The sequence below is a fragment of the Pinus tabuliformis genome, chromosome 5_2 (assembly GCF_031772625.1).
Source record: "Pinus tabuliformis cultivar Carrire ecotype Pingquan chromosome 5_2, CPIR1, whole genome shotgun sequence".
In the NCBI taxonomy this organism is placed as follows: domain Eukaryota; kingdom Viridiplantae; phylum Streptophyta; class Pinopsida; order Pinales; family Pinaceae; genus Pinus; species Pinus tabuliformis.
Genome location: NC_142306.1, coordinates 947,155,035 through 947,299,213, shown reverse-complemented (window position 1 = coordinate 947,299,213; position 144,179 = coordinate 947,155,035). Strand labels below are relative to the sequence as shown.

Sequence of the window (144,179 nt, the reverse complement as noted above, 5' to 3'; positions counted from 1 at the left end):
CATAATTTTGCTTTCCATTTTTCTTGCTAACCTGAATGCCTTCTCTAATGAATCAGGTTCCCAAAGGCGAACATCATGTTGGATATTATCCTTTAAAGTCCCTATGAACACATCAATCCTATGCTCCTCTGGAATATTTTTTACCCTTATGTTCAATTTTTGGAACTCCTCAATGTGCTCCATTATTGAACCCTTTTGTTTGAGACTTATCAATTGGCTAAAAAAAGTGTTGCTTTTTGTATCCTCATAATGTGTTGTCAATTCTTCCGTAAAAATTGCCCAAGTGATAATTTGTTTACGAGAGCAAAGCCATTGATACCATACAAATTGATTTGGTTCCAAATATAAAGTTGCAATACGTACCTTTTGTGTGTTTTGCACATGTCGAGATCGAAAAATTGCTCCATCTGTAATATCCATGTTGCGCGATCCTTGCCATCAAACTTCCTCATATCGATTTTTGGAATATGGTGGGTCTTCGATCCAACATTAGAGTCTATGAAATCATGATTAACATTTATTTTGTTCGCATCATGAGTTTCCTTTACTACCCTTTCACCATTAGTAAGTATTTCTTGTAGAAAATTTGTCAAATCTGTCTTCAAATCGTCAATCTTAGCTTCCACGCCCTTTATCTTAGATTCCACGCCATTTATCTTAGCTTCTGTTAGCTTTTGTGAGAGTGAAATTTGTTGCACTTGGTCTTGTAATTTTGATATATCATGTAGCATTTCTTCCTCTTCTTCATGAGTCATGCTAGAGCTTTCAGGTTGCTTACTAGGTGTTTGCATTTTCTTTCCTCGGGGCATCAGTTACCGATAATAATGCTCTAATATGCCCTTTGAATTCCTTCAAAATAATTTTTCAAACCAAGCTTAAGAAAAAATTTAAAAAAAATCTACACACCTTTTTTCACTTTGTAGGAGCTCGATATTGCCTCTGATGTATCTCTGTAATTTCAGATCATCCAGTTCTGAAATTGCGACCTGCAGTATCCCTCTGTGTCCTCTTTCCAATGCCGCCAGTCTAATCCCAATTGGATTCTCCAAGGAATATTTATGCCAAATCTCCCACAGTGACCTGATTATAGACTAGTTTAGTAGAGCGAACTTGTACGACGTGCCACGTGTCCCTGTTTCGACCTTTGGCTCTGAAAAATATATACAAGAAACTACAGTCCGTCCTCTTTCTGTACTTTCTTACGAAATTTCAATCCGATGCTTAGAGAGAAAGTTATGACGATTTTCCTCAGGTCACCTGTTTGGAATGTAATTCAGGAGTTTGCAAAAAGACCAACTTCCTCAGATCATATCTCCGCAAATATAGCACGAAAAGCTATGAAATTTGGACCCGAGGTTCAGTGCGATTTTTTCTCAAATATATATATTTTTTTGCTTCTGAAACGTCGTAGAAAAAAAGTTATAGCGAAAATTCCACGATGACTTATTTGGAGCAGCGAAACCCTAGAATCCAAAGCTCTGATACCAAATGTTATGAAACCAGCTCGCAAAAGATAGAAAATATAGATCAACGCCTTAGAATTCAGCCGCTTCAAGGGGGCAACCTCCTTTACATTACATAAATGAACAATTCTTAGATGATTCAAATGACAAAGCGTCCTTTCTATATATAGGAGTCTAAGGAGTGACAATATAACCCAGCCGACCTAACAATAATAATATGAAGGCACAAAAATAACAATAGAGGGATTCTATGGGGCACAGTAATAACAATATGGGGACAATAGGGGCACAACAATATTAATAAAGGATACAACTACAATAGTAATGGGGTAATCACTAGTATTATAGGGACCTAACACTTAGATATCTGGAAGTAAAGGTAAAAGTGAAAATGGTTAGTAATTCATGATAAGATCAATGGTGATATTATGTGAGGTAAAAATAGAGATTTAACATTCATGAAAGTCTATTTTCAATATTCATTACATACGTTCTTTAGGAAATTCAACCTTTCCAAATATATAGGAATCAAAGATTTGCATAATAAATAGTTTGTTTGTATATCTAATTCCCCCATTTTGTGGACAATGTTTCCTTATTTTTAGGGTTCTTAGTTATAGTAATAATAATTTAATTACGTTTTAGCCACATATACTAGTTAGTATTATTTAATATTTTAATTATTTGTATTTTGATTTTTTATGTCATATATAAAACCAAAATAATAATTAAGTGTTTCATATGCATATTTATAATATGACATTTCTTTAATATCACTTAGCTACAAGCCCTACTTATTTTTGTTTTTTAATCCCTTCTACTGATTTCCCTTTTGTATTTTAGGGAGTAATTTGAATCATAGGAGCACGATAAGGAGTTAAATGGCAATGAAACATAAAGCAACACCCTCAGAGGAGACCTAGTTCTAAGGAGGGTCAATTTGGGGACAACATGTTCTACCTCCAATCCCTCTTAGCTATTTTTTCTAAGCTATGGAACAAATGCGCTTGAAATAATGGAACCCCTTTTCCTCCTAGTGGCCAGGTTATAACACAACATGATAGTCTACTAATGGTTAGGTTTGACTGCCTTAATTCCTAACCAGAGTTACAATATAAACTCTTCTAGAGTCTTCTACATCATAATCATGTGGTTAGCCCCCTTTCTCATAAATAGTTTCGGCTAACATGGCATCCTCTCTAATTATGGTGGTGAAAATGGGAAGGTCAAATTATGAGTGGCATAACTTTCGTATATGGACTTTGATTGATGTGATTCTTGTGCCATTGGAAAAATCTTTATATGTAGAATATGAAAAAAAAACATTGCACTAAAAAAACATCATTTGATGCCTCAAAACGCTCCCATAAGGTTTCAAACCCTATTTTACCAAATGGGTCCCACCGATTAAAACAATCTATTGAGTTGATTCCTCCAAGTTTTCCACTCTAAAAACATCGAGATGGATTAAAAATAATATAAAGATCAAATCCAAATCAATTTAACAATAATAAAAGTCTTAAGAAGTTACACTTTTTTAAGGTCTAAGGGTAACACTTTTTATGACATTGGATACAGAGATCTCAAGTACACCAAGCTACAAACTAAATAAAAGAAGAAAACCCATTAAAAGCTTAAACATTGAGTTACTAGTGAGAATCGTGATATACAACCCAAAGAAAGCACATGGTTGGAGTAAATAATGTTGGCTTTATAAGGAGATGTATGTTATGACCCCAAAGCAAGCCTATATTAGGTTAAATGTATATGGTGTAACACCAAGGTGGGGCATAAATGTTGAAATATAATGTAGCTATGGTCAGCATTTTTCATTACATACCCAAAGAAGAAATTAATTTTGGTCACCTACAAGTCAGCTCCTTGAAAGTCATCAAGTTATCCCTATTAAGGCTAATTAGCCCTCAATTCAAGCCTATTTATATGAGGTCATTGACATTCATTTGGTCAACCATCAGGCAAGCAATTCAGTCTGTAATCAATAAGAAGTTTGGTCCTCTATTACAGGGATATCCACACATGCAAAGGGTAAAAAGGAAGTCTATTACAACTTCGTTGACCTAATTCTTTAGAGTGAAATTGAGCATATTTTGTCTTACATATTTCACTCATGTTTGGGCTATCATATTGTGTCATCTAGAATATCGTATACTACAGAGAAGCTCGCTCTCTTTGATGTGTTTTATTTCTAAATTTTATTAAGAGTTTTTGGGTTGAATTTGTGATCAGTTTGTTGGTATCATCCGTGGTTACTATAATAAGAATTCCAACCTCCTATCACAGTGACTACATGCCTATATTTCATCCTCCTTGTGCAAACCTTGTTTGTTGGAAAAAGGTGGAATTTATGAGAAAACTTTGATTGGGTATTGCATTTTTGATTATCTTGGATTTGTTGGAACATTTTGATGTACTTTGATGGACATAATCTCTCTCTCATAAGGAAAGAATTTTTGGGTTTCCCCATGTGGGTTTTCCCCTAACTGTGAGCCTAATAATGGTGTCACTTGTCTCTTGCTTATTGTCTATCGTTCATTGTTTACTATGATCTTTGTTTACTGTTCTTGTTGAAGAATTTAATGGTCATTTTTTTTCATGTATAGCTACTTGTTGATTAAAGGATAAAGAACGAATTGATTGCATAAATAGAAGTAGTTATCAAATTGTGAAAATTTGTTATAGTATTTGCATCACTAGAATTTCAACATGGTATGAAACCTAGATCAAAAGAGAAGCATGAGAAGGACGTCTATCATGCGAATTTGAGGCTTTGTGACTATGCATAAATTTCCTGTGACTCATGAAATGTTCTCTCTGTGGTTCAAGTCTTGTTTGCCTAATCGAATTTTTGTAGCAAAAGTTTTGTACCAGAAAGAATTTTTCATGAATTCGAGTTTGATATGACAATTTTTGATATATCAAAGTGAGTGATTCGAGTCTCTATATCAAGCATAATATGAATTCTTGATCAAGTTATTATTGTTGGCCTAAGCCTATGGAGGAAGTATGTAATGGCATCAAGAATGGATCTAAAGTTTAAGACTTGTGAACAAAGGATCGAAGTATGCCCAAACTATGAAAGAAGATCCTTGAAATTATAATCTACTCAAAGTTAGAGGTTTCATAACGAAAAAGGGATGAAATTCCTGTTGAGATATTTTTTAGTGATCGTAAGGTCTATGGAAAGTGATATTCTCCTTTGGTTCATAATTAGGGTGGCTCGATGGCACGTAATAAACTCTGGTTCATTTTATTATTACTCGTATCTCATAAGGATGCGCACAATGGTGACATTGCAATGGCTCGCACAAGTTCACTCAATGACTCACTCTAAAAGCTCACACAGTGGCATCACATCTCTGAATGAGTAATAACTCACATGGTTCACATGTAATCACTATGCATTGTGGCTTATTTACTATGAACGTATCATCTCTCTCTATATTATGAATATTTGTGACATTAATAGGATATGGTTTGTGAAACATCACATAACTCAACAATAACCTTGCAAGTGAGATATATAACATAACTGAGTTGCGACGGTAAATTACTAGGAGTCTAAAATTAGTTCTAAATTTGTAATAGATGACAAATTTTCAAAAGAATTCCATCTTCACTAGCATCAAGTCTAGGTGAAGCACAGGTATGAGAAGATGTGACATTATCATCATTTCAAATACATAAAAGAACGACATTTCCATGAAGCTGACCTAAAGTTCGGAAGAGAGGATGTTGTTTTTTTTTTTTTTAATAAAGATTATCAAGACTATATCTCTGCTAAAGAGGACAAGCAAGGTTGCAAAAACAATTGCAGGCATAAAATGTTGAAAGCAAGGATGGAAGAACAAAGTGTTTTAATGATAATTAAACTTAGCACTCAATCAAATATTTACAAGAAATAAATATGATAAAATTTGCAGAGGTATGTTGTGCACCTTTTTATAGCTCATGATGGTCACTTAAAAGATCTAGAGTTTGATGAATTTTTTTATAGCATGCTAGTTGAATTTTACATGGATGATAAGTTTTGATTACTTTAAAGTTTCTAGGGTTTACATAGAGCTTGTAATTCCTAACGTGGTTGATTTTGAAGACCTTATAATATCTAGGGTTTTACAACTAACTTTGGTTGTAGAACTTTGTAGATTGTAAGTGACAAGTCTCGGCATCTAGGGTTTATAAACCCTAGCAAGATATGGAATAAGAGGAGAAACCCTAGAGATAGAAACCCTAATTGATTTCTTCTGTTATGGAAAGATATAGAACCCTAGTTCCTAAGAATGACAAATGACATGAAGAAGAGGGAGTTGTCATGAGCTCAAAACATAAGCATCTTGTATTTCTTTTTACTGACATTGAACTGTTTATCGTGTCCAAACCCTAGTTAGGGCTTGGAGATGAAAATGGACCAAATCTGGTGACATGATATGTTTGAAGCCAATTTTTTTGATATGGATAATGAATTGGACAAGTTCAACTCCTTGATTGTGATATGGACTCAATGATGATGCTCATTGATGATAAAAAGGTTGAATTCATAAAGACCAAAGATTAAGAGGGATTTGAATAGATAAGTATCTTGTGTTTTTGTTTTATTTTAAAATCGTGACTAATGATATGAACTCTTTGATGATGATAAGACACCCTTGATAATGTGGCTGTCAACTCTTTATTGATGTAAACTACCTAAAGTTGTATGGACTTTTTGATGATTTGGATGATGATATGGACTCCTTAAGGATATTGATGTGGACTCCTTAATGATGAATGATGCGTACTCTATGATGATGTGTATTCCTTGTTGATGATGATAAGTACTCCTTGCTGACAATAATATATAACACATTGATAATGTGGATGATATGATTCGACTCCATGATGATTACCTCATGCATATGATGATCTAAATGATGATGATGTGGATTCGTTAATAACATGGACTCATTGATAATGTTGATGATGATAATGAGGATTCATTGATGACATGGACTCACTGATGATGTTAATGAGGACTCGTCAATGATGTTGATAATGATAATGAGGACTTGTTGATGATATGGACTCATTAATGATGAATTTGACTAGGCTCCTTGATGATGATGATGATGTGGACTCGTTGATGATATTGTTGATAATGTTTTGACTTGATCATGATATGTACTCCCTGATAATATAGAAGATATGTACTACTTATTTGGACACCTTTGTGATATGGACAAGATCAATTTCTTGGTGATGATATGGTCAACTTCTTGATGATGACATGAACTCAGTGATCATATGATATGGATTCCTTAACAATGTAGACTACTTGATGATGATGAAGATATGGACTCAAAGATAATGTAGACTCCTTGATGATGATGATGATTCGTTGATGATGTAGACTCCTTATTAGTCTACTCCTTGATTATGGTATGGACTCCTTGACTATGTGATGAGATTAACTCAAGCTAAGATCAAGAGGGAGCTAACACACTATCAAAAGATAAGCATTATCTTAATTTTTTCTATTGATTATTTCATTATGAGTCTCTTGGCTTGCTTGGTTGTTCTTGTCCTTCCATAGTCTTCTAGTGAGGATTACAGGGGCATAATGAAGACTGGCCAAGTGTGGCAAATCATTGGAAATGATGGAAGAACAATGTGACAAGAAGACTCATGACTGGATGAGCTCTATACTCAGAGGGGGCAGACAAGATCAACATGATTGAAGCATGTCCCTGATCTATGAAGGTGGCTAGAAGTTTTGAAGATCGATACTAATCTAGATATGATTAAGATGAGCCCATGATTCCTGTGTAAGAGGGAGTTACTTTTGAAGCATGAACCTAGTGATATCCTTGACACAATGGACTGCAGGTCCATCAATATATTCATGATGAATGATTTGAAGAAGTTGTAAGATTGATATTTGTTGGATTCGATTGTGTTATGCTAGATTTTACATCTATAGTTGTTTCTGTGAAAAACCACTTATGTTGGATTTGATTATGGTTTGTTGTTGCTAAGGTTTTCTTCTGAGAGAAGCCCCACCTGAAGCAAGATGAACATATGAATGTTATTGTTTGAAATCCACGATGGCTACATTTATGATGATGAACTGATTGTTGATGTTTATATGAATAAACTGGGATGAATGAGAATCCCATTGAAGAGGGTGCATTGATTACGTAAAATCATGGTTAGACCATCTCCTATAGGTTGTGTTCCAAGAGACATTGTTTTCCGGGAGATGTATTGATGGATTCGCATCTCCTGTAGGTTATGTACCGAGAGAAATTTTTATCCGGGAAATATATTGATGGATTCCTCCCGTAGGCTATGTGCCGAGAGACATTGTTGTCCGGGAGATGTATTGATGGGTTCCTCACGTAGGTTGTGTGTTGAGAGACATTGTTGTCTGGGATATGTATTGATGGATTCCTCACGTAAGTTGTGTGCCGAGAGACATTGTTTCCCGGGTGATGTATTGGTGGATTCCTCCAGTAGGTTGTGTGCCAAGAGACATTGTTGTTCGAGAGATGCATTGATGGATTCCTCTTGTAGGTTGCGTGCCGAGAGATATTGTCGTTCGAGAGATGTATTGATGGATTCCTCCTGTAGGTTGTGTGTTGAGATACATTGTTGTCTGGGAGATGTATTGATGGATTCCTCTTGTAGGCTATGTGTCGAGAGACATTTTTGTCTCGGAGATGCCTTGATGGATTCCTCCCATAGATTGTGTGTTGAGAGACCTTGTTGATCCGAACCTAAATAGGAACGCAACAATATAATCATAAACATAGAGATGCAACAGAAAAAATTAATAGAAAAAGATTGAACTATGCTTACAAACAGAATGGAAATAAGATAGATTGGGCGATGATAGCTTATCTCTGAGAAGATATGTGGCGGCTACATGCCTCTAAATTGTGTTACAATGAGGCTCAAGGGCATATTTATTATTGTAAAACATGAAAAAACCCTAAACAACCAAAACCCTAACCCCAGGAGATGTAACACCAAGAGTTTGTGGGCCCCGTTGGGGTTAGTTGAGCAACCAACTTCCCAGGGTCGTAACTTGGTCATATTATCTTCGTTTGGCGCGTATGATACCTTGTTGGAAAGGTCTTTATGAGTACTAAAAATTTCATCATGGGCCCTTTCCAATCACTATGGTCTTGCCACGAACCCAAAAAAACGTCGTTTAGGGGGTCAAAACTACTCCGGAAGTTCAAGACCCAAAAAAACTGCTAAAAATACTAAATCCTGAAATGAACAAGGAAACAAATGAAACTGACTAGGGGGTCTAGGTGGAATAAGCGGGTGGTCACCAATATCCACCTGGATCATTCCTCCCCCCTTAGGAAGCAATGGTCCCCATTGCGTGCAGAGCCTCCATGAGGTGAGGAGATTACTGTTGAACTTGGTCCCTGGTGAACTACTTGCCTTGGTGAAGGAGTTGGCGTGCTTTGACAACTCGATATAGATATATCCTCTATTGGCGAGTGTTTTGATCTGTGTGTCCATGATCCGATCAGTTTTGGCTTGTTCCACGCAGTTCGGGTTGAGCTCTGTTGGTGTGAGTTGTTTTGCAATGTCAGATGTGTCCAACAATGGTGGAAAGTACGGTCAAATGTGATCTACACTGAACACTAGGTGTATACCAAGGAACGGTGGGATGCTAAGCTCGAAGGATTTTTCACCGATGGCCTTGGTGATGGTGTATGGCCCATATCAGAGCGGGCAAAGCTTGCGGTGGGGTCCAACAAGGCGCTTCTTGTGGAAATGTAGCCAAACTTTGTCGCCCGCCTGGAACTTGTGTGGCACTTGATGCCGATCATGGTGCTACTTGTACTTAGCATTATCTCTATCCAATATATCATGGACCTACTGGCGGATGTGATGAATGCACTCAATTAAGTTGTTATCCCTTTCAGCTTCGAACTGAACGTGAGTCGAATCTACCTGAATGGATGCAAATGGTATGGCCACATCAATGGGGCATAATGGATGAAATCCCAACCCTACCTGAAAGGGGTTGTGGCCTATTGAGCTGTGGAGAGCTATGTTGTAGTTGTGTTGGACATAAGGGAGACTTTCATCCCACGTGCGTGGATGCTTCGAGTTGTACATGCGCAGAATGTGTATGATCATCATGTTGAAAACCTCTATTTGGCCATCAGTTTGGGGATGGAAAGTCGTGGACTTAGTAAGTTTTGTATTCAACATCGACCAGAGAATTGACCAAAATGTACTCAGGAATTTGTTGTCGCGATCTGAGACAATGGACTATGGGATCCCAATGTGTACCCATACTTGCTCAAAGAAGAGCTTAGCAGTGGCCTCTGATGTGATACTCTTCTTGCAGACCGCCATGATGGCCATCTTAGAAAATCTGTCGACGACCATAAAAATGCAATAATTGTCATGCTTAGTAGAAGGAAGGCCCGACATGTAATCCATGGAGATAGATTCCCAAGGCTGGCGAGGAGTAGGTAGAGTATACAGGCCTTGCTTCTTAATGGTTAGTTTGGCAATGACACAGGCGTTACAGGATCTAATGTACTGCCCAACATCCTGACGAAGTTTCAGCCAATAAAAATACTTCTGCAATACCACCACTGTTTTCTCTACTCCAAAATGTCCAACGACCTAACTGTAGTGCACCTCCCAAATCATCTTGGCACACTCACTTGAAGGAACATAGATGTGTCCCAAGTGGCATAACAATGCATCCTAAAGGTGAAATTTGGAACTTGCTTCCCTTCCAGGAGTGTCTAGTATATGCTGTCGAATTCTGGATTGCTCTTGTAAAGATGCAGCCACCCCGATGTCTCATGCCCACAGGAGTTGAGTACAGTGATTAGCGCCATGACTGGTGGTCAGAAGAGGCAATCAGCAACATTATTAGTGTTTCCCTTCTTATACTTAATGTTTAAATGGAACTGTTGCAAATAGGTGGACCATTTCTGATGGTGATCATTCTGCAACTTCCCTTGTGTTTGTATGAACTATAGAGGTCGATGGTTTGTGTGGATGACCATTTCCTTCCCCAGAATGTAATTCTTCCATTAACGGCAGGAATGCACAATGGAATACATCTATTTGTCATAAGTGGGGTACTTTAAGACTGTGTCTGAAAGTGTCTCACTGTTGTAAGCCACTAGATGCCTATGATGAGTAAGAACCACACCAATAGCATAGTCAGAGGCATCTGTCTCAATCTCAAATGGTTGTTTCAGGTCTGGTAATGTGAGCACTAGTGCAGAATAGAGGCAATTCTTCAACTAGAAGAATGCTTTTTTTTGGGTTTCCGACCAAAAAAAAATTTGCTTTCACTCCACCCTTGGTGACTTGACTTAAAGGGCAAGAGATATGAGAGAACCCCAACATGAACCTACAGTAGAAATTGGTAAGACCCAAAAATTTGTGGAGCTTTGTTAGAGTGGTTGGGGGTGGCCAATCCCAGATGACTTGTATCTTGGATGGATCCACATGTACACCTGCTCATCAATGATGTACCCCGGATATTGAACCTGGGTCATGCCAAAGGTGCATTTCCCCAAGTTAGCACACATCTTGTGTTGGCACAGGGTTTAAAGGACCACTCGAATATGGTGGAGGTGCTCTTCCAAACTCTGGCTGAAGATCAATATGTCATCTAAATACACCACCACGAATACACTGGTGAAAGGTCACAAGATGTCATTCATTAGTCTCATGAAGGTTGCAAGGGCATTCGTCAATCCGAACAACATGACCAACCATTCGAAAAGGCCCTCCTTGGATTTGAAGGCATTCTTCCACACATCAGAGGGTTCAATAGGCACCTGGTGATAACCTAGCTTCAAGTCAATCTTGTTGAAATATTTAGCCCCCTTTAGCTGGTCTAGAAGGTCATCAATCCGCGGGATTGGGTACCTATTCCAGATAGTGATCTTGTTCAGCACCCAATAGTCAATACAGATCCTCCATGTCCCATCCTTCTTCTGTACCAATACAATCGAGCTCCCACAAGGTGATGAGCTTGGCCTGATGTGCCCTTTCTGTAATAGTTCTTAAATCTGCCTCTTGATCTCATCATTCTCCATAATAGAGCGTCGATAGATCAGTCCATTGGGCAGCGACACGCCCAAGGTCAGATCAATGGAGTGCTTGACCTGACAATGCAGAGGTACCCCTATGGGTGAGGTAAAAATATCCCTGTACTCCTCCACGACCTTGTCCATCTGTTGTTGTTGTGCAGAGGAGACCTGCCTGGAAGCCGTGGCCATAACCTTCTTCTTGCCCTAGAGGCGAATCATAAGGAAAACAAAATTCCTAGTCTGGGAAAGGATCTTACTGCATTGCTTTGCAGTGATCAAAGAGATGGTGGTAGGCGGGGCTGCCTCCATTATCATGTACAACTTATTAGCCAAAGTAATAATCACAGAGCAAGGTCTAAACTCATATACAACATGTCGCTTCCATAAGTATGGTTGTCCTAGCAATACATCACAAACTTCAAGAGGAGAAACGTCACACATTACCTCATCCGTGAAGGGCTTGATGCTATAGGGAAGGCGGCACCGTTGGCTGACAAGAAGATCTCATCCTTGGTGAAGCCACCTGATGGTGTATGGTTGTAGATGTGTTATAGTCTTTAGGCCTAGACGCTTCACGACCTCTACTAAAATGAGGTTCTTTTGGCTCCTGCTATCGACAATGAACTACAGCGGAGAACCCTTCACCCACATCTGTGAGTGGAAGAGGAGTTCCCCCTCCTCTTGATCTTCAGGCTCAATCTTTTGGATCTTGGTGGTGGCCACAGTGGCATTGGGCTCCTCATCAATGATCTACTTCCCTTTTTCAGTTCCCTTATCAGGTTCAGATTCAAATTCAGAGTCAGAACCTGCATATGATTTGGAAGCCTTTAGCTTGACCACCAGTGACTGCTTGTCCCGACACTCACTTGTATTGTTAGTGGAGCTCTTATGGAACTCACACCATTTTCTCGTGTCCTTCTTTGTCTTCGGGGTGTTGTTCTTTGCTTGCTGCTTCGGTGGATTGTCCTGGGTAGCGCTACCTTGGCTTGGTCCTTTGTTCTTTGGTTTGGGGGCACCTTTTCCTTGCTTTGGATTCATAGATACAAAGTCTCACTGCTTCTGTTTAAGATTCCGCTCAATCTTGACAGTGTACCGATACGCCGTGCCGAGTGAGGAAATGTCCAGGAACTCCATCTCATCTTGGATGTACTTGTGTAGACAGTCGCGGTACTTGAGCACCAAATTCCGCTTGGTATCCTTGATACCCAACTTCATGCGAAGGGTATGGAAAGTATTTTTGAACTCTGGCACATCTTGGTCCCTTCCCTGCCGTAGCGTGATCCACTTTATGTATTGGTCTTCATAGCTCATGACAGGGTAATATTTTTCCTTGATGGCATAGCGGAAAATTCCAAGTGGGTGCAGCTAAAAACAACGAGGGTTCACTCTCATCCTTTTGTTCACAGTAGGTTTCCCACCAATCCTTGATGTGTGGGGCACTTCAAGAAGTGATAAAGTAATCTTTTCCCGATTGGAAAAGTCATGAACTTAAAAATGTCCTTCCAATAGATTTAACAATTTATCTATGACATCTGCATCTGTCAGGCCTTCGAATATGGGGATATCAAAGTTAACTTGCGTTGGGTTGTGTTATATTCTTTCCACGTAGTTAACAGGGGGTTTGAAGGGCACCCGTAACCCCACTTTATGGGGTCCGGGGCAGCGCCCCAGAAAATTTTGGTTTTGGACCCAATGTTAGGTTGGGCGGACCCACCTATGGTTTTGTGCATGATTTTCACACATGTTTTTTGGACGCGATGGTTTTCGGTCCATGGTATTGGATGCTTCGGCATGTATAAATATGTATTGTAACATTGAAAGGAACATAATGAAAAATCAAGCTGGTAGTCTTGGTCTTGGGATCCAGTGGGAAAATCTCTGTGTAAATGTGTTTTATGTGTTATGCTCTCGCATTGTTTATTTTTCTGTGTTTTAGAATTCGTATGCAGGTAATTTCTGTATGGGGTTAAAACCTACATTTGGTATCAGAGCTGTTTTGGCTTCAAGGGGACGCCTTTGTTACTGAGGGGTTTTGCTCAGGCCTGTGGTAGACACTGTTCAATGGGAGATCTACGAGATCAATTCTGGTGGTGAAAGAAGATGGCGAGCAGTGGAAAGATAGAGATCGAGAAATTTAATGGTCAGAGTTTTGTGTTGTGGAAACTCAAGATGGAGGATCTGTTGGCGGATAAAGACCAGTGGATAGGCAAAGAGCACAATACGATTGTGTGTCTCAAATTCAGTATTGTTGAATGTATCAGGGGAAGCTACGGCAAAGGCTTTGTGGGACAAGTTAGGGACTTTGTACCAATCTAAGTCTCTGGTGAATAAACTGTTCCTGCGGAAAAAGCTGTATAACCTGAGGATGAAAGATGGAAACTCGGTGACAGAGCATCTGAATGCATTTAATACTGTGGTAAGTCAGTTAGCATCTGTTGATATTAAAATTTCAGATGAAGATAAGTGCATTAGTTTGTTGTGTTCTCTACCAGATTTGTGGGATAGTCTGGTTATTGCAATAGGTAGCAATGCAACTGCCTTGCATTTTGATGAAATAGTCTCATCCTTGCTGGCGGAGGAGATGAGATGGAAAAATATGGAGAGCCAAAATGGTGATGCCTTATCTGTATGAGAGTAGACCCAGAACAGAAACAAAAATAAGTCATCGAGTGGGAGATCTAAATCTCCAGGAAAACCTGTAAAGGTGGTGTGCTGGAAATGTGGAAAGGAAGGACACTACAAAAGGGACTATAAATCTAAAGCTCTTGACAAAGGAAAGGGATCTGATGAGGCTCCTTCTACAGAGGCGAAAACCACCTCAGATGAAGGTGGTGATGTGTACTTAGCTTCTTCAAGTACACATGTAGATCATGAGGCATGGTTGATTGACTCAGGTGCATCCTTTCACTTCACTCCCCATAGAGAGTGGTTTTGCGAGTATGAGAAATATGATGGTGGTGATGTCTTCTTTGGGGATGACGGGAAGGCTAGAATCGTTGGTCACGGAAAAGTAAAGTTGAAGTTGCAAGGTGGAAGGGTTATAACGTTTCCAGGTGTTCTACATATTCCTGCATTAGCCAAAAATCTGATTTCTGTTAGCAAGTTAGATGATGCAGGTGTAAAAACAGTGTTCGAGAAGGATACTTGCAAGATGGTTCGAGGAGCACTTGTATTGATGCGGGGAGTTCGGATTGGAACTATGTACAAGCTGCAAGGTAGCACTGTTATTGATGGGTGCAATAGTTCTGTGGTTCCTGAAAGTGGAGCAGAAAATCTAGTGGTCTCTGGAGAGAAGACCATGCAGTGACATCAAAGGCTTGGACATATTGGAGAAAAGGGCCTTCGGGTACTTCATGGTAAAGGTATGGTAGAAGGTATTAGTAATAGCTCTCTGGATTTTGATTTCTGTGAAAATTGTGTATATGAGAAACAGAATCGGGTGAGTTTCCCCTCTGGTAGTAAGAGGGCGAAACAGATGTTAGAACTTGTGCACAGTGATGTGTTTGGACCTGTGAAGGTTCCATCACTGGGTAAGTCTGTGTACTATGTATCATTTATAGATGACTTCTCAAGGAATACATAGATATATTTCCTTAAGAAGAAATCTGAAGTCTTTGACAGGTTTAAAGAATTTAAGGCTCTTGTGGAAAACCAGACAAAGAAGAAGATAAAGGTGCTAAGGACAGATAACGGTGGAGAGTTTTGCAGTAAGGAATTTGAAGAATTCTGTAAGAAGTGTGGTATAGCATGGCAGAAGACTACTCCATATACACCTCAGCAAAATGGAGTTGCAGAAAGAATGAATAAGACATTGATGGAAAGGGTAAGAAGCATGCTCAGTGGTGTCGGGTTAGGACAGGAATTCTGGGCAGAGGTGGTGGATACTGCATGTTACTTGGTCAACAGGTCACCTTCATCAGCGTTGGAGGATAAGACTCGACAAGAGGTATGGACTGGTAAGAAACCCTCTCTTTCACATCTGAGGGTATTTGGATGTGATGCATATGTACATGTTCCAAGGAGAAACGAACCAAGTTGGAGAGTAAATCTGAAAAGTGCATCTTTATTGGGTACAAGGATGGTTTAAAGGGTTATAAGCTTTGGAACCCAGTAACAAGGAAGGTTGTGTACACCCGAGATGTGGTGTTCAGAGAAGTGAAAGATGTTATTAAACATGAAGTCCGACGAAAGGAACTTGAGAAGATAGAGTTTGAGCTAAAGGAGGAAGAATCAGACTCTATAGCAGAGGAGGAATCAGAAGATGAAGAGCCACAAACTCTAGCTGTGAGAAGATTAGTTCGAGAAAGAAGGCAGCCTGAAAGGTATAGTCCATCTGCTTTCTGTTCAAATTTTGCTTTATCTATTACTGACGATGATCCCAAAACTGTGAAGGAAGCAGTGGATTCAGAGGATGGAAAACTCTGGAAAGAGGCCATGGTTGATGAAATGGCATCTTTGCACAAAAATGAGGCTTGGGATCTGGTGGAGTTGCCGGCTGGAAGGAAACCCATTGGCAGCAAATGGGTGTTCAAAAAGAAGACAAATGCAGAAGGAAAAGTGGAGAAATACAAAGCTCAGTTAGTAGCAAAAGGTTATTCCCGGGTGTCGGGAATTGATTTTGGTGATATTTTTTCTCCTGTTGCCAAGGTAACTTCTATTAGATTAATTTTATCTGTTGCTGCTGCTTTTGATTTTGAGGTAGAACAGATGGATGTGAAGACAGCGTTTATTCACGGGGATCTGGAAGAGGAGATCTACTTGAAACGACCTGAAGGCTTTGCGGTGAAGGGTAATAAAGAGCTGGTATGCAAGTTAAAGAAGTCTCTGTATGGGTTAAAATAGTCACCAAGGATGTGGTATCAGAAATTTGATACATTTATACGGGGACTTGGTTTCACCAGAAGCAAAGCAGATCATTGTGTGTATTTTAAATTAATTGGTGACCGTGTTATTTATTTGGTCTTGTATGTGGATGATATGTTGTTGGTTGGAAATGACAAAGAAATTATCAAAGATTTGAAGACCTAATTGTCCTCCAAATTTGACATGAAAGATCTTGGTGCTGCAAACTATATTTTGGGCATGGAAATTAAAAGAGATCAAGAAAAGAGGAAGCTCTGGTTAAACCAAAGGAAGTATGTCGAGACAATATTGCAGAGGTTTAATATGCAGGATAGTAAACCGGTGAAGGTTCCTATTCCTGTAGGTGTAAATTTATTTGCTGAATAGAGTCCCAAGACACAAGAAGAGGAAGAGGATATGTCCCGTGTTCCATATGCAAGTGCAGTTGGTAGCCTAATGTATGCAATAGTCTGTACTAGACCAGACATTGCACATGCAGTGGGAGTATTGAGCAGGTTTATGTCAAAACCAGGAAAGGTGCATTGGACAGCAGTGAAGCGGGTTTTCAGGTATTTGCGTGGCACTAGTGATTATGGTTTGTGATACCAAGGAAGACCAGGATTGGACAAAGTGTTAGATATTCATGGCTTTATTGATGCAGACTGGGTTGGAGATCTGGATCAGAGAAGATCTACAAGTGGGTATGTGTTTAACCTATTTGGAGGTGCAGTTAGTTGGATGAGTAAGAAACAATCTGTAGTGGCACTATCAACTACAGAGGCAGAATACATGGCAGCCACTCATGCAAGCAAGGAAGCAGTTTGGTTGCAGAGAATTTGTTCAAGTATGGGGTTAGTACATGAAGCTATAAGGATAGACTGTGACAGCCAAAGTGCAATTTTCTTAGCAAAGAACCCTGCATATCATTCAAAGACAAAGCACATTGATTTTCAGTATCACTTTGTGAGGGATATGATAGAAGACAAAAAGGTGTTGCTGGTAAAGGTGGACACTTTGAAGAAAACTGCAGATGCATTGACAAAATATGTGAGCTCTGAGAAGTTCTCCTGGTGTAGAGAAATAATGAGCGTTTTAGGGCTGGAAAAATGACTAAGCTCTCCTGTGGCCCCTGTGGAAAGAAAACAACAAGTGGGAGGATGTTGGGTTGTGTTATATTCTATCCACATAGTTAACAGGGGGTTTGAAGGGCACCCGTAACCCCACTTTATGGGGTCCGCGGCAGCGCCCCGGAAAATTTTGGTTTTGGACCCTATGTTAGGTTGGGCGGACCCACCTATGGTTTTGTGCGTGATTTTCACATGTTTTTTGGACGCGGTGGTTTTCGGTCCATGGTATTGGATGCTTCGGCATGTATAAATATGTATTGTAACATTGAAAGAAACATAATGAAATATCAAGCTGGCAGTCTCGGTTTTGGGATCCAGTGGGAAAATCTTTGTGTATATGTGTTATGCTCTCTCATTGTTTATTTTTCTATGTTTTAGAATTCGTATGCAGGTAATTTCTGTACGGGGTTAAAACCTACAACTTGCACCTTAAAAGGAGTGATGCCTCCAGAGTGGCTACTGGATGAAGATGCATCGCCTGTGGGTAGCCGTCGAAGGATTTGGACAAAGTTATCCATCATTGTGCCCCTCTGTCACTCGGGGGATTCCTTGAGAAACATTTTGAAAGGATCTCCTGCCCCCTCATCTTTCTTTTCTTCCTCCATGGGAGGTCGTCAGGTTTTGTGAGGCTGATCTTGCAATGGTACAACCAGATCAAGCCCTAACTCTTTATACCCTGATCTCGTTGGGGACGTGCAAAGAAAAAGAGAGAAAGAGAAAACCGCTCTAATACAATCGATCCGAACTTAAACAGGAACATAAAAACTTACATATCTAATCGTAAACATAGAGATGCAGCAGAAAAATACTTCATTTCATTAATAGAAAAATATCGAACTATGCTTACACACAGAATGGAAATAAGATAATAAGATAGCTCGGGCGACGGTAGCTTATCTCTGAGAAGAGATGTGGCGGCTACATGCCTCTAAACTATGTTACAATGAGGCTCAAGGGCCTATTTATTATTGGAAAACATGAGAAAACCATAAACAACCAAAACCCTAACCCCAGGAGATGTAACACCAAGAGTTTGTGGGCCCTGTTGGGGTTAGTTGGGCAGCCAACTTCAGGGGGTCATAACTTGGTCATTTTATCTTTGTTTGGCGAGTATGATACCTTGTTGGAAAGGTCTCTTTGAGTACTACATATATCGTTGCATGCCCCTACCTTTGGCTATGAGCCTGTCGCGGACCCAAAAGAACACCGTTTAGGGGGTCAAAACTGCTTCGGGAGTTCAGGACCCAAAAAAAATGCTAAAAATAGTAAAACTTGAAATGAACAAGGAAACAGATGAAACTGACTGGGGGGTCTATGTGGAATAGGCGAGTGGCCACCAATTTCCACCTGGATCACTTGTGGTCTGGAAGATGCTTTTTTGGTTCCTCCCTTAGACTGTTTACCATGATACCTCATGGTTGGGGAGATACTTTTATATGGATGCGATGTATCTTTCCTTGTGATGAGTTCGAGAGAGAGAGAAACTTGTGTTGTGTTCTCTTCTTTAGGCTGTGGGTTGTGAGAGCTATGGATTAGTTGAGAAGATTGATTTTGAGAGAGAATGAGAACTACCTCTCTAGCTAAGGGGGAGTATTGAAATATAATGTAGCTATGGTCGACATTTTTCATTACATACCCAAAGAATAAATTAATTTTAGTCACCTACAAGTCAGCTCCTTGAAGGTCATCAAGTCATCCCTATTGGGGCTAATTATCCCTCACTTGAAGCCTATTTTTGAGGTCGTTGACATTCAGTTGGTCAACCATCAGGCAAGCAATTCAATCTGCAATCAATAAGAATTTCGGTCCTCTAGTACATGCATATCCACATGTGTAAAGGGTAAAAAGGAAGTCTATTATAGTTGTGTTGACCTAATTCTTTGGACTGAAATTGAGCGTATTTTGTCTTTGGTATTTTACTCTTGTTTTGGCCTATCCTATTGTGTCATCTAAAAGGTCGTATACTACAAATAAGATCACTCTCTTTGATGTGAGTTATTTTTTAAGCTGATCAAGAATTTTTGGGCCAAATTTGTGATCAGTTTGTTGGTATCATTTGTGGTTACTACAATGAGAACTTCAACCTCCTATCCCAGTGACTATAGGCCTATATTTCGGCCTCCTTATGTAGACCTTACTTGTTGAACAAAAGGAATTTATGAGCAGACTTTGATTAGGTATTGTATTATTGATTATCTTGCATTTGTTGGAACATTTTGACGTACTTTGATGGACAAAATCTCTCTCTCATAAGGAGATAATTTTTGGGTTTTCCCTGTGTGGGTTTTGCCTTGGCTGTGAGCCTAATATTAGTGTCACTTCTCTCTTTCTTCTTGTATATTAATCATTGTCTAGTATGATCTTTGTTTACTTCTCTTGTTGAAGAATTTAATGGTTGAAATTTTTCATGTATAGCTACTTGTTGATTAAAGGATAAAGAAGGAACTATTTGTATCAATAGTAGTTATCAAATTGTGAAAGATTATTCTAGTCTTTTCATCCCTAGAATTTCAACAATATAAGTGGTTAAATGTACATGTAATATGTAAATGTATATGTAATAGGGTCAACCTAGTGGTGAAAGGGTCACATCAGCAATGTGTGAATAGGTATATATAGAGATCATATAGTTATTATTGAGGACATGGGATTTGAGTGGATGAATGTGTTGAGCATTTAGAGGAGTTTCTCTTATTATTTAAGGAGTTATTATGTAACTCATTAGTATTATCTATATTGGAGTTGTGCTCCATGGTCGCATTGTTGTACGTGATGCGTATTTCTGGTTTTAATGTATTTGGATCATCACACTTGGTATTAGAACATACAAACCTAGGGTTTAGCCACTTAAAAATAACCACATTGGCATTCTCGCTATAACTCTATTTTGGGGAAGTTTTGAATAACGAAACATTGAGAATATTGATAAGATGTCTCGGGTCATATTTAGTAAAAATTTTAAATTCAAATACCCTATACTTTTGAAGATATACCTTGCAGAAGTTATGGTTTGTGAAAGGTACTAAAATCAGTTCCAAATAAGTAATCTTGGCATTTTTGCTATAATATTTTTCCGTATTAATTCATATCATGCAATTTTGTGAATTGTTAGGAGCAATCATGAAGTGCATTTGGACAAAATTTTAGATTTTGATTCGTTTTTCTTTTAGAGATATACCCTATGGAATGCAAGGTTTGTGAATGGTCCTAAAATCTGTTGCAAACAAGGGATCCAATAATTTTTGCTAAATCTTTTTTAGGGAAGATTTCATATTGTGAAATTTGTGGTAGTTTGAGAATACCTCTCAAGCTATGTTTGGGAAAATATTTAGATTATGATTCTGTGTGATATATCCTATGGAAGTTATGGTTTATGAATGGTTATGAAATCAGTCTCAAGCGAGTGATCTTGGCAAAATCATTATAATATTTTCTAGGAATATTCAAATCACGAAATTTGTTGGATTAAGAAAACATATCAAGGTGCATCTGATAAAAGATTTATATTCTAGTTCACTATAATTTCAAAGATATACCCTATGGAATGTAGGTTCTATGAATGGTTTTGGAATCAATATTGAACAAACCATCTAGGTAGTTTCATTGTAACCTTTTCATAGAAGAGTTTACGATTGTAAAAAAGTTAGAGTTCTAAGGAAACATATTGGGGTCATTCAGGCAAAAAAAAATTCATAATCAAATTTAAAATATTGGACACATGGCACTTTATACAAGTTTCCTCTAAGGAAGAGGTCGAAAATAAACAAGTTTTGGGAAAGTTATCATAGCTTTTACTTATCAAATCAATTTTTTATTAGACTTGTGGGATGAAAAAGAGGACATATCATTGTATTACATATCGAAATTTCAGTCTCAGAAGCACTGAAATTGTAGAGATACATAAGAAGAAAGGTTAGTTAAAAGAACAGACTTAAGAGCAGTGTTTTAAAAGACCTTAATCAGGAAGTAATAGCACTACCTTCTATTGTAGCGGCTACAACCACCATCCAAAATTTTGCCTCAGCCTCGTTTTGGAGCCTCCCTTCCAACCTTCACAGCAACTTGCCTTGCTTCATCAAGTTCACAAGCTTCAGTGTCTTTCTTACACAAAGGCAGCCTGTCGATCACATCTTGATCCATTCCCCTCACAGGCTGTTCACCCGGACTTGGTCCAGCTACAAGCTGTGTAACTTCCCCTTGAAAATTGGGCATTTCTGGAGGGCAACCAGCCTTCCCTCCAGAAATTGCGCAATCCTCTCTGGCAGCCTGCTGGGCTCCAGGTTTGCGCAATCCTACCTGCCAACACTCCCAACAGAATTTGCACAAATTCCCCAACAAGGCTACTCAGCCCATAATTTGCCAAATCTGGGTAGCAGTCAGCTGCTTTGCCTAGAAATTATGCAAATCTCCTCGGCAGTCAGCCAAGCTCCTAGCCAAAAATGTGCATTTCCTTTAAGCAGTCGAATAACCTCTTGCATGTGCAGTTGAGTTGATCGGTTCCCTCTGGGACCGAGCAAAACAGACTTGCATGCATAGCCTCCAGCATGCAAAGGCATCCCTTGTCTCAGGGATCTATGTTTAGCAGTTGGAGGTTACATGCAAGGAGCAATTCAGAAACCTCCCACCAAGTGTCACTTCCCCTAGATTTGTGGCATGCGCGTCACAACCTCAATGTTATCAAAACTCATCAATCAGACGCTACAAAGCTCATTCCTCACATCAACCTTGCAGCTCTGACATCCCACATCACATCTAGGAGCAGTCGGCACATTCAACTTAGTTGTTTTGGGGTAAGCCCGCTTCCCATGCCTTGTGTTGTATTTCTATCACTTTTTGTGTTTTCGCTTGTGTGAGTATTGTTTGCTTGATTTCATTGAGAGCTTGTTATCGTTTACATGTATTCTAGCTTGTCCTAGCTCTGTTTCAGTTTTCATTGCTATCTCACTGTTGTCGCATGCATGAAACTGTTGCACGGACGTTCACCCAACCGGCGAACTACCTCACCCACATGCATGTTGATCTGTTTGTTGAATCTTTCATTCATGTTTTGCATGCACTGTCAATCACTTCTGCTATCACTTAGTGTCACCATGCATTTATTGTCTTAGTTGCTTTCAGTTGCCCGTCAGCGAGTTGGGCCAACCTTGGCCCAGACTCTGCCTTCACCAAGGCTGCATTGCGCAATCTGGGGAAGGAAGGCTCACCTTCCTCTCCATATTTGCATATTCTTGCCCAGCACTGGCCTCCAGGACTGTTTTGCGCATTTCTGGAGGACAGTGGCTACTTGGCCCAAGAAATTGCGCAAATCTGTCCCTAGGCTAGCAGTCCTTCCCAACTGGAATTGTGCATTGTGCAATCCCAACAGTCAATAGCCAGACTGGACTGTGCATTGCATAGTTCCAGTAGTCATTCAGTCTCCCAGCAACCCAAACTGTGCCTTGTGCAGTCTTGGCAGTCGGTCTCTCGACCTCCTAGCCAAAATTGCGCAACCTTCATGATCATTCACCTAGGTATGTTGCAAGTCAATTCTCATGTTCATTTTGGTTTTCGACTGACAGATTGCTTGCCATGAGTGTTTCCATGTCTCCAGGTATCGTAGGTGTTCATCTTCCTCTCAGAAGTACAGGTATAATGGTTTCCAGGAGAGCAGAGATGAAGACACCGTTCAGAGCACACTTGGGGATGCAGTCGATCAAGTGTCTATGGACTTGCCTACCCATGAAGACATCAAGTTGTTCGTAGACAAGGACATCAAGATATGACAGTAGCAGCATCACAACGAGCAGCATCATGAACAACAGCTGAAGAAATCATACCAAATGCAACAAATGCAAGAGGAGGGTTGTTGACAACACGAAGGTGGAACAAGGTTGCAAGCTCAAGTAGATCCATTCATGATGAAAGCAACTTTGGAGACTCCGGCTATGAGGTGATGACATGACATGAAGATCATGTGAAGACATATAATGGAACAAAGAAGGAGTTGCATGTGCTGAAGCAGCAACTCAAGGAAAAACATGAAACTGCACAGATAGATGAATGAGTTGCAGCAGGATCAGGAATAGCAGTGGGCGCATCATGCACTCACAGATGAAACTGCGCCCATACAAGTTAAAGATCCATCCCAACAGCTAACACGGAGTAGACATGGTGAGTAGTGTTGGTGATCGCATGCAAGGGATTCAACAACATGCATGTCATTGTGTGCACGCATGCAATCCAACCCATTCAACACACTCACCAAGGCGAAGACAAGAAGCAAGTCCAACTGAAGCTGAACATGTACTTCGGCAAGTTGATGCGCATGACCACCAACACACACTTGAAGGTCAGCACATACATTATGCATCAGCGTGTTGCCAGTTCATCCGCACTCAAGAAGGCCATGTGCATGTTAATAGACAAGTTGGATGAAGGGGCCAAACCAGTGCACCGGTTGCAATGGAGGCAAGAGTTTGCTTCAACAAGATGTCACCATGAGGTGCATACACACCATCACGAATGACCAAGCTTGGCATAAACTCACCAGCTTCACCATCACAAGCATGTCAAAGAGTTGGTCTCACCACAACGAACTGAGTGTTAGTGATGTCTTGCAAGGCTTGCTCAAGCCATGTTGTCTCACATGAGTACATGTGCATTATAATGTTGAATCTTGTCAAGTGTAAGTCAAGTGTCAACAGTTGGATGTAACAGTCATAGAGTAGGTGAAGAGTCATGAGGGTAGTTGAACTGTGACAAAGGGGAATGTCAAGGGCTACCCCGCCCTTTTCTATAAATAGTCCCTCATAACTCATTATATAGGCTTTTGGTCAGCCAAGATTCTGATAAGACTATCTTGGATAAAGCTTGGAAAATATTGTAACGCACCTTGGCTTCTCCACTGCATGGAGCTAGTTCATCTCTTTGGAGGAGCAGGCAATGTGGTTGTAATGTTCAACTATTGGGGTTAGCAGGTTTATATGGATGTATTGTATGATTGTGACTTACACTTCTTTATATAATAAGAGCCAACACATTTTCATGCATATGTTGTTATTGTAGTTGGACTGTCTGGTTGCCTTAATGATATATGTTCTTTAACTTATGTATTTGTGTATGAACTGATTTGTATGCAATTATATGAATCTTGTTGTTAATGTGTTGTATATGTTGTTAATGTTTTCCCGTCTGTGTTGACTGCTCTGCCGGACACTAGACAGATCTTTCACATGAACCTTGCTGTAACAACCATTGCACTCATCTCGGACTGATCCGTGAGTGTCGTACGTGTTATCTTACCTTGTATGTTGTGACTACCGCATCTGAGTAGACTGCTCCGCTGGAAGTTGTGCATGTCCTTTTGTGTTGTGTGTTCCTATCCAAGTTGGGACTGATCCCTTTCAACCTAGAACTCACCTTCACCCTCATCTCCCCTTTATGTGTTAGAACCTATCATACACCTTTGACTCACTACATCAGTCACATCCTTGCTATTGACAGAGTTATCTTACTTGTCTTTGTGCGACACCACGGTCAAGGCATTACCTGACGACCCATTGCTGGGACTCCTTCACCAAAGGGTTTGAGGTCTAATTGGGACTTCTTACCGGGGAGATCCCCTTGACATGTTGGTGAGTCCAACACCGTCAACATTTCTAGCGCTAGAAGGAGGGCCGATGACAAGTTGTGTCCTCTCATCCAGTTTTGAACCTTTGCATATCTTTCATGTAGTCTTTCACTCTTCTTCCCTCGAGGTGTTTTTCAAATCGTGAAGATGTCTCCATCTCGGGGAAGCTTTTCGATCTCTTGTCCACTCACACGTATGATGGTGAAGGTGAAGTGGCCTGGCATGAGCACTTACATAACTTTCTTTCCATGATTCATGAGGAAGATGAGTTTTATGACGAACAAGTTGGTTTGCTGCTTGCATACACACTTCGTAAATCTCCATTTCGTTGGGTGCTTAGCCTATCGACTGACACCGTGCACTCATTTGAGCACTTCTGTGATCTTATTGAAGACACATTCTATCATTTTGATCCAAACCATCTTGATTGGAAACTATTACAACAATGGAGGGCTCTGCATGAATTCGTTATTGATTTTTGGCAGCGCTTCCGTGACTTGCAGTTTCAAGCTCCGAGGAGCCAGATGAAATTTGCTTATCTTTGGGACCGGTTTGAGTACTACCTTAAGAAATCTGCTCGTCCTAAGAGAAAGTTTGAGATCAAGCCTTGCTCAACATTCTTCGTTGATGGAGCTGCAAAATCTCATGTGGAAGCGAGCACTGTCTCAACTGACTGTCCGCCTTCCTCTTATTCAAAAGCTCCACCACTGCCCAGTGATGTTGAGGATCATGCTCACGCACCTGTTCATCCTTCACACCCTCCCAACATCACTTCACTCAATTTTCGCACAGATTTGGTTGTGAGTTCTTTGAGTCCTCATATGTATTATTTTCTACAACCTCCATCTTCGCACCCGGGTGTTACTCCGATGATGTTGTCTTGTGTTTGTCCATTCCGAATTCTTCACTTATTGTGAACGAGGAACAACCCACTAATAGAGTTGGTGTTGCACAACCAACATGCGCTGTCATTCATGAAGAGTATGAATGGGAGCTTGAGCATCAACACTTGGCTAAGGTTGACTCCCTTCCGTCCAAGCCCCCTCTGTTCTTTTCTAACATCATTGGTGAACCTGCCATCCATGATTTCGCATGTGTGTCTTCATCCACGGATGCACCCATTGTTGATCTTTCACAGGAAACATCATATGTTAGCCCATCATCCAACAACAGAGAGGACCAATCATTCATTGGAAATCCACTTAATCTTTCATCTGCTTTTTCTAGAAATGCAGAGGGTGAACATCCTTCCTCCTCATCTACCCCTCTGTGTGATTCATCAAACCATAAGGATGTCAACCAACATCCTGAATTTTCTGATCTTGGTTGTCATGATCTCTTCACCTCATCATCCGATCACGATGTTGATTCACTCGTTGTTAATCCGTCTAAGTCACTGGTCTACGAAGATCCATCTATCAACAAAGTTGAAACCCCACAGATCGTCGAGGCACTTCAGCCCGAGTTGATGGTTATGTCAGGCCCTCGCTGTCCTGAGGTTGGTTTCGCTTCCGATCAGGAAATTGTTCAAACACTCAAGGCTCCTCATCACTCATTTGTATGCACTCAAGATCAATCTAACACTCAGATTTACTTCCTCCACTTGAACTACACAATCCCATTGCTCATGCATTGGAGGAGTCTTACATTGCAAGCACTCGTGCATGACGCAAGTTATCTTTGTTTCTTTTGTTTTCTTGCATGTCACGGTCAAGAGTGTGCTTATGATTCAAAGTTGCACGTAGTGTCACACAACACCATGATAAGTCCGCAGACTGCCCGTCATGCACATGCACTACCTTATGTCATGTGGCCACTTTGAATCATGAAGTGTGGTTGTCTTCATTGTTATATCTTTCTTTCTTCCTGGTTCGCACAACTGGGTTGCTCATGGACCAAGCCTTCACCAACATGGGCTTACCCATGCATTGGTGGTTGTATTGGAAGTATCACTTCATGTGATCAGGCCCATGTACCGTTAATGTAGGAGTAGGAGTAGTGTTTGCTTTCAGTTGTTTGCTTGCATGCTTGTTTGCTTACGTGCTTTGTTTTCTTGTTTGTTTGTTTGCTTGTTTTGTTTACTTGCTTCGCTTTCATTTTTGCTTCTGCTCTTGCTTTTGTTTGTTGATTGTTAGTTTGTTCGCTTATTTCATTCATAGGTTAGTTTTGCATGAAACCATGTATAACTCTTGAAGCGAGCTGGGTAAAGTACAAGAGGGCTTGTACAGTTATCACGACTTGGTTATCTGTCATCTTGCCTCTATATGATGAGCTTGTTACTTTTAGTCCATGATACGTCGAAGGAAAATACGTACTGTTCGAAGTGAACCTTGGTGTAAACACAACGCTTGCGCGCTAACTAGTGTCACCTTCTCTAGTCAATTATTTTTGGGTTAACCCTTGTCAGCTCATTCAAGTAGAGTAAGGTAAGGGGGAAAACCTTAATAGGCACGTCAGAGATACAATAAACTACTTCTCTGCTGGAACAACCTCTTCTGCTCTCAATAAGTCGGGATCCCTCTTCTGCCTCTGAAATGAATAAGTGCTATGCACAGTGAAAATGAAAAAAATGAAAAGTCAAAAATTCAAAATTCAAAATGAATAAGGCAAAAGAAGAGAAAGGCTTCCTGCGCAGGGAGGTGATGCAAGTAACTCCGTCGGGGTACTGACCAGGCTCGCTAGCAGCGAAGCCATGCTTGTGTTCCTATGTGACTCCATCGGGGTACTGTCTAGGCCTGCTGGCAATGGAGCAACACCAGAGATGAAACTAAGACTCTAACGACTATACTGCTTATGCACCTATATACCCCTCGACCCTAATCGAAACAATTGTGTTGCCTTGGCTTGGAATGTGTGTCAATTGACCAAGGGTTTGGCAGATGCTACATCTCACAATCAAGTTAGTGTGAAACCAAGATGAGCTGAAAATTGAACAATACTTCCGGAGGTGTTAAACTTGCCTTTCATGAACAAGGTCCATTCAGAGAGTTGGAGTTCTACTAGTGTGTCACCAAGTGTTGTAGCGGCTACAACCACCCTCCAAAATTTTTCCTTAGCCCATTTTGGAGCCTCCCTTCCAACCTTCATAGCAGCTTGCCTTTCTTCTTCAAGTTCACAAGCTTCAGTGTCTTTCTTGCACAAAGGCAGTCTGTTGGTCATAGCTTGATCCATTCCCCTCACAGGCTGTTCACCTGGACTTGGTCTAGCTACAAGCTGAGCAATTTCCCCTTGAAAATTGCACATTTTTGGAGGGAAACCAACCTTCCCTCCAGAAATTGTACAATCCTCTCTGGCAACCTGTTGTGCTCCAGGATTGCGTAATCTTGCCTGCCAACACTCCCAGCAGGATTTCCGTAAATTTCCCCAGCAAGGCTGCTCAGCCCAAAATTTGCGCAAATCTGGGCAGCAGTCAGTTGCTCTCCCTAGAAATTGCACAAATCTTCTGGGCAGTCAGACCAGATCCTAGCCAGAAATGCGCATTCCCTTCAAGCAGTCGAACAACCTCTTGCATGTGTAGTTAAGTTTGACCGGTTCCCTCCGGGACCGAGCAAAATAGACTTGCATGCATAGGCTGCTTCTCCCAAGGTAGCATGCAAAGGAATCCCTTGTCTTAGGGATCTATGTTTAGCAGTTGGAGTTTACATGCAAGGAGTAATTCAGAAACCTCCCACCAAGTGTCGCTTCCCTTAGATTTGTGGCATGCACGTCACAATCTCGATGTTATCAAAACTCATCAGTCGGACGTTGCAGAGCTCATTCCTCACATCAACCTTGCAGCTCTGACATCCCACATCACATCTAGGAGCAGTCAGCACATTCAGCTCAACTATTTTGGGGTAAGCCAGCTTCCCATTCCTTGTGCTGCATTTCTGTCGCTTTTTGTGTTTTCGCTTGTGTGAGTACTGTTTACTTGATTTCTTTGAGCATTCACTATCGTTTACATGTATTCTAGCTTGTCCTAGCTTTCTTTTAGTTTTCATTGCTATCTCACTGTTGTCTCATGTATGAAACTGTTGCACGGACGTTCGCCAACCGACGAACTCCCTCACCCACATGTATGTTGATTTGTTTGTTGAATCTTTCATTCATGTTTTGCATGCACTATCAATCACTTCTGCTATCACTTAGTGTCACCATGCATTTATTGTCTTAGTTGCTTTCAGTTGCCCATCGGCGAGTCGGGCCAACATTGGCCCAGACTCTGCCTTCACCAAGGCTGCATTGTGCAATCTAGGGAAGGAAGGCTCACCTTCCTCTCCATATTTGCGCATTCCTGCCCAGTACTAGCCTCCAGGACTGTTTTGCACATTTCTGGAGGACAGTGGCTACTTGGCCCAAGAAATTTTGCAAATTTGTCCCTAGGCCAGCAGTCCTTCCCAGCTAGAATTGCGCATTGCGCAATCCCAACAGTCAATAGCCAGACTAGACTGTGCATTGCATAGTTCCAGCAGTCAGTCAGTCTCCCAGCAGCCCAGACTGTGCCTTGTGCAGTCTTGGCAGTCGGTCTCCCGACCTCCCGGCCGAAATTGTGCAACCTTCATGATCATTCACCCAGGTATGTTGCAAGTCAGTTCTCATGTTCATTTTGGTTTTCGACTGACAGATTGCTTGCCATGAGTGTTTCCATGTCTCCAGGTATCGTAGGTGTTCATCTGCCTCTCAGCAGTACAGGTACAATGGTTTCTAAGAGAGTAGAGACGAAGACACCGTTCAGAGCACACTTGGGGATGTAGTCGATCAAGTGTCTATGGACTTTCCTACCCACGAAGACATCAAGTTTTTCGTAGACAAGGACATCAATCTATGACAACAACAACATCACAACGAGCAGCATCATAAACAGTAGCTGAAGACAACATAACAAATGCAACGAATGCAAGAGGAGGGTTGTTGACAACACGGAGGCGGAGTAAGGTTGCAGGCTCAAGTAGATCCATTGATGATGAAAGCAACTTTGGAGACTCCGACTATGAGGTGATGGCACGACATGAAGATCGTGCAAGACATAGAATGGAACAAAGAAGGAGTTGCACGTGCTGAAGCAGCAACTCAAGGAAGAACATGAAGCTGGACAAATAAACGAATGAGTTGCAGTAGGATCAAGAACAACAGTGGGCGCATCGTGCACTCACGGATGAAACTGCACCCGTACAAGTTAAAGATCCATCCCAACAGCTAACACGGAGCATACATGGTGAGTAATCTTGGTGATCGCATGCAAGGGATTTAGCAGCATGCATGTCATTGTGCGCACGCATGCAATACAACCCATTCAACACACTCACCAAGGCGAAGACAAGAAGCAAGTCCAACTGGCGCTAAACATGTACTTCAACAAGTTGATGCGCATGACCACCCGCACACACTTGAAGGTCAGCACAGACACTATGCATTAGTGTGTTGCTGTTTCAGCCACACCCAAGAAGACCATGCGCATGTTAGCATACGAGTTGGATGAAGGGGCCGAACCAATGCACTGGTTGCAAGTGAGGTAAGAGTTTGCTTCAACAAGATGTCATAATGAGGTGCATACACACCATCACAGATGACTAATCTTAACATCAGCTCACTAGCTTCACCATCACAAGCATGTCAAAGAGTTGGTCTCACCACAGCGGACCGAGTGTCAGTGATGTCTTGCAAGGCTTGCTCAATCCATGTTGTCTCACATGAGTACATGTGCATTGTAATGTTGAGTCATGTCAAGTGTAAGTGAAGTGTCAATAGTTGGATGTAATAGTCATAGAGTAGGTGAAGAGTCATGAGTGTAGTTGAACTGTCACAAAGGGAAATGTCAAGGGTTACCCCACCACCTGCTATAAATAGTCCCTCATAACTCATTGTATAGGCTTTTGGTCAGCCAAGCTTCTGATAAGACTATCTTGGATAAAGCTTGGACAGTATTGTAACGTGCCTTGGCTTCTCCACTGCATGGAGCTAGTTCATCTCTTTGGAGGAGCAGGCGGATGTGGCTGTAACGTTCCACTGTTGGGGCTCGAAGGTTTACATGGATGTATTGTATGATTGTGACTTACACTTCTTTATATAATAAGAGCCAACACATTTTCATGCATATGTTGTTATTGTAGTTGGACTGCTCAGTTGCATTAATGATATATGTTATTTAACTTACGTATTTGTGTATGAACTGATTTGTATGCAATTATATGAATCTTGTTGTTAATGTGTTGTATATGTTGTTAATGTTGTCCATGTCGACTGCTCTGCCGGACACCAGACAAATCTTTCACATGAACCTTATTATAAAAACCGTTGCACTCATCTTGGATTGATCCGTGAGTGTTGTATGTGTTATCTTACCTTTTATGTTGTGACTGCCACATCCGAGTGGACTGCTCCGCCGAAAGCTGTGCATGTCCTTTTGTGTTGTGTGTTCCTAGTCGAGTTGGGACTGATCCCTTTCAACCTGGAACTCACCTTCACCCTCATCTCCCCTTTATGTGTTAGAATCTCTCATACACCTTCTTTGACTCACTACATCAGTCACATCCTTGCTACTGACAGAGTTATCTTACTTGCCTCTGTGCAACATCGCGGTCAAGGCATTACCTTACGACCCATTGCTAGGACTCCTACACCAAACGGTCTAAGGTCTAATTGGGACTTCTTATCGGGGAGATCCCCTTGACATGTTGGCGGGTCCAGCACCGTTAACACCTTCATTCAATGGATATGAATATGAGGATGAAATTGATCTTAAGGAATGACTAAGGATGGTAAAGGAAAATAGTATGAATCCTTAAAGGGGAATAAAGTATTTTTCTCATGAAGCATTCAAGTATTGGATGCATATTGAAAATGATATGACATTAGGCATCAAATAGGAAGTATTTTAAAAGCTTTTCTTGAATGGATGGATTAATGATATAAAAATGGAGGGTATGCATAAAGTTCAAGACAAATCAGAACAAGCTAAAGAGGAGATAAAGAAGAAGGACGATGACCTATCTAAGATATAATATCTTAATGAATCACTCGTTAAGGAGATTGAACGGATAAAACATAGTAGCTAGGGGAATTAGAGAAAGGATGACTCAAGGGAAAAATTGAAAAAAAATGTGAAGAAATATATGGAGTATGAAATCATAATATAAAAACTATTAGATAATGTTAAGAAATTGGAAAAATAAAATAAGCGTTATCAAAGTTAATAAGACACAAGGATCCTAGATGAAGAGACTACCAAAAGACTTGAAGAGGAAATTTGCTATAAGACAACAGAAGCCCTAGATTGGAAGAGGTAAAATTAGAAATGCAATATAGAATTGAAGAAGGACATGAAAATTGATACATGGAGTCACATTGTAGCTTCAAAAGGAGAAATAAGACAAAATTCAAGGTCTCTAGATGATACTTGAAGAAGTTAATCTCCATCTAGAGGAGGCGCATGTCAAATATGAAGGTGTTATCTCCAAGGCTAGAGCATTCACAAACCAAGCAAAGAGGATAGAGGAGACCATCATCTCTGGAAAGAGGTAAGATGAAATGGATATGTAGAGTGAAGGAAATCCATCAAATGTGAAACCATTTCAACATCCTCATCACCAAGAAAGATTTCAAGGAAGTCAAGAAGATTGATATCATAAAGGAAGAAAAGAAGATGCCATCAACATTATCAAGGAAGAAGATGGAATACTCATAAATATTCATGGAAAATGACATCACCAAATCATTATTCAACAACATGTTATCATAGACCAACAACTACTACAAATTGGAGATCACCAAATCATTATTCAACGTGATGTTTTCTTTTTGTTTGCTAGTTTATGTAAATCCAAAGATGACTGCATGACTAATCCATGCCTTGAGTAGCTGTGGCCCATGGGCATCTAAGCCATCAAAATTACTCGAAGATCGCACCCAACCTGGGCCACACTAGTCCTTAGCATGGCTAGATTTTTTCCCACAAAGTTTCAAACTAGTGACCTTTACACAATGGAGCGCCTTAACAGAACACCCTGTCACTGTGTAATCTATGCCCCATGGGCCATCATTCAAGAAGATGCTATCAAATACCAACAACTACTAAAATTGGAGATGTCACGACAACAAGCCATAGAATCAAAGGAAAGAAAACTATGCAACAACTAACCATTCAAATATTAGAACAAAAAATAATTGAATTTGGATGTATGTATCATCATCAATGGCAAGAAAAACTTAGGAATATAAGGAAATAATATTATTTGGTTTCATCACATGTAACATCCTTAATTGCAAATCTTTGAGGACAAAACTTTTTTAAGGAGGGTACTATGTTATGACCTTAAGTGGGGGCTATATTGGGTTAAATATATATGGTATGATGAAAAAGAGGGGCATATATGAGGTTAAATGTACATGTAATATGTAAATGTATATGTAATAGGATTTACATAGTAATGAAGGGCCCACATGGGCAATGTGTGAATAAGTATATATAGAGATCGTATAGTCATTATTAATGACACGAGATTTGGATGTATGAATGTTGTAACACCCTCCTCCCACATTTACCCAAGATAATCGGTCCATCAGGGTAAACATGTGACAAAGAGTTACTATGATATGATTCAACTCCCCATGTATAGTTAAGGAAGTGGAATTGACAAGACAAGACCAATATGACCTTCCTCAGGAGCTACAGAACCTTTAGGAGCCAACCAACCCCTTCAGGTGTCCAACCCTTGAGAGAACTTACTGTTTTCCTGAACTATACCCCCAGTCACTCCCATGACAAGGCATGCATGCGACTAAGACCCTTCAGTCGCTCCCACAACAAGGCATCCATGCGAATATGCCCTTTTCTAGGTTGTTGCCAATGACCCCGAATTTTGAGCCACTTTTTCAGGGCTAAGGCTCAGGCCTCTGCCCATAACTTCATGAAACTTCTAGAAATGATAAATAACAATGAAATAAGGTTACAAATGCAAAGACTTGAACAAGGACTTGACGATCCCTACTAGCCATGACAGGCATTCTATCAAACAGATCATGATCATGTAATCTGCAGGTCATAACAATAGATCTGAACATAGGGATCTCATACTTATCTGAGAATCGTCAAGAAGGACTTATGTCTCCCCCCAATAGCTATAATGTTATCTATTAGGTCAATCAATCATTAACATTTCATATAATAACCCAAACATGATGAGTGTAACAACCCTTGTGAATATTCCATGTAAAAATATATAAATACCACGGATGATGGGCAAGACATCCTAGGGGCTATTCATTTGATTTTTTATGGCTAAGGAAATTGGCAAAGGCAATGGTTAAGGCATTAAAAGTTTTGGCACATTTATTTATTAAAATAATGGAAATTAGGAGAAAAAGAAGGTGAAAGGTCACAGGTTGCATGTGAGGAGGAAAATGAAGGAAAATAATGGAAAATGAAAAAAATAGAGGCCTCATTAATAAAAAAGCTTCTAAGGATCAGTGGGCAAGACTTGGTCAGTTTAGTTTTGGAGCTCTCTCATTATTCTCTCTCTCTCTCTCTCTCATACTCTTGGTTACTTAGAGTTTTCTTGGAGAACTCTTGGAGGGTGTGGCATACTTGGATTTTTGGAGCAAGAAGGTAAAAGAAGAACATGAAAGCGCAAGAAGGCATCGACATCAACAACTACATCAGATTTTCTTGCAGGTATCGAGTTGCATGTATGATTTCTTCACTAGTTTTGGCATGCATGGCACATGCATGTGGTTTCTTGGTTATGATCTGTCATTGGCATGGAGGATGGCCGGGATTGATAGTGGATTGCCTAGCCTAGCCATTTCCTGGCTAGCCATGGTGATTGTGGGTTTACTTTCATTGCTTTGTTTTGGTTGGTTCTCATGTTTCCATAGCTTGGGTTGAGTTACTAGTCCTGGAAGCCCTGGTTGAACAAATGCTCTGGAAGCTCTGTAACAACTTAGGTTGAGTTACTAGTCCTGGAAACCCTGGTTGAACAAATGCTCTGGAAGCTCTATAACAACTTAGGTTGAGTTACTAGTCCTGGAAGCCCTGGTTGGACAAATGCTCTGGCAGCCCTTGGCGGTTTGAGTTACTAGTCCTGGAAGCCTTGGTTGAACAAACGCTCTAGAAGCCCTGTAACAACTTGGGTTGAGTTACTAGTCTTGGAAGTGCTGGTTGGACAAATGCTCTGGAAGCCCTTGGTGGGTTGAGTTACTAGTCTCGGAAGCCTTGGTTGGACAAACACTTTGGAAGCCCTGTATAAGCTGTGGGTTGAGTTACTAGTTATGGAGGCCTTGGTTGGACAAATGTTCTGGAAGCTCTGGAAGGCTTGGATGGAGACCAATCTGATGATGGTTTTTGGTGATGTCCGATCGTGAGGTGGAATCACTGTTTGATGGGTTGAGGTGGGTGGTCTCTGGAAGCCTTGGATGAGTGTTGATTGATGTGTTCTATGAGATCCCACATTCATGCTTGGAATATGGCATGTGGGTGATTGGTTGAAGAGAGACTTGGCTCAACCAATCTATGGTCGGGTGGAACGTGGTAGTCCCATCTCCGGTTGGTTCATTGCATTTATTAATGAAAAAAATCATTCCCTTGATTTTCATGTGCAAATGTATTGATGTATATATGGATTTTGATGGCTGATATGTTTATTGTATTTCTGTTCCTATTATGTTTTTTTTTTATATGCACATTTACCCTGGAGGTTGTTACAATGAGAGCCATACATCAAGCTTGTCATAAAACATACTTATAGCCAGCAGATAACCAAAGAATATCCATGATGAAACAACCATCAAAGCCATATAATGAAAAACACATTTACTCATAAAATACCAAAGGAAAAGGAGCTCTTATTAACATATGAAAATCCAACCAATTCAGGGACTTCCACATACCAGTCGACCATATATTGAGTTGAACCAAATCTCTCTTTCAGCCAATCATCCCCGCACCATATTCCAAGCATGAATGTGGGATCTCATGGAATAAACCAAGAAAACCAAACCAGGGTTTCCAGAGGCCAAACTGCCTCAACCCTGAACTAGTGATTCCAACTCATGGTCGTACATCACTAACCATCACCAGATCAGTCTCTACCCAAGCTATCCAAGGCTCCAGAGCGTTTGTTCCAACCAAGGCTTCCAAGACTAGTAAATCAACCCACAATGCTTGTTAGGCTCCAAAGCGTTTGTCCAACCAGGGCTTCTAGGACTAGTAACTCAACCCACCAAGGGCTGCAGAGTGTTTGTCCAACCAAGGCTCTTAGGACTAGTAACTTAACCTAAGTTGTTACAAGGCTTCCAGAGTGTTTGTCCAACCAAGGCTCTAGGAACTAATAACTCAACCCATAACCATAAGGAACATGAGCACCAACCAGAAAACAAAAGTAAAACCCACAACACCATGGCTATCTAGGAAATGGCAAGGCTAGGTAAAACCACTGTCAATCCAGACAATCCTCCATGCCAATGACATATCATAACCAAGAAACCACATGCATATGCCATGCATGCCAAAACTAGCAAGGAAATCATACATGCAACTCGGTACCTGCAAAGCAAACCTGCTGTAATTGTTGATCTCGCTGTCCTCTTGCGCTTTCTTGCTCTTCCTTTGCCTTCTTGCTCCAAATCACAAGTATGCCATACTCCTCCAAATGTGCTCCAAGAAAACTCTAAGTGTCCAAGAGTATCAGAGAGAGTAAAATGAAAGCTCCAAAACCGAACTGACAAAAGCTACAGCTGATCCTTAGAAGCCTTTTTATTAATGAGGCCTCTATTTTCTTCAATTTCCATTATTTTTCCTTAATTTTCCTCCTCACATGCAACCTGTGACCTTTCACCTCCCTTTTCTCCTATTTTCCATTATTTTCATAAATAAATATCAATAAATGCCTCATGCCTTTCTAAAGTCTTTGCCAATTTCCATAACCATTAATTCATCACGAGTGATCCCCATCACTATGCTTTTTCCTAACATTCAGCTTGGAATACATGTCCCATGACCTTGGTTATTATTTTGCCTTTATTAACTTTATTACATGGATTTTTAACTAGGGCTGTTACAAATGTGTTGGGTTTTGGACGAGTTTCTCTTATTCTTTAAGGAGTCATTATGTAATTTATTTGCCTTCTCTATTTTCGAGTTGTGCTCCACACTCACATTGTTGTACATGGTGTGTACTTTTGGTTTTTATGTATTTAATTCATAACAATGTGATGCTAGAGAATTCAAAGAATGTCTTATTAGATTGTTTATATTAAATCATTCTTAGAAGTAGCAAGTATTTTAGATTGTTTATATTAAATCATTCTCAGAAATAGCAATTTGCAACGTCACCTTAATATTGAATTGGTAAGGGTACCTTGTATGAAAAAGACATGCATCTTAATAATAAAGCAACTTGTTAATTAGGGCAGCTTTTGTGTTTAATTTCCAAGCTTTACATTACTCAATATGATATTACAACCATATGTCAAGGTTGACTGACAAAGTGGTTAGAAAAATAACTTGTTAATTTTCTATGTTCAATGCTCAGCCTTTAAATTGTTCAACATAGTATTAAAACCCATGTTCATTATAGTATTATAACCATGTATCAAAGTTGATTAAAAAGGTGGTTAAGAAGTTTAAACCAAAAGTTTAATTTGAAAAAGAGCAGGGGAGAAAACAATTCATACCCTCATATCAAAAGATTAAAGAATCTTGGTTAAAAAGGGCATATGCCTTAACTACATAACAACCATTAACCAAAGAGTAAGGAAATTTGGTTAAAAAAAGCATATACCTCATTGACCTAGCAACCAATTAACCAATGACAAATCTTGAGTTTGATTCTTAACTCATCCAAAATTTGAACGCTGAGCCATAATGAAAACTTGTCAAATAAAAAAACACTATCAAAACCAACAACTATTTGACCTAGATTTTTTGTCCCATAAACTATCTTTAACTTGATGGATCTTAAAATAATTTCTTTCTTTCTTTTATAAAAAAATGAAATAATGAAACTTAAAAAATGAAATAATGAAACTTTAGGTTGATAGACGTTAAAATAATTTCTTTCTTTCTTTCATTAAAAAAAAATGAAATAAAATGAAATAATGAAAGATAAGCACTGTATTGCTTCACAAAGATGAGAGATAAATAAATTCATCTTCAATGAGTTTTTATTTATTTACTTCTATATATTTTATGGAAATTCTATAATAAAATAATACCCAACTAATTTGCCCACCCAAAAAGATTAAATAAAAAGGGCTACAATTCTCCTTTTCAACACATAAAAGTCATTTTGAAAGAATTTGAAGCCCACGTCACAGAGCAAGAGCAACGAAGGTTTCAACCTTGTCCTTGTTGACGAAGAGAAACGAGTCACCGGCCTGCATTTTCGAAGAACTGACGCCGGCGTTCGTTAATTCCTCCATCACTGCATCGCGGATCTGCATCTCTACCACCATTTTATCCATTTGTCTCCTTCTATTTCTGACAAAATTCAATTAAAATGAACGCCGGACCGTCTGGATTTCGTAAGTATTTTAATTTTATTTTTATTATCTGGGGATTAAGGGCTCGGTTCTCACAGACCGTTGGTATTTCCATTTAATTGTAGTCACTGTCTTCGAAATTTAGCTAAACATGACACTTCGTGCAAGCTGAGCATTAATTCCGTGGTTTCAGATAGGGTACGGGAGTTTACATTAATCAATTTGTATTTTTCTGGGATTTTAATTGTGGAATATTTTTATTTATATATATAATTCTATGTTTACAGAGAATGCTCCTGTGACGAAGGGATTGGTACTTATTTGTGGCGTAGCCTCAATTATAGCTGTCACTCAGGGCCGAGCATCCTTCTCCGGCCTTTCTTATCAGGTAGTGCCCTGTTCTAGTTTTGTTTTTAATGTTCATTCAAGCTTTTGTTTTATTGGATAATACAAAGTAATAGATCAAAATTAGTCGGCTTGACGGTAGTCTAATTTTTTTATAAGTCTAATTTTTTTATAAGTTTTCCCGTTACATTAGAATTCTTGGTTGTAAGTTAGTGATGGAGTACATTTAGGATTCTTAGTTGCCTTCCTTGGCCAAGGAGTAAGGCATGGTAAATTGTAATGTGGTTCAGTTTTTTTTGTTAGTCATGTTTCAAATCCATAACCGGCCTTATCCTTTCCCTCGTTGATTTGTGCACTCTTTTGTTGTTGTATTGTGTACTCCATTGTCATGGGGATCATTAGCACAGTTATCAGATCATTAGCAAAGTTATCAAACTGTAAACTTGAAGAATGACAAGGCAAAGTAAAAATTCTGTTGTATAACTCCAGAAAACTTGGCTGTTGACTCTGGAAAATAAAAATGATACACTAGAATTAAAGTTCTTGAGTATGCTTCCTTTTAGAGTTTAATGCATCAAGTATCCACCACCTATCAAGAGGTGGGGGCCGGGGCACTGCTTTGCATTTAGTGGCATGTGATCTCTGGCCCAACTTTATGGCCATGATGGCTTTCCTTGTTCGGCTACACCTCCGAGAGGGCATGGTGATTCATGAGTGGCAAACATGTCACTTGTAGAATCAAACTTTAAGGGGGGCAATAACCAACACGGGGACATTTACTGCATGTGAAATGATATTACGATGTCCATAAAATGCACTATTTGAACAAAAGTATATATAAATATTACGATGTCCATAAAGTACAATATTTCAACAAAAAGTTTTTATATATATATATATATACTCAGGTTATTTGCCTAGAGGTTCTGAGTGCTTTTTCTCATTTTGAGAATGGTACCCAGAGTAAACTTTAGAATATTAGAATCTTTAGGCCAGAAGATTCGTTAACAACAAGGCTTGAATCCCTTCAATGATATACTTGTTAAGAGTTCAACAAGGCTTGAATCCATTCAATGATATACTTGTTAAGAGTTCAACATGTCAATTGAGAAAATTGAACCTGATTAGGGAGGTAATTAGTAACAATTATTCCACTCAACCACCCTGTCTAAACCCAATTGACTTATATAATATATTACAAAATACTATATATTTAATCAAATCACATATCTATTGGTTGTCCATTGTAAAACACAGTGAGGAAAATGAGTGTTTTTTCTTTCTTTCTTTTACAGATAGATGACTGGGTTTGAATTGTGAGTCAAAGTCATTGAGTTTGTCTGTACTGCACTTAACTTGTGTGTATGAGTCCAACGCATGAGCCAGACTTCTCTACAGACGGCCTACCTCATAAATGTGTGGGATTCGTTATGAATATTAAAAGTGATTATGAAAACCGTTTCCGGCATTTAGAATGTAATCATACACCAGATATTTCGTTTACTTTGGACGAATCATCTAAATGCAACAATAATTGTTTATTAGGAGTTGTAAAACCATCTATGTCTAATTTGTTTCCGTGATTTGAAATGGCTTCAAGGAATTATAAATGGATGGATAAAAACTGTTATTAACTCATTTGCATTTGTATTTTACATTATTATTTTTCTAAAAGCAATGAGGTAAAACTATATCTGACTATTTTTCCAGGCTGCCGTTCCAGGTTATTTTATTTTTCTTTATTTACTCCAATGCATTATAGTTAACATTCCTTTACCTTTTTTCCTGACAGGCAATTGTGAAGAAGCTTCACCTTTGGAGATTGGTCACATCTGTGTTTGTATTTTCATCAACCTCAGAGTTGATGTTTGGACTCTACCTGTTGTACTATTTTAGAGTTTTTGAGAGACAGATTGGATCAAACAAATATTCAGTGAGTATTTCAATCACTCTTCAAAAGAACGGTCTGTATGATAGCTAGTTTGAGTTATTGGGAAAGCAATCATTGAGCATAACAGTAGCTGCCTTTTCTTATGGTGCATGTGATCAGACATTTGATTAATATTTCATCTATGCGTTTTCATGCCCAAATAAAGTCAAGAATTGACTCTAGCGGCCATGAACTATGTGACGAAGTTCTTTATGTTTGCTTTTAGTATAGTGAATCCCGTGATCGTATGTGAAATATTGGATTTCTCTTGGTCCTCCACCCTGCTTTTCGTGAATGTAAATAAGAGCAGGGAAATGGTTCAAGAAAGAGAGAAAGGAGATGATCCAAAGAATTAGATAGAGGAACTAGAATTACAATTAAAATGAGTTGAAGTTTACTATAATTCCTTAGAATAAAATTGGTCCAAATAATGGAAAATGAAGGGTTTTGAAAACATGCTGTGTTTGAATGTACATGGTGAGTCCAACTAGCTGATCATAAAAAGAAAACACTTAACTGGTCCAAAATGCAAGAGTGAGGTTTTGAAGAGCTTACTACCTTGTAGAATTGCCCCTCCCTTCAAACAGACAATTGAAATTGAATCGACAACTCTAAGTAAAGTTAAGTATAATTGAAGAAATTCAAGAAATAGAATGGATGCCCTCATGGGCTTATTTGTGGATCTACGGTAAATAATTCAGCAAACCTTAATCCAACGTGAACCTTGAACAGAAGTATCACATAAAGAGAAGTGGACCCATGAACAAGAGAACAAGAGATATGGTGCACTAGGCGGGTTATTAATTGGTAACCCAGTAATACAATAATGTGGCACTTAGCCATAATGTTAAGTAACCACAAGTGAAGATTACCGTCATCCCAATTCTACGTATTGTAATAATCGTTGGTCCACATTGTATTACATTTCCCCCTTCGGTCTTCTTTGCCACTTGGAACACTGTTGCACTTATTTCTTTGGATTTTTTTGATCCAAAATGGATTTACATAGGTACCATAGCAATTTATTGATTCTCTTGATGCGAACATTAGGATTTAGGACATCTTAGATGTGGTGTTCATTTTGTCAAATTTGAGTCATCGAGTTTTAATACATTTTTGAGGCCCTAAAAAATGTTTATTGGGCCTTGTGTTGGATGAGAATTGTCGTAGCCTTTCCTTATCATCCAAGCCATCCATTGTTCTTTTCATTGAGATCTTTCCAATGAGCTATTGTGAACCTAAAATGGATTTTGTATGCAAAAGTTATGGCCTTGGCAAGGTAATAGTTCTAATATTCCCCAAATGGCAAGTGGCGACCATGTCAACTCACTATATTTTATCTCTGAAAGGATATCTGGTTGCTCCTCTTTAAATGGGAGGTATTTTGCTGAGTGGGGTGTCCGCTGGTTTGGATCCGTTTGGAACTGATCTCTTTAATGCTCTGAGGATGTGTAGCCTGATGTATAGATCGATACCTTCAAATCAGTCTCAATAATATTGGGTGGTCTCCCAAAGGGGGAGGTTGAGGAGAAACAGGGTGCCACCATCCTGTTGTTTGGTGCGCTCTGTAACTCTGTCTACCATTTGTTGCTCTGATTTAACAGATCAACAGGGAAGCATGAGGTAATCAGTTTGGTTATCCTAAGGCGGGGCATGGTGTGTAGAAATTGAGATCTATGGCTAGAAATCTCCTTGATGAAGAGGGCTAAGCATCTCCAATCCCTGTACTGGAAGAAAGTAGAGAGGCAACCTCCCAAGTACCTATAGAGGTAATGATAATGTCCTTTGATCTCATAGTAGAGCCCAAGAGGAGGTTGACTATAAAAACAAAGAACATTTGTGATAATTGATGACATTAGACCTTACAAAGGCGACATGAATAGTCATTGCATTAAAATTAAGTTATGTTCTAAATCGCTCAGGAGGTGTGTGGACGTCAAAGATGACTTTGGAGTGAGGATCTCATAGTAGAGCCCAAGAGGAGGTTGACTATAAAAACAAAGAACATTTGTGATAATTGATGACATTAGACCTTACAAAGGAGACATGAATAGTCATTGCATTAAAATTAAGTTATGTTCTAAATTGCTCAGGAGGTGTGTGGACGTCAAAGATGACTTTGGAATGAGGATGCATTCACCCTTGGATAGGTCATAGTTGACTAGAGGTCCATTAGAGGGTATGTTGAGTGTTGGCTCAATCAAGATTGATTTGAGCAGGCATAGAGAAGGGGAATAGTAGAGTTGTTATAAGGCACAAATACTGGTGCATGGTATATGGATATGAGTACAGGGTTCTGTAGACTATATAGGGCACAAGCTTCATGGATGGGATACATGTGCAAGTTAGAGGTGCATGGTATGAAGATTAAGGGGGTCTTGGAATGTATTGGTCAACCTTCTTGTACATAGTTAGAATAGTGTGCGTTTATGTGCTTTTGAATGTAATAAGTTGAACAAGTCAACCATGTGACATGTATGGTTTAGTGGAATAGGAAATGAATAGATAAGGAAAGATCAAGGATTCAAGTAGTTGGAAGGCCATTGGTCTGTCACTAGGCTTAGTATATATTTTGATGTGGCCAATGGGGTAAACGTTTTCATCCTATGAATGCAAGCACTACTTTGTTTCATTTATTTGTGCCTGTTTTTGTGATCTAATGTTGCCATTCTAATAATACACTTCTTGTCTCATTGGGACTTCTTCCTTGGCATATGAATCGTATCTAGAAATACAATCAGCAAATAAACATGACCATTAAAACCATCATTTTAATAAACTTGAATGATCACTATGCTTTGCAACCATGTTTGGTGTCCCCTAATAACCTCCACATCACATGCACTCAATCTTGGTTTAGGTAGCTGTATTACTTAGCTTTGGAGGGGACTCATCTCTTCAGGTCCAAAATCCATCAAACACACATCTTCTTCATGCCTTCACTTCCTCATTTAGTTTGTCTCCCCTCAATTGCCATCACCAACCAGATTGGGTTTTTCCATCATCAACCACAGCAGGAGTCTTCCTTATAGAATTTTAAACTCGTGATTAGACCAAATGTTTAGTATGAATACATTGAAAGTTACGAGCTTGGAAATGACAGCGAGTCAGAGTCGACAAATAAACGATATGTGCCACACGATAAATAAATAAGAGAAAAAGATTGAAAAATCCCAACAGTGATGGCATGATAGGAAATGTCTTTAAAGCTTCTATTCAAGTCACAGTCATATGTACATATATAGATGCATTCCACTAAGACGGAGTTACGGTACATAGCATACAATGATGTTGCCTACACTTGTAATGATAAGTTATTACTCGATACTGGATAGACAATGGAGGGTATAGACAGAGATACCACTGCCATTCATCCACCTATTTATACCTGATTGTCCTTGTGATTAGTTCATGTCCAGACCTGAGATGTGCAACTGTGCTATTCTTGTAACTAGAAAATGCACACTTTTGAGGAAGTGAAGTAGGCATAGTGAGCTCTGTTCAAACTTCAGGAGACTTTTATGACTGTTGAAGGCCCTGTTTTACGCATGAGGTTGACACCTGTAGGGAATATTTAGATTGCTATTAAATGTGACAGTGATTACACATGCTATTCATGCTATTGGGGGTTGCAATTACTGTTACGAGAGCAGAGAAGAGCGCTGCCATCTTCATACCTGTTTTGATGGTAATAAAGGAGCTATTTCCAGTGGAGCGAGGGCGTATTCACTATTTATATCATGCTGAGTGGCAGTTGCATCAAGCACTTAATACTTGAGTGAGGGTGCTCAAGTGGGAGTTACAACAAACAAGTCTGACAAGATTCCTGAGCAGCGTTAAACTGGAAGTTGCACCAACTATTCTAAGGGAGGTGCATTTGTTTGTAAGGTTATATGTTATCCCAAGGATGGCACATACATAGATTATTACGTAACAAAGGTGCTCAATAAGGAGTTACAATCATTCATCGCAGGATGCTGTTATGGCAACATGTGGGCCTCACTCCAGGGAGTTACTCATACTCTTCTAAGCTTGAGAATGGTGCTGATCGCAAATCCCAATGTGCTTGTAAAGACTATAACAGGTTTGATCATTGGAAGGAGCTTTAGCATTTTTCATCCTTCTTCCTATATTTTCTCATAATTCTGTCTTTGGCATTCTGTTTTCAGCTTGGATGCTGCACATGTGATCATGATTTCAGAGGTTTGTTTATTGTAGCTTGAGACTGCTCCCACACTTTAGGTGCATCTGAATATTGTGGCTATGTTTATAGCTCATTTTGATTTAGCAAACTGATTTCAAGCTTTGTTATAGTATAACTGTATAAGTTATATTTACTAGACACTGATCTACATCTCTTTTCATCAATTGAAAGACTTGAACTCTTTTGGTGGTGGATTCATGTTCATGTATTTGTGTGAAGGCTCAGTTTTCTCTATTTCTTTTCTTGTTTTCCAGTTGAAATCAGGTTGTCAACTTAGCTAGTTAGTTTCAATACATTCCTCTAACTGGTTTTCTTCTTTATTCAACTCCTTACTCCCCCATGAGGCACAAGATTTGATTGTACGATCTCTGTTCTAAGTTTTCAATTTATTCAACAGATCCTAAAAGTCAAAATCTGCTATTATAGAGCAAAAGGTCTCACTTCCCTGCAAGTTTTTCATTGCGGTCTCAAACAGGACAGCAAAAACTTTTCTGGGCTTGAAGAACTTTTCCCAAGCATCCTTTCCACCCCTTCCTCAAGTGGGCATGAATCAAGCAGAAGCAAGAGAAAGAATGATTAAGCACCCACATACTTTCGAAACATTACATTTGAGGCCTCATAATTTTGGGTGATAACAAAAGCTTAATCTAACTCATAATAGTTTTGTGTCATTTTCTCTTTTAGAAACTAGATAATAGCTAGTTCAAGCTCTCTCTCAAATAATATTTTACTTGTCATCCACATGTTGGAGACTAAGTAAATTATAACAAAATATATTTTTAATACAATGATTTTCCCACTAAGGGAGTCCAATTTGGCCCAAATAACCCTTGGAAGTCCAACGCTCCACTTGCATTGACCCCAGAAAGGCAAAAGGTAGGAAATAATTGTGAAAAAATGCTCAACATTCAACTTGGATGACCCAATTACTAGCTTACTTGGAATGAGTTCGGTCCATAAAAAACTCGACTTGTCCTCAGAGACTTTGATTTGGTTGAATGGATGAAGACTTGACTTTACAATGGCTACTATCTTGTCTTCTTGAGATGCAACGTCGGCCTTGACCTTCAAATAACTAGTTTTGACCCTCAACATTCCTCTTTCGTTGACTCTAACAACTAGTAAGAGGGAGGATCACCAACGTCCTAAGGAAACTAAATTTCAATGTTCCACCGAGTTTCCAGGATATGGGGCCGAGCGAGCGGGGATATGTAGGAGTGGCCTATGCAAAAGCTTGCCACCAATTTTTAGGAAACGTGGGTGGACCTCGGGGTCCTAAAAACTTATAAATATAAAAATATAGGATATATCATTGAAATTTTAATATTTATAATGTAACTGTTTTTATCATTATATAATATATAACACTTACATCATGAAGAATAAATGATAAATCGATGAATCATATAACTGAAGTCTGAAACAAATTTAAAAAGAAAAGCATGATATTATATGATCATGCATCATATATGTCAGTTTGTAATTGTACAATGTAACTACTAACAATGTACAATGAAAATAAATGTTTAAAGTTTTAGAGTTTAAACCATATTGAAGTTCCAACTATGAACACTGAATATTGAAATAAAAGTCAAGTCTGATACATCAAGAGTCAAATTTTTAGAGTCAAGACTCAAGTCTAATATATCATATATCAAGATTGAAAGTAAACTAAAGTCTACAACTGAAGTCTGAAACAGAAAAGAAGCTATGAAAGGACAAGAGGACGACTGAGCAGAGCGATATCATGAAAAGATGAAACAATGTGAAATGAACATTGAAAATAAAGTTTAAACCTTTCCTGGTTCATAAAAATTAGGATTTTTTGTTTCATTAAAAAAATTTGTGATTTTTGTCTAGGGAAACGACACCTCACGAGACCACATGATCCCTTTTGCCTAGGAAATGACCCCAGTTGGAGGATTCGACCCCGAAAATTGAGGAAATGCCCCATTACAAGTTTCAGTGCGTACCCTGCTTTTTGAGAGCGTGGGGAAACAACCCCCAATCGTCCCCAAGTCCCCGGAGCACGAGGGAGCTAGGAAACTCGACCCCCAGGTGGGGGGACGTGACCACGTGGAACACTGAAAAATTTGCTACTTGGGTTTTGTCAAGTTGATTCTGTAGATCACTTTTGACATATTGCATGTCTCATTCTATTAAAATCTGCCCCTATCATGCTACCTAGAAACCCCACCAACTACTGAACCATCTTTAACTACCATTTCCTTGATGATGCCTTCACATTTTGAAAAAAATTCAACGTGGCATGCCATTTACATTTTTCGCTGAGCATTTTGAGATTAAATTAACTTTTTGCCTTTCAGGACCACATGCATTGGGTAACATGTACTACCTCGAGAAGTGTGAACATGTTGAAAAATTGTGAGAGTGCCATGTTGAGAATTGTCTCATGAATATACCATAGCCAAAGAATACATATAGACTGAATGCCACAACCATGTGGGAATGACATGGGTGCACTTGATGTGCGCTGGATTAGACCCTACCCTAGTGATCACCCCTATAAATAGATGGCTTCTCTAAACCATGAGTCCCAATGAGATCCGTCCAAATCCCCCCTCATCTTATGCGAGACAAAAGGACTAGGGACTTAGCCCAAAGCGATTGGCCATGGCTGACCATAATAGGCCTAGGATACCATAATACAGGGCCTCCACATGGGCTACAGGGCTTTTGACTTGCATTCTTTGGGCTTATAATGGTGTTGCCAAAAATGAAAAGTGCATATGTGCCCTTGTTGAAATTAGGGTTAATAGGTGTTGAAAATGACAACAAGAAAATCCTGATTTAATTTTCCCTTGAATTAAATTAGGAGAAAATTGTAATTCCACATCACAAGACAACAAGAATGAGTTAACTAAGTTAATTTCACTTAGTTGGCTCAGTTAATTCGAGTTGAGGGCCTAACTTGAGTCATGTAGAGTGGTTCCTAAATTTTAGGAGCCTAGGTTGAGTTTAATTTGAGTTGTAATAGTTTAATTCAGTTAAACTGAGTTAATGTCAGTTAAACTAGTTCCAACTGTTGGAGGAACTAGTAGGAGGTCTAGCAGTGGGGTGCAGCTTCATGTGTTCAACCAGTTAATTGATAAATCAACCATAATTAACTCATGCATGCATGAAATTTGAGTTACCCAGTTGAGATTGGAGTTCAAGGGTAATGTACTATCAGTTGTATAATTTTCCGAGTTGTACAAGTGGTGCATGCAGTTAGAGAAGGGCCTATAAGGATTGCGCAATTCAGGATGGGGATTTCCCTAATTAATAGGGGGCTAATTCCTTGAGAAACAACGCAAGGAAATAAGATCTTGGCAGGCAACAAAATTGGCTGAATATTGGCCAGAGTTAGCTTGTGAGATAGTGAGATAGGTTATACTTTTGTAGAGATTGTTCAGGTTGAACAAGCATTGTATTTCTTCTCTATCTTTTGATCTAATGCAATATACAGATAGGGCAGCGTCATGTGTTCAACCAGTTAATTGATAAATCAACCATAATTAACTCATGCATGCATGAAATTCGAGTTATCCAGTTGAGATTGGAGTTCAAGGGCAATGTACTATCAGTTGTATAATTTTCCGAGTTGTACAGGTGGTGCATGCAGTTAGAGAAGGGCCTATAGGGATTGCACAATTCAGGATGGGGATTTCCCTAATTAATAGGGGGCTAATTCCTTGAGAAGCAACGCAAGGAAATAAGATCTTGGCAGGCAACAAAATTGGCTAAGTATTGGCCAGAGTTAGCTTGTGAGGTAGTGAGATAGATTATACTTTTGCAGAGATTGTTCAAGTTGAACAAGCATTGTATTTCTTCTCTATTTTTTTGATCTAATGCAATATACAGATAGGGCAGCGTCATGTGTTCAACCGGTTAATTGATAATCCAACCATAATTAACTCGTGCATGCATGAAATTCGAGTTATCCAGTTGAGATTGGAGTTCAAGGGCAATGTACTATCGATTGTATAATTTTTCGAGTTGTACAGGTGGTGAATGCAGTTAGAGAAGGGCCTATAGGGATTGCGCAATTCAGGATGGGGATTTCCCTAATTAATAGGGGCTAATTCCTTGAGAAACTATGCAAGGAAATAAGTTCTTGGCAGGCAACAAAATTGGCTAAGTATTGGCCAGAGTTAGCTTGTGAGATAGTGAGATAGATTATACTTTTGCAGAGATTGTTTAGGTTGAACAAGCATTGTATTTCTTCTCTATTTTTCTGATCTAATGCAATATACAGATAGGAAGGGGTTTTGAGCAACAAGCTTTCCCCTTAGATAAATCTATGAGCATATGTGATTGAATCTTGTCTCATGTTTATGTTGTGATTTCTCGATCGATAATTTGTTTTCGCTGATGAGTAGAGTAGATTCAAGTCTTTTGTTTTAGCATATTACATAAGCAGTTTGAATCTACAAGGAATTTCTACATGGTATCAGAGCAGGAATCACAATAGAAGAGAAGAATTCGAGTTTGTCTTTGCAGGTAAATCGAATTTGCAGTATCATTCTTCAGAGCCAGCAAGATGTCATTCTATGGATTGAGACTCGAGTATGCCCTTGAGGGTAGCTCGAATTATATTGCTTGGAAGGACATGATGGAGGTAGTATTGGAAGATAATGGGCTGAAGGAATTCATAGACAATGATATTCCTAAGCCTCCAACAACTAATGCTCAAGATCTGGCAGAGTGGAAGAAATGTGTGGCAAAGATGTGGAGGATCATACTAGGAGTTCGAGATTATATTGTCTCGAATCTCCACGGGAAGGATACCCCATATGCAATGTGGCAAGCCTTGATAGACTTGTTTCAGAACAATAGTGACCACAAGAAGCTGGCACTGAAGGACAAGCTTCGGAAGATCAAGATGGAGAAGGGCGACACAATACCACAGTACCTGAGCAGGTTCACCCAATGTTGGGATGAACTTGGGAGTGTTGGTATTACAGTTGTTGAAGATGATCTGGTAAGCCTAGCACTTCTAGGCCTTCCCAAGAGCTGGCACAACTACCAGGATTCAATAAATGGGAGGGAGAAGCTACCAAATTGGGAGCAATTGTGGTCCGACTTGGTGCAAGAAGAGATAAGGCGGAACACCAAAGATGGAACCTCATCTAAGCATGATGATGAGGAGAATTGTGCCTTGGTTGGAAAGGCAAAGAAAGGGAAAGGGAAGAAATCCAAATCCAAAGGAGATTCTGGTTAGGTAGGCAAGAAGAAAGACTTGTCGAAGATTAAATGTTTTCATTGTCATGAGCTGGGACACTATGCCACGAAGTGTTCGCACAAGAAGGTCGACAAGAATCCCTCAGGAGGAGCGGCAGGTGAAGCTCTAACTTCACAATTCGAGTTGGATTTCACACTCATTGCATGCATGGTGACATCAGTGATGGGTAGTGTGTGGTATCTGGATAGTGGAGCCTCATTCCATATGATGGGCAATAAAGAATTTTTCAGTGACTTGGAGGAGAAGGACCTCTAGATGCACATTGAGATGGGAGATGATGGAAGGTATAATGCGACCGGTATTGGTACAATTACTTTTCAGAGGGAGTCTGGTTCTCCTCTCACATTAAAAGATGTCATGTATGCTCTGGGTCTTAAAAAGGATTTAGTTTCAGTTGCTATGTTGGAAGACTGTGGCTATGATGTGATATTTAGCAAAGGAAAAGCTTTCCTTAGACATATCGCCACGGGACAAGTGAAGCAGATCGGGGTTCGGGTGAAGAACCTCTACAAATTGGATGTAGAAGACTGTGCTGCTTTGAGCACGAAAGCAGAGAAGGTGCAGAGTCGAGACATCGATGAATTATGGCATAGGAGACTTGGCCATTTGCACCATGGAGCTTTGAAGATCATGCAGTGGATTTCTACAGGACTTCCCAAGGGTGCACTAAAGCAGCAAGATACATGTAAAGGGTGTACATTGGGGAAGTACACCAAAGCCACTTTTCATGATAAGGACAGTAGAGCTCAAGCAATCCTTGAAAGAGTTCATTTAGATGTGTGTGGACCTTTCTCGACAACCTCCACAGCCAAGCACAGGTATTATGTTATATTTCTAGATGATTTCTCACATAAGTGCCTAATTTTATTCATGCAGAAAAAGACCAGACATTCTCTAAATTTTGTGAATTTAAAGAACTTGTTGAGAAAGACAATGGCAGGAAAATGAAGGCTCTCTAGAGTGATAATAGTGACGAATATGTGTCGAATGAGTTCAAGAACTTATATGCATCAGAAGGCATTCAACGAGAGTTAATAGCACCCCATAACCCACAACAGAATGGGGTGGCTGAGAGGAAGAACAAAAGTATTGTGGGAGCTGCATAGACGATGTTGCATGATCAGGGCCTACCGTTGCACTTGTGGGTTGAAGCATGCAACACAATTGTATATGTGCAGAACAGGAGTCCTCATCGGATTCTCGGGATGAGTACACCAGAAGAAGCTTTTTCAAGGAAGAAACCAGATGTGTCACACTTTAGGATCTTTGGTTCATCAATTTACTGTCATGTTTCCAAGGATGCAAGGAAAAAGCTAGAGCTGACAACTGAGTTGGGCATATTTGTGGGGTACATTGATACACCTCACAACTATCGGGTGTACTTGCCATCTCACAGGATGATAGTTGTTCATAGAGATGTGAAGTTCGATGAAGAGAAGGCCATGAGATGTTCCCTTGAGAGGGAGCTTCAGTTGCATGCAGATGAGGAGCTTTTGGCTCCAAAGGAAGAACCTCAGGATGATGTGGAGCAGCCACAAGCAGAGGAGTAGAGAGTGGAAGCACCCACTCATGCAGAGACATCTAGAGATGGAAGGAATCGCACCAGGGAAGATGATAAATTATTGCATGATGCTAGAGAGAATGTGGGAGCACCCACATCACAGCGCAGGCATAGGAGGTCACCAGATCGGTACACTGGGTACATGGCTCTGATGAGTGAGCTAGTTGAGACCATAGTTTTAAAACTCCGACTCCGACTCCGACTCGGCCGAGGATCGACTCCGACTCCGACTCCGAAATGGTAATGACTCGGCCGGCTCGATTTCAATGACTCGGTCGTTGTAAAAAATACATTAAATATTTATCTTTTTATAGAAAAACATAATTTTAAAGATTTTAAACATAATTTTAAAGATTTTCATTCATGTTTCCAAACACACAGCATTATAATATAGATGGAAGACAACATATGATCAAAGTAGGCTCATGAACCAATCCATTATATCAAAATGGTACCCAATGGCAATACATAGTCAACTGTCATACATGATCAAAGACTCAAAACAAAAAACACATAACCAAGGAGGCTAGAAATGGCCTCTACAACAAAAGTAAATTGTGACCAAACTCCAGTACTAGTACTACAGCTACTGGCTAGTAGCTACTGCCAGAGGAGCCAAGATCATGTCGATCAATCTCTGGATCATCATCAGAGTCAGATAGGGGGCCCCATGGCTCCTCCTCCTCCTCATCATCTTTAACTACAGCTGTAGAACTGGTACCACTAGCAGGCTGTGCAACTGCAGCAGATGCAAGCTGAGATAGAGTAGATATGCGGCTGCGCTTCTGTCGTGGCTGAGCAGAGGAAGCACCTACAACTGGAGTCCTTGCTGGCTGTGAGACTGAGGCTGGTGGATTGGGATCTGCATTCAACTGAACAGCATGTTCAAGTTCAACTGATGTCTCAATATCTAAATCTAACTCAAGATCCTCATCAGGATCAAACTCTGCTGGACGACTCTCCACTACCCAATTTGATGTTGGATCAATGTCTTCCAACACAATGGGATCTGAATCAGGTCTTTTGTTCAGCAAATGGTTTCGTCTGAGCCGGAGGTTGTATTGGACATAAACTAGATCATTTAACCGTTTTTGATCCAAACGGTTTCTCTTCTTTGTGTTACTTGGGAGCAGGAGCGAAAACGGGAGCGGGAGCGACATTTTCAGAAGCTCCTAGTTTGGGAGCGAATCCCAGAGGAGTTCGACAACCAATGTCATTAACATCAAGGTACATAGAGGAATTGGTGCTCTTGATTAAATACGAGTTCCATACCCTAATACATGACAAAATTCAATGGAAACATTGCAATCCTCCAATCCTGAAATCCTAAAAAACTGATAAGTCTGCTGGATTTTGAATGAAATCTAAAATTCTACTTTCTCCATATGAAATCCAATGAGGCCGAAACCACTCTCAAACATCCTGAGTCATTTCATGGTAATGTTAAAAATTTAAGTAAAAGGATGAAAATGAAGATTAAGGAGAATGTCACTTTTACTTTAAGAATTTAACATTACCATGAAATTTGAATAGCATATCAATAGTAGAGAGCATTTGAGTGTGTTAAATAGTTTTTGGGAGGGGGAAATGGACCCCAAATAACATTTAACTAATTCATAAAACACATTGGAGTTTAAACCAATCAGCAAACACTTCAAAATGTCATTAAAAAAATGTCAAATCGCTGTTTTGATGGGGTTACAGGCCACTGGTTATGACTCAGCCGAGTGAATATAGAAACGGCCGAGTTGGCCGAGTCAGCCATGACTCGGCCTACTGAACCGTTTCCTCCACCGAGTCACATTTTTGGGCAATGAAACGGATCAACTCGGCCGTTTCCGTTTCGAATCGGCTGAATTTTAAAACTATGGTTGAGACCGAACCATCCTCATTCAAGGAAGCAATGTAGAAGCCAGTATGGGTTGATGCCATGGTAGAGGAATATGATTCCATAGTCAGAAACAGTGTTTGGGAAGTTGTCCCAAGACCAGAGAACAAGTTAGTGGTAGGTTCTAGGTGGATCTACAAGGTGAAGCAAGCAGTAGATGGAAGCATTGAGAAACACAAGGCCAAATTTGTGGCCAAGGGGTTCTCTCAGGTGGAGGGAATTGACTATGAGGAGACCTTTGCTCCAGTTGCAAGGTACTCTTCAATCAAATCAATTCTAGCTCTTGCAGCGCAAATGGGATGGAAGATACATCAGATGGATGTGAAGACAACATTCCTCAATGGAGTGATTGAGGAGGAGGTGTACATTGAGCAGCCGGAAGGATTTGAGACCTTCGACAGAGAGTCGCATGTGTGCAGACTCAAGCGAGCATTGTATGGATTGAAACAAGCACCCCGTGCTTGGTACACCAGGATCGACAACTATTTCACCAGGTTGGGCTTCACCAAAAGTGAAGCAGATGCAAACCTTTACCATATTGTTGTTGAAGGTAAATTATTGATTATAGTATTATATGTCGATGATTTAATTTTAACTGGTGATGAGAAGCTAATTAATTCTTGCAAGAGAATTCGAGATGAAGGACATGGGACTCATGCATTATTTCCTCGGTTTGGAAGTATGGCAAGGAGATGGGGAACTGTTTGTCTCTCAGGGCAAGTATGCCAATGAGATATTGAAGAAGTTCCACATGGAGAGTAGCAAACCCATGGACACTCCTCTAGCAGGCAGTTGGAGGAAAGAGGATGCCACTTCAAGTGAGGAGGTGGAGGCCACTATTTACAGGCAGCTTGTGGGTTCACTTATGTATTTGGTGAACACACGACCAGACATGTGTTATGCAGTTAACCAACTTAGTCAAGCAATGGTTAAGCCAACCAAACTGTATTGGAAGGCAACCAAACATGTGTTGAGATACCTCAGAGGCACCACTCAGTTTGGTCTTTGGTACAGGTGGACAAAGGGAGTGAAGCTGCAAGGCTTCACAGATGCAGATTGGGCGGGTAGTCCATCAGACAGGAAGAGCACATCAAGAGGCATCTTCAGTATTGGGTCAACAACAGTTTCTTGGTATAACAGGAAGCAGAGATTAGTTGCACTTAGTTCAGCAGAAGCAGAGTACATGGCTGTTAGTCAAGCAGCTTGTGAAGCTATCTGGATGAGGAAGATTCTTGTTGGGTTATTTGGTCAGATGATGGATCCTACTGTGATTTACTGTGACAATCAAAGTTGTATCAAACTCTTTGAAAATCCAGTTTTTCATGATCGATCCAAGCATGTCAACATCCTGTATCATGATCTATGAGATTGTGTTCAGATTAGAATCATGTCGTTGGATTACATTCCTACAGAGGAACATGATGCAAATATTTTGACAAAGGCATTTTCAAGATGCAAATTTGAGTTCCATAGAGGCAGGATCAGGGTAGCATATAATCCCTTTCTTGTTGAGAGAGAGTGTTGAAAATGGCAACAAGAAAATCTTGATTTAATTTTCCCTTGAATTAAATTAGGAGAAAATTGTAATTCCACATCGCAAGACAACAAGAATGAGTTAACTATGTTAATTTCACGTAGTTGGCTCAGTTAATTCGAGTTGAGGGTCTAACTTGAGTCATGTAGAGTGGTTCCTAAATTTAAGGAGTCTAGGTTTAGTTTAATTTGAGTTGTAATAGTTTAATTCAATTAAATTGAGTTAATGTCAATTAAACTAGTTCCAATTGTTGGAGGAACTAGTAGGAGGTCTAGCAGTGGGGTGCAACTTCATGTGTTCAACTAGTTAATTGATAAATCAACCATAATTAACTCATGCATGCATGAAATTCGAGTTACCCAGTTGAGATTGGAGTTCAAGGGCAGTGTACTATTAGTTGTATAATTTTTCGAGTTGTACAAGTGGTGCATGTAGTTAGAGAAGGGCCTATAGGGATTACGCAATTCAGGATGGGGATTTCCCTAATTAATAGGGGGCTAATTCCTTGAGAAATAGCGCAAGGAAATAAGAGCTTGGTAGGCAACAAAATTGGCTAAGTATTGGCCAGAGTCAGCTTGTGAGGCAGTGAGATAGATTATACTTGTGCAAAGATTGTTTAGGTTGAACAAGCATTGTATTTCTTCTCTATTTTTCTGATCTAATGCAATATACAGATAGGAAGGGGTTTTGAGCAGCAAGCTTTCCCCTTAGATAAATCTCTGAGAATATGTGATTGAATCTTGTCTCATGTTTATGTTGTGATTTCTCGATCGATTAATTGTTTTCACTTATGAGTAGAGTAGATTCAAGTCTTTTGTTTTAGCATATTACATAAACAGTTTGAATCTACAAGGAATTTCTACAATAGGGCCCAATGTTACTTGGGAGCGGGAGCGGGAGCGACCATTTTCAGAAGCTCCCGGCTTGGGAGCGAATCCGGGAGCGATTTTTTAAAAATATATATATTTTTTATATTTTTTAATTTTTGATACATATATGTCAACAAAAACATGTAGAATGATGAAATAGACATAAAAAACATAAAAAAACATAAATTGATCATTGAACCATATCACATCAACCATCTAGAAATTATAATCGTCATCAACCATGTCCACAAGTTAGTAAAATACATATTACAACTGCAACATATTGAGTCTTATAAATCATGATTCATCAAATTCAATATTAAAGTTTCAACTTCAAGCTTTCAGAATTGAAAATTCAATAACATTTATCATCATTGATCACCAAAGTTGTACTTGTAAGCCAAGTTTAACCATTACAAAAAGTAATATCGAAGATATTTCTAAGTCCTAACTTCTAACTGTTAACATGATATGAAATGTTAAAAATTTATAAAATGAAACATGAATAATGAGATGAAATGAAACAACTTTAGTCTTTCACAAAGCATCATATTCATAATTCACAATCATTACCAATGAGTTATAATTGCCAAGGCCCAACTTCAAACTTCAAATTTTCATTGTCACAGCGATATAATGTTTACAAAAAATATCATAATGATATGAAAGACTCAAGAGTCAAGAGTCAAGGACTCAAAACTCAACAGTTATGAAAACTAAAGTCTAATAGAAACTAAAAAAGACAAGTAAACTGTAAATCTACATGTGGCCCTTGCCACGAGAGTCTCCAAGAGTATAAGCAGGTCGTGGTGGTCTTCTAGGAGTCTCCCGCACAGACCGACGACCAGAACTAGAACCTCCACGCGAGGGTGTCGATGGAGGTGGCGACAGCAATGGAACAAGACTCGGGCCTCGAGCACTGCTACTGGATGGTGGAGGTGGAGGTGGCATGGCTGCTGCAGCTGCTTCATTTTCATCCCTTACAAGTTCCTCTTCTAGTTCTTCAATATGTACAATGCCATCCTCCAAATTGTCGTCCTCTGGGTGATTGTCCCAAATTTTATATGTGGGATCCTCATTAGCCCGATCACAGTAATGACTCAACAACCTCAAGTTGTAGTGCACATAAACCAAGCTTTCTGCTCGGTTTTCGTTGAGTCTGTTTCTTTTCACATTATGTATATAACTGTAGGTGCTCCAACACCTCTCTGCAGAAGAAGAATTTACAACCTGTGAAAGAATTTTTTTTGCCAATTTTGGCAAAAGTCCGTGGCCGCCATATGTTTCCCACCATGTGAGAGAATCAAATTTATCTTTGTCGTCCATTGCATGGAAGTTACCATACAAACCAGTGCCACTGAAGTATCTGCCTATTTCAAGGCGCACAGCTGCACATTCCTCCCTGTCAGGCACCAACTTTTCTAATGCTTCCAGATATCCTTTAGTTACCTCTTGATCTAAATGGGGTTTGGTCCTAACCCCACCCCCTGCTGCAGGTTGGCCCAACCAAGATGTAGAGTAGTATTTTGGCGTAAGGATATACGCCAAGCAATGTAGTGGAAGGTTAAGCCTATTCCACCGTTCACACACACAATCATGAATCAGTTTGTACAAGTTGGGATCTCTATTATGAACAATGTCTTTTATTTCCCCCAACATGGTATCCATTTGCTCATACACCTCGCCAATCACTGGTTTGTCTGTATCTGCAAACCGAATCATGTGATAAATTGGCTTGGTGAAATCCAATACCTGCCTCACAATTGTCCAAAACTGCCCATCAAGAGCGGCCTCCTCCACCGTTTCAAAACCTGCCATGTCAGCTACATTTGTAGCCCTTTCCTTTAACACCTGCCAATGTGGACTTGATACCATGCTAGCTAATGCCTCTCTTACCTTCAAAAGGCGCCTGAAGGTGAGGTAATAGCTACCAAATCTAGTCCTCGCAATCTTCAGCAACTCCAATCTCGAGTGACTGCGGAAAAGGCCATGTGTATTGATATGATTTGTAATAAATTTTATCATTTGTTTTCCTTTCTTGTACAAATCACCAATCCATTGGTATTGTTCATTTTTGTTTTTGACAATATCATGCAACAGAAGGTTTAATGTGTGAACCAAACATCCAGACCAAAATATGTTCGGGTATTTATCCTCAATAATTGCTCCCGCTGCCTTACAATTAGGAGCATTATCAGTGATGACTTGGATGACATTGTATGGGCCAATACGCTCAATTGTTTCAAGTAATGCTTCTGCAATGTTGATAGCGGTCTTGAACTTGTCTGAGTAATCATGTGCAGCTAGAAAGATGGGACCACTAACAGACACAACAAGAACACTTATCAATGGCTTGCCTTTTACATTTGTCCATCCATCAGATACAATGGACACCCCATTGTCAGTCCAAGAACTTGTCATTTTATTCAAAGAATGTGATATTTTTGCTTTTTCATGATCAAGGCCAACAGTTCTTGCCTTGTCATACCCAGGGCTCTTGTATCCTTTAGGGGCATCATTTATGGCAGAAACCATTTCGTGCCAATAAGGTGAGCGTAGAACATTGAATGGTATCCCACATGCATAGAGGAACTTGTAAACTTTTGAATCCACATCATTCCTACACCCCTCATCAAGGAAATATGATATGGTTCTACGCCTTAAAGATGATGACCCTGTGCCTCCATGTCCATATCCACTGCCTTGGGAGGATGCTGAAGGAGTTCTTTGTGATTGTGAGCTTGGTTCAAAGAAACCCCTTGATCTTTTTGTTCTGTATTGGGCGTCCTCCTCTTCCTTTATGTATTTGGCTCTATCTGCTGTTGACACCGCTGCACAAGTTTTGATTCCTATTTGTTTCTCTCCATCCCATGGCCTTTTCCCGCAGAGGTGTCTTCTAGCACGGGTGTATGAACCTGTGTAACCAGTGTTGCAATGGGGGCAATGAAATTTAGTGGTTCCACCCCCTCTCCCTGTTTCAGCCCTGTGAACATATTTCCACAATGGAGTTTGGTCTTGTTTAGTTTTTTGAGGGTCATGTTCACCCTCCTCCACCTCCTCCTCACTGGGGTTTTCACCCATTTGACTTTCTCCGGCTTTTTCATCCACCTCTTCAGTTTGGGGCCCCCTCCGTTTCCTACTCTCCACCACCATAATAACCATAAAAGGGACCAGGAAGAGGAAAATGCCAATAAATATCCCCAGGTCCATGGTGTTTGATGTTTGTAGGGTTTTGAGTCTTGAATCTGCAAATTAATTTAATTTATTGGGATTAATTAATTTAATTTATTAATTTAATTTAAATACATGATTTTTAAACAGTTAAACTCAAACAACTAAATTAAATCAACTAAATTAACTACCTAACCAGCTAAACTAACTAGATTACTAAGTTACTTACCTCTACAGGCTTGCTCCTCGCTCCTTGGCAGTTGCTCCTCGCTCCTCAGCACTTGCTCTTCGCTCCAATGCTCTTGCTCCAGCTCCAAACTTGCTCAGTGAAGTGATAATGAATGTTTTTTGGCCCATTGGCCTTATAAAACAATTTTTTTTTTTCTAATTTTTTTAATTTTTTCGGGTCCGGCGGATTTTTTTTTTTCCGTCGAACCGCTCCCGGCCCGGCTCGATTCGCTCCCGGAGCGTTTTTTAATGCCCGGGAGCGATCGCTCCCCGATCGCTCCCGGGCATTAAAAATCGCTCCGAGAGCGCGGGAGCGATCGCTCCCTGAGTCGCTCCCTAACAGACCAGGGAGCGTAAATTTTTTTACGGGAGCGCGCTCCCGAAAATCCCTCCCGTCCGGGAGCGATTTTGGGAGCGCGCTCTCGAGCCGCTCTCACCCGGAGCGCGCTTCGGGAGCGGGTTCGAAGGGGGGGGGCGCTCCCCCGCAACACTGATAGGGCCTATTTTTAGCAGGTGGATATTTTAGGCATAGTATTAAAAAATGGAATTGGTGACCAGACTGGTCCACCTATCAAATTGGGTTTCAAACTGGGACTGGTCAGATCTCAATGAATCGGTCTTTAAAAAAAATACATGAAATAATTATTTTTAATGAAAAAAACTATTTTTAAGATTTAAAACCATGATTCCAAACCAATAGAGACAAAATATGCAAAGTTTGCTCATCTATATACCATATAAAAGTGAATATATCAAAATGGCACCGAGTGCAATACATATCAACAACAAAATACATAATCAATGAGGCTCTAAATGGCCTCTAGAGTCCAAAAAAAATGCTACAAGCTATGGGGCCATTGGCCTACTACAAGTCTACATATCAGTGATCAACATGATCACTGCTCATCATGATCAAACTCATCACCACTACTAGACATGGGATCATCAACATGAGCTATATAAACATCATTTGGCTCAGAGTCTGAGGACTCCTCAAACTCCTCTGCAACCTCAGTAGTAGTAGTAGCAACAACAAAACTAGACATCAAAACTACAAATCATTGATCAACATGATCACTCATAAAACTCATCATTGATTCAACACCATTAGAAATGGGATCATCAACAAGAGCTACATAAACATCATCTAGCTCAAAGTCTTCAGACTTGGATTGCTCAACCTTATAATATGGTAGAAATTGAAAAAGTTTAACATGCCTAACCAATGATTTTGGTTTGAGTGAAGGGTTCATCTCCTCAACCTTATAATATGGTAGAAAAAGCTTAGCATGCCTCACCAATTATTTTCCTTTTAGTGAAGGGTGCATTTTTGTTAAAGCCATGGTAGAGGAGTTCAACTATCAATACCACCAACATCAACAAAGTTCAACAATCAATGACACCAACATCAAAGTACTTAAAGGGATTCATGCCCTTGATCAAATGCCAATCTCATACCCTCACGCATGATGGAATCAAATGGAAACATTGCAATCCTCCAAATCTTGAAATCTTGAAAACTGTTAAGTCTGCTGGATTTTGAGCGAGATCTAAAATTCTAGTTTCTCCATATGAAATCCAATGAGGTCGAAACCACTCTCAAACATCTTGAGTCATTTCATGGTAATGTTAAAAATTTAAGTAAAAGTGGCATTTATTTCCTTTATCTTTCATTTTCATCCTTTTACTTTAAGAATTTAACATTACTACTGATTGCTAGCATTGCTAGGGTTGAGATGTGTAAGGCAAATGAGAGGGGAAGCATGCTTTTAAAGGTTTGGAGGCGCTGTTTTTGGAGGGAAACAACCCCTACTTCGCCTCAAAACCGCTTCAAAAAGCACAAAATCGCCTTCTGTGGGGTTCGTGGTCAGACTGACAATAAACCGACTGGTTTATGATCGAACTAGCCGGTTTATAGGAAAATCGAAAGGCTTATGGGAAAACTGGTCGGTTTTGTCAGAAATCGTCTGGTTTATGGATGGTTAGGCCAAGAAATCCTAGCTTTCAAGGTTCAAAACCGATTTTTCTACTGGTTGGATGGCTCGACCTAATGATTCAACTGATTTGACCGGTTACGGTTCGAATTGGCTAGTTTTGAATACTATTATTTTAGGTAGGATGATTATTTTTGAGACCTAGTGTAGTGTTTAGAAGTGGTGAAAAAATTCATGCCATTTCGAGGATTTTTATTTTTCATGGACTAGATTCGTTTTGATTCATGCTATTTCTGAAGGTTTGTAGTTGACCGTTGAAGTGAGATTTGGACATTGGTTTACTGTGATTTTCTTTAGGAGATAGAGGGCTACAATTGAGGAGCTTTCTTAGGGCTTGATGGAGGTTGTGTGTTGAAGAATCTAGGGCACCTGAGTTATAATGAGCTTCTTCTAGCAATGACAACAATTTGTGAAGTACTTTTACTTTTCTTGCTAACACTGAAGCGAACAAAGTTCCTTCTAAGAATTAATTACTCCAGAAAACTTGGAATGTCAAGATATCCATTTAGGATATAAATATTATATTAAATAAAATGAATAAGAATGAGTATAATTTACAAATGAGAACGAGAGGCTTGCTTATATACCAAGCAAGTGTCTCTTCATGAAGAGTCATGTCCTATTAGACATGCCTCTTCAATCTAATTACTAGCTTAACTAACTATTATTTATGATTATTATCTTTTACATTATATTTATATTATTTATATATTTTATTCGTTACATTGCCTTCTTCCTCAAAAAGCTTTGTCTTCAAAGCTTGTCGATGCAAAAGGCTTGCTTCGAACGTCTTTCTCTCTCGGAATAGTCATCCTCGTTGATACAAGTTGATATGATCTTCTTAGTGACAAACAAAATTGTCGCACTGAGAAGGGATTAGACCATCCCAGATTAATCTTCTGTATAGTACTTTGATCACTGGAATTTTGTAATGACTTGTTAGCATAAGACTGAATTGATTTTACGTCATTATTCTCTGAAACATCAATTTGTTGTTTCTGGTCTGAATGGTCTTGATACGTAGCATGGTTGAGTTGTCTACTCTCATGATTCGGAAGTTGATATGGAACCTCTTTGGTTTGATTTCTCCTTACTGGGCATGTGCCAATTTTTATATTTTCTTTTGGCAAAGATGTTGTTGAGATGGTTATGGAACATTCACTTGGGATGTTCATTGTTTGAACTGCAACATCTACGTGTGTCATTTCTTCAACTGACTTGTCTTCTTGAGTTGTCATATTCACGGGATCGGTATTCATTCCTTTATTTTCAACTTGAATGGTTGCGATTGGAGATTCTGATACTTCTACTTGAGTGACTTGTCGAACTTATCTTTTAATGCTTTCTTATCCTCCTTAAGTTTCTTAGTTTGATTGAGCAGACTTTGATTATGGTTTCTCAGACATAAAAGTTCTTTGGTTTTTGATTCATCAACCTTATTTTCAGTGTTTTGAATTTTAAGTTTTTCATCTTTTAGATCTCTGATTTGTTCTAATAAATTTTTATTAAGGTTCTTTAAACGTAAATTTTCCTCTTCTTGTTCTGATAAATGCTGCTTGAGTTCTTTCTTTGAGACTTTAGTCTTCTTCACTTGTGCCAATAATTTTTCGACGTGGTCCTTGAGATGAGAAATTTCTTCATCCTTTTCCATTATTTCTTTGTAATGTATATCCACAAGATTTTTATGTTCGCATTCTAACACTTCCTTGCTTTGTTGAATTTTGGCTATTTTGTCATTCTCTTGATCTTTTAGCTGCACTTTCTCGGTACACTGGATAACATCATTTTGTGGAAGTGATGCTGGATGTAGAGAATGGAAGAGAGAATCCATTCTCTTTGTCTTCTCAATGTGTCACTCAAATATTGTAATTAATTGTTCTATATCTCTTGTGATTGATTGTCTTTGTTCCTTACTCATGGATTCCATATTTTTTCTTTTTCTTCACTTCTTTTATCTTCCCTTTTTTTTCAACAATTTATTTATTTATTTTTTTGTATTTTTTCTATATATATATATATATATATTTTTAATTTACTCTCTTTTTATATAATTTCTAATATATATATATATATATATATATTTCAAATATTCTCTTCTTCTTCTTCTTTTTTTTTCACTCTTTTAATAAATTTTTTTTATATAATAAGGATTTTTTATATATAATTATAAATTATATATATTATATAATTTTAATTTATATATATTATAAAATTATAATTATATAAAATTTATATATACTTTTTTGAGACCCACTTTTCCTTTTATATGTAACTATATAAGGCTTATATAGTATCCTTTTTTATAATTATAATAATATATATATATATTTTTTTCTTAGAAAATTTGGACGAGACGTGACTCTTGGTACGGTCACAGTCTTTAGATTTGAACGATTAAAATTATTTAGATCACACCTTTTTTCTCCAATGTTATGAAAGTATCTTTTACTTTTAAAATACCATGGGCAATTACCATGGGTTGTTTCTAAAACCACGGGCTTCTCCACGTAAAAAGTTTTAAATATCACTTGGTATGAGATTTTGTATCCCTTTTGTTTTTTATTTTACTTTTAAAATACCATGGGCTATTACCATGGGTTGTTTTTAAAACCACGAGCTATTACCATGGGTTGGTTTTTTTTTTTTTTGGTTCTTCTTTTGTTTTTTATTATTTTAGCTGAATAAATACTAATTCTATTAAGATAAGAAAAGTATAGTACAATCAAGCTTGCATGCAAGCGAAGCAGAAAAGCAAGGGAGCCGCAGGTGATAGGCTATCCACCTCGCTCCTTAGAGACAATCCATGAAAGGGCCATAGAAAACAAAGGAAAACAAAAAGATAGAACTCAGCTGAGAGAACTACCCCGAGGGGTCATTTCCTGCCACACGACATTTTTTGCCTTTTTTCTTGTTTACTTTGACCCACCCAGTGGAGTTTGGCTGAGCCATGACAAGCTGTAGACTATTCTGCACTGGCGGCGGAATATCCTTATCAGAATCTGAGGACGAAGAAAAATGAGAACGTTTCTGAGAAAACTGAGGGTCAGAGGGGACTGCCGGACCGCCCGAGGGAGCGTCCATCAGAATCACATCATTCTGCATATCTGCTTCAGTATCCTCATCATTCTGCAAAACTGCTTCAGTTTCCTCCTCATCCGAACTAGAGAAATCTAAATCGTACATAGAACGGGGAGGCTCACAAGGATTCCAGCGCTTGGATTTGGGTTTGCGATTCAGATTCTTCTTTTTATCGAGGAACTGGGTACAAGTACTCTGGAGGTGCCCCGTTTGATGGCAATGGCGGCATCAGAAGGCTGTATTCTCGTAATCCAAGGTTTGAGTCCAGTGGAAATCTCCAATCTTGAGATTAATCTGATCCGGTAGTCCTTTGCTGATATCTATTTCTGCACAAAGTCTGCCGTAGGTGTAAAGACCATTTTCCTTTCTTGAGGAGTCTGTAGCCAGGTAGCGTCCTAAAGTATTTCCAATGGCTAAGAAAATAGATACATGCCATAGATGAGCCGGAAGATTCGGGAGCCTGACCCAAATGGGAAGCTTGGTGATGACTGCTGTAGAAGGGTCGAAGTCTGGAAACCAAGGGGTGAGAAAAAGCCCAGCCGCACCCCAGAACCAAGGGCCTCCCATTAGGGCCTTCTGGTAATCTTCATTTGAGTCAAAAACCACAATGAAGAATCCTTTTGAACATAAGTAGATCTTGCTTTTTTTAGTCCAAGTGGAGTGGATCCATTGGTATAGATCTGCTGTGCGAGGCCAAAGCCCATTAAATCTGCATATGAGTGCAGATTCTGCAAATATCTGGAAGCGATTTTCAATCTCAGGATGAGAGCAATTGATGGAAGGAATATTCTCTGATTTGTCTACCAAAAACGGCTTTGGAGCCTCATTTGGATGGGCTGCTTTCGAAGAGGACTGAGGTTGGGCAGCGTCTTTGCGAGCTGCATCTTTATAAGAGAAAGAAGGGGCAGAGGAAGTCTGCCCAAAGGAACCACCTCTTAAACGAAAAGAAGCCCCGATAGAAGCGTCCTTATGAATGCTGTAAAAGGAGAGAGGAAGGGGATTCATAAGTTGCTTACCCTTATATAACAATCTGAGGTAAGAGGAGGGGATCCTCAGCCGGCGTTCGAGTTTTTGCAAAAGATCCTGCACGAGATCTGTTGCTCGAACCCATTGCATCCTCGTTTTGCCCAAGAGTTTGACTTGGATCTGAAATGCCTGTGATTCTTCAGACAGATCTGGCTGTTTCAAGAGAGGAACCTCTGCAAGCAAATCTGGCGAGAATGAGGAGCAGGTTCGCTGCTTGCTTCCGGCAGAGAAGAAATCTGGAGCATTCCGGCCGCGGAGATGGGATGAGGAGGAGACAGAGATCCCGGGCGCCCCATCATCCGCACTAGGGTTCGTCTGGTCATACCCGGGCGTGGCATAACCCACGCTAGGGTTCATCTGGGCATACCCTGGCGCGGCAGCAGCAACATTATAATACGGGTTAAACCCTACCTGCACGGTGGCAGTGGTGGAGTATTCGGTTACCTGCTCCGTGACTTCTCCCCCAGGGGTGAGGTAGACCTCTCGTTTCGTGAAGACTGCGCGCTCAGGCCCTACCTCTTGCGCTTCACCCGCCTCTCCTAGCTGACTCTGACCCGTCTGGAAGGGCAGCGACAAGGAGGAATTGTAAACCTGTGCATCTCCTAGGGTTTCAGGAGTCATGGCATCCTCCACGACCGTGGCCGCCATGAGAGATTCCTGAGCTGAGACTTCCTTGATTTCGAGCGCCATTTTTCCCGGCTCGCAACGTTCACCATGGGTTGTTTTTAGAACCTCCTACAAAAATTAATATTTACCTTTCACGTAAGATCTTTTGTATCCTTGTTTTTTCTTTAACTTTTAAAATACCATGGGCTATTACCATGGGTTATTTTTAAAACCACGGGCTTCTCCACGTAAAAAGTTTTAAATATACTTGGTATGAGATTTTGTATCCGTTTTGTTTTTTCTTTTACTTTTTTTTCTTCTTTTTTTTTATATTTTATTTACTTATATATATATATATATATATTTTTTTTTTTTTTTGGTTAATTTTTTTTTATATGGCCAAAGGCCTAGAAAAACGGAGAAAAGGAGAAACTCCCAAATTCTGAGCAAAATGCTTCAATTGTACGACAACAAGGTTGACGAATTTGGATAGCCAAGGACCTAGATAGGAGAACGAGCTCTGTGCACCAGTTAAGCAACCTAGAGAACCGAACTGCTCTGATACCAAATGAAGCGAACAAAGTTCCTTCTAAGAATTAATTACTCCAGAAAACTTGGAATGTCAAGATATCCATTTAGGATATAAATATTATATTAAATAAAATGAATAAGAATGAGTATAATTTACAAATGAGAATGAGAGGCTTGCTTATATACCAAGCAAGTGTCTCTTCATGAAGAGTCATGTCCTATTAGACATGCCTCTTCAATCTAATTACTAGCTTAACTAACTATTATTAATGATTACTATCTTTTACATCATATTTATATTATTTATATATTTTATTCGTTACAAACACAATCTTCTTTTTCTTATTATTAGTGTATGTTCTTTTACATCATCAAACAGTTACCAAAATACAAGAGACAAGAACACAAGATGTTGGCTCTCAGCTAGAGCGAAACCTCTCTCTTTGAGAGAGGAAAACACTTCTTGAAATTTCTCTTATTGAAGCTTCTATTGATAAAGGCCAAACCCTAGACCATTTCTCTTATTGAAGCTTCTATTGATAAAGGCCAAACCCTATACCATTGACAAGAAGATCCTCCAAGCACAAGTCAAGCCTTTGTCCTTCTTCTTACAGCACTTCATCCTCCTCCTTCTGGCACTTTGTTCTTCTTCTGGCAACTGATAGCAGCCCTAGTTATGCTTGCACTAGAAGAGATATTTTTCTTTGTTCCTTAGTAGACTCCTTCCCTTATGAAGAGTACCTTATCCCTCTTACAATCGAGCTCTTCCTTGAGATATAGTTGCAGGTCTGATGTAACAGCAGTGTGGCCCTATTTCTTCGCACGTGTGAGGGGATTCCTTCAAGAAACTGATGCTAGATTGCTCTCCTTCCTTCGCTTGTGTGGTCTTCTTCTTCGCTTGAGTGAGAGGCCTAATAGGCACTCCTTTCTTAGCCCAACCAATGAACTTTTATGACTGTAATAGGAGGGCTGTTATGACAGCAGAGAGAGCCTCCTTTTCTTCGCATGTGTGACTGTAATAGGCCCTAAGATAGCCCTATTAACTTCGATTTTCTTCCTTCCTTCTTCGCTGCACTAGAGGCTCCTTCTTCGTCCTTTTTCGTACCCTATACTTGTCCTTTTCCTTTGCTGATTTCAGAGGTGAATTGTGTTGCTTTGGAGGGGTGGAATGACCCTTATATATAGAGGTCTGCTCCTTCTTTAGGCCGACTTGAGGCCGACTTGACTTCTATGCTTCGGATTGCTTCCTTTTGTGATGTCGTTGCATGGAGGAGGCTTGTGACTTGGCTTGGAGGTATTTCTTGGACTCTCATACATAAATATACATGGTGTAACATGCCCTTAAGGGTCTTCAACATTTCTTTTGACTCTTTGACTTCCCTATAGCACTTTGACATGTGCTAGACCTATGCAATGAGCAAGAAACTCATTGATATAAATAACAAAATAATATTTCTTTTCTTTTATAAATACAAAGATCAAAATTACATTTATGAAGACCGAACCTAGTTACACTTCAACATTGTGCACTACTATTTTTACCAAAGTGAGGAGCGCCCACCTTTTGGGCTTGTCTTTGTTGACTTGTGAGAAGTTTTTGCTATTTTGGTGAGGAGGTGCAGTACATGAATCAAAGGGTATTGTTTCTATAAGATTGCCTTGATTAGACATGATATTCTTATATACAACTAGAGCGCATGCCATGAGGAATTACTTATGGCCAATGGAGGTACTTTTGTGGAAGTTCCTTAATGACATGCTATTTTCATCAAGAGGAGAGCGCATGGTTCAAGAATAAGGTTTCTTGGGTGCTTCCTTATTTGAAACTTTCCATTTTCTCCTAGGGTTAAAGTGCATCCTTTAGTGGAGGCTATTTATGGAGCTGGAGCTTTTGTTGGTGGATTTTCCTTCTTATTCTTGCTATTTTTATTAGAGTTTGAAGTGTTACTGATATTATTATTTTACGTAAGCCACAAAGTCCACGAAGTGGTGTAAGGTTAATGTTAATTTTTGGTATGTTCTATGCTTAAGAGCAGTTTACTTCAATTTCTTAGTTAGCCCAATATCAATGTTCAGTTTAGCAATCACATTAGAATGATAGTAAAATGCAGATTGAACATAAACATAAACAGTAGAAGACAAGCCAAGACAAGAGGACACAAGATGTGGCACAAACCCCAATGTGGGGAAACCCTTGATCAAATCTTCTTATATTCTTCAATAGTTCAGCAGAGGGAGAGATAGTACAAATGATTTAAAGTCAATACTGACTTGCCAAATAGGAGATCAGACATCAGAGATCTTCACAATGAAGATGACACAATGAGGTTGCAATTCTGACACCACAAATGATAGCCCTAGAACAGCTCAACCAATCACCCAGAGTACTGTGGCTTTCCTTCCATAAGACTCTCCTTCCTACGCTGCATCACTGATTATGTCAAAGCTGCTAATCTGGCACCTTTTACATGCTTCAAGGACTGGTGCTTTTCTTGGAAAACCTGGTCACTGGTTAGGGCACAAACTCTGTCTGCTACAACACCCTAAACACACCCAACAACCCACCTATTGACTGCGGCTTTCCTTCATACAGTCCCTCCAACTATACACTGCCTTATAGGGCTGCTATCCTCCCTGAACGCAGCTCCTAAAGGCCTCCAACTGCTGGACTGTAACTTCGGTCCCCTCAATCAGTGCCCCAATCAGCCCTTAAACAACAGTCCCTTGCTCCTCTTTTCTGCGGCTTCTTCTGCCTTGCAAACCGAGCTCAAGAACAACCCTATCATGCCCAAACAACCCTGAAATAGACCACGCTGTCACCTACAACAATGTGGCTTTATTACAGAATTACCACGCTGATTTTTCTAGACTCCTTCACGCTGTTATAGGGCTCCTTTTGCTGCGGCTAGGTCTCTCCTTGTCTGGCTGCGGCTAGGAATTCATGATCTGCGGCTAGGGCTTCATTGACTGTGGCTAGGTGGCAGCAGCTAGGTCTCTCTTTGAGCTGCGTATTAGGCCTCCTTTGCTGCGTCTTATGCCTCTCTCTAGACTGTGAATAAGGCATCCTTCTTGCTATGAATTAGGCCTGTCTTAACTGTAGTTTAGGGCCTCTTTTAGATAGCAGATTAGGGCTTCTTTAGATCTGTGGCTAGGGCTAGATCTTCTTTCAAGGACTGCGGCTAGATCTCTTCCTTAACAGCTGCTAGGGCTCTCCTTCAACTGCGTATTGGAGTCTCCTCTTCACTGCGGCTAGGGCTAGATCTCCTTCTCTAGTACTGCGGCTATGTTTCCCACTTGACCTCTCTTGCCATCAAATCCAAACGAGTGGAGAGAGATCATGAAAGATGTGTGTGACAAATGAATTGACGTCACCTCTATTTATGGTGCAATGTTGAGGTTGAGCTGGGCTAATTTGCTTGCTGGCCGACCTTGACATTTTGTCAAATAATACAAATAAATTCATATCTCCATAAATACATGTCGTAATCGGATGATCTTTAGATCAATCCTACACCTCTCGAAGAGAGGAATCCAAGAAAAATATCAGCTGCGATAAATAAGATGACCCACATGGAGTTTGGCCCTAGTTGCCAATTTTCTTGGGTGCTTCCTTATTTGAAACTTTCTATTTTCTCCTAGAGTTAAAGTGCATCCTTTAGTAGAGGCTATTTATGGAGCTGGAGCTTTTGTTGGTGGATTTTCCCTCTTATTCTTACTATTTTTATTAGAGTTTGAAGTGTTACCGATATTATTTTACATGAGACACAAAGTCCGCGAAGTGGTGTAAGGTTAAGGGTAATGCAAGAGGGTTGTAATTGTCACCATAGTAACTTTTTTTTCTCACTTAACACTGGCCCTTCTTTGGCACAAGGGGGATATCCCCAGCCTTAGGATTACTAAAGCTTAGGCAAATTAAGGCTTTGGTGAAGTGAAGAGTTGCTTTGGTAAAACATATTTTCAATGAATATATTGGGTTTATTATAAAGGAGGTTGATGGGGATTTGGGAATGGCTAGTGCTAAATATTTTACGGGACTTATGGAGTCATGAAGCAACAATGAAGGCTGATAATGGATGATTGATGAGAGTACTAATTGCTGTTATAACATGTAGAAAATTACTAGTCTTGCAGATTTAATATGGTTGGAAATAAAAAATTGAAGGCCCGTCCAAAGGTGCCCTTTTATGAACATGAAATACGAAATAGAGGTGATTTATTCCTAGCTGAAAATTAATGGTACATCTTCCATAGAAATAGCATACTAACAAATTATTGAACCGAGAAATAAAACAGGAAGAATATTAGTTAGAATGCAACTCATCCAAGATTCTCCTTCAAGTGACAAAACTGCCCTTCTTTTTAGAAGCCTTATTGCGGCAGCATTATCATATAGATCCCAGAAACATAATTCAGCAAAATATGGAGGATGGAAAGCTACATATAGGAAATTTCAGTAATCACAAAGTGATGGAGAAGATCTTCAATACAAGCCAAATCCACAAGATTATTTTTCCCTCAAACCATCAGCAATCATTACAATAGGATTTAGAGCTCAAAACCTCCTCATATATAATAATATTATCGATGAGTTAGATCTTGGATATCTCCTAGGTCGGCATAAACAATGATATCCTCCAACTACCTCTAGACAAGTAAAAAAATCTAGAGCAATAAAATAACACAATAAAATGGGAAAGATAATAGAGATGCCACTTGTCCTTATCTAGGGCAACATGCCTCCTTGTTTTTGGGCACTTTGACCACATAGATGAACTTCTAGTGGTACACCCTCCAAGAATTCTTCAAGATATATTAAATACCCCTCAAAGGCAGAGCACTCTACTAGGATAGAGATAAATCATGCCAGAGATAGTAAAAAAGGCTAGGGATAGAAATATCACGGATAGAAATATGTCCATGTAACCATCCCTTACCTTAACATGTGTGCAATAATAATATAATAAGGGAGTGATCCACTAGTATGTGAACAAATCAACATGAAATAACCACCATATGCTCAAAATTTTAAAAATATTCAAGGTGCTCTTTCCAACAATATAGCCACTTTGTTCTTCAAGAGGATACCATAGGAACACGTGCAAGATGGTCTACCAAGCTGTTATAACAAAACCAAAAGTGGTGGAATGACCTCAATAAATGTGCCAATTTGGTGGAATCCAAGTATTCTATAATAACTTCAAGAAATAACATTAAAAACCGATGTTGCAAACATCCTGAATCCTGATTTTATCATGAAAAATCGTGAAATTGTGATTTTTTGGCCTAGCTCATATTTGGCTATTTTTAGTAAGAATTTCTCGATTTTTATGATTTTTTGGTTTTCTGGACCCTTTCCCATTTTATCTTGATGTCAATGTCTGCAACATTGTTAAAAACTTGTCCCAAGAAAATGTGCTATAAAGTTAGGATGAGCTCTAACACTTGGATAAAGACGCTACTAAAGCCATAGGAAAACACATGAAATAATGTGCAAAAACCATCACCAACTATCCAAACCATGGATGCCAATGTGGAACGACCTAGAATAATGTGCCAATGAAGTCCTTATCCCAACCAAATATCTGAAAGATTGTAATGCATGGGGAGTGCTCCATCTCATCCAACTGCTCAAAAGACCCCAAATCATTGCTGAACTATTTATATCAACTAGAGTGTTCTATCACCCAGTAACAAGTTGTGATGAAGAATACACCACTATAGCCTATGAAGTTTGGAGGTTGCATCAACATTGAGATGTGGACACAAGTAGAACTCTTCAGTAGAGTAACCGCGAATCATGATGAACATGGAAACCATGAAGCTAATAACAGCATCTACCAAAGTAGCTTCTCCAATGAAGCCATAATGATACCGATCCCATGGAAATTTGCTCCAAGGGGTAGCAGAAGTAGGGAAACAATCATGTATATTGATGCTGCTGTTTAAGACAGCTCAACACCCACCTAAGTGGTCAACAAATATGTTGTCGCAAAGGAAGTGTTAGGTAAAGTGTGCGCGCAAGCGAAATGCCTACCCTTCAATACGCCAAAATGCTCCATCAAATATACCCGCATTTGCCTGTCATGTGCAAAGATGATGGCAACTGGATATATCCTTTGAGGTTTGAAAAATCAATAGTAAGGGATGAGTCAAAGCCATCATTCTTCAACATAGCCTGTCTGGGCAGGGTCCTCAATTTAGATAAAATCGTCATGCTACATGAGAAGATGACACCTGGCTCCATATGGGGACATGCACTCTACTCGAGAGCATATGAGAAACTCCAAAACCTATATATGTGGGACATCCCAAGATGAGAGAGATGAGAACATATTGAGGGAGAGGCACAGCACTGTCATCTTGAAACCACACATAGTTAATGGAATAATATTCATGTGTCCATAATTTCTAGTACATAAAAAATTGCTTTAAGCAAGACATGAGCAAAAATGACAATGCAGAAATTGTAAATCCTACTCTAATGTCCACAAGGGCTTAATCTTCTATTTTACTATTCATGAGAGCTTATTGATTCTATTTTTTTTTGTACCAGTACATGCCATCAGAATAAGATGTCTTGAGATAATTCCCATTCACAGGCAATGGTAACTTCTCTCCATCCAGATGGTTGAGGTAGAAGGAATTTGAACTAACAACATCTTCTATTTTGTAGAGGTCAAGTCATAGCATGTCACATTTTCCATGCATGTCTGGTTTGTCATGTATTTGGTCCCAAATAAGCGCCATGTCACCTGTCTGCATCATCCTTGAGTGAGCCTTTCTATTGAACTTTCCTTTTACCTTCACTTGATTTTTTGCCAAGTGATTGAATTCATGCCTTTTCGTCAAGCTCTACCAATTGGTTTATTCTACAACGCTTTCCATGATTTCCAATATATCAAATATCTCATTCCTTATTGCAAATACTAAAAGAGTGAATCTGGCCATAAGTGGATATAAACCCTCAATCATATTATTTATGGAATCAAGTAGATTGATCAAATGGAAGCCTCATTCATCGGAGCTGCTGATGTAAAAGCAAAGATTGATAAACAATAGAATCAAATTCAATCCAGTCACAAGAAGCAACAGAGCATTGGCAGTTGAATCACAGCTCCTACCTGCAATGAATTCATTAATTTTGGAGCTAGAAATAAATCCTAAGCAGAATATCGTCATCAATTAGCTGTCGTGCACAACATACCAGCAATTTTATGCATTCAGATCTGAGATACCGAGAAAAGAGAAAATGTGAAGGCACAACAGATATGTTAATTTTTCTTACCCTAGCAGTCCAGCAATTAGTTCCAAGCAAATTTATGTCTACTGAATAAAATCACAGCTAGGATTTCAACAAAATAAATTCAGCTGAAAGAAAAATTTACCAATCTCAATCGCAAAAATGACACAACAGATTCTGCCCAACCAGAGTTCATTAAATTCCGTAGAACTTACTTGGGCTCCCTTCCTTGGAAAATGGCCCAGTTGAGAAAATACATACAACACTGGATCTGATCCAGCTGATCAAGCCCTCCTTGGCTGATTTGGATCTTCTTGCTGCCCCTTCCTTGGATTCATCACACTCTCAATCTTGTGCTGCTGTATGGTGTGCCTTCTCCTCTCCTTAGCCTTGATTTCATAACTTTACATTGAGCTAAATCCCTAAGCCTAATCTCCAAAGTGATTGATGGCTGAGATTAGATCTCACCTTACTTGAGATCAAGGTCTGAGATTAAAACATATTCACTATGTAATTTATTTTACTTTTCTCAATTTTACCTTTTAGCTCAATAAGCCAACATAGTAATTATGTGCTTTTCCTAAGTCTAACTTAGGTTAAGTTACAAAAACAACTTGCTCACACTAGAGCAAGTGTCTAGGGAGACTTTGGGTGACTTCTGCATGCCTAGACACTTAGACCTGTGCAGGAGTACTTGTTCAACATCAACAAGATATGAAATCAACATCCATTAATCCAATGGGGGAGGAAAACACCAAAGATCCAACCTTATATTGGATGGGTCCTCTTCCATATTTATAGATCTACCTATAAAATTCAATATTGTTCATTTATGATGAAGTCATAGATGACAATTCAACAATAAACTGTCTCTAAATGAGATAATTAATGGGCTTCTCGGAATCAATTCTATGATCCATGACAAGTCAAACTTGATCTCCTCTATCTAAACGCTCAAGGCTTGAAAGCCTAACCTCCTATCTCATAAATTTATTAATGTTGACCAAGTCAATTGATCCTATATTTATTTAGCTTCATAAGTGAAGGAAGCCACTTTCCCATTCCTTAAGAGATAGCTCACTAACCCAAGTCATCCATGTCCTCGTTAGAGGCCTATAATTTCTGTTTTTTTTCCATATATCAAGGTCTTTCTTGATGTTGATAGTGCGCCATGTGCAAGAAATAAAGTGTTTAACAATCCTTAATCATCACTTCCCTTGGCTTGTGCTATGGTAAGCTAAAAAATGTGGACTAGTGCCTTAGCACTTATTTGCTAGCCATTAAATAATAGGTGCAAAAATGTATGCAGTGACCCCAAAAATTGCATTCCCAAAGGTCAAAATGCATGCACAAGCTGGTGTGAAGCGAGGCAGATATGTTTTCTTATCATGACAAATGATTTCCGTACTCGAAATGTCTGCCATGTGCCCAAAACTCCTGCTTCCAAAAATCAAAATTCTGGGCTAACACAGGGCATCAAACCAGCCTGAGTTGCCACTGAAAAATGTATGCCATTCTATACATACTCATGATTCATTGGATATGATGTGTTCCACCTGATGAACAGTCTTAAGAACATCACATCTTTCAAAGCTGTTCCCAGATGCTTGCAACAACCCAGCCAAAATGGCGATTTCCCCTTCTCACTGTTTTTACATAGCCTGAAAAATGCATGCATATGGCCATCAAATGCACACCCCAGGCTAAAGAAAGGGTATTTTTGAAATCCATGACTAGGGGCATGATCCAAAATGGATCCAAAACACCCTTTAAGTCTTCAAAGTCTTCTAAACATTCAAAACTATTGCAAAAGAAGAACCTTTTAAAAAGGCGGATTACACTATCGGGAGGCAAAAACATGAAGAAAACAGTGAAATAAGGCCTATCAGAGGTCAAAGGAATGACACACAGGAGTCGTCGGATCTGGCCGATCAACGGTCTAGATCCGATCGGCATGTTGCAATCGACGAAGTAGGCGGAGGCTATCGGAGGCGACCATATAAATGTTACGATAGCGATCAACAGGGTCAACCTGCCATATCGCAGGCAGATTACAAGGGAGCACTTACAACTGCCCGGGGACTATGCGATGTGCGATTGCGATATATATCGCATCGCAATATTGCGTTGGAGCATTACAAAGGAGCGGGGCCGATAACAAATGTGACTTGCGATAGCTGGACCCGATAAGGTTACAGATGATATTTTATAAATTTTAAGATCCGGAAAACAACATTTTCTTGTGTATTCGCATTTCCGCTAAAATGAATGAAATACAAAGGAAATGCGCTGATGCGATGAAACCGGACCCTAAAGGGTTTATTAATGTAGTTGTATATTATTTCAAGTCCGATATGATGAGCCATTTTGCGGGATTTTCAATGCTTTAGTGCATTTTTCAAATACAAAGGGAAACCACGAAACAAGCGGGATTTCGGGCGGGCCGTAGGCGGTAAGTGGTTTTGGCCAGGCTCCGCCCAAGCCCATACACTGGCTGCCACATGGCTAGGCACCGGAGGAGCACTTACAACTGCCCGGGGACTATGCGATGTGCGATTGCGATATATATCGCATCGCAATATTGCGTTGGAGCATTACAAAGGAGCGGGGCCGATAACAAATGTGACTTGCGATAGCTGGACCCGATAAGGTTACAGATGATATTTTATAAATTTTAAGATCCGGAAAACAACATTTTCTTGTGTATTCGCATTTCCGCTAAAATGAATGAAATACAAAGGAAATGCGCTGATGCGATGAAACCGGACCCTAAAGGGTTTATTAATGTAGTTGTATATTATTTCAAGTCCGATATGAGCCATTTTGCGGGATTTTCAATGTTTTAATGTATTTTTCAAATACAAAGGGAAACCACGAAACAAGCGGGATTTCGGGCGGGCCGTAGGCGGTAAGTGGTTTTGGCCAGGCTCCGCCCAAGCCCATACACTGGCTGCCACATGGCTAGGCACCGGAGAGGGAAAACCACCCTTTTCGGACGGTTAACCCCGTACGCATGAGTCGCCCGAAATGAACCTCAGCCGTTGGATCAAGATCTCTCAGATCAATGGTGGAGATGCGATAAGCGGTATAAAGGCGAACCCAGTAGGAGTTATAAGGCGGAATTTGTAATATTTCAAATCCGATGAACAGTGATTTGGCGGATTTTTCCCGTGTTTTACAGTGTTTCTCTGTGTAAACAGAGAACGCCATTTTTGGGGATTTCAAAGGCCCGATGGTCCCTTCCGTTGCAGAATAGGTGGCCACCTTCCCTGAAGACGTTATGCCATGATTGCTAATGCTCAGAAGGGGATTCGAGCAGATAGAGGCCAGGAGCCAGAAAGCCCGAGAAGGGGAAACGAACAGACATTGCCGATTGGCTTTAAAGCCACAGACTGACAGAAGACATGGACAAGCAGTGCTGAGACAGAGAGAAAACAGAGACAGAAAGTGAGTCTGTGTACTCAGAGAGACTTGAGAGATTCAAGTAAACTCCTGCTATTTTGTATCTGTGTGTTGAGACTCAAATTGAGCTCACTTTTGTAAAACTCTGCTCTTGAAGACATAATAGAGAGGTCACCACTGAAGGCTGGACCAGGCGACGTAGCATAGGAGTTTTGGGTGAACTCCAGATTAAATTTGCTGTGTTATGTGTGTTTGTCTATTATGTTTCTTTAACTGCTTCATTGCCTATAATATTCGCAATCTTATCGATCCGTTGCACTAAGTAATGTAGGTAAATCCATGCACGAGTCTGTAATACCTTAAAAGTAATCTAAGATCTCCATAATTTCATATCAAGTGGTATTAGAGCTTTAGGTTTGCTAAGGTTAGACAAGCTTGTGCTGGATTGTTGAATGCTAACTAGGTCAAAGCTAAAATTAGGAGAAGGAGAACTGGTTGAAGCTAACCCAGAAATTGGAAGAGTCCATCCTCAGAGGAAAATGGCAGAAGAGATTCCTTTGGAATCAGAGTCTCAATTCATGGACAGTTTCATGACCATGAGAGCCATGGTGGAAGAAATGTATCGGGAATTTAAGAAGGATCGAGGTGCAAGCACCTCAACACCCGAACAAGGCAAAGGAGTAGAGGAACCTCTTCTATTTGCTCATTCAGAAGGCAAAGGGAAAGGGGAAAAGCCTCCTCCATCAACTCCTCCTTCTAGCCCTGAAAATAAAAAGAAGAAAACATCTTTGATTATATTAGATGTAAAGTTTGATTTGCTAATCTATGATGGAGAATTAAATGTAGAAAAGCTAGATAATTGGATTAAACAGTTTGATGTATATTGTAGGGTGCAGAACATCGATTTAGAAAGGGGAAAGATTTAGTTGGCCAGCCTTCGCCTTGGAGGAACTGCCCTGGTGTGGTGGGAAGGCAGGACACAAGCTGATTTGAAGAAGCATGGTAAAATTCTTTCTACCTGGAGTGAATTTGTTTATGCCATTAAAAAACAATTCTATCCATTAGCTTATATGCAGCAAGTAATGATGAGTTGGCAAACTCTTCGCTAATTAAAGGGGCAAAGTGTACAAAGCTATACCCAGGAATTTAGAAAAAGAGCTTTAATTCTAGGCATTTCTCTAGACTCACCTGAAAATTTGTTGAAGTATATAGGTGGTTTGCATAGCTATTTGAGGCACACCATTCTCATGTTTAACCCCACTAGCATAGATGAGATATCCGTTCAGGCTACACATCTAGAGGCTAGAGGCAAGAATGTGAACCCAGAGATTGGGGGATCATCAAAACCCACTGCAAGCAAGAACAAGGTAAAGAAGAAGCAAAAATGGAAAGAGAGGAAGGCAAATGCTGTACAGAAAGACAAACCTTTATGCACTCACTGCAAGAAGGATGGGCATGATGATGAACACTGTTGGTCCTTGCATCCAGAGTTGGAACCCAAGAAGTTCGGTGGTAAGAAGAAGAAGACTGCTGCTGGCAGCTGCTATTCAGAAAGATTTGGGGTCAGACTTAGGTGATGAAACAACAGTCACAGCCACAGGCATAAAAGGTAAAAATTCTGAAGCATCTACTAGTAATTCTGCACAATCTATTGATAATGAAGAAAATGAGAGGAAAAGACATGAGCTTTTTCATATTAGAGTTATTTCCAAGCATCAAAATATTGATACTTTATTTGATAGTGGATCACAAGTAAACTTGATTTCTGAAACAATTGTAAAGAAGTTGGGATTACTAACCACACCTCACAAGAAGCCATATCCATTAGGTTGGGTATGTGATAAAGCAAAGCTACAAGTGACTAGAAAATGTAAACTTAGGTTTGCATTTGGGTCAACATTTATAGATGAGGATGAGTTAGATATAGTTCCTTTGGATATATGTGGTATTGTTTTAGGAAGTTCTTACTTGTATGATAGAAAAGCCATTTTCTATAGAGCTGAAAATAAGTATCAACTCACCAAAGATGGAATAGAATATATTGTAAGAGCTCATCAACTCAAAAATAATTACTCTCATAAACTCATGGCAGATGAAAAGAATTGTAAATTCATGCAAGCAGTTTTTACTAATGGTTGTAAAGGAAAAGAACCCTGATAAAACCAATATATTTAAGGGATGTGATGCTAAACAGAAAGCTGATTTAGAAAAAGTTGTTTCAGAATATGATATCCTATTTCAAGAACCTAAAGGTCTGCTACCTAAAAGGGAAATAGTACATGATATTCATTTGCAGCAAGATGCTCCATTGCCTAACATTGGAATGTACAGGTTATCCGCTTTAGAGAATGCAGAGATCAAGAAGCAGGTACAGGAGCTGCTCGAGAAAGGGTTCATAAGGCCAAGCACATCACCATGTGGATCTCCAATTGTGTTGGTGAGAAAGAAAGATGGTTCGTGGAGGATGTGCATTGATTACAGAGCACTGAATAAAATAACGATCAAGAATCGTTATCCTCTTCCTCGCATTGATGATCTATTAGATCAGTTGAAAGAAGCAGTTTACTTTTCCAAGTTAGACTTGCGTAGTGGCTACCATCAGGTCAGAGTTGCAGAACAAGATGCATGGAAGACTGCTTTCAAAACAAAGCAAGGGCTGTATGAATGGCTAGTTATGCCTTTTGGCTTAACTAATGCTCCTGCCACTTTCATGAGAGTTATGAATGATGTACTCCGACCTTTTATTGATGATTTTGTAATTGTATATTTGGATGACATTCTTGTTTTCAGTAAAACATGGGAAGAACATTTGAAGCATGTAAAGCAGACTCTAGATGTTTTGAAAAGAGAAAATCTCTATGTTAAGTTATCAAAATGTGAATTTGGCAAAACATCTTTAAATTATTTGGGTCATATTGTAGGGGGTGGTGAATTGAAGATAGATCCCTCTAAGGTCGAAGTCATTGTGAACTGGCCTAAACCCAAATTTGCTACAGAAGTTAGGAGCTTCCTAGGAGCAACACAATATTGGAGAAAGTTTATTGCTAACTTTTCCTTGATTGCAGCTCCCTTACATGCTTTAACAGGATTGAACAAGGTGTTTCAGTGGGGAGGCAAACAGCAGAAAGCCTTCGACACCTTGAAAGAAAAAATTAGTACAACACCAGTACTAGCATTGCCAGATCTTCAAAGACCATTTGAGATTGAAACAGATGCCAGTGACTATGCCATGGGAGCAGTGTTGATGCAACACGGTAAACCCATATGCTATCATTTTGAGACATTTAATTCTGTAGTAGTTAATTATCCCACATATGGTCAAGAATTGTATGCATTAGTGCAGAGTGTGAAAAAGTGGAAACATTACCTATTGGGAAAGGAAACAATTATACATACAGATCATCAACCATTTCAATATTTGCACTCACAAACTAAATTGCAGCAATCAAGACACTATAGGTGGATGGGTTTTCTACAACAATTTCATCTTGTCATCAGATATAAGATGGGCGTACACAATTGCAGATATGTTATCAAGACCAATCATAAATGCATCTACTATACTTAAGCATAACTCAGTATTGCATGAAAGCTACATTGAACAATATGCTCAAGATGTAGATTTTAAAATGTATATGCAACTTTAAGTCATGGCAAACAAGTAGAAGAATTGGATTATCATGTTAAAGACCAACTCTTGTATCATTTGGGAAAGTTATGCATTCCTCAAACTGAAAGAGTTAACATAATCCGAGAAGCACACACTTCTCTAATATCAAGTCATTCTGGTGTAAGTAAAACAGTTGCACAACTGCAAAGGTTCTGTTATTGGCCAAGAATGCATGAAATAGTTTCTAGATATATTAAAGGGTGTACCATGTGTGCTAAAAGTAAGCCCAGCGATAGAAAACTAGGCTTATACACTCCACTTCCAGTTCCTTCTCATCCTGGGGAAGGTGTTTCCATGGACTTTGTTGGGGGATTGCCAAAATCTAGAAAAGGTCATGATTATTTATATGTTATTGTGGATAGGTTCAGCAAAATGTGTATTTTAATACCTTGTAGCAAGCAGATTATAGCTGAACAAACAACGAAGTTGTTCTTTCAGCATGTATGGGTTCATTTTGGGTTACCCACTTCTATTGTATCTGATCGAGATTCCCGATTTGTTGGGAAGTTTTGGTCAAGTCTATGGGAGTTGATGGACACCAGATTGAAGAAGAGCACAACATTTCATCCACAAACAAATGGCCAAACAGAGGTGGTCAACAGGATAGTGATCCAATTGCTCAGGGGCTATTGCAACAAGCATCCCAAGCTTTGGGATGAACATTTATGTTATGTGCAACATGCTTACAACCGTGCTAAGCACTCTTCTACACCAGATTGAAGAAGAGCACAACATTTCATCCACAAACAGATGGCCAAACAGAGGTGGTCAACAGGACAGTGATCCAGTTGCTCAGGGGCTATTGCAGCAAGCATCCCAAGCTTTGGGATGAACATTTATGTTATGTGCAACATGCTTATAACCGTGCTAAGCACTCTTCTATGCAGAGATTTCCTTTTGAGACTTGTTTTGGTTTTATACCAATGTCTCCCTTGGATTTTGTCTTTAGTAAAGACATAGCAGTTGATGGACACAGTGATGTGGACAAAGAAACCAAGTTCATTGAACAGATCCAAGAAATTCACCAGGCAGTGCAGGAACAACTGGAAAGAAGCCAGGCCAAGTACAAGGCAAGGCATGATAAGCATCAAATTGAGCATAGCTTCCAAGTTGGTGATCAAGTCTGGCTGTACATCAGCAAAGACAGAATGCAAGGTGAAGGTAAGAAGTTGAAGCCAATAAGGTATGGGCCTTTCAAGATACTTGAGAAAATTGGTGAGAACGCTTTTTGCCTTGATTTGCCAGCTTACATGCACATCTATTCAGTAGTTAATGCGGAGAACTTGAGACTGTTTGAACCTTCATTGATTGAAGGTGCCAAAGAGCAATGTCAGTTGCCTTCTATTGATGATCTGTTGCCTGAATATCTCAGTGAGTTGTAGGAAGATACCCTTTTGGACAGGAAGGTGAGAACTACACGCAGAGGGGATGTTGAGTACCTCAGAATCGGACTCAAAGGTTCGTTCAAAACCAAGTAGTGCAAGATGGATAGAGCTTGGACAAGTGAGGAAGCTGTATCCTCACTTGGTTGATGCTTAAAAACCAACTTTTGGTGGTCCAAAAGCTTTTTCAGTGGGAAGGCGTGATCCAAAATGGATCCAAAACAGCCTCTAAGTCTTCAAAGTCTTCTAAACATTCAAAACTATCGCAAAAGAAGAACCTTTTAAAAAGGCAGATTACACTATCAGGAGGCAAAAACATGAAGAAAACAATGAAATAAGGCTTATCGGAGGTCAAAGGAATGACGCACAGGAGTCGTAGGATTTGGCCGATCAACGGTCCAAATCCGATCGGCATGTCACAATCGGCGAAGGTAGGCGGAGGCTATTGGAGGCGACCATATAAATGTTGCGATAGCGATCAACGGGGTCGACAAGGATCATTGATCAAGCGCGAAGATCGACGGCCCAGGTTAACCCGCCGTATTGCATCGGCATATTACAAGGGAGCACTTATAATGGCCCGGGGACTATGCGATGTGCGATTGCGATATATATCGCATCGGAGCATTACAAAGGAGCGGGGCCGATAACAAATGCGACTTGCGATAGCCGGACCCGATAAGGTTACAGATGATATTTTATAAATTTTAAGATCCGGAAAACAACATTTTCCTGTGTATTCGCATTTCTGCTAAAATGAATGAAATACAAAGGAAATGCGCCGATGCGATGAAACCGGACTTGAAAGGGTTTATTAATGCAGTTGTATATTATTTCAAGTCCGATATGGGCCATTTTGCGGGATTTTCAATGTTTTAATGCATTTTTCAAATACAAAGGGAAACCACGACACAAGCGGGATTTCGGGCGGGCCATAGGTGGTATGTGGTTTTGGCCGGGCTCCGCCCGAGCCCATACATTGGCTGCGACGTGGCTAGGCGCCGGAGAGGGAAAACCACCCTTTTCGGACGGTTAACCCCGCATGAGTCGCCCAAAATGAACCTCAACCGTTGGATCAAGATCTCTTAGATCAACAATGGAGATGCGATAAGCGGTATACAGGCGGATCCGATAGGAGTTATAAGGTGGAATTTATAATATTTCAAATCCGATGAACAGTGATTTGGCAGATTTTTCCCATATTTTATAGTGTTTCTGTGTAAACAGAAAACGCCATTTTTGGGGATTTCAAAGGCCCGATGGTCCCTTCCGTTGCAGAATAGGTGGCCACCTTCCCTGAAGATGTTATGCCATGATTGCTAACACTCAGAAGGGGATTCGAGTGGACAGAGGCCAGGAGCCAGAAAGCCCGAGAAGGGGAAACGAACAGACAATGCCGATTGGCTTTAAAGCCACAGACTGACAGAAGACAGGGACAAGCAGTGCTGAGACAGAGAGAAAACAGAGACAGAAAGCGAGTTTGTGTACTCAGAGAGACTTGAGAGATTCAAGTAAACTCCTGCTGTTTTGTATCTGTGTGTTGAGACTCAAATTGAGCTTACTTTTGTAAAACTCTGCTCTTGAAGACATAATAGAGAGGTCACCACTGAAGGTTGGACCAGGAGACGTAGCCCAGGAGTTTTGGGTGAACTCTAGATTAAATTTGCTGTGTTATGTGTGTTTGTCTATTATGTTTCTTTAACTGCTTCATTGCCTATATTATTTGCAATCTTATTGATCCGTTGCACTAAGTAATGTAGGTAAATCGATGCACATGAGTCTGTAATACCTTAAAAGTAATCTAAGATCTCCATAATTTCAGATCAGGGCATGTGTGTTTTGCTCTCTTTGATCTCTCTATAGGTCAGATTCATTTTTTAAGACAAAATAAGCTGAGCTGTTACAGAACACTACAATTTCTTATGAGATATGCAAATCAGTCTGATAACTCCTAGGAAAATGCATATCACCTTCTCCATAAGCATTCATAATTTAAACTGAGATCAGAGGGCTGTACTAGATTGCTTGGGTATGTTCTCGTACCTTAAGTTTCCTCAGGTATGCTCTCTGCTGCAAGATCTTGACCCCACTGAAATAGCAATGACCCTATTTTGCCACTTCTTTAGCCTTCTTCGAATATGCACACCCTACTTTCTTGGAGTTCACTTGCGCTGTCAAAATTAACAGGAGCGTCTTTTACAACTCAAGAAATCATATGATAGTCTTCTGTGCATAAACATTTTCAAATTAATCAACATTCTCAACCTCACTTGGTCATGGCTGGAGTATGAAATGATGCCCAAATTTTCATGAAACCAAAAATTTTATCATGTCATTTTAAGGGGGAACATTTAGCATTGTAGTTAGTATCACCTGAGATCTGTCAAGAGGAAAGAATGTTGGGCACTAGGCCCATTAATATGTTTTTCTAGTGAAGTAAACATAAGAGGCATGCATCTGTTTTGTCATTGTTTCATAACGATATACTTTAGCTTTAGTTTCTAGTTTATATGAGATGCCGTCTTAATAATTTTGTTGTAGTTTCCATTCAACTTATTTCTAGTTTGCATTATTTGACAATGCAGGTTTTTATCCTATTTGCAACAATTTTCTCAACACTCTTTGAGTTAATGATTTTGGTGGTATTCAAAGGTGAGATCATGCTTTTTTCAATTTCTTATCTTTTATGAGAATCAGTTATTTTTAAATAAATTGGGATACCGTTCTCCCTTTGTTGGTTTGACATTTTTTTCAGTGCTAGGCTGTGATGTTTTTAGGGTGCAAGTTTGCATCCATAAAAGAAAAATTTGAATGAAATGTCATATGCTTCATCAAGATGTATTTCACATGTCTTTCATGGTATTATGATATTTCTTTGGGAAGTTTGTTCACTTTTACCTTCTTCTTTGTTACACTATCCCCAGAGTTCGAAATTGTTGCTGACTTATGCAAAGACCTTAGCCTTTTGTTTTGTATTTACATTTAGCGACAGCATTACATTGTTTGTTTATATGCTAATATTTCAGATTGTTGTTTTGCATTGAAGCATATGAACATGCTATTTTGCTATTATTGGGTTTTATGCAAGCATTGTTGCATGACATGTTACTCTACTAAAACGTTAGTGTTGGGCCTGTTACCTCCTGGGAGGTAACTTATGTTTTCCATGGACAACACCATTTTATGTACAATGAGATGCAAGTCCAAAAGCCTTGTAGGCCAGGTGCTGATGATGTATATCAATATGGTATCCTAGGCCTCTTATGGTCAGCCATGCCCGGTTGTTTATCCTTATTCTTAAGTCCTTTCTCCTTGGATAGGATTGGAGGCCAAGTGCTGGACAAACCCTCATAGGGGTCTCCCTCAATGAGGGTTAGATTGCATTTGGTGCCATTGTTGACCCAGGGGTTGGAGACATATTCACAAGGAAGAACTTTCTAGTAGGATCCAGGGGCTTGAACAACTATTTTAAACTGGATTGGGTATATCCTTTAGATTTATTTTATACCTCAAGATATTTTACCCCCTGTTTTCTTGCATCCATAGTTTATATTTCATGAGGGTATTGTGAGTATTTTGCAGATCTGCACTTTGTTACAGCAAAATCTACAACAAATCCGCAAAAAATTCTCTTCAAAGGGTGCAAATTAAATACATTAATATCACTTATATCCTTTGTTTACTTTCAGATTTAATATTTTAATATATCATTAATTTTCTGCAGTAGAAGCATACATTTTCCAGTCATTACAAGTTAAATTTGCTTGCTGGAAAAATTTCGGAGTTTTGACCTTATGGGGATTTGGCCCTTGTTTCATATAAGTGGGTTTACATTTCTGGAATCTCTAATTTTACTTCTAAACATTCAAGTTTTGAGCTATATTATTTGTGATTATCTTGTAGCCCAAACTTTCTATGCACAAATCTATTTATATGGTGTGATCTAAGTCACTTGACACAGGGACATGGGACACACAAATACGAGTCTGACGTAGGACACGTAGACCCCCCGGAACATGACATGTAGGACACATAGACCCCCCGGAACATGACACGTAGGACACGTTATATATATATATATATATTAAAAAAATTAAAAGATAGTACACATTGCACAAATTCTCATGATGATACAAATTCAATCATACATGTACATTGTAACATTATGTATACAATCATAAGTTTACAACTAGCACTTACTACTACATCAATGACGAATACAATAAATTGACATTGGACAAACACAAGAAATTAACCATAAACTACAGTTTTCTCATTAAGTCATCAAAATCAAAATGTATTGCATAGGTACTAATTCTTGAGGACTCCTAACTAGGAATGCCAATTGGAAATAGCAAATACAAAACAAGGTTCACACTAGAACTTGGAACCGTAGAACAGGAAGGAAGAATCTCATAGGCTGCTGCTAGCAGGCTATAGGTTATGCCTATAGCTCATCAACATCAAACTTAGCATCAGTACCACAACTGCTCTCTTCTGCATCCTCCTCCTCTGTATCCAATGTAATCTATGCATCTACTGGTGTGGAGGATGACCCCTTAAGAGTATCACCATCATCCAAAACACTCCTATCTCCTTTGTCGGTCACTCCCATAGTCCCACAACACCCAAACGACAAATGCAAATGGTTAAATGGAGCCCAATTTTGGCAGATATTTGTCCAGAAATTGCGATTCTCTTTGGGCACGAATTGGATACCTTCCTGACAAGAATCCCAAACTTTGGACACTCACCAGCAGCGAATCAGACGTGTCAGCAGAGAATCATGTCTGACATGCTGGATTCACGACACGTGGGGGTGAGGGATGAATCCGGTGACTTAGGGTGTGATATTAGCGTGCCGGTTTCTGTGTTTTTTGACAGTTTTTTCAGTCTGAAAGTACATAACAATAATGCATTTGTCTACTTACAGCCACTTATCCAATGGCAAAACAACAAGTTCATCCTGGCAGAAAGTTTCAAGGAATTACAATCAAGTTATCAACCATCATTCATAATCAAATTGCCATACAACAAAGGGCCTTGGACTTGGAGAAAGATCTTGCAAGTGATGAAGAAGAAGAGGTTCATCCCTCTCTTTCCCATAGTCCTGATGGCATGATTGTTTAGATTTAAAAAATGATGATGGATGGATGTCCTATTTGAAAAGTCTCAAGGAAATGGGTGAGGTAAGTGGTAAAAAATACCTTGTTGTAAAAGGAAATCAAGAGATGTGTATCCATGTGTATGTGCTCCAAGAATAAAGTAATCAGTGAAGAAAGCATGATAGTTTCACACTGAGAATTATACAAGGAAATGGAATGGCTCCTTAACCTTGAAAGTTTGAAGGAAGTCAATGACGAAAAAGACCTTACGACAGATCTTAGTGTGTCGTCTCGAAAGGAGAGCATTGGTGAAGAGTCCCATCTATTGGAAATACTGAGAGGGGGGGGATCAATATTTCATTATTTTTAACTATTTTTATCTTTTAAAACATTTGATGCACATAAATCATGAAACAAAAATCTTCATAAGAAACACTTCTACAATTTTTCTTTATAAATTTTTTGTAAACTTCCTTGTGCAAAGTAAGCACTAACTTATAACTTTCATTGGCACCAACCTACAGGAGATTTCATTCCCCTAGTTGAGCACCAACTCAATGAACGTAGGCACCAACCTATAGGAGACACCAATCCCCTAGTTAAGCACCAACCTATAGGAGACACCAATCCCCTAGTTAAGCACCAACCTATAGGAGACACCAATCCCCTAGTTGAGAACCAACTCAACAAACTGTAGGCACCAACCTACGTCTTCAAGTTGTTCTTTGGATCTATCATCAATAACTTCTAGTCCTTAACAAATTCTTCAGTTAGTTGTCATCTAATTGTGCAACCCTCAAGTTTGCGCCTTCAAGATTGATCACAACCACTTGACTTGTACACCCTAACTTTGACTTGGCTCTTTGGACTTGATTTTCTATACATTAGTTCTTTGTATTTGTTCAAAAAGAGGCCTGCCCACCTGGCAATTCAACTTCTGCAACTCTTGCTGTTCACTGTTCAACTATCACTGCTTAGGTTTATTATATGTTCAAAGAGAAGGTCTGCCCACCTGGAAGCTTGTACTCAACATTGTAGATTTCTTTCTGCTACATAGAGCTTTTCAACACACTTGGAACCAAATAGACCTTTACAACCTTGAAGGTTTGCTTCTTGGGGCCTATCAACCATTGCACTAGACACCCACCTTATGCAATCCTTAGGTCTACCACAAAAATTGTCCATAATAGCTTTGTTCTTATTGCACCTCTGTCCATAATAGGGCTTGGTCCTATCATCACATTAACATCACAACTACTTCAACTAACAACTCCCTTAACACTACCTTAGCCAACCAGACTCGACCTCCAAAGATCCCTGCAATAGTTCTCCAACAGAGCTCGACCACCTCAAAAATCAAACTGATACTTGGTCTATAACAAGACTGCAACTTTAACCACAATCCAGGCTTGAACTTGGCCTTCAAAACACCAGAAACCAGGGTTTAAATGAGACCTAAACCTGGCCTTCAATGCACTAGAACTTGGCCCTCAAACTAGACCTAAATTTTTCCTTCAAAACTCCAGGACTCGACTTCTAGAACAACTTTGCGACTTGCCTTCTAAATAGGACCAAAAACCTTCCCAAAGAGTGCCAAACCCTTCCAAAAATGTGCCCCAAACCCTTCAACTCGGCGTCACTTCAATTGGTTCATGAGGTATGAACCTCAAAATTACTCCTTCACTTGCTTGGAAAGACCCGAATCGGCTTGAGTGAGTGAGTTCTGGCTTCCTCCACATAATATCTATATATAGTGCATTTGGCCCCCAAAAGCAGGGCCGACTTGCCCACTAGCTGGTTTGACTTGTCCACTAGTTGTGCTGACTTGTGCAACTAGTATAATATATAATAAATTTACAAAAAAATCATTTCTCCTCAATCATGAGGAGTTAGAGGGAGTGCCATATATCATTGGAAAGGTCTCAGAATAAGCTTTCCAACCATATATATTATGTTCCCATTTGAGCTAGGTAATTGGAGTAAAAATGCATTTAAAGATAGGGTATCTAAATGGGCATTGAAAATTTGAAATTGGTATTTGGAGCAAAAATGCATTCAAAGATAGGGTATTTAAATGGGGCATCAAAAATCCAAAAACAATATTTCTAGAAGGCATGCCATATATTGTTGGAAAGGTCTCGAAATATGCTATTTGACTATGTAACTTTCTCTTTCATTTGGATAGTCTTTGACATCAATAACAAGCATTTTCAACACCATCTTATTGAAAATGATAAAATCATGGTTCATATGAAAGAAGATACTTCGACTTATAGATAAACAAGATGAAGACTCTAGGGTATAAAGCAATGATGAAGAATCTCCTTGTTCTTCCATTAGGAATTAGGAAAAATTGAAGAACAAAGATATGGAGAGCCTTGATCTTAGGATCACTCAAGAACCCACCCTCCCTTCGTGACGAAAAATACCTTATGACAGATCTTAGTGTGTCATCTCGAAAGGAAAGCACTGGTGAAGAGTCCCATCTTATTGAGAATGACAAAAGAATGGTTGATATGAAAGAAGATACTTTGACTTATAGATAAAGAAGATGAACCTCTAGGCCGGAAAGCAATGATGAAGAATCTCCTTGTTCTTCCTTTAGGAATTAGGAAACAATTGAAGACAGACATATGGAGAGCCTTGATGTTAGGATCACTCTGGAGCCCACCCTCCCTCTTCCATCTAAAAGTACAAGTTCAACATGTTACACTTCTTACCAAGCAATTGATCTTCATGATGCATCTCTCTGTTGTTTCGAAGAGGAGGATTCATTAACCACACCTATCTTTCATGGAGATTGTGACATAAAGAAGATAGAAAGTTTTGGCACCTTTCTTCATTATGGAAGACATTATTGGGATACAAGATGTTTTTATTTTGATGGAGATCCCATTTATGACACAGACAATGATGGTCTTGAGATTGTAGAGTTTTGGCCACATGATCGATCAAGTTAATCCATGGATCACAAGTAGCCATATCAATTCATATAGGAACAACTATATGTACAGGTATTGAGAGGGGACTTCTACATTCAAGATACAAGAGAGTCTTTTCAACACTGGATCTCCTTGAATTGTGGCTCTTAGGTGTATGAAGATCCATTTGACAGGCTATAGCATGTTTAACTTCAAACATATATTACGAGCTTCCAACTTTACATGCCAAGGCAGTGGACTGCAAGTTATAGGCTTCCGTATGTTTTTGATTTTTATCAATTTTCTCATCGTATATGTGTGTGTATGTGATTAGGGGTAACCAGGGAGAACAATGATCTTTGCATAGGTTCTAGTTGATACTACCATCAACACCTTGCTTATCGATTTGACGAATAAAATTGTTGAGTGGTCTTATCCTCATGGTGGGAAAGACGATTATGTTAGTGCAATTGATCTATGGGTCGAAGAAGCATGCAATAGTACAAGTGAATCACGGTGTTTCTTTAATTTTCATCCACATGATGAGGATTCTACTGCTGATTTGGCTAAAGCCATGAAATAGTTTTCGACATATGCTTATTGCAGGTTTGTCATTTCTTTGTTTTTGTTTGTGACCAAGCATAAAGGTAAAAAGCACGATAATAATAAATTTAGATGCTAGTTACATTGGATATTGATTTAATTAACACTGTTGTACTTCTTAGATTGGATTAGTATATAGGGAATAAGCTCTCTATTATGAGCATCAAATTAGTTTAGTTGTTTTCATTTTATTGCATGTTCGTTCCTTTAATATAGTTGTGTGATTTCATTTCATCTGATTGTCATTTCCATTTCATAGATTATATATACATTTTCATTTTGATTTCTCTCAGGAAGGTATAAGACCTTGTGTTCTATTCCCTCTCTAGTATTTAATTCGAAATCTTGTGAGATTGTTTCTTTCATACAGGTGTGGAGATTCTAGGGTTCTCACCTCCTCTCTAGTAGAGGATGTGTCCCATAGTTGGAGCTAGCTGTTACCTCCTAGGAGGTACCTTGTGTGTTTCATGGACAACACCATTGTAAGTCCAATGAGATGCAAGTCCCAAAGCTCTGTAGGCCATGTGATGATGATGTATATGACATCTTAGGCCTCTTATGGTTGCCATGCTGGAACTCTTTAGTCTCTATTCTTAAGTCCTTTAATCTTGGATAAAATTGGAGGCCTTGAGATGGATCTATTGGTACACATGGTTTAGGGAGCCATTGGTTTTGTAGGGGTGATTGCACTAGGTAGTGCTTACCTAACCCATGTCTTCAACACACCAATATCATTTCAACATGGTTATGTGTAATAGAGTTTGTATGCATCTCCTTGGCCATGGTACAATATAAGTCAACTTCTCCACATGGCAGCCTCATAGTTCATAGCATTTGATGATTTATGAGGCATTGCACATATTCCAATGCATAGGGTCCTTGGATCCAAAAGTCAACAAGGGCTCAATTTGTTCAACATGATGCATACTTAGCATGCCACATTGAATTTTTTTGCAAAAGAATGTTATTTCAAGCAAAATTCAACAAGTAAATGGGGATGTGAGCATAGTAATGCATAAGCAAAATGTGGCAAAGTATATTTACATTGTGTGTGAGATGTTTTATATTGCATGTCATGCATAGAACCTCCTATCACACGTGGCAACCTCCTAGATCCCCGAAGTAGCAAGATGTTGGAAATCCAACACCCACGCAGGAAAATAAATGTCAATTTAGAACTCACTAATGTGAATTACTAAAAGAGCCCTATAAGTAATGCCCTAGTTCCAAATTGGGCAAGTGATAGCTCGTTGGAATCCTCATGATGGGGCCCACCTTTAACATGCAAAACTCTAAGCATATCTTGTAGGGCATTTTCTCAACAAGCCAGTTTGTGGAATTGGTTAATTGGCATGCCTACTCATGTGGGAGTCAAAGAAGGGTCAAACTAGTTGTTGGAGCCACTTAAGCTAGTCATTAGGCTACTATTCCTCTCATTTAGCTCGATCAAGGTCAAATCAAGCTCATGCATGGGAATCCAAGGCCCCAACGTTGCCTCTCCAAACCAAATGGAGCCTCTTGCTAGTCATTAGGCTACTATTCCTCTCATTTAGCTCGATCAAGGTCAAATCAAGCTCATGCACGGGAATCCAAGGCCCCAACGTTGACTCTCCAAGCCAAATCGAGCCTCTTTTGGGTTAACTAATTATTTTAATATAGAAAATTATTTTCATGAAATGACTTAGTCTCCAACATGTGGATGACAAGTCAAACAATATTATTTTGTGAGTCAAAATAGCTGTTATCTAGCTGTTACAAGAGAATTTATATAAGGCTAGATCCTCCTCTCATTAGAGGTGGTTGTTGAACTATAAGATTATTCATGCCCTATTAATAAAATTAGTTTCTAAGTGTAAACCTTTGTGTGGCTTGATTTTTCTATGCTTTCTCTTCTTAGCTTTATGTTGTGATTGTTCTTCCTAGAATGGACACGTACTTTTGGATTATTGCAAGGATGGTCCATTGAAGGGCAACGAGTCACGTGGAGGAAAAGATCAAGGCCCTAGATTTCATGTCACCTTTGTTGGTATCAAGTCTTAATTGAGTCCAAGTGTTTGACAAACTATTACATGGGGTTCCTTTAGTGAGGGTTAGATTGCATTTGGTGCCATAGAAGATCTATAATGTAACACTTCAACAAACCCTAGCCTAGAATAGGAAATCACTACAAATTTATCACAACATTTAGTGTTGACTACAAGAGAAATAAACCCATACCATAGTGCATTCAAGGAGCATAAGTGCAATTGAGGAAAAGATGAAACATAACCAAGAAGATCACACCATAGCCTAACTCATAAACTCCAAGAGAGGCTTGCTATAGAAGAGATGCTCTTAAGCGTTTATTAAATAATCAACTTGAGTGGATGATTACAATTGAGAGGAATGTGTTGTATTTATACACATCCTTTAGGCTTTGGGGGTGCTAGCCTTGAGAGCTTGACTAGGTTGACATTAGCCAAAAGTATCCAAAAGGTAGTAAAATAAATTGGTTAACTACCCATGTGTAGGTTCAATAAAGCCACCAATACATCAATACGTTAGGTTGGCATGTGGTATTAAGTGAAGATTAACCACATAATAGGTTGAAAGTGCCCCATGATGGTGTTTGTAAAGGTTGTTTGCTTGAAAAGCATCACTAGGTTGCATTTGACATTGGAAAGCCTTGTAGAGAAAAAAACCATGTTGGAAATTGTCCACTGACTTTGTACATTGAGCCAAATATCATTCGTTGGTGTAAGGTATGTTTTGATCTTCATTGATGATTTTTCAAGGTATACTTGGGTATATTTCTTGTCTTTGAAAAGTTCAAGGAATTTAGTGCATTAGTTAAGAAGCAATGTGATTGACATATGAAATGTCTTAGATCTAACACTGGAGGAGAAAATGTGAGCAAGGACCTTGAGATCTACTTGTCATAACATGGTATCTCTTGGTAAAGATTTGTATCTCACATATCTTAGAAGAATGATGTTGAAAGGAAGAATGAAATAGCGGATTGTTTGTTATCTCAAGGGAAAATATTAGTTTGGTATGTAGTATTGTAGTAAGAATGTGAACTAGTTGGTCGACTATATCAACTTGGATTGGGTTGGAGATGGACATAACATGAAGTCAACTTCTAGTTATGTATTTCATCTTGGATTTGAATATATTATTTTGTTGTTTACAAGGAAGAAGGTGATTTCCTAGTCGACCACAAACGTTGAATATGGAGGTGTAGTTAATGTTGGCATAGAGTCTGTGTGAATTTACGACCTAATGGTTAAGCTTGAAATTCTTTTGGGAAGTAGTGTATTATGACAACCAAAGTGCATAAGTAGTCAAATAATCAACTTGAGTGAAAAATAAGTTGATATACCCCAAAGGCCTTTATCAATAATCAACTTGAGTGAATGATTACAAATGAGAGGAGTGCATTGTATATATAGTATTATACACATCCTTTAGGGTTTTGGGTGCTAGCCTTGAGAGGTTGACTAGGTTGAGCTTAACCAAAACTAACCAAATAAAGTACACTAAATGGGTTAGGCACCCATGTGTAGGCTTAATAAAGCCATCAACATCAAGGGAGGTTGATTGCCCCTAGGCGAGCCATCTCTCCTGATACTATTGGTGTTTTTCTTTTGCTCTTCATAGTACCTATACGTACTTGCACTATTGGCTTGTTTCATTGCTCCATGCTTGTAGGCTATTGACTCTAGGTCTTTTACAATGTAAGCTAGTTTTACTTTTATCATCATTTTTGTGGAGCAGCCTTTGCGCTCCCACTTTGTATCTCACACTATTGTCCCTAACAGTCCCATTGACCCATTTATGGTCTTTTGTTAGACATTAACAAAAATATCTTATCTTATCTAATGAGGATTTTAGATTTTAATTTTTTAACATTTTAGGACGGTTTTAGTGGATTCTATTACTACATGGATTAGCAGTCTTTTAAAGGTCCAACAATATGCTAGAGCGACACCACATAGGACAAGTTCCCATTTTTCACTTGGCATGAGTCCCCACTCTTTATGCTAGCTCCTAAAATGCCACTGGAGGCTTCCTTACACAAACAAACACCCCACCACAATATTAACAGACTAGTGCCTATACATCTCGATTGGGTGATGGAGTCTAGGAGTTAGTTTAGATGATTGCAAATCTGTAAATGATATTCTATTGCAGAAAAATGCAGATAACCAATCAGAATAATCAATAAAATGAAGAATAAACCCTTGAAAAGCACAAGATTGAGTGTAAGATAGCACTTACCAACTTGGAAATGACTATGCCCTTGGTAGGTGGTTCGAAATAATTCTTTTTGCTTCCTGTTTGGAACCTGCAAATCTGTAACTCTGCAAAAAATGCAGAAACCAACAAGTTAGGGCATACTTTAGGGCCACCCACAAGCCTACAAATATGCAAATAAAGTATGACTATGGTTTGGAAGTGTTAGTACTCCGAAATAGCTTTCCAATGAGCCTACTAGCACCTTAAGGCTTAAACCATAGAGTATATCAAAATATATGCAAATGTGGAAAATACTATTCACTTTTGGTGTCAAATTCCCACTAGGGTGAAAAACCCATATTTTTAGTCTTGCAGATTTTTGATTCCAGCAAGCTTGGGATGGATTTTCTACTTCAAATACTATTCGGATTGCTCTTGAAAGAAAGAAAATTGAAGAGGATTGAAGAGATATACCTTGGATGCCAAATCCATTGAAGAGGGCTTGTCTTACCTTGTAACAGGTTGCTGTAACTTGCAATTATAGACCTGCAAACTCTTGGACAACAATTTGTTTTGATGATTTTAAGCCTCATCTGCACATAACAAGCCACTATACCTTTCATGGGCGAATTAGATAGATCTTTGTAGCAAAAACCGAAGTGGCAAATTGGCTAAAAGACGTAAAATTTAAGCACAAGCTAGTGAAATTATTTATTTATTTTCTAACTTTTGTTTTCAAATATAAATAAACAAAGAAATTGAAAAGAAAATTTGAGTTTTGAAAATTTTGATGAGGTGAAGATATAACTTAGCTTATACCACTCTAATTACCTCTTTGTGTCAAATTGTGTTCACAACCTTCCCTAAATCAACCATTGAATTAGTTTGGACAAAAGTTGAATTTGGATTGCTTGCATTGGTCACCTTCATTCTTGTCTAAGACTACCACTGGTGCCAAAATCCAACCAGGAGTGGTTCCCTTACTGGAACACTTCCAACCAACAGATCAACTATGAAATTAGAGAGATTTAATCTTTTAAGAAGAAATCTCTGATAAGGGTTTTTCTTAAAATTAGATTTCAAAAAGACCTAGTTCAACCAAAAAAAGGGTGAGGCCTAGGTTGCTAACCCCTTTTCTCCAAGTGACTAAGTAGCCTCTCAATGGATTGATCTACTAACTTTGTGTAAGTTCAACAAAATCCAACAAAATATCTTATGAAGCACAATAACTTTTTGCAAAAGCCAAGAAGAGAAAAAATAGAAAAGCCAATCAACAAATTGAAGAGAAGTTGTTTGCATGAAAGAATTTCTTATTATGACATTAATGATCTCACATTTTCACAATATGGTTTGCTATGGAGGGAGAGCTCTAAATTTATAAATGAGGCTCTCAACATCTAACTTCCTTTAGCTCCACAAAATAAGGTGACTTGTCATCCACAAAATCCTTGGAGACTAAGTCAAAAATAAAAATTTGAAATTACATTGCCTAAACCCTCAGAAGAGGCTGGACATCCCATTGGGGCCTAATTGCAATAGAAGAGGTTGATTTTCCCTTAAGAGGTCAACATTCTACTTGGAATATGTTTGAATATGCTTGGAATAATTTTGGAGACCCTTCCATGCTTCAATGCCTTCCATTTTCCAATGTTTCTCCTTTAGGTGATTTGATGGTGAAGTAATCCTCATTTGATCCAACATTTGCCTTTCTTGAATTGGACTCCTTAACTTCCAATGTCCCCCTTGTGAAGTAGTCTACTTGGTCCATTTCATCAATTCATTTTGAAATAGGTGCTTTCCTCCTCTTTCTTTGCTAGTTTGCGTTTTACCTTTTGATAACTTGTCCTTCCTTGACTTTTCATTTTCCTTGGCCCAAAAGTTCATTTGAATGAGTTGGAGGGCTCTCCCATACACACACATGTGGTCGACCCCCTAGAAAAGTAGCCCCAAAGTGTCATCTCCAATGCCCTTGCTTGCATGAAAAATCTTGAACTTGGGTTTTGTTGCAAAAAGTTGTAGATGCCAATTGACGGCTCATTTGTTTCGTTTGAACAAGGAATGACCTTTGAAATGCCTCTGGAAACTCACATGTGTTGTTAAAGTAGGACAACCCCCTTTGACTGAGCATATCTTCCACCTAGATCACCAATTTTGAAAATTTCCAAAGGGTATTGGAAGAAGAAATTTTGTTGCTTCAATTGAGCACTTTAACCAATGACCCTTTGACAACTTGTACATTGGGATCTGCAAATTGCCTTGGGAAATACAAATTGTTGGAAAATGTGAGAATGCCATAATGAAGAATTGTGAAATGATGAAGACGCCAAGGCCAAGGAATTTTTACATACTCAATACGAAAAATCAACTGGCGAAAAGATAGGTGTGGCAAGATCAAAGTGAGAATGAGGGGAAAGTACAATAAGTGATCACCTTTATAGGGGTAGACGCTGAGTGGTCCCATAAATCATGAATTTTAATAGATTCACCTCCAAGATGCCTACATACCACCCTGGGACATAAAGATGCCCATCAAGGCAAGGAGCTATTGTCCACTATGAGGATGTAGGATGCACTCTTACATAAAGATCATCCCATTGAGATTTTACTAGGCTTAGACTTGCATTACTTGGGCTTACAATGGGGTTGCCGAAAATGAATCTTCTCATATGTACCCCCACTGAAAGAGGGGTAACAGGCCCAAACATTGTTTGTAAGGTAGTGTAAGATATCCGTTGATTCAGGAAAAAAGGGCAATTCCATATGGGGCCAACGTTGTGATTTGGATTAAAAAGGGTACATAACTGGTCTAATTGGCTAGTTTGGTCGGTTTGATAACACTGCTTTCAAGTACAAGGCTACAAGCAGATTATGATGCATGAATATATAATAATACCTAGGACTTAGTGGACTTGCCAAAGGGAAAGTGGGCTATTTGTTGTGACTTGTAAGTAGTTATTCAAAACATAGTTCAAAGCGCAGAGTAGCATTGACAACTACAAATAAAGGTTGGTTAGAAAGGCTTATGCCCAAGAAAAGGAATTCACCACGAAGGAATGTTTGCATTGAGAGCCAAGTCAATGCAACATAGTTTGGTTGGAAAATTTTCAATTCAACGTTAATTATGCATTACTCAATGGCAATTTGTTTGAATAAGTATATATGCAACAATTGCAACACTTTGTATCAAAGGAAAAAGAACATCGCATTTGCAAGTTAATCAAGGTTGTTTTTGCATTAAAGCAATCCCCAGGAGCTTGGTAAATTAAACAAGGAAAACATCTTCAATCAAAAGACTTAAAGAGGAGACCTTCTGACCCAAAACTATAGGTGAAGTTTACAAATGATGACATTCTCTTTCTTCTTGTGTATGTATATGGGTTGGCCTTAGCAAGTAGCGTTGATAGTTTGACTGAAGAGGTGTAGAGTGAATTACATAACACTTTCAAAAAAATAAATATTGGATTGCTACATTATTGTTTATTCTTGAGGTGTGGCCAGAACAAGATAATATTATTGTTTGATGATCCAAGTATTAGGGAATTTTTTGGAGAAGTTTTATATGGTTGCTTTTCTCACTAGATTATACTTTTGAGTCTCATTGGCCTACTTTTTGCTCATTCGTTGGACATTAATAAAATGATCTTATTTTTATCTATTCTTTGACTCTCTTAAAAGCATATATGAAGTTGTCAACCATTATTTATTTGCAACCCATTGATGAAACATTGTACACGAAGTGGACGACCATACTTGTCTACCTTATTGGCACAAGGCAAAATCATAGCTATGCAACAAGTATTGCTACTTGCTTCATGACTTGAGTGAACCGGGGCTATTGGGTTGCAACTAGAGGGAAACTAAAGAATGTGAAGCAAAGTAGTCAATACCAAAAGATGATAGAAACTGAAATTCCCAAGATGACTAATTGAAACTAGAATTGGCTGAAAACTTGTGTAAAAATCGATTGAATAAAAAATACATAAACTAATCAAATTTTAATAATATATTACACACACACAATCAATGATACTAAAATGCATAAATATTCTACATGAACTTTTTGGCAATGCCATGCCTCCCCACGTGTAAGAAATCAAATTACCTTTGTTTTAATTAGATTCATGAAGTACACAACTGTCTTCACAATGTTTTCTTTGAAAGACTAGTTAAGCCCTTTATCGTGAAATGTACACTTGATTAACTCCAAAATTTGGTGATTCGTCATCTTTACGATCTTGCTTTATTTAGATTATGGATTCTTTAGGATTGGGGCGTTGTTCTCTAGACATTCATGTCAACCAACACATATCCTCTTTGATGCTTTTCAATCCCTTTTCATTGTAGTGCCATTGTTCTCTAAACATTCTCTATTTTTCTTCTATATTTGCTTTTCTCTTTTTGAAATGACCTACTTGATGGATTTCATCTACAGATTTATTCTCAATAGAAGTTCTTTTTATTTATTTATTTATTTTAATATTTATTTCCATGTAACAAAGCACCCTACCCTCCAGCCCATAGGCAAGGGTAAGATATTCTTCAGGGCTCAAGGCCATTCAACAACAAAGCTTGAAGCCATTATAACAATATACTCTATATGAGCTTATCATGTCACTTGGGAATTGAACTTGGGTGGGGAGGATAACAATTGTTCCTCCCAACTGCCCAAGATAAACCCAATTGACTCCAATATAATATTTTGTTTATGTTTTCTAGGAATTTTCTTTTTCCAGCGTTATAGCATTCACCATATGCTTTTCATGTAGCCTATACAATGCCTACACATTCTTATATAGATTTTTTGTTTGGGCATCATTTTGCCAAAGCAAGACGAGTTTCTTTGCACCATTAGTTCATCTCAACATGTTGCGAGGAAATGACAGCCAAAAATTTTCCCTAGTCAATTTATGTAAGCATATGAAGATTTTATATGAAATGTTTTTTGAAATTATCCTAGTTGATTTTGCAAGTTCGTTCTTGTGACAACTTGTTGAAAAAGTTCCTTGCAAAACACGATTATCAAAGCATTCTATCTATTTGAGCCTCACTCGTTGTTAAGATTAGAGTTTTATCAATTTATTGGACAAAAGAGCTAAGGTAATTGATGCAAGAAATTTGGGATAAATGAGTTGTAGCCTAGGATAGTAGGGCATTGATTAAAGACTCAACACCACTATGTTGGTTTGAACCTTGGCCAATTGCATCCACCTCTTCTTGATACCATATTATGGAGCCTTGGTATAGTGTCCTAATTGTAGACTGGAATAGATGCCTCACTCTTTTTCTCACAAGGCTACTCCAGTGTTGCGATACATCATTGATTTGACATCGTCTTGTTGAAATTCCAAAAATAGAGAACCTAGTACCCAACTTTAGAGGGTCTTGGATTATGATACTTAGACTGCGACTCCATCACAAATATAAAGGTTTATGTGGGTTTACTAGCTTATTTCAAGTGCATTGCCCTCGCTTTTTTCCTTGAAAAAAAATTCATAATATCACTAATTAAAAAAAATTACAATCCTCATCGAAAGGAATGTCTATCCAACCCTTCATCAAAAAGCCTACATTGGTTGATATATCAAAAATTCTTATATTTCTCATATCCCCATATATAGTACAGACTCTCAACATTCACCAAAAAGCAATATGTAAACACTATATAGGTTTACTTAGTTTCCCTTTGAGCCTCAACATTAACTACAGGCAGTTCTAAACATTAAACTATGCTCACAAAAGAGCACTGTACAAGGATAACACAATATCAAACTGTCCATTAAAAATCCTGCAACCATTTAACCTTTCTATGACATCAACCTTGATCAAGGTTCATCTTAACAATAACCCCTCAAAGGAGTGATTCATGATCATATTTAGATATATGACCATCTTTCTCGATAAGCTGATATCCTGCACCCAAAGATAAGCCATCTTGTGAGAGTCCATTAGCCAACTCATTTTGTTCCTTATAGACATGGTGAAAAGAAACGTGATAAAACACTTTCTTGTAATGAATTGACTAACTTTCAGTCGAGCCTAAAAGAATTACCACAACCATTCCATGGGTCAATCCCAAGTTGAAACCTGTTTCCATTTCCAACCTTCTGGACAAGTCATCTCCCAACCATAAGGAAAGCTAATACCACTACTTTCCAGATTATGGATACATTATGAACTGACTTCACTGGTTTCCTTATTCATTCTTCAATGCTATAATGGGACACATGTTTTTGAACAATCAGTTGACTTCATAGGCTCTCACTAGTGATCAATGTCCAACCACTTTTTGTGCCCCAAAACCTTTGCAAATTGATGGATTTTTTGAGTTCCCAACCATCATAATCTTTAGGGATCATTTTTTTTCCATTTCACCCTGTTAACCACTCAAGTTGCACTTGAAGATATGTCAAAGACTCCATGCCCAAAGTACATTTTAGAGCATTCCATCAACATCAGATCATGTCAGAATGCCAGAATTCCGGATTTCCAGAAATTCATCTGCTTCATCAGTTTTGTATCCCAGATTCTGCAACCATGCTGGGATTATGTAAAAATGATTCTAGTATGATGATAATGAGTCATGTAAAAGCCCTAGGTAGCTTAGGACTTTACTAGCGAGTGAGTTCACTCTAGGGAGACTTTTTCCTCAGCCCATTGTTTCTGTTTTTGAACACTTATAATCAATTGAGTTTTTCTCCTGATATTCCCCAAAGCTAGAGTGCGGCTTGATGGTAGTCTTAGGTGAGTCCTAGTGTCTAGAATTAATGTGTGTTATGTTGCATGAGTTTCTGGAACGGGGAACGTTGGGAGCTTGGGTACGGATGTCCAAAACGGCTAGAAGTTTCTCCAAAATTTACAGGAAACGGCTGATCGGGAGCGGCAATATTATATAATAAAGAATATAAAAATATAAAAATACAAAATATTTTTTTTAACTATATAATTTAAAATTCTTATATTTTTTAAGCATTTTTTAATATAATAATATTAAAGATATTAATAATATTCATTCAATAATCAAAATTAGTTTAAAATAACATTCTGGATTCAATGAAACATGTTTTATAATACTTTTGATTAAAACTAATCAAATATATATACTTATTTTTGTTTTTTAATTATGGTAAACATTGTTTTTTTATTTAATAAACACTTTTTAATCATGAAAGAGATACATTACAAATCTTCGTTATATTAAATTATATAATATACTTCTGAACATTTAATATATATCATACAGTATTTCTTAGAAGAAAGATTAACAAACAAAAATTTTAAACTTTATATTAAATATAAAATAATTTTAATAATAAAAAATTAATTTACTACTATATGCTGGCTTCTCGTAGGTTAATTTACTACTATAAAAAAAATCACCACTTCCAGAGAACAACTTATGCTGGCTTCTCGTAGGTTATTGATCTGATGGATGATCTGCTCAACCACAACCACATTAGGTTGCACGAACATGAACATGTGAGTGCTGTCAAGTACTTGTATAATAAATTTCTAAGAAGCAAACTTTTGCTTTTGACGCTGCCGAATTACACCATGCACTGTAACCTGGAAAACTTCCAGTCCTGTAAAACACGACCAGAGACAGAAGCGAGTAGCTGTGTCGAAATGTCACATACATATAACGGTTCCCAAAGCTGAAACGCTGAAAACACGACAGCCACGTTCCTTCCACGTGCCGAAACTTCCCCTCCCTCCCATTGCCGTTCCGCAAGAAAAAGGTAAGTTTCGCTCCCGTTCCAAAGCTCCCGAGAACTCAGGAACGACTGGTGTTCCCTACATACTGGGAGCGGTTCCCGTGTAACTAAGTGTATTATGATACTAGATCATCTCTAAAGTTTTGCAAAATTTGGTGGAGTCTAAGTGTTAATTTTTAATTATTAAATTTTTCCCACTGGTGGGGATTTTTAATAATTATTTGATGTAAAATGTAATAAGTGTTGTTTATAGAAGTTGTAAGGGGTATGAGTACTTCTACCCGACAAAACCCATTGTTTCTAATTTCTGGCAAATAATGACAAACAATTAGCTGGAAAATAAAAATGGGAAGAAAATAAAAATTTCTCTCCAAGTGAAAATGATAAAAAATGAGATGGAAATTCCCAAATATTAAAGTCAAGTCAAAAAATGATGGGAATTCCATTTACCAAGAAAAGATGGCCCAAGGAAAATTCCGATGGTCCAGAAAAGAAGCCCATGTCCCAACAAATTGAATTTTTAAAGAAGATGGTCCATGATGGTTGAATTGAATGAGAGATCTTCGAGGAAAAAGATGGGAAAATTTTTTGAATGGTCCAAAACCACTCCAACAATCAATTTTTGTTCCACCCAACTCCTCCAAGGCAAATGTCTCTCTCTCATGGAGATCTGTGCAGGGGCACCAAGGGACACGATTTGATGGACATGGATCTAGCCATTTTCCTGTTGGATCTAGACATTTTCACTTAGAGGGGATTTCCTCTCATATTTTTCTATAAATTGAGGCTCTCACACCTCACTTGAGGAATTGTAAATCGAGATTTTGGTTAAAGGAAGCTCTGCAAAATTTGTACTGGAATTATTTTGAGCTAATAAAAAGAAAGACTTTCGGGGAAAAAGCTTTGTGGTGTTATTCTTCTAAATCTAGGGTAATATTTTTTTGATTTCTTGTTCTTAATGCTCTACTGGTGTTAATCAAATTTTGTTAGTTCACTTTCCAATTTGTGGATTTATTATTTGTAAGGTATCTTGCATTAATATTTGAGTTTAGAGAAACACTCTAGATCTAGAAGCGCTAGTGGGTTTTTGGTTGAACCCCTAGTCTTCTTTTTCATTGTGCTATTTATCTCCTTGTGGATCTAACAAATTTATTTCAAGTGTGTAGAGATCTATACTTGTTGAGTTAGATCTTGAGCATTTGGGGAAGTTTTTGGTTGAACCAACCAACTCTCAAGGGATAGAAGTGGAAGAACCCACATCGATCTCTCTCAAAGGCTTATCAAACGATTTATTTTAAAGGGAGTTTCCTTGCCATAACTTGAGCATATTATCATTAAATCTCCAGATCTATTTATTTATGCACTTTATTTGTCAGATCTAGCTATTTTAGAGCTTATTTTTGCTACCCAAGAGCGAAGGTGTCCTCACACTCTTTGGGCTAGGAGATCTGTAAATTTTTGTATATATTCTAACCCCTTTGTACATAAATCATTTTCCTCTTGTATATATTTGGATCTCCTCTCTATTTTTGCGCAGATCTGAAGGAGGATCAAGGGTTTGGCATTGGAAATTTTTCCTTGCAGGTGTATGCTTGAAGATTCAAAGTGACAAATATATTTTTGGAGCTCAAAACCTACACTTGTTTGTTGATCAAGTCATCACCCTCTCCTCTCTCCATTTTCCTGTGCAAATCCTATACGACTAGGGTTTTGAGGAAGCCATCCTCAATTTTTTGAAGCCTTTTCTCTTGGCTGCAAGCATAGGAGAGGTTTCTCTTTTTCTCTTGTGCGAAAATTCCTCTTCTCTTGGACGTCAAAGCTTAAGCTTAATTATCTTGAAGAGAAAGTCAATTATTTTTTGGAGGATTATCAAATTCCTTTGGAGGAATTTTCTCATTTGTAAATTTCACCATAAATTTGTAAATAATTTTCTTATTTTTCTTGGTTCTTTGAGGAAGGGTATTAGCTCATTGAAGCTCATTTTTTGTAAACCCTCCTCTAGATCTAAGCCCTCTCTTCTCTCTAAGAGGGTTTCAATTTGTAATAATAATAAAAGAGAATTTTCTTTGAGGGAGCTTGGGGTTTTCTCCCCTTGGTATCCCACCTCCTCATTTGGTAGGAGAACCTCTTGGATAGCTAGTCACTAACTCATTTCATTTTCTTTTGCTAGCTTAGTCATTAGATCTAAATCACTATCTTGTTCATTTTTGCATTGGTAGCTTAGATCATTTTCTTGTTAATTGCATCATTTAATTTCTAGATCTAGTCTCTTGTTTTCATTGTGCAAGTAGTTTTAATCACTCATCATTCACTTGATCTAATTGGCATTTTCATTGAAGTAGTTTTTAGCTTCTTGATCTAATTGTCATTTGCTTCATTGGTTGTATAGCATTCTAAACACACTCTTTACTAATCAATTAATTTGATCATATAAGTGGAATGACCTTTGTTATTGATAAATCTTAAGATATTCCACTTTTGAAGCATTTTGGTTTTAATTATCAAATCTCACCTGGAGCACTTGTGATAATTTAGCATCTAATTTGCACTTTAGATCTCTCTAAAATTAGCCTCCAAGCATAAGCTTGGTTGATATGACCTTCGCTAACTATCATTCAATTCCCTGAATTTGAGCTTGGAGCAAAGGTTAAAACATGTGACTTGACAGTTCTCTTGTGGTCGAGTCCCTTGTAGGAACGAAGACACACGGGTTGTTTTTAAGTCCTAGGGTGTATCGTTAATGAGGCCTTAACCTCCTCATCCTAGTCTTATTGCAACCACCTCATTCTTTACCAAGTTGAAGGAGTTGAGGGGAAGTCAAACCATAGATTAGACATATAATAAAATTTACGAAGACCACTTGATTTTACGCACTCACATAACATTTTCCATCTTGCATTGGTTATTGTACAATTTGGATTGTGAGCTTATCATTTACTTGCAAATATTGTATATTTTTGTACTTGTTAATTTCATTTTCATGTGCTCACGTTAATTGTCCTTTAAATGTTATATCATAATTGAGCATCTTCCTTTTGTTGAGAAATCTAGGGCATCAAGGTTAAGTGATTTCTCTTCTATTAGTAATTGCTTGTGAATGCTTTTTACTTCTTAGATTAGGATCTTCTTTTACTTATGTTAGTATAGTATTATTCTTCATCAAACAACTACCAATGCATGAACCATAAAGAGACAAGAGACACAAAATATAGGCTATAAGCCAGGGCCAAAACCTCTCCTACTTGAGAGGAAAACCCGAACAAATTCTTCTTCTTATAGAGATTCCAATTGACGAATACCAAGACCAAGACCCTTGACCTATTTGCCACTCCAAGACCAAGACACAAGTTCCCTTTTCATTGCTTCTCTTTCGTGCCCAAGTCAACACTTGATCCAACTGCTTGTCTTCTTTGTACTTTGGCTATACTTCAGATTTTTGGTCCTTGGTTCAACATTGCACTCCTTGTCTCTATTTTAGAAACCCTAGCACATGTGTTTGACCAACTTTGACCCTTTATCTTCCTCGCTCTAGAAGGAGACTTTCTTCCTTCAACTCAGCTACCCTTAGGGTTGACTTCTTCCTGAATTTGGTTGTCTTAGAGGTCTGCAATAACTTCGGCTTTTTCTGCACTGGAAATAGTCCCTTTACTTCACACGTGTGGAGGTTATTTTACCCAAAAACAGTCCAAAACAAGGCTAAAAGACTTCGCTGTTCCTTCCTTCCTTCTCGCCGGTTATAGCCTGGAGGAACATGTACAATCTGTATAGTGCACATTATAGAATACAAAAAGCCTTCTTCCCATACTGGGAGGCCTATGAACTCATTGATATAAATATATAAACATTTTAGATTATAATTCTCTCTAAGTTATTCATTGGGAATATGAACTGGGAGATTTCATAACTAAGCTGTTTAATAACTGAACTGAGATCCTAAAACCCCAAAAATCCTGATCATATCTCTGACTAAGTTGCCATTAATTTCTAATCAAATTGATTTGTAGTTTTTGAGTTTAAGAGTTGTTATTGACCAGATGGATCTCAAAGGACATTAAAAACTTACACACATAAAGCATAGATGCATATAATTCATTACTGAGTAGATTCAGGAAAATTGAAGTTGAACAAACCCAGTTGTTAAACTTCATTCCTCCCTTTAGTGGGGTTTGGGACAGTCCCGTTATTTTTTTTTTTAAATGGCAAACTCGTGTGTTTTTGTTCATTGATTTCTTATCAAACAATCAACAAGACTTGAATCAATTTTATATCGATATGAGGGGCAAAAGCTACAAAAAAAGATTTATTAACAAACAATAACCATCAGAAGATTTGAATTAATTTTATGTTGACATGGAGGGAAAAAGTTACAAAAAGGGGTTTCTTAACAAACAGACACAATCAGAAGGCTTGAACCAATTTTATATTGATATGGAGGGCAAAAGTTACAAATAGATATGAAGGGGTGTGGTTTCACATGTAGAAATCTGTCGGTTAATGTTTAATTTAAACCTTTTTTCCAGGCTACAAGTCATGCAGCCCACCTACGTTAAAAAAATGTAAGGAAACATCGTTTCCACACAGGAAAATAAATTAAATTCCAAGAAGCATAGTAAATGTTTCCCAGAAGTTTCCATGCAAGAAAAGTCTGGGAAATATTTCCTAAAGATTTCCTAGTCCCTCCATATTGTTTATGTACCAGAAACATTTCCTGTATGGAAATGGTTGCAAATTGTTATGTTTTGTTTACAAGCTCATTAACCCTACAGAATCTATAGATAGTAACTTGTAAGCAATTCTATCTTCTGGTTGTTCTTATAGAGCTGTGGAGAAGCCATGAAACATGAAAATCAATTTTTAAGATTGTAGCAAAGTTCTTTAGAAATATAAATATTAAATAACGGTATATTTTTATCTCAACAAAGTAACTATTCATAAACAGCACGCATAACATGGCAAGGAACGGTGATGATTGCCATGAAAAGTAGAAATTGTCATTGCTTTATTTAATAAGAACTGACTCATAAGTTTGCAGCCACTGCTATGAAAACTTAAACATTGATATTTTCATTTAACATTTAAATAACACCTTCTCAGATCAGAGGCTTTTGTGAGAAGAGTAATTATGTTCAAGCATTTCCGGATTACACACATGAGACATTTTGATTGTCGACGTTTTGAGCCAGCAAAGTGTGGCTTATCATCAGGACATAGATAAGAAATCTGATCATGCATTGAGAGATAAATAGGTGAGAGATGGAGAGACATTAGGTTAGATGAACATTATGAGGTCAAGATTAAAACGTTTAAAATAATTAATGAAAATAATAACCAACTGAAAATTGAAGAAAGAATTGGTTCTCTTCAAAAAAGTGGAGACGATTGATGGGATCTACAGGAATCAAATGTGTTCCACGAGTTAGATATATAGACAAGTGAATCTAATGACTGGATACAAAATAAATTACTAATTGAGACTACCCCTATGGGTAGTGCAAATGATTAATTGCAAGTTAATGATCAATTTGGCAATGAAACCCAAACAATTAATGTGAAAGATCCAGATGATTGGACGACCACAATGAAAGAGTGGATTGAATCTATCACGATCATAAATAGCTCTCCTATTACTGGAATGTCTCTGGTGGATTCATATATATATATATATATATATATTGACATTTTTCAGTTGGTCATTATTTCTTTTAAATGTTTTAATTTTGACCTCATAATGTTCATCTAACCTAATGTCTCTGCATCTCTCACCTGTTCATTTCTCAATGCATGATCAGATTTCATATCTATGTCATGATGAGCCACACTTGCTGGCTCGAAACATTGACAATCCAAATGTCTCATGTGAGTTATCCGGAAATGCTGGAACATATTTAAATAACACTTGAAACACTGTGAGAGTTTCTGTTATAAGAACACTTATATTAATTTATTTATACACAAAAAACTCAATGCCGGCAAAGTTATGTGTGAGTCTGTAAGAAAGGTAGACCCATATATATGTACATACATAATAGGTTTATTTTTAATATATACAGGATATGCATTATCATATACGTGTTTTCTGTTGTTGATTATTTGTACAATTTGAGGAGTATGACACTTGGGCTTAACTCATGTTAGTCTGAAAATTCTGTTTTTGTATCGTGGCACACTGTGTTTGACACTGTGTGCATGTGTAGATTGTGCATACTTGTTGCTTGTAAGTGCATGCTGCAAATATAACAAACACCCATATATGGTTCTGATCTTCCCTTTTTTGCATGTGGCTCTGCAGATTATATATCAGGTGGACTGGCTCCTGGACCTTATGGCATAATAGTTTCTCTCTTTGTTCCCTTCTTTCTTGACATACCAGTTTCAACGCGGTTTCAAATTTTTAGTGTCCGGTTCTCTGATAAGTCATTTGTCTACCTTGCTGGACTTCAAGTATGATGTTCCCGTTATTTCTAAGTATATGTGACTTCCATTTCAGAAATGATTCAGATGATTTAGTTGCATTTTCTTATGGGGTACTAATTATCTGAGGCTTTGTTTTGCAGCTTCTCCTTTCATCATGGAAGAGATCCTTTATACCAGGGTTTTGTGGAGTACTTGCTGGCTTATTATATCGAATGAACATTTTTAGAATTCAAAAATTAAAGGTCTTCCTTCTGTCTCTTCGTTTGCAAGGATAGTATGGAATTCTTTGAAATGAATAAAATAATGTTTCATTGTTAAAACACCTTTAACAAGCATCAAATTGTACAACTTAAGTTATAGATAGACCTTAAGGTCATATAGCTTTTTGCATACAAAAGAAGATATGTTTTCATTGTTCTTCCATGCCCTTGCATGGACTACCTTCTATTGTTTAGAAGCGTCTTCAGGTTATGAGAAGGTTTGTAGGAAATAACAAACCATGGAAAATTGTGTAAGAAATTTTGTTTCATTTGGAAATAGATTTAATACACTGCCAATGTGCCTGAAGTAGCCAGTAATGTTATAATCTGAAAATAAGTTTACCATGTTTTAATATATAGTTTGCAGTTTCCATTTACATGCACTTCTAGGAACATAGATTAAAAATGGCCGTAGAAAATGTAGTGATAATCATCTTTCTAACTTGTACAGCTTCCTAAATCGGTAGCATCTACTGCTTCGTGGCTTTTTTCTCCGTTAGTCTCTGGAGGGTCATCTACCGTTTCCTCAAGAAGAACTGTCACAAGAGAGACAATAGATGCTCCGTTGGGTCAACAATTTCAGGTCAGTTTTCTGCAGAATCATTTAAGTTATGGTGGAGAAATGAATGCCTAATTGTTTGAACTTTGACTTGTACAATTGAAAGAACGTCTATTTTTTTCAATTATTATTATTATTTCTAGCATTGTTGCGAGTTTCCTACAACCCAAGAGTGTGGGGCTAATATACTGGCATACCCCGAAATAACAGTGGCATGCTCACATCTGGCATAGAGCTAAATGTAGATTTCGTTTGAAATTCCACATGCCATGAGCCACTGAAGGTTTAGATACTATCATTGTTTTTATGGCTAGTTGGGGTCTAGATACTATCATTGTTTTGATGGCTTTTAGTAGTCCTAGTTGAGGTCTTACAAACTAAAACATGTAAAGGGCCAAACTTGCATATTCTCTATCTAGTCCTCTGTTTAGACTTTTCTGTATATTTATATGTAAACCACTTGTTTCCTAGGGTACTTTAATAATCTAAAACTAATTTAGGACTATTGGCAATTGCCCGACCAGAAGCTTAGAGTGATGGCAGTTGCTTTTATAGGTGAAGTGTATTAGTGGGAACTTGCCTTTATATAAAATCAGTGTGGACTTAGTTTCAGAAATTATTTTCCGACAAGAACTTTTCTAGGAAGGGATTTTTATTTGGGAAGTGGGCTTGTCAAGGTTTTGATTGTATCTGCATGGTAAGATAGCGCTGTTGTGTACACTGTATACAGCTTGTTATTTTCTCTTTCACTCTCTTTTAGATATGTGTACTTCCTAATAATTGCATTCGATAGGAACTGATACTATAATTTGAAAAACAAATGAAAGCTTCAAGCTGAAAATTTTCCATTCAGAGTAGGATATAGCAAAAAGGCTAACTATTATGTTTGCTTGGAAATATGAGCAGGGTAACTGGGTTGCACCTACGATGGCTGAATCAGAGGCAGCTATTTTGACTCTAGTTTCTATGGGTTTTGATAGGAGTTCAGCTATACGAGCACTCGCACAAGCAAGAAATGACATCCATGCTGCAGCAGAACTACTTCTTAATAGTCACTCACAGTAAATATTAAGAATTGTTTATTTGCTTTTGTAGGGATTTTTTTTAAATGACTTGTAGATGGACAAATTTATGCATATTAAGGCGTTAAAAGATCTTTAATCTTGTAATTCTTGTCTTCAGTTTTTGTTCTAGATGCAAAAAGGATGTAGGCCCTTTATTGAGATGAGTTCCTGCTTTCTCTTTGAATTATCCAATCTGTACAGACTGCAGAAAGTGACCTAGGGATGTAAATTTTCCTTTATCATTGAGGCCAAGGTTCCTGTGCAGGGCTATTCATTAGATGTCCTGTTGGGCGTGCTTTCCAAGAATACCATGGATTCCAAACATGTAATTACCTTCTATAACTGTGTGTGCCTAACACTTCATGCTGCACACCTTTAATGGACTGAACGTAGGCTGAATCTTGGTGAATTGGAGATAATAATAATTATGCACAAATAAGTGAGAAAGGGAAGACAGCTCTGACTGTTTACTTACAAAAGGTAATTTTAGTCACAAGTTTGCCCAGTAGTCTTGCATGCACCTCTTTGTTTTGTTATGTTTGGGTTGATTTTTACCACAATGTTGGATCAAAAATTTTCGTGCCTCGTATTATAATAATGGTCTGTTTTTAATTGCACGTTCCCCCTGTTTTATTTTCTTATTCCGTATCGTTAACAATGCAACTCCTTTCCTTTGAGCGATTCATGCAATAGATGGCTGTGGACTGCATTTTGGTTCCATAATAAGATATTCGAACTTGATTAAATTGGCAAAATGGATGACTGTTGGTTTGAGTCTTATTTTCAGACTAGAAGGTTCATACCTTTTATTATTTGAGGCGGCTCTGTAAACTCATGAAGCAATATATCAACTACAGAACTCATCAAGCATGTATCCATATAAATAAGGAATCAAAATTACTCCCATCATGTTGGGATTTATACTTGTGGCCATGCATAATTGTGAATTGGTCATGAAGCAATATATCAACTACAGAACTCATCAAGCATGTATCCATATAAATAAGGAATCAAAATTACTCCCATCATGTTGGGATTTATACTTGTGGCCATGCATAATTGTGAATTGGTAAGGATCTATTGATTATCAAAACATAAGAGAAGGGCACTGTGGCCATAAATGAGAAGAAACTAATAGAAATAGCTGTGTTAGATGCCCATATGAGAATGTGTTGATTATGATACTAAACCTGGCTTATACCTAAATGAAAACCAGTGTTATCTGGCTAATTCTATCAGGTTTCAGTGTCCACACTCGGGGAAGATTGAAACAGTATATTGGTATATTGTATATTGAGTTGTTTAGATAAATTTTCAAATACAATTTGTTGGTTGACTCAAAGTGGCCCCTTTAACACTGACAACATGCGCCATATTCCTTATTTTTTTAATGCATAATGCTTAATTACCCAGCTGACTTAAAAAATTTAAGTGAAGATATAGGGTAGAAAGGAACTTACGAAAAAATCAACTCCTTTAATATTTGGTTGTTAGCTACTATCGAATTGGAGGTGGCTTGGGAATGACCAAAGCACATTAAAAAATATATGGGCTGCATTTTAGTGTATAGTTGGGTAAATTTTAAAAAATTCCTGGCAGGACTGCTTTTTAGAACATGGTTGGCAAATATTAAAAAAAATCCTGGCAGGTCTGCATTTTAGAGCATGGTTGAGCAAATATAAAATATGTTCATCCAAATGTTTGTTTTAAGTGATGCTTTGTAGGAGGTATTACGGTGTTGAAATAAAGGGGATTAGGAACAAATATAACTTCAGACTTCTATAAAGACAACTTCTCAAAAGAATCTAAAAATAATTTGGGAATGAAAAATTATTTTGAGAATCCCCACCCCATCCACATGACGGTGGGGAAATATGAGAGAAAATATAACTAAAAATTATTTAGTGAATGATAGTTTTGATTAAATTTAATGTTTAAAAATATTTATCTAAATCAATTTTTGTCATCATATGTGATAAACTTGAAATGTCTTATATTGGACTATAAAATAAATATACAACACAACAGTTCTTTTTTTTCGAATTTAGTTAAATAATAATTGTACTCAACGGATGTGTTTTTTTGTGTTTCTTTTGCCAGTCATGGATAACTTTAAACACTTAGTGCTTAAATAAATTTTAATTAGTTGTAATTATCAGTTCAGTCGCTTGGTTCAAAAAAATGTCTTTCCAAAAAATATGTTAAAATTTGCTATTAAGTTTAAGAAAGAAAATACATAATTAAATTTTAAAACTATTAGGTTTATAATTTATAGGGTAGAAACTTGAGATAAAGTTATAATTTATAATTATATATTAGGTTTAAGTTATGATATTTAAATAAATATATTTTCTTTATAATTATATATTAGGTTTAAGTTATGATATTTAAATAAATATATTTTCTTTAACACGAGAATTTAATTCAATTTATTTACCAAGATAATAAATTTAGTTTTAAATACATTTATTTTTCAATATAATCAAAGTTTATTTGCTGGGTTATCATATTTATGGAATTTTGTTGAAAAATTAACAAATTTTGTTAATTTTATTAGTGTAGAATTAAAGGTCACTATTGTGAGAGAAATTTCCAATTTTAACATATTGCTCTATTATGGAACCCTTATTTTATACATTCACGAATGCTTAAATTATAATTATTTATATTTATATATATATATATATATATATATATATATACGAGTTGTTTTTAGTGAGTTTTTCTGATTTAATTTCTGTAAAATCTGGCAGTAATTTATTGAATTCACAAGCTTGATGGGTAACTCTTGCACAATCAAAGTGCCCTAGGGGTTTTCAGGGTGTTGAATCCATATACAATAAAAAAACCAGTTTAAATAACACAAATTAAGAGTTCAACTCAAAATTTTCCGCGGGATTCCGACACCGGAAAGTCCAAAAAGTTGCACCAAAGACAACTCCTATATATATATATATATGAGTGAATAAAGGTATAAAAGTATAGCAAAGTGTAGTCATTTTATACATGTAAGTGGTTTAAACAAGGAAGATATGCATTAGAAAGAGATAAGTCTTGAAGGACAATATATGAATAAGATTGAGTGCATAAAGGTATATGAGTGCATTTTATATTGTATATGGTGTACATATGGAGCCTTTCAAAGTCTCTAGGAGTTCAAGGTCGAGGGCTCAGTAGTTAATGTAATTTACTTTAAGCATGTTTTCAGTTCTCAAATTAATCATGAGGGCGAGTTGTGAATAATGATATATCTGAAAAAAACTAATATAAAAATATAGGAATTGTTCTCATTTTAACATGAGGGCAATATTACGAGGAAAAAAATGATGGACATATAATTGGACACCTTGCTGTTATGCATATAAGTATTCCACCTTCTTGAGGGTTTTTTAACCCCCAGGTTATCCCTTTTTAGATCATTTGGTTGCCTTTTTCTCATTTGCAGTAAGATATCGCTCACATGTTAACATCAATTGTTAATGAGGTTCTCATGTGACTTATTAATGTGGCTCAATGAATGGTGTAAGACTATGTAGTTTTTGTTTTTGTTTTTAAAACTCGTCTAGATTCATTCTTTCCATGTTTGTATGAAGGATTGAGATATTTGATCATTTGATATTCATGTAAAACATGAAACCATGACACAGATGTTTTCTTCACTGATATGAAGTTAGGTCCTTGTATATAAGTTGTTGACCAGATTTCCTAGTGGATAGACACTAGTGGCAAATAATTAATAGTATTCTCACTCTATAATAAAACTAATTTTTTTGGTATGTTATACCCTATCTAAACTTAACTTGCAAAGCAGGAACAACCTTTTGGGATAGGCCCTACTATTGGAAATGCATTGGCTATGAAGTGGGAGAGCTAAATGCCAAGGTGGAAATGTGAATATTTTTTATCATGGCATCGAACTTGCTTTGATTGCTACGAGGGACTTGCCTCAAGTGCAGAGTTCAAAGCGAATAAGTGACATTGTTGTTGGGGATGAATTCTAGTTCCCTGGAAATAGTTGATATGCTACAACATTGTTTAAAGAGGTTGAAGTTATTTTATAAACATGGTTCATTTGACAATGTCAAGGAGAATGAAATCTTGTATCTATGAAAATTAATTTATTGCTGCATGTATTTTATTAAGGGAAAGCAACAATATATGCAAGGAATTTAAATGCCTCACTTATTGACTCATTTAGAAAAGAACCCCTATTGTTGTGAAGAAGTTTGGTGTCAGTGATTCTATCTTTGTGGAAAAGTTGGTTGTAGGGTTATATTGTTAGGTATTCAAGGGTATCCAAATCCCTGTTAGTGCTAAATGGAATAAACACTATCCACGGTTTCATGATTATAAAAATATAGTCAAGTTACACCTGAATTCTTTCACCAAATTTGCTTAACACTAACCCCATCAATAAAGATATTTACACAAACCTTGCAAGGTGATCCAAAGTCATAGAATGAGAGATTTTGGCATCGAAAGGAGGTTGCTACTTTTGATTATTTTATTAATTAAGAGATAGTGTGTTTCAATGACTTGCCTATGGCTGCCATGTCCACTTCATTTCTTGAAGATTCATTATGAAAGAATGATGAAGACATATGATAATCATGACATAGAAATTCTAAGTTGCATTGAAAATCTAAACACCTATCAAAGTTTTGTATCTGACGCTAATCATGTTGAAGGAAGCGAAATGAAGAAACACCAAGATTTGATGCATCCAACAATGAGGAAGAGATCGATAAGCTATGTGACCTTGGTGATTTTATTTTTGATGCACTGGCATGGGAAATTTTCTTCATTTGAAGGCATGATAGGGATCTCGATTTCAAACATTTTGGTGGAGATCTCGTTGACAAATGATATTGAAGACTTGAAGTTTGGAGCGAGGAATTTCTCCTTGTAATGAAAACCTCTCTTTTCCCTATAAGCATCAAGACCTTGAACGATGTAGCATTACATGGAAAAATAATCATTGATTTATTAAGGCCTACATCTCCCATGTCCACTAGTCTCCCTAACTATGTATATGCTTTTTAAGTTTTGCGATACAAACATATTTTTAGAAAATTAGATTGCCTTGATTGGAAAAGGACAAACATGTTATTCCTTCTGCATGATGCTATTGAAATTGAATTTTTTCAAGGGGGAAAAAAGATAAGCATCTTTTGATTGTTCACACACTTAGTCATTTTTTGCTGCAGTTTTGACGACCAAACTCCTCACTGACAGCCAGACCATCACTCTGCTTTCGACTTGATCGACTGTCAGCCAGAACAACGCATAAACACCAAGCTAGTTCCGTTAAGCTATGCTGCCTGCAAGCAGCTCAAGTGGCACTCATACTGGCCACCCGGATAACCGACCGATTGTTCATCTTAGAAATTGCGCAGAGATGATCAACAGGCCGACCTCCCAACCTTAGTGCATTTTTTCTAGCCAGCAGCTCCCAACAACAAACTGCCTGTTCCCTCTAGGAATTGCGCAGTTTCTGTTGCTAGTGACTGAGCAGCCAACTGGCAGTTTCCTCTGGGAATTGCGCAGATCTGGCTGCCACTGACCCCAGCAGCCAATTGGCAGTTCCCTTCGGGAATTGCGTAGATATGGCTGGCAGTGACCCCAGCAGCCAACGGGCAGTTCCCTTTGGGAATTGCACAAATCTGGCTGCCAGTGACCACAACAGCCAACTGGTAGTTCCCTCTGGGAATTGCGCAGATCTGGTTGCCAGTCTCCTGCGCAGTTCCCCATAAAAATTGTGCAATCCCTGCCCGCTGACCCCTCATGTAGCCCGACCTGTTTCTTTGGAAATTTGCACAAATTTGGCTGTCTAGTCCTCGCTGACCGTTCGTTCTGAAAATGCGCAGAGAATGTCTACCTTGCGTTCCAGCGGGCCAAACTATCCCTCCCAAAATTTGCACAATGTTGCCTCCCAGTCGAGCTAGACCTTACAGTCAGTTACTGTCAACTCAGATTGTCCATCTCCATCCTTTAGTGACTCTTGCGCAGTTTTCATCATAAGTTTCCCGGAGCCATCATCCCGCATCACAGCCTTGCTACCTCTCCCGGTCACTCGCATCCGAATGATCACGTGTCATGGTAAACTAGGAGGTTTTGGATTTGATGTTGTCTCATCATGAGTGATTGTAGGTACATGTACAACAAACATGTCAAGACGACGAATGGGATGAATGAAGGGAGCACATGCAGATGGATAGGTTCACCAATAGACAAACGAACGAAGCATGCGAAGCGGACAAATGCGACGAACATGCACCTTCGTGAACAAGTGAACCTGTCAAGCCTTTCAACATGAAAGCAATGGACAACATGCTAGAGCTTCATCAAGTGAACCAAGGACCATCGAAGACTCCGCGCACTTTGCCAAGCAGAGGTGAAGCTATGATACACCATGAAGACATCCATCACTTAGCAACATTGTAGCTTGACATGCACTCCAGCAAAAACACAGATGTACCAACATTGTCTTGTCAAGTCAAGTCATGAGTCAGGTTGCCCACATCTCCACTATGGGCTTGTTGTCAATCAATGTGATGTAACATGGAAGTCTAAGAGACCCTCTTGTTGAACATATGGTCACGTAAGTTGGAAAGTCATGGAAGTCGAACGGTCATGAGGGTAGTTGAACAACCACAAGGGTCAGTTTCACCCTTGGCTATAAATAACCCCCTCATTTTTACATGAAAGGACTTTTCACCTCAGTGCGTCCCACATAGCCAAGAGAGTCTGTAATATTTTTTTTGAGTAGTAAGTAGTGGCTCCAACAACCTGCTGACGGGGTTAGTGATGTATGGTGTAACGATGTGTCTTGGAACTTTCTCTTAATTCAGAACCCTGTTAACATGCCAACACGTTTTCATACATGTATTGTATTTTTTGTAAGACTGATCTCTAACACTTGTAATGCATGTTTCTTTAACCATGTGTTCTACATCTGAACTGATTCATTTGTTGTAATGCATCATCTATTAATGGAAGTGTGTTGTATATGTTGTTAATGCTGTCTCGTCTGTGTCGACTGCTCTGCCAAACATCAGACAGAAATTTCACATGAACCTTGTTGTAACAACTGTTTCACTCGTCTCAGACTGATCCGTGAGCGTTGTACGTGTTATCTTACCTTATATGTTGCGGCAACTGCATCTGAGTGGGCTGCTCTGCTGGAAACTGTGCATGTCCTTTGTATTGTGTGTTCCTAGCCGAGTTGGGACTGATCCCTTTCAACCTGGAACTCACCTTCACTCTCTTCCCCTCACAGTGAAAGAACCATTGACACAAGTACACTTACACTCACTAGGCACACGAACCTCACTTCCCAAAGACAAAGCAGACCACTCTCCTGTGCTGACAAGCAAGATTTGAGGCAAATCCTTAAGACAATGGCAATTGGGCCATCATACCGGATGAGACTTCCACACCAAACGTTGCGAGGTCTAGTTGGGACTTCATACCAGGGTGATCCCTTGAATGTTGGCGGGTCCAACACCGTTAACATTTTTGGTGCTAGAAGGAGGGCCTGATGACAATCAGTGTCATCTCATCCAGTTTTGAACCTTTGCATATCTTTCATGGAGTCTTGCATTCTTCTTCCCCCGAGGTGTTTTTTGAATCATGAAGATGTCTCCATCTCGGGGAAGCTTTTCAATCTCTTGTCCACTCACACGTATGATGGTGAAGGCGAAGTGGCCTGGCCTGAGCACTTACATAACTTTATTTCCATGATTTATGAGGAAGATGAGTTTATTGATGAATAGGCCGGGTTGCTACTCACATACACACTTTGCAAATCTCCATTTTGTTGGGTGCTCAGCCTACCGACTGACACCGTGCACTCATGTGAGCACTTCTGTGATCTTATTGAAGACACATTCTATCATTTTGATCCAGACCATCTTGACCAGAAACTGTTACAACAACGGAGGGCTCCGCATGAATTCGTTATTGATTTTTGGCAGTGCTTCTGTGACTTGCAGTTTCAAGCTCTGAGGACCCAAATGAAGTTCGCATATCTCTGGGACTTGTTCGAGTACTGTCTTAAGAATTCTGCCCGTCCCAAGAGGAAGCTTGATGTTAAGCCCCGCTCAACCTTCTTTGTTGATGGAACTGCGCAATCCCATGTGGGAGTGGACACTGTCTCAACGGAATGTCCGCCTCCGTCTCATTCAACAGTTCCACCATTGCCCAATGATGTTGAGGATCATGTTCACACATGTGTTCACCCTTCACACCCTCCCAACATCACTCCACTCAATTTTCGCGCAGAGCTGGTTATGGGTCCTTGGAGTTCCCATATGCATTCTTTTCTTTGACCTCCGTCTTTGCACTTAGGTGTTCCTTTGAATGACGTTGTCTTGTGTTCGTCCATTCTGGACTCTTCACTTGTTGTGAACGAAGAACAACCCACTGACAGAGTTGGTGTTACACAACCAACATGCGCTATCATTCATGAAGAGTATGAGTGGGAGCTTGAACATCAACACTTGGCAAAGGATGACTCCCTTCCGTTCGCGCCCCCTCCGTTCTTTCCTAGCTTCTTTGGTGAATCTGCTGTGGAGTACTGAAGAAGGTATGTTTTATTGATTATTTTTTCATCTTTTCTTTAAAGACTTATAATCCCTTTGCATAATGAACTAGGTAATTAATAAGAAAATATGGAAAAATCTATGAGAATTGTATGTAACACAAGATAACTAATAATCACCATTTTCTTATGTAGAAAAAGGGAAAAACGAAAGATTGTCGTCCCAAGGAAAAAGATAGAGCAGAGTTAACTGTTGTCCCTGTGGCAGGAAACCATATGCAGACACGACAATCCAAATTGAAGCATATCAGCCAAGGAAAGGAAAAGGAGATATCGAATCGGCGCAAGAAAACAAAGGGATAACTGGAATTAACAGTTTGGCGAATCCCTCAGGATCCTCTGATCCTAAGGGATCACAATCTTAACTATTTTTGCATCATTGATATCTCCGCCCGACTGTTATAAAAAGGGGCAGCACTGCTAGCCCAGGGGACGGGTTGTTGTTACTTTTATGTAATTTCTCGTTGTATCCGAAACTTTGATCATCGACTCTCATTGAGAAGTGATCCACTGTAACTCTGTTTTAATGCTTTAATATAAATCTAGTTGTTGTTCCATCTTTGATCCTGGAATAATTTCAAGCGGTGTGTCCCTGGAGGCTAAGGGCCTGGCCCTGGTGGAACACTTGCTCCTGTACCATTATCTTTAGTTCGTGTGGTTTTCATTATTAGCTTTGATCGGTAATCTGGTGTGTTTTGTTATTTTATATCACAACTCTGTTATATTTACAATATCGTTCTCTGTAACAGGAAGGTCGTATTGTTCATTCTGACTTTATAACGTATTGCTGTTCCTTTAAGTCATTAATGTAACCTTACTGTTCTTTACAGAATGCTATCGCTGTTCAATTACAGAGTAACCGGGTTGTAATATTCTTAAGTTGGTATTACTGTATTCGTCTATGGTTTATACTTCATTATGATTGCTATTCAATTGACATTGCTGTTCCATTATGAATTGCGATCGTTATCCTTTATAACTGAGATCAATATTTGTGGTATCGGAGTCAGATTACTGTTTTCTCTCAATATCTATGTGTGTTGTGTGTGTTATTTATTTCGGTACTGTATATTCACAATTGGCTCTAAGCGTTGTTCTATATTTCATTACTAATTGGTTGCCATTCCATTTCTATTTGCCGTCCGATTTATTTTTAGAGTAAGGATTGCTCTTTGATTTCTATAGGATATGATTGCTGCCTTCATTTTCTTAGAATAAGGTTTCGTTGTTTATCAAGCCTAGTTGCTGTTTCAATTATAGTTGCTGTTCCATTTCTTGTTATTTGCATTGCCATTGCATTGAATGATCTGAAACTGTAGCGAGCATTGAAATTCGTCGTCTAGTTCCCAGATTGATGCTCTGTTCCTTGATTGTCTTTAGTTACATCAGTTTAGTTTAAGCATCCGTTTACTCTTGTATTTTCTTGAGCACTATACTACTAGCATTGCTCTGACAAATGACCGCCTCAAACTGAGTACACTCTTTGAGATAGCAAATCGTTCCTGGATTGACAAGTTAATGTGCAGTAATTAGAGGTGAAAAATACCCTTTTTACGGCTCAACATTTTGGCGCCGTTGCCGGGGAAGAGTGTAGCCATTTGTTTCTTTTCCATTGTAGTGTAAGAACTTGTTAGGAAAGAATTGGGTTTTAAAAACGGAAGGTAAGAACCTGCGCGTGGAGTATGTAATAGCCCTGCTCCCCTGCTCGCTTTCCTGCAGATTTGTTGCTGTTTTGTTTGGGTAGAACCTAGCAGTTGATTTGTGTGCATGACTAAGTAGAAAAAGCCAGAAAAGAATCCCAAACTTCTACCCAAGCCTGATAAAGCTAAGGGGTTGGTGTCCCTTGGCTGATCGACCTTTATAGACGAAATCCCTAAGAAAGCAGAATCTCAACCTTCAATAGGACCTAGAAAAGTTACTTCTAGACAGCCTACTAGTTCCCTTCAAGCCACATGATCACCATCTGTAGCCTTTGCTGAGGTGCATAGTCAAACCGAAGAACAAGATTTTCAAGAAATTGAAATTCTAGCCTAAAATCATTACAGGAAGGGAACCTTAGCAATCTCTGTGAATGAAGAGGAGAAACAGGAGAAACTGAAGAACCAAAATCTCCTCTTAGGGTAATTCAGTGATTAAGCAGCCTAGATAAGGGAAGTGCTGCCAAAATAGTTTACAACGAAGTTGAAGAAATTCAAGAACTTGAATCCCCTTAGACATTAGGCACTCTCATTATCCCAGATAAAGGAAGTGTTGTCAAGGCCATTCCCATTAGAGCCATTCCCCCTCGACAACCTAGGAATACCCTCCTAGATATCCCAGAATGCTCTTGGCATATATTTGACCAAATGGCCTTGAACCACCCAAACACCCAAACCTCTACACTGCAATACCCCATTGTGGATACTGCAGCTAATGCATCTATGAAAGCAATTCCTCTTCAGCATATCCCTACATTCCATGGCCTTACATCAGAAGATCCAGATGCATTCATGTTTGAATTCGATGTACTGTGTATAGGATATGACTATACCACTGATCCCCAGAAACTGAAATTATTTCCTTTTACATTAAAAGGGGCTACTTTAGGATGGTTTATGGGATTAGGTGGTGGTGTTATAAATAATTGGGATCAAATGAAAAAATCTTTTTTAAAAAATATCAGGACTATTGCAGGTCTCGAGAGTTAAAAGATAAAATATTTCAGATGGTAGCTAGACCAAATGAAACATTAGAAGAGTATGTTGAATGTTTCCAGTATAATCTTCAAAGATCTCCTTATGCATCATTACCCTTACCTGATAATGTATTAAAAACATCATTAATTAGGGGAATGAAGGAAAAATGGATTGAGACATTAAACATTATGGGGAAAGGAGATATTTATCAGGAAAATTTTGCTCACATTATTGATTTATGTATCAGGAGCTCGAGAGGCAGCGCAAGACTAAAACCAGCAGAACATGATCGGTTTGTAAGAGATAATAGAATTTTGGAAAAAGGAGTAACTCATGCAGAAATTGGAAATTTATTAGAAAATTTTAAAACTGACATATTGGGGACACTGACAACACAACCTGATATTACGCAGGCCAAACAAAAGCAAGCAGAAGCAGAACAGAATTTGGAAATCTTCTGTCCTAGATGTAGAAAGAAACACAGCCATAAGGAGTGTCCATTAGAGGCAGTCCAAGTTTGCACCATTTGTATAAAAGACCACTCCACAGAGAGCTGCCCCTCACTTCCTGGATTGAAAGCAGTATACAAGGAAGTAGAAGAAGAGCCAAAATTGGTGTATCTACTTAATCAGCGCCGTCAATGGCAGCCGTGACAAACATGTATGTTTTGAGACCCAACTTCTTATTTCCAGCCTCCGAAATATCATGCTCAACAATATAATACAATGTGGCAAAATCAACCCCCCTTCCCGAATTGGTCACAGAAATCATTCCCTTCATCATCTCCATGGCCGAATCAAGCAAGCCAACCCAATTGGCCAAATTTTCCCTATACCCCACCATATTGGAAAACCAATGTTTATCCACCACAATGGACCCCTCCTACTTCACAGAGTCAAACCTGGCAAAGACTGATGAATCAGCCAGTAGGAACCATCCCGCTCCCTCAACCTACACTGCCAGCGCTACAACAAAACCCCCAGTCTAACTTAAGGCCGCAACTCCCAACCCAACCCAACCCCAATCTGAATAACAGACTGATCCCGTCCATTCAAATAATCGAAACACTAGAGATAGGAACCGATCTAAGGGAGTGTAATGACCTTCAATTAAGATCTGGGCGTATCGTTGAAATAGAAGGAGATAAAACAGTTCAAGTTGAAAATCAGTTACTTGTAGAACAACTGTTACAAGAAGAGGACGTGACCATACAACAAATTCATGATCCAACAGCCACACCCTCTCCTCCATTCCCAGAACGCTTAATTATACCTCGACCTATACAATATCCTGATTTTGACATTCTGGGAGAACTACGAAACCTGTACATAAAAATTCCACTCCTCCAAGCTATTCAAGACATCCTGATATATGCAAAGACTACCAAAGAACTATGTATAAAGAAACCAAGGAGGACATTAACAAATAACCCAAAAGTCCAAGTAGTTGGCTCTTTATCTGACTTATTATCAGGAAAAGAAACACCCATTAAATACGAAGACCCAAGGAATCCAATAGTAATCGTACAAATCTATGGTCAAACCTTCTCAAATGCCTTAGTTGATCTAGGAGCTGCAATTAACATCTTAACAACCACTACTTTCAAAAAACTGGGCATTACATCAGTAGAACCGACCTCCAGTTTATTAGAACTGGTTGACTGATCTGTAGTTAGGCCAGAGGGCACACTACATGATGTTATGGTATCCGTTGACTCCTGGGAGTATCCGGTCGATTTTCTGATAATAAACCCCAAAAACCGACTTGATGGACATCCATTGATCTTAGGCAGACCTTGGCTCGCAACTGCCGATGCTTATATTGGCTGCCGACAAGGCAATATGACCATTACTAGGGGGGAAAATATTAAGAATCTAGCTTTATACCCCCCAGCGTAGCCAAGTGTCACAATAATAAAAACTAATAAGCATCCTGTATCATACCTCACCGAAAATATTAGATCTCCATTAACCATACAAGAGGCCCTTGATTTCAAAGACCAAACAGAAGATGATGCCATTAATAATTTTATTAGCCAAGCTGAACCCAGATCCCACATACAATGTCACATGATAGAAGCAACATTTGATAATGAATTAGAAGAGGATCCTCTTAAAGATACACACGATCAAACAATACCTACTACTTCTGTTTCACATAGCAAAATTGTAGAAATTGAGCCAGGAAAGACTTTAAACATTAATGCCAACCTGACTTTCGAACAAGAAAAGAAGCTCATCCAACTATTGAGGAAATATAAAGAAGCATTTGCATGGGACTACCCTGATATGAAAGGAACTGATCCCCAGTTATGTAAGCACCACATTTACATAGAAAAAGATGCGAGACCTGTTCGCCAACCACAAAGGAGAATTAATTCTCATCTAAAAGACGTTGTAAAAGTTGAACTTCAAAAACTTTTAGATGTTAATTTCATCTACCCTATCTCCGATAGTAAATGGGTCTCTCCACTTGTGGTACCAAAGAAGAATGGAAAGTGGAGGATTTGTGTAGATTATAGAGAGTTAAACAAAGCAATACAAAAGACCACTTTCCCCTTCCATTCATCGATCAAGTATTAGACACTCTGGCAGGAAATAAATTCTTTTCTGTCTTAGATGGCTTCAGTGGATACAATCAGATTCAAATTGCCCCTGAAGACCAAGACAAAACCACTTTTACTTGTCTTTGGGGAGCATTTATCTACAGAGTTTTACCTTTTGACTTATGCAATGCTCCTGCCACATTTCAAAGAGCTATCCTTGGCATTTTTTCAGATTTAATAAATGAGGGGCTCGAAGTCTACATGGATGATTTTACACCATACGGAGATGATTTTGACCCAGCATTGGACACACTGGAAAAAGTCCTGCAGTGCTACATTGCCACCAGGCTTTGCTTAAGCCATGAAAAATGCTATATGATGATGACTGAAGGACTTATTCTAGGCCATTATATCTCAACAACTGGCATACAATTAGACCCAACCAAAATTCAAATAATTTTTTTAATTCCCACTTCTACCACTCAAACAGAGGTACGCAGTTTCTGTATATATTTTTGTATTTTCATTTTTCTGCTGTTCCTTTTTCAGAGGAAACAACACTGTCGTTTTTGCTGTAACTTTTCTGAAGGGACAACATTTGTGTGCACTTTTGTCGTTTCTGTTGTTCCTTTTTCAAAGGGACAACATTTTTGTTTGCCGTTCCTTTTTCAAAAGAACATCACCTTTTGTTTCAGCTATTCCTTTTTCATTTTCATTTTGCAGTTCCTTTTCCAAAGGAATGACACTTTTGATTTTTGCTATTCCTTTTCCAAAGGAACGACATTTGAGTTTTCTGCTGTTCCTTTTCCAAAGGAACAACACTTTTGATTTTTGCTGTTCATTTTCCAAATGAACGACATTTGCATTTTTGCTGTTCATTTTCCAAAGGAACGACACTTTTAGCACTTGCATTTCTGCTGTTCCTTTTCCAAAGGAACGACACTTTTGGTTTTCTGCTGTTCCTTTTCCAAAAGAATGGCATTTTCAGTTTTTGCTATTCCTTTTCCAAAGGTACAACACTTAATTTCCTCTGTTCCTTTTCAAAAGGAACGTCATTTGTGTTTTCTGCTTTTCCTTTTCCAAAGGAACGTGGTTTTTTTGCTATTTATTTTCCAAAGAAACGATATTTTCGGTTTTTGCTGTTCCTTTTTCCAAAGGAATGATACTTTCGGTTTCTGCTGTTCCTTTTTCAAAGGAACAACACTTGTATTCTTTTGCCCTTCCTTTTTCAAACGACAACATTCTTGTATTCCTTTTACTTATGCTTAAAGATACCTGCTGTTCCTCTTGTTTCAGGTCTTTTGGAGCACATCTATACACTCATGCAATGGATACAAAGCTAGAGCACACTGAAATCAACAAATTATATAAAATCGCTACTTTTACGAGAAATTGCTGTGAATTCATAAAGTGGAAAGAAGAAAGGACACAATTATTCATCACTTTTGCTGTCATTATCCTACTAATATTGACATGATTGGTCATCTTTATCATGCCGGTTCTTTTTAAATTCCCATAATATTCTTTGATCATTATTAAGGAATAAGAACAAAGGGTTTATATTTTTCTATTGAGATGTTAAGACTTCTTCCACCATTCCTACTCTTAAGGAGGGTTGAACCACCCTTTGTGTATAGATAGGAAAGCATTTTATAAAAAAAGAAAAAAAAGAAAAAAAAGAAGAATGTTTTGTTTAGATGAATTGTCAAATGCAGGATAGGGGGTCTCATCAAGAGCTAGCCTACCATGATCATAAGGAAGAAAGTGAAGTGGCATTCCCACTATGGCCACCACACCAGGGATATGATCCAAGAGGCATATCAAAAAAAATAAAACAGTCCTTGGAACAGGAGGTCTCATCACGAGCCGGCCTGCCCACCTTTCACTCCTTCCTGGTGAATGGAATTATGATTTATCTGGTTACCAAACCAGCATAATGGCCTCCATTTTGACATTGTATAGCACTTCCTAAGCATACACGAAGGATCATGGTTCCATGGGTGAAATAAACAGCTCTGCCAAGGTTATGGACACCTGTTGGCAACAGAGCTCTGTTAATGGTATTGAAGTCACATTCTTTATACACCAATAGCAATCATTAACACCCTTCTCTGTCTTATACCTTTGTAATCCATCAAATAATATTATGTATATCACTTCCTCGAACCATTAAACGCATGAAAAATCTATCATAACCAATCATGATGGAAAAGTCGATAATGACCGCATTAGACTGGTTGTGCACGTCAGCTGTCCTATCCTCCTAGCCTCGCATCATATCACAGCATTCTCTTATTTGTTAAGCGATCCTATTATATGCCTCGATTTCAGCAACCTGCTCCTTTTGTAAACATGGCATTTCCACACACTGTTCATTTATGACTCTGTACCATGGAAGTTCGGCACTCCGCTCCCTCATTTGACGACCAAGGATGGCCTATCACATTGCAGGGGGGAGGCCGACCTCATAATTTTCTAGCATACGTGTCAGACTATTATTTAGCAAACTTTTACTTGGGAATAGCAAGGCTTAATGGTATCTCATTTTTCAATTTGCATGCCTTGCTGTTCCTAAGCTATTTCCGCATTATACTCTGCAGCAATTAGTAAGATTTGAACAAGCCTTGCTGTTTCGTTATTTTCTCTGTGTTTCTAATAGTTTGAACAACCTGCTGTTCCATTGCCGTCTCTGCGTTTTTACAGTGAGCTAAAGCATGGGAGGAAGGTTAATTCGAAAAAAACCATAGGTATTGACAGTTTCTGACGCTGCACGGGAAATCCTGGCAAGGGTAGGATGGTTAGTCTATCTTAATCGTTTACAGGAATCCAACGAGACCGTAGCAATAGAATTCTTGCAGAACTTGCAAGAATATCACTCCACAGTAAGGGGAAAACACATAGCAGTCACCGATGACGTAATTGCAGAGGTCTCGAGACTGCCAGCCACTGGACCTGTGTGGACTCTAAAGAAGGAGAGACTGCAAAAGATCATGAAGATCTTCCAGGATGAAGGCTAGAACCTGACAGTCAGAGGAAAGGGAGTCCTACCAGCAGCATTAGGAGAGCCGTGGGCAGAATCAACGAAGACCATCCAGAGCTACATCACCTGTGAAGGCAGGAAAGACGTGTTAAGACCACGCCACCTTAAACTCTTAGCTGTATTAAAAGAGAAATGCTCTGTGAACCTACCTGCATTTTTAAATTCATTACTTCATGATGTTTCCTGAAGCATGAAAAAGTCACAACATGTAGATTCGGTAGTAAGTCACCATGGACTGATACGGCAGATAGTTAGCCACTGTCTTGCTCAACAACAGAGCAGCTGGGAAGAGCTAATTGCTACGATAGATGGGGCACTGACTCTGCCAGCCCCAAAACGCAAACATACTGCCGGTACACCGAATAGACCATCAAAATGAAGAAAATCAGTTAGATTGGCATGGATTAGAGGGAGGTTGGAAAATCCCCAAGGGAATACCAGCCAACCTGTGGAGATAGACGACTCAGGGGACGAGCAACCCCCACAATTGGAAGGAGAAGAGAATGAGAAAGAATTGGGAGGAAATGAGGAAGGAGAAACAGAGGAAGAGACCGAGCAGCCTGAGCAGGTGGAGGCGGAGACAGAGCAACGCGAAGAGAGTCCATTGAAAAATCCATTGCAAGAGGACGAATTGGCCCAAATTCTGGCCAATATGGGCAAATATGCCCAACCTCTTAGCCCGCTAGGCCTCCAGATTGAGGAAGAACCAAAAGAGCATTCTGCTCAGGACAAAAATGCACCCGAAGAATTGCGCGACGAGGAAGAAAACAAAGAGAATCATTCTGTTCATGATGTAAGTATGACAGGAGAAGAAAATGATGAAGATATAGAAGGGGAACAATCCGCTCCCAACCAGACTACACCGGAAGAATTGCATGAAGAAGAAGGGGTGGAAAAAGAAGTTACCCAGGAAATAATAGAGCCAGCTAGGGTTTCTACTCATGAGAAACCTGAAAAAAACAGCGAAGGAGCACCCCAAGAAGAAAACCAGGGAATTGGCCAAGATAACAGTCCAGGCCCGAGTAAACAGACAACTGTTCCTTCTAAGGAAACATAAGAAATTAAACGATTACAAAAAGAACAACAAAGATTACTAAATGTGATAGCTTGACTTCGACAGCAAATCAGGGTTTTGAAAATGAGAAAGAGAGCAAAAAGGACTTCAGGGGTAAGACATGCAACCACTCCGGTGAGACCCCCCAAGAAAAAGGTTCGGAGGACCCATGTTCAGCCTGCTGTTCAAAACCCTGTCGAAGAACAGTCTGCTGTTCAAACCGCTGTTGAAGAACAGTCTGCTGTTCAAACCCCTGTTGAAGTGCAGACTGCCGTTCAAAAGCAAAAGGAACAACATTCCACTATTGCCCATGTTGAAGTGCAAACAGACGATATATCGGCCTGTGACAAAGAAGTTCAGACAGAGGCACAGTCCTCTGAAGGAATGCAGACTATAAACATGAGGCGACGCAATAAGAAGATTCAAGTAAATCTTCCACTGGCCACTACTACGTGGGACAACGATCCGAGGACAGTAACCCTACGAGAGGGTTTGATGCAAGCTCAGCAAGCAGTAGAAAAACTCACAGAACAAACGGTTTCTCGAGAAAAGTATGAAGAATTACAACAACAGCTAAGGAATGTCAATTTATCCGAAAGCCAGGCCTTTGAAGGATGGCGAAAGGAAGAAGAAAAAGTCGCAAAGGTAACTCATAGATTAGATGTAGTTATCAGACATATGGATACCTTATGCTCTTTGTACACTGACGTCCTAGCATGTAGAGCCCCTGCCAAGAATTATGCCTTGTTTTTAATGGAACAATATTTGCAATTGAAAATTAAGGTCGTCAAAGCAGGAGCCCCTATACAAATTAATACCATTGATGATTTTATAAATTGTTGTAAGCATTATGGAGTAAAGGTTCAAAGACTACTGTGTGAATTCTATCTGCATAACCTCGTATTAGATCAGGAGACAGAGCAGAACCCCGGCCCTTTCGTTGGGGATATCCAACTGCAGGCATTTGTTTCATTTGGAGTTAATCAAATCAAATGGCTTAAAGCCTATAATGCCTTCCAAAGACAAGAAAACAGATTAGACTTATGGGTAAGAGCTGAGCCTAGAGATCCATTACAATTATGGAACAAACACAGGAGCCTCATGAGGACTCTGGGCGTGATTGATGCGTTAGGACCCATTCATACAACAATCAATTGGCAAGGGATAGAATACTTCTTTACCATTAAGGACCTTGCCATTGCAGCTGCTAAATTTCGATATCAGACCTCTAATCCGAACATCCAACTCAGGGAACCATTTAATTACGAGAACTTTAAGTTAGCCGCTGATCGTTTGAGCCTCTATGGTGAACTTATCTTGAGGGTAGGGCCATCTTGGTTAGGATATAGGTTTCAGAGTCCGATTATTTGGCACCCTGCACCTGGATACCAAGCCCTGTATGAGATGCCTGAGGGCCAGACAGGCCATCTTTTTGAACACCTAGTTAGGCATCATGGCTATAGACCACCACATGAGATTCCGTCTCCAGCTTAGTCTCTCACTACCTTACATGTCAACTACAATGTTTTCATGAGGGCATGAAAAAGAGTAAGCAGGGGGGTGTGTGGAGTACTGAAGAAGGTATGTTTTATTGATTATTTTGTCATCTTTTCTTTAAAGACTTATAATCCCTTTGCATCATGAACTAGGTAATTAATAAGAAAATATGGCAAAATCTATGAGAATTGTATGTAACGCAAGATAACTAATAATCGTCATTTTCTTATGCAGAAAAAGGGAAAAACGAAAGATTGCCGTCCCAAGGAAAAAGACAGAGCAGAGTTAACTGCTGTCCCTGTGGCAGGAAACCATATGCAGACACGACAATCCAAACTGAAGCATATCAGCCAAGGAAAGGAAAAGGAGATCTAATCGGCGCAAGAAAATGAAGGGATAACTGGAATTAACAGTTTGGCGAATCCCTCAGGATCCTTTGATCCTGAGGGATCACAATCTTAACTATTTTTGCATCATTGACCTCTCCGCTCGGCTATTATAAAAAGGGGCAGCGCTGCTAGCCCAGGGGACGGGTTGTTGTTACTTTTATGTAATTTCTCATTGTATCCGAAACTTTGATCATTGACTCTCATTGAGAAGTGATCCACTGTAACTCTGTTTTAATGCTTTAATATAAATCTGGTTGTTGTTCCATCTTTGATCTTGGAATAATTTCAAGCGGTGTGTCCTTGGAGGCTAAGGGCCCGACCCTGGTGGAACACTTGCTCATGTACCATTATCTTTAGTTTGTGTGTGGTTTTCATTATCAGCTTTGATCGGTAATCTGGTGTGTTTTGTTATTTTATATCACAGCTCTATTATATTTACAATATCGTTCTCTGTAACAGGAAGGTCGTATTGTTCATTCTCACTTTATAACATATTGCTATTCCTTTAATTCATTAATGTAACCTTATTGTTCTTTATAGAATGCTATCGCTGTTCAATGATAGAGTAACCGGGCTGTAATATTCTTAAGTTGGTATTACTGTATTCGTCGATGGTTTATACTTCATTACGATTGCTGTTCAATTGACATTGCTGTTCCATTATGAATTGCGATCATTATCCTTTATAACTGAGATCAATATTTGTGGTATCAGAGTCAGATCACTGTTTTCTCTCAATATGTATGTGTGCTGTGTGTGTTATTTATTTCGGTACTGTATATTCACAATTGGCTCTAAGCGCTGTTCTATATTTCATTACTAATTGGTTGTCATTCCATTTCTATTTGCCGTCCGATTTATTCTTAGAGTAAGGATTGCTCTTTGATTTCTATAGGATACGATTGCTGCCTTCATTCTCTTAGAGTAAGGTTTCGTTGTTTATCAAGCCTAGTTGCTGTTTCAATTATAGTTGCTGTTCCATTTTCTGTTATTTGCATTTCCATTGCATTGAACGATCTAAAACTGTAGCAAGCATTGACATTCATTGTCTAGTTCCCAGATTGATGATCTGTTCCTTGATTGTCTTTAGTTACATCAGTTTACAGAGGGATGAGTTATTGTTACTGTACCCTTGACTGATAATTTACTTAGTCTTCTGAATGCATGATTTAGGCTTTAAAGTGCTTTGCTGTAAGTAGATTTTATTTTAAGCATTCGTTTACTCTTGTCTTTTCTTGAGCAGTATACTACTAGCATTTCTCTGACAAATGACCGCGTCAAACTGAGTACACTCTTTGAGATAGCAAATCGTTCCTGGATTGACAAGTTAATGTGAGGTAATTAGAGGTGAAAAAGACCCTTTTTACGGCTCGACATTTTGGTGCCATTGCTGGGTAAGAGTGTAGTCATTTGTTTCTTTTTTAGAGTAGTGTAAGAACTTTTTAGGAAAGAACTAGGTTTTAAAAACGGAAGGTAAGAACCTGCGTGTGGAGTATGTAATAGCCCTACTCCCCTGCCCGCTTTCCTGCAGATTTGTTGCTGTTTTTTTTGGGTAGAACCTAGCAGTTGATTTGTGTGCATGACTAAGTAGAAAAAGCCAGAAAAGAATCCCAAACTTCTACCCAAGCCTGATAAAGCTAAGGGGCCGGTGACCCTTGGCTGATTGACCTTTATAGACGAAATCCTTAAGAAAGCAGAATCTCAGCCTTCAGTAGGACCTAGAAAAGTTACTTCTAGACAGCCTACTAGTTCCCTTCAGGCCATAGGATCACCATCTGTAGCCTTTGTTGAGGTGCATAGTCAAACCGAAGAGCAAGATTTTCAAGAAATTGAAAATTCTAGCCTAAAATCATTACAGGAAGGGAATCTTAGCAATCTCTGTGAAGGAAGAGGAGAAACAGGAGAAGCTGAAGAACAAAAATCTCATCTTAGGTTAATTCAGCCATTAAGCAGCCCAGATAAGGGAAGTGCTGCAAAAATATTTTATAACGAAGTTGAAGAAATTCAAGACCCTGAATCCCCCCATACATTAGGCACTCTAATCATCCCAGATAAAGGAAGTGCTGTCAAGGCCATTCCCATTAGAGCCATTCCACCTCGAAAACCTAGGAATACCCTCCTAGATATCCCAGAAGGCTATTGGCATATATTTGACCAAATGGCCTAGAACCAGCCAAACGCCCAAACCTCTACACTACAATACCCCATTGTGGATACTACAGCTAATGCACCTATGAAAGCAATTCCTTTTTAGCATATCCCTACATTCCATGGCCTTACATCAGAAGATTCAGATGCATTCCTGTTTGAATTCGATGTACTGTGTAGAGGATATGACTATACCACCGATCCCCAGAAATTGAAATTATTTCCCTCTAAATTAAAAGGGGATGCTTTAAGACGGTTTATGGGATTAGGTGGTGGTGTTATAAATAATTGGGATCAAATGAAAGAGTCTTTTCTAAAAAAATATTAGGACTATTGCAGGTCTCAAGAGTTAAAAGATGAAATATTTCAGATGGTAGCTAGACCAAATGAAACATTAGAAGAGTATGTTGAACGTTTCCAGTATAATCTTCAAAGATCTCCTTATGCATCATTACCCTTACCTGATAATGTATTAAAAACAACATTAATTAGGGGAATGAAGGAACAATGGATTGAGACATTAAACATTATGGGGAAAGGAGATATTTATCAGGAAAATTTTGCTGACATTATTGATTTATGTATCAGGAGCTCGAGAGGCAGCACAAGGCTAAAACCAGCAAAACATGATCGGTTTGTAAGAGATAATAGAATTTCGGTAGAAGGAGTAACTCGTGCAGAAATTGGAAATTTATTAGAAAATTTTAAAACTGACATATTGGGGACACTGACAACACAACTTGATATTATGCAGGCCAAACAAAAGCAAGTAGAAGCAGAACAGAATTTTGCAATCTTTTGTCCCAGATGCAGAAAGAAACACAGCCATAAGGAGTGTCCATTAGAGGCAATCCAAGTTTTCGCCATTTTTAAAAAAGACCACTCCACAAAGAGCTGCCCTCACTTCCTGGATTGAAAGCAGTATAGAAGGAAGCAAAAGGATTGAAAGCAGTATACAAGGAAGCAAAAGAAGAGCCAGAATCAGTGTATCTACTTAATCAGCGCCGTCAATGGCAGCCGCGACAAACAGGTATGTTTTCAGACCTAGCTTCTTCTTTCCAGCCTCCGCAATATCACACTCAACAATATAATACAATGTGGAAAAATCAACCCCCTTTCCCGAATTGGTCACAACAATCATTCCCTTCATCATCTCCATGGCCGAATCAAGCAAGCCAACCCAATTGGCCAAATTTTCCCTATACCCCACCATATTGGCAAAACAATGTTTTTCCACCACAATGGACCCCTCCTACTTCACAGAGTCAAACCTGGCAGACAAATTGGCAAAGACCGATGAATCAGCCAGTAGGAACCATTCTACTCCCTCAACCTACACTGCCAGCCCTACAACAAAACCCCCAGTCTAACTTAAGGCCGCAACTCCCAGCCCAACCCAACCCAATCCGAATAATAAACCGATCCAGTCCATTCAAATAATCGAAACACCAGAGATAGGAACTGATCTAAGGGAGTGTAATGACCTTCAATTAAGATCTGGGCGTATCATTGAAACAAAAGGAGATAAAACAGTTCAAGTTGAAAATCAGTTACCTGTAGAACAACCGTTACAAGAAGAGGACGTGACCAGACAACAAATTCATGATCCAGCAACCACATCCTCTCCTCCATTCCCAGAATGCTTAATTATACCTCGACCTATACAATATCTTAATTTTGACATTCTGGGAGAACTACGAAACCTGTACATAAAAATTCCACTCCTCCAAGCTATTCAAGACATCCCGATATATGCAAAGACTATCAAAGAACTATGTATAAAGAAACCAAGGAGGACAATAACAAATAACCCAAAAGTCCAAGTAGTTGGCACTTTATCTGACTTATTATCAGGAAAAGAAACACCCGTTAAATACGAAGACCCAGGGAATCCAATAGTAACCGTACAAATATATGGTCAAACCTTCTCAAATGCCTTAGTTGATCTAGGAGCTGCAATTAACATCTTAACAACCACTACTTGCCAAAAACTGGGCATTACATCAGTAGAACCGACCTCCACTTTATTAGAACTGGCTGACCGATCTGTAGTTAGGCCAGAGGGCACACTACATGATGTTATGGTATCCGTTGACTCCTGGGAGTATCCGACCGATTTTCTGATAATAAACCCCAAAAACCGACTTGATGGACATCCATTGATCTTAGGCAGACCTTGGCTCGCAACTACCGATGCTTATATTGGCTGCCGACAAGGCAATATGACCATTACTAGGGGGGCAAATATTAAGAATCTAGCTTTATACCCCCCAGCGCAGCCAAGTGTCACAATAATAAAAACTAACAAGCATCCTGTATCATACCTCACCGAAAATATTAGATCTCCATTAACCATACAAGAGGCCCTTGATTTCAAAGACCAAACAGAAGATGATGCCATTAATAATTTTATTAGCCAAGCTGAACCCAGATCCCACATACAATGTCACATGATAGAAGTAGCATTTGATAATGAATTAGAAGAGGATCCTCTTAAAGATACACACGATCAAACAATACCTACTACTTCTGTTTCACATAGAAAAATTGTAGAAATTGAGCCAGGAAAGACTTTAAACATTAATGCCAACCTGACTTCCGAACAAGAAAAGAAGCTCATCCAACTATTGAGGAAATATAAAGAAGAATTTGCATGGGACTACCCTGATATGAAAGGAACTGATCCCCAGTTATGTACGCACCACATTTACATAGAAAAGGATGTGAGACTTGTTCGCCAACCACAAAGGAGAATTAATCCTCATCTAAAAGACGTTGTAAAAGTTGAAATTCAAAAACTTTTAGATGTTAACTTCATCTACCCTATCTTCGATAGTAAATGGGTCTCTCCACTTGTTATGGTACCAAAGAAGAATGGAAAGTGGAGGATTTGTGTATATTATAGAGAGTTAAACAAAGCAACACAAAAATACCACTTTCCCCTTCCTGATGCAGCCCAGCCACTCCAGGCCGCTCTTCCAGGATCTTTCCTACGCAACTCGAGCTCTTCAAGAAATTCTTACAAGAAACATACTGAGAAGGTCACACCAAATTATCCCCTCAACGCTGGTTACTGGCTGGTCCTCATTCAAAACAAAGATTCAATCAACATATATAATCTGCCTTATTTTAACCGAATTATGAATTGACATCTATGATGCTGCTCCCGGATAGTCGCAAGAGCTTAACCAGCAACAACTCACGGCTTATAACATACATATATATATGCTCTGTTATATATGTCTACGCATCCTCTTGGTGTGAAGGCGTAACGGGGGTGGCCACTTGGCAGATTCAATGCTATAAAACAAATACTTTTTAATATACGGTGCTTTCATTACCAACAAGGCTCGTTAATCCATCCTCCTTACCCGAGGTAACGGATTTACCATATGCTGACCCGTTTATAAAGACCTCACACCGGTTGTATGCGTTGAGTTTCAGTCATAAGTGCAGGCTTTTAAATCCTGGACCGCAACCACGTATATGTTAAAGTCGATGCCAATCGCAATTATGCCTCTGCTCTTGATGTGTGGTTAATTACATAAACAGGCGATCACAATATCTTCTATGCTGGACCCGATACCCTTATTATCGACACAATCGTTCCCTTTGCTGTCTCGGCGATAGACACGAATATATATCTTTGCTGTCTTTTGATTACGCTGTACACAGGTTGTATGAACAGGTCTCCACGCCACGGTTTTGGTCTTAGGTCACAGTTTATATATTTCGGCTTCCAAATTCAGAGTTCACTCTTTTACCGTATCTCTGTTCGCTTGTAAAGTGCCTTCCATATGGTTACAATTGTATTCTGGACGCCGATAAGGTCTCTGACCGGTAATGTTTAGCACTCCATTATGAATCTTTAACGCTGCTACAGCTACAACGCTTCACGCCATAATCAGAATATATATCCACAATCATAAAACGCTATACCCAGAATACATATACGCCACAATAAATTAAGGTTCAACGCATTATAAAAGAGCATGAAAGGGAAGAGCCTTAATGATCAATATACAGGATCATAACGCATAGGAAAATAAGAGCCATCAGCACGTCATTCAAATTTAAGCTGTATAACATCAATTTTTCCCATCAAACACACTCATCTCAGAATTCATTAAGGCAAACAAGTTCATTCATGACTGAATTCACATATTCATATTTACATAACCAAGTATACACATATATGGCCAGATATGCAAATCTATGGCCCTCTTACAAACTGCCCGAAGGCTGAGAACACTTCCTTACTTCTCACACTCACTCCTCACACTTTTTCCTCTCCAAAACCCATTCCTATTTACACACTGAACTAATTAAATGCTCAATCCCCTTAATATCTCCACACCACTAGAATATCTCAACAACCCTATTATCTAGAATCTTATCCCTTCATATCCTTAACCAATTCTCTCATATCCTCTTAATTAATAAAAGGATATTTACAAAATCCTCACCTTCTCCTATTTTAATAACAAATTAATTAATAAAATATTAAAATTGTCACACCCCCTTTATCACATATTTACAAATGAAAAAATGGTCTTGATGCTCCTGCATCAGACTCCCAACGTTGAATTTAAACATGATCACCTGATCATGTGTTCGGATTTGTGTATGCCTGGATCCCATATCTTGTGTTGTAACTTTCTACTTGTCGCTGCTTCTTTCTGATATTCTTCTCCAGGTTTCCACACTTTATGCTGCATCGCTCCACTGGCTGTGCTTTTGCAATCTTTTGTTGTCTTTCTTTTGCTGCTGCTTCTTTGTTTCACTGCGGCTGGCCTCTTCCGGGATACTTTCATCATCAGTCTTCTGATGCTCTCAATTGCTCGGTCCAATAAATCGGCCGGCTGTTGATTTCTTGCTGTCTGCTGAGCTAAGACGGCTTGCTCAGTTTTCTCTCTTTCCATCGGTATTGTCACTTGTTGACTTCTTGCTTCTATGCTTGTTTCTGTTCTGACTTTCTCATTTCTTACTGCCACCCAATCATCCATACCCTCTTGTCTTCTGGAACAGAAAACTTCTTCTTCCTTCATTTGACTGCTCAACTGAGTCAAATGTTCTTCAGTACCAATACCTGCATTCACAAAACAATTGTTAGAATAAACAACATAAGGCTTTAGTGCCTCTTCTGTTGCTGGCAACATTTCAGTATGCTGCTCTGAAATTCCTTCATCCATCAGCACATCAGTATGCTGATTCAATTCCTCTGTGAGACTATCAGTTAGTCCCTTTTCCACATCATCTGTTTGGAAAATCTTCCCCTGTTCTGTGTCTTTCAGCAACTTTCCCTGAACATAGATCCTCTGCTTTTCCAACTCTCTCTTCTGAAGATCTAACTTCAGATACAACTGAACAATCTCACCTGGAGTAGAACTCGGAAATTTTACACAACTTTCCATACCTTCATTTTCTGTTGACCAATCATCACATTCCTTCTCTGAAAGGAATCCTCTACCAGACTTTACCTCAAGAACTTCATTGTCCTTTGTGACAGTTCCATCAGACTGCTCACCATCTATCGCACATCCTGCAAACATACATGAATTGTGAGAAAATTTACAAGGCTTCATAGCCTTACCTGTTTCTCTCATCATTACCTCTTCAGATGCTTCTGAACTATCCCAATAGTTCATGAGATCTTCCTCATTGATCTCTTCACCCAGAATTTCGCCATGTTCCGGGCCACAAATGGAAACATCCATTTTCAACTCAGCCTCTCTGAGTTCTCTACAACTCAACATCTGCTCGAGCTTCCTCAGCTCCTCCATCAACTGTATGTTTACCTGCTTTTCTCTTCTTGCATGCAACTTCTGCCACTTTACCTTCTTTCTCATGGTCCAACCATGCGTCTGGTTTCTCACATTTTCCTGCAACAACTCCATTAACAATTCAAGCTGAATTGCTATTTTGGCCTTCTCCCACTCGTACTCTTCATCAGATTTCTGAAAATGACTATCAACAGTCATCTTCCCCTCCTTTGTGAACTGCATCTGTTCACGTGTGGACTTCATTTAATCCACTTCTCAGCAATCCTTCCCACAAGTTCAACTCCTGCGCTTGGCTTCTGTTTGTTTTCGAACCAATCTCTGACAACCTCTTGCTACAAATTGCATTTCTGCAAATCTATTCCAGCAATCTTTATGCTTTCTCTGCACAAATTCACTGTCAATCAGATTTTAGAATCTGATCCTTTCTTCCAATCTTCCGGTTTTATCTAACAAACTTCAGCTGTCAGCAATAATTCCTTTTTTGCTGATTTTATTCATTGCTGCAACCATCAATCCTCATTCCATTTCTTGTCAGTAAAACCCAATTCAAAATTTAAACAAACACAATACCTGCACGATTCTCCATTCTCCCAGCTGTATTCTAATTTGCTTGACTGTCAGATTAAAATCTGATATTCCCTGTCTGCATGCACATCTGCTGTCATAATTTATCTCTGCACTTATCGCCTGCAAATTTTCAATCACTCATACATCCCATATCGAATTTTACAGAATTCTATTCTGTTCGAATGCATAATAATGCACCTGCAACTAAGCTCAATCCACCGAATCTCAAACAGCAGTCTTCAATATACATATAAATCAATATTCTTTACTGTTAAAACGCCGAACTACCAGAAATAAAACCTCTGTTTCTCTTAACATCAAACTGGGTTTTTCCTTGTTCCATCTTGGCGCAGCCCACTGCATTCCATTTCCAACGCATAAAAGGTAACTGTTATAGACATTTTTGTGCCTTACAGCATAGAGCATGAAATGTCAATAATCTAAGGGATCCAAAGTCCCTAAACAAGTTGTTCTTACCCTTAGAGGAACAAGGTCAGCAAACCACAACACTGCAAATCAGTTCTCCACTGAAAAACACTCAAAAACAGGTCAGTTTTGGGTCATTGCATCTGCGCTGCATAGCAGGTACAACAAAGGCTACCTGCGTTGCATAGCAATTAGAACAAAGGCTACCTGCGTTGGGCGTACTTGGACATGTGGAGGAATCTTTTTCTCAAAGTGCCAGTGCCCAGGAAGCTTCTAAAAAGACACTTGATGATAAGATTCGCCTAATGATGAGTTAAGAGCTTCTAAAACTCCAAGTGGAAGACAGAAACTCCGAGTGAAGAACTGAAGAACAACTGGAGTTGAAGAGGACAACAAGTCACACATCAAGCTGACTTATCTTCACTCCAAAACTCTATATAAGGATCTCATCCCATGGGATCTAAGAGGCCGGAATTTTGTGCAAAGAATTGCTGTTGGTTTACAATTGTGAGCATTGGGTGATTGCTTGAGGGAGGTGAAGAAGAGATTTCTCTCCGTCGGGAAGGTGATGCTGGATTGGACCTCTCATGGTTGTATCACCGCCTGAACCTTGCTTCCATATATTAATAAAGCATTTGAGGTTCTTCTATTCGCATGTGTTTCAATGATGTATTGTCTTACTTGCGTATTTGATTTATGCTAATCCTTGAATCAGTTATGAATGCATGCCTCTTGTAGTTTCCTTTCTTTGTCTTGTTTGCAGGATCTTGTGTAGCTGGGCCCGTGAAAAGACTTGGAGCTGGGAGCAAGCGGCGAATAGAGGAGATTGGATCGACCATTTGCGCAAGACATCGGTAAGTGGATCTCTTCCTTCTATCTCTTGCATGTCATAAAGAAGAAACTTTAGATAGCTTTGCTTTCAGCTGTTGCTAAGGAACTGTCACCCTTAGAGTGGGTTAGGGTCATTCCGAGTTGGATACTTTCCCCCACAACAGACTGGCGACTCCACTGGAGATCGTGTCTTGTTGGTAGCTTGTGTTCATTGCTATTCATTTCTTAAACAAAGGAAGTACCGAATCGAACTGCATTCGAGTCCTTCGAATGCAAAGTAGAGGGCAGCTACTCTAGCCCAGTGCTGGGCATGTTTATGATCTGAAGAGCTGATCCACAGGGACTCTTTTTAGCTCTTTGTGATAGTGTTCATCTTCCTTTAATCATCCTCTAGTGTATACTTGACTGACAGCCTCTGATTTGGCCAAAAACCGCTCATTTTTGAGCAAACTGTGACCCGGAATCTGAGAGAGACGTGACTTGTCTCATCAGTGCAGCTGCCACAAAGGCTACCTGCACTGCAACGCAGGTCCCGAAGGGGCTACCTGCGCTGCATCTCAGATTCACAGTGCAGCACCTGCGCTGATCCAGTTTTGCCTTGTGCAACTTGGATTCTCCACTGTCTGTTGCCCAGTTTTCAGTATTGTTTTTGCAGCCAGTTGTCAACCTGTATACCCAGCTGAAACCACTTCTCTTTGCCTTCATTCCGCCTCAGTTGTATGAAGAAACCGTGATTGTTCTTATTGTATTTCTTGCTGTCATTCACAGTGTCCCATAGCGAAAGTGAACTAGTCTTGCTATGACCTCTTGAATCTAGACCTGTGAGAAAGTGTCGTTGTGATTCTAAGAGTTAGTTTATTGCTGTTCATAGCTGCTTGAGAATTTGCTTTCGTTATATGGTTCGAATTTCAGTATTTCTTGTGTTGAAACGAGTGAATCTTAAGGTGTTCTTTTGATTATTGGACAAAAACTTGTTTTCTTTCACTTGAAATTGAAGTCGAAATTATACAACAGCTTTCTTTTTGTAATACATCAACATTAAGGAAGAAGAAAAGAAATACTTGCATTGTGCATGTGCATTTTGACAGTTTGCATGTCGATTTAGGAAAAGTGCATCAGTGTGTGCTCTATGATCTGTTTGAAAAGATGATGTCTTTCTTTTCCTTCAGTAGTTAAGGTTTTCATAAGTTGAAAGAATTGAAAAAGCTTGCTTATCATTCTTAGACTGCATTTAGGAGTTGTATCATACATCACGTGGTGATCCATAAAGGCAAACTGCTAAGCAAGATCAACCTAAAAAGAACTGAATTTATCTAACAACGCTTTGAAACATAACGAAACACAGTAGAGGTCTAGGTAGAGACGTGAACCGGCGTCGTTAAACATAGTGACTGTTGATCTCTACGAAGGTGGGTGATTCCTCCTGAGGGACGATAGCACTAATACGGACTTGTGCCCCCGCGTACCGTCGCGTATATTGGGGGACCCCTATAGGAACAAAGCCTTTATCCATAGGAAGCCGTGTCAGCCGCCCTACTGATCGCGATGCAGTGAACACAGCATTCACGAAGATCGACCACTCGTACCGTAAAACGTATTCTGTGGTTTCGCAAAAGGTTTGGCACACCCTTGCCTAGAACTCCAGAGTAGTTTCTTTTGGCATTTTTCAAACTCTATAACTGAAAAAGTCCATCCAAGCATTTGTCACTTCGGGCTCGTTAATACATCGAAGGAGACTAGAGTCATCTTTAGCTTTTTCTCGACTCTTAAAAAGTGAAAAAGCAAGTTGTGTCTAAAAGTGTCGTCATATAAAATTCATCTTAAACGGAACATAATCACCCCTAATTCCTACGTTGATCTTAAGGTTGAGAACATGGAACACACCAATCAAGGGATTCCACAGCATGGGACCCCTAGCCCTTTCTCCTCTTGGGGAGAAGTTGGTGCGCCCCACATGGCCACATTGTCGCTTCCAGGACTGACAATTGGCCTGCCAGTTTGGCTATTCTCAACCGCTGTAGTTCAGACCACCACGGTTCCTGAACAGTCGAGTCAACAGTTAGACCAGTCTAGAGCTACCCTCCAGCCTTCCACTTCTTATGAGCCTTCCTCCGATCCTTCTTCTTCGAAAGGTCAAGCCGCCAAAAGCGGAGCTCCCATAGAAAAGAAGAAGGAAAAGAAGAAGAAAGAAAAGAAGCAAAAGGAGCCAAAGGCGCCTGGGGGCAAGCAAAAGGCATCTAACGAAAACCCACACACAGCACGGACCGGGCCCAAATCGCCATGTGTCATATGTAGAGGAGACCACTTCCACAGTGATTGTCCCAGTATTCCCCGGATACTAAGGGACTGGTCCCCTCGTTTGCACGATTCGGAAGCGTCAACCTCTGACAACCAGGTTGAATGCTTACCGTCGACCAACGAAAGTGAAGGTCGCAGACGACGAAGAGGGATGAGATTCCCCTGCGAACTGTGTGAAGGCGATCACACTCTTCGCCGTTGTCCCTTTTTAGACGAGGCAAAGAGAGTTTTGGAAGATCAACCGGTGGCACCGGTGCTACTTCCTCCTGGATATCAACAACTCGCACCAGGTCCTTCGTTGGTCGAAAATACAGCTGTCTTGCTCAGAGGGCCAGCTGAAGTGTCAGTCACTGAAAGTGAACCTACTGAATCCGGACCGGACGAAAGTCCAAAGGTCGAAACGGCAGTTGACCCGGTTCTCCCTTCAGAAGTTTCATCTTCAAACACCACAGTCACTGAGGATTCATCTTCAGTTGACACCCCCGCCGAAGAGAATAAGGATGACACCGTCCATATTCTTTTCGTCAACACCGATTCTGATGAACATCAGGGCAATGTGCCCACTCCTTTATCGCAGGAAGGAGCGTCGTCAGGATCATATCCGGCCGTATATTCGGTCCCACCACCAAGCAACCTAGTTGTGTCCTTTGATTGGAACCAACTAGGCAGGCCCCGGTTACCAGCCAGCATACCATTTAGAATTATAGTCCAAATATACAAAATGGTGATGGCTGGAACTATCATTGATGAAGGGGCATCTGTGAGTATCCTGTCCTCTATTGCTTGGAAAGCACTGGGTTGCCCGACGCTTTTGCCCGAGACAAGGCATCTCTCGGGTTTTGACAAAGGAACCAGTCGACCATTAGGGATTCTACCTAATGTGCCTATTACCTTGAAAGGGAAGGCCGTCAAGATGAATTTGATGGTCGTCCAAGGACCCTTGGATTATAACCTACTCCTTGGACGAGACTACATAT

The 144,179-nt window shown here is 39.0% G+C and overlaps 1 protein-coding gene across 1 annotated transcript; it reads left to right on the top strand.

Moving 5' to 3' along the window:
* Nucleotides 1-38,376: 38,376 nt before the first annotated feature.
* Nucleotides 38,377-111,843, top strand: LOC149162392 (rhomboid-like protein 20). The gene is made up of 8 exons (XM_089435689.1): nucleotides 38,377-38,629; nucleotides 38,875-38,975; nucleotides 40,725-40,865; nucleotides 85,077-85,143; nucleotides 109,340-109,491; nucleotides 109,605-109,706; nucleotides 110,176-110,307; nucleotides 111,190-111,843. The coding sequence occupies exons 1-8, from the start codon at nucleotides 38,605-38,607 to the stop codon at nucleotides 111,346-111,348; spliced, it is 879 nt and encodes a 292-aa protein (XP_089291815.1). The 5' UTR covers nucleotides 38,377-38,604; the 3' UTR covers nucleotides 111,349-111,843.
* The last annotated feature ends 32,336 nt before the right edge of the window (nucleotides 111,844-144,179 follow it).

Bases quoted from the DNA above. Each gene is read 5' to 3' on its own strand.
- LOC149162392 (XM_089435689.1), top strand. From the start codon at position 38,605: ATGAACGCCGGACCGTCTGGATTTC. The intron at 38,630-38,874 runs GTAAGTATTTTA...CTATGTTTACAG, and splicing joins CGCCGGACCGTCTGGATTTC to AGAATGCTCCTGTGACGAAG. The intron at 110,308-111,189 runs GTCAGTTTTCTG...AAATATGAGCAG, and splicing joins CGTTGGGTCAACAATTTCAG to GGTAACTGGGTTGCACCTAC.